General features: G+C 45.1%; 1 protein-coding gene across 1 annotated transcript; it reads right to left on the bottom strand.

The window, feature by feature from the left end:
- Nucleotides 1-8,679: 8,679 nt before the first annotated feature.
- On the bottom strand, nucleotides 8,680-83,582 carry LOC121538977 (leucine zipper protein 1). The gene is made up of 5 exons (XM_041847139.1): nucleotides 83,378-83,582; nucleotides 55,460-55,563; nucleotides 26,151-29,406; nucleotides 11,969-12,248; nucleotides 8,680-8,746 (listed from the first exon to the last, which is right to left on the bottom strand). Exons 3-4 carry the CDS (start codon nucleotides 29,172-29,174, stop codon nucleotides 12,009-12,011), a joined length of 3,264 nt encoding a protein of 1,087 aa, XP_041703073.1. The 5' UTR covers nucleotides 29,175-29,406; nucleotides 55,460-55,563; nucleotides 83,378-83,582; the 3' UTR covers nucleotides 8,680-8,746; nucleotides 11,969-12,008.
- Nucleotides 83,583-117,860: the final 34,278 nt, after the last annotated feature.

Here is a 117,860-nt window from a genome sequence, read left to right as displayed (position 1 = left end):
GTTTGCCACAACAAATTGGAATTTGTAACGCATTGTACTTTTTGCAAATTCATAACATTCTGTACGTACATCCACAAATTAATGCATACCGTACGAAACGTAACATATCATACTAAATGGAGTGTCTCGGATTTACATACAGAATAATAAGACATGCTCTGAGATCAGGTTGGGTTTCCACGTCATCTCCCAACATCCTCAGACATGGATGGGCGTCGAATACTGATTTGTATCATGGGTGACCTGCCTGATTTTATAGCAGTAATTTGCTTTCAAATCAGTAAAGGGCAGTGAACAAATGCACACTTTGGGAGAAAGGAGAGATAATTGGGATATAGCCACACATCTGTGACCTGGGTGGCCTCAGTGTTTATGTAGGACTGATTCTCCCGGTCCTCTCCCTGACCCTTCTGACCATTTGGCCTGCTCCCTGGAGCGTGTGTGTGTGGTGGCCCGGACAGGCTTTGGCAGCCAACGCCATTGTGGGGGTCTGATGGACCAATGGAGAAATTGCACTGGGCGGTTTGGGAACATAGTTCAGTACCCCTATATTATTAGTGAGATTTTCCCTGGGCATGAGGGCCATAAGACCACAGTAGAGAGGTTTGACTTAACTATAGTAAATTCGGTTGGGAAATGTATTGAAATAGCTCTCATCAAGGTTGGCACTAGGTTATTTCCATGTGCGGTTCACCATGGGGCAGTAGTGGGTGGCTAGTGGGCTTTATGTTATTATATATATACACACACACACAACAGTTTCCATTGGAGTTCTCTAACACGACTTTCCTCTCCTACTGTCAGGTGTGCGTCTCCATGCTGGTAGAGGTTAGTTACACAAGGCTGAGGCCTGTCTGAACGCATCTCCTCCAACAGCCTTGAGACTCACACAGCAGCCTGTACAGACATCACAGGTGGGGTGAAAAATGTACCCAGACACACACCTCACTTTCTCTCCCACACACTCGGTACACGTATGCCAGTCACAAGATGCGACAGCAGTTCCAAGAATGAACTTGTAGACGAGGTACCGCTATTGATACTCAGACCCAAGTCAGGATGACAGTAGAATTATTGGAAAATAATCTATGGACACATACAGTATCACATTGCTGTGAATGTCAAAATGCATGTAAGCTCATGTTCCTTATTGTTCTAGAACCACTTTGAAACATAAATCATATCTGTCTGTATACAGGAAAGTACTGCACAGACGCATCCTGTTTTTGTGTCGTTTTACATTTCATAAAAAAAAAAACATTTTAGTCATTTAGCAAACACTCTTATCCAGAGCGATTTACGGTAGTGAGTGCATACTTTTTCAGATTGTTAATACTGGTCCCCTGTGGGAATCAAAACCACAACCCTGGCGTTGCAAGTGCCATGCTCTACCAACTGAGACACACTTGGCAGTTTAATTGAGTAAATATCCCTAGGCGTTTATATTCAAAAGTTTTGCTCTTGGTGGTTGAAACAGTTCTCTCTCACCGTACGAATTTGCATAGATTACAATTTTGCATAGAGTATGATTAATTTGTATGCTTGATTTCACACACACACACAACATTTAGGTCACCCATGCCAGATCGGACCTGGGTACCATGCTCAGTGGTTCACAGTGAAATCCCTATCCAGCAGACAACCTTGTGACAGATTATGATCTGATTGAACCTCCTGACAGTGGTTCCCCAAACCTTTTCTGCATTGTACCCCCAAACTAAAGCCATGTAGCACATTTCCAGAGTTCAATCAATGGGATAATTTACACTCAGGTTGTACAACTGATGTGCCGGGTGTCTCCGCAACCGTTTTAAAATCATTTTTATATAGACAAACTCGTAAAAGAATATGCATGCTAAGTCTCCAGAACCACTCTATAACCCTGTTACTAGACCTGCTGGCTGTAAGACTGTCCGGGAACAACCCCTAGACTTCTCACAGCCTGGCAGTGCTGTTTAATAGAAAGGTTTGTGTGACTAGGCATTCCACAAGAGTTTCCTCCTCTCACCTGATGCATTTGCCTAATTTGTCTGCTAGTTTGCCTATCTTGCACACGGTCAAAAGCCTCTCACTAACCAAGCCTCAATTGCAGGTGATATAAAAGCAATGGAAGTGTTGCTCTCACCCAAACACACTTCCGTGCACGCACACGCACACACACACACACTAGGGTAAGGTGCTGTCAAATCATTAAACTAAAATGAAAGACATTTACATTTACATTACATTTACGTCATTTAGCAGACGCTCTTATCCAGAGCGACTTACAAATTGGTGCATTCACCCTATAGCCAGTGGGATAACCACTTTACAATTTATTTATTTTATTTTTTTATTTTTAGGGGGGGTAGAAGGATTACTTTATCCTATCCCAGGTATTCCTTAAAGAGGTGGGGTTTCAAATGTCTCCGGAAGGTGAAGACCTGAACACTGTTGAGTGTTTTTTTTTTCCACTTTCCCATAACACAAAGTATAGTCAAGATAGACACAAAAACATGGTCACAAACAGGTTGGTTTTTTATTTTATTGGAATACATAGTCCACTGTACAGTCGGCAGCTTCGAGAGACCTACATGCAGAATGCGGTAAGGTTAAACATGCACAAACGTATTACCCTAGGACAGAAAAAGCATCCCGCACAGTTTACAGTGTATCACTGACACAGAGAGAAGCTCAGAGCAGCGACATCCATAATAACCCTTTTGATCTGATTTCAAAACATACATTTTTCTCTCTTTGATACGACTGTAGGTTCCCTCCAGCTGTCCAATAGTCATTTCTATCCATTTATAAACGCACTGCAATATAAAATACATGAGTTGCAACTACCCTAGTTGATTGTACAGGACGAAGTTCCTCTGTGTGTCTATGTGGGAGTGTGTGTGGAGAATATCCAGTTTGTGTTTTTGTTCATGTTGGAGTGTGTGTAGGTGTGTGTCTCGAGGCCTGAACATCTCTTTCTTTGGCAGCACACAAGATGAACAAACCATGAATGAGAGAGAAAACAGAGAACTTGGTAGAATGACTGATTCCTGAACCGCTAATAACAGGATACCACATGGTGAATGACTTTAGACTGCGTGGACTCTGAGTAGACATGCTCCTGATAAAAAAACGTACATTACTCTCATTCTTCAACGACTATGACAAGTCTCTGTCGGTTTGCCATCTCGTGTCATAGCTCAAGATCATGAGACATCTCTCACATTAAAACAACAAAACAAAATAGGAAAAGTACTCTCCAGGAGTGCATTAATGAGAAAGATGCATATCTAGAAAACAAAAAAATCCGACATATATTTCAATAAGGCCCACTTTACAAAATTACAAGATTTTCTTAAATAAAATCTATCCGATACGGCTTCCAAAATAAGACATATTTTGTTTTACAAAACTGAAACAAAAAAATACATGGGCGAAAAACAAAAGAAACCCTCAAATTGAATATTTCCCCTTATTTCAGCACAAATAGTTGAAGAGACAGGGTATCCATCTTGGAAAACACTAGCGCTGTCTCACAGAGTGTAAACTGGAAACACTGTGGAATGATTTTGGCACCATGTTAGAAGGAAAAGACACTGACGTGATCGAGTGCCATGCCTCACGAAATCAATTGTTTAAAAAATGAAGCACTTTATAATAATCTGTACAATAAACGTGACAGTCCACAGCTCCTCACGCTATCGGACGAGTTGTTTCATAATTGCTCCAAGCAATTTATCAATTTCAATTTGGCCGGTGCAAAAACACACATTTACAATATATATATACACACATCTTTGATGACCATACATCCAGTGAAGAAGAAGAAAAATCACAGAGTGGAATACAATTCTCAGGGATAAACGCAAAATCAACTTTTGACAAAAGAGGGCTTACTTATGTAGGGTCTTAATTTAAGTGCTGGTTAAGTGCAGATTACTGTTTCTGATGTCCAATGACACCATGAACCCTCGCCTTACAAAGGAGGCCTTTCAGAACCAATGCCAAGTCACTCCAAAAGAGCCATTTCCGCTCTCTGGCCCCTCTGGTCTCGCTCCACTAACTACATTCTACTCTACTTTGGAGGAAGAGGAAAAAACAATGGCTCGTAAATAACGGATGTTTATACACCAGAAGTTACATAATGAGGAGTGTTAAGAGTTTAGTTCTCATCTCAAATTGGCGAGGGTTTTTCCTGTCTAAACCTAGTCTTCCTCTGACCTTCTCCGATCATACCTAATCTGACAATCTCTCTACAGCAGCGATCACTCTTGATTATCTGAGCAGACAAAAGATCTGTGATGCTCACTCTTTAGAACCATTGCCCTTTGAACCACTGCAATGCCTTATTTTGAATTCCAGTTCAGTCTGGACTCTCTCAAAAGTGTGGTAAGGAGTGCTGATGGAACAACCTCATCCCCTCCCTCTACCCCAAATCAGGTGAAGCCCCTCTTGCTGACCCCTAGATGGGCAGAGTGAGGCCATGTCAAATGTAATGTTACAGCAGTGTTTGTGTACATAGGGGCCATGTAGGGAAGAAGTGGACGTGCGTTGCTGCTGGGGGGGATGGTGTTTCAGCCTTTAAAAAGCCTCTTTCTTTAAAGCCCATCTCCAGGACAAACCTTGGAGAGCACATCAAACCTATGTTTTCTAACAGCTGCTGTCATCCTGGAACCCCCCCCGACTCCCCTTGGAGTGTAGGAGGGTAGGGTAGAATGTAAGTGGCCAGGGGAGACTGTACGGTGGGGGAGGGGGAAGGGGGTGGGTCATGGGTGCTGGCCTTGCATCATAGGATCAATGAAATATGATGATATCCGACCCATGGTAATGTATTGTCTATGGGAATGACAGTCTGTGACGTGCCTGGGCTCAACTTTGACACGGACCTCTGAAATCAGCACCTCATTAAGATGGGCTGGAGTTCACTAGCTAACTGCCGACTATCAAAATGTCCCTAGGGAGTGAATTGCAACGAGAGTCTGCACAGACACTTCTATATGAGCATCACACATAAACCCTTTGGCTATGATGGACAACGAGCACTAGCACGTGGATTTTGGCTTATTTTGGCTTACACATCGGAGCGAGCCAGTTGACTGGCACTCATCAACTGCCTCCATTTCGTGTTAGTGCTGGCCACTGCCAAATCGTTTTGCTTTCCTCCCAGTATTTATAACCCCCAAAGTCCAAGGGAAAGACGCGATTAGCTCCAGCCTTGACCTTCAACCTTTCGGCTACTCGGGGGCTGTATATCAGTGTCTGCCGGCAAGCTTTGGCAGCCTGCAAAACGGCACTCAGAACTACCACTGCTTATCACGGTCGTTAAGAATCAAGGCATTCTTGGAGGGGAAGGAGGAGGGGAAGGAGGGGAAACTGAAACCACTGTACTTTTCCCTTCTCAGAACCACTGTGCAGGAAAGAAGTGATGAGGTCGGAAATACGAATTAGGAACGAGTGGCCTGCTGGCGGTCGTCATCCTGGTAACCGAGGACTGGTCAACAACAGAAGCCTTCTGAAGTGGCTAAGTCATCACGTAGCCCATGGCACATCTGCGCCGGGCTTCTGAACAGCATCGAGCGATGTGTGTTTGCACTAAACACATGTTCGCAGATGGGCCAGTAGCCGTGCAAGGGGCCACATGGCAACACTAATGCTTTATGATGCCGAGCCAGAGCACTTCTGACAAGCGAATCCAAAGGGCAGAACATTTTGTGCAGCAAACATTCTTTTTTATGAGTCCTTTTAAGATTTTTTTGGAAAAACAAAAAAACGATTAAATTCAAAAGATTGAAGGTCTTTTACATATCTGGATTTTTTTTGTTGCTTCAATTGAAACCACAACGGTCTTCTAGAAAATATTATCTCCAAATGCAAAAATCTTTGTAAATGTGTAATGACTGCATTCATTATACTTGTCCACACAATAACCAGTAGACCAACCTTTTTTCAATATATCCCAGTCCCCTCTCTCTAACTCAAGGCACCAATATGTTTAGATATATTTTTAGAGCAGCACCAGAGGAACACTCACAGCAATGACAGTAAGTGGAGAAATAATTATTTAAGGGGAACAAGTGAGTAATTCACATATCCTAGGCTCAACAGCTTAGTAATGTGTAGCCAGCAGGAGGAAATTGCACCTCCCATTCCCACAATGTTAGAGGAATACAAGGTGGTGATTTCGGGGTTAGGGGTGATTATACTTGTATTCTTTGTGTGTAATGACTTCTTCCATTTCCCATAACCAATACACTAGGAAATCTAAAGGACTGTAAATGGTAGGTCCCCATCACCAAACTGCAACGTTCACAATGAAAAATAGGCATATGCATTTTGTAGTAAATAACTAATAAATATGAAAGCTAAACAGTGAAAATGCTGGTTGGCTGGTACTATACAGGCAAGGCTAAATGACAATGACTGACCAGTATCAAGTGGAAACTTCTCCTACCTCTCCGGTCAATCCCACATAGTATGACACTTGGGATCATCTGACTGACGACACCTCCAAGAGAGCTAGTGAACAAGCAGTTGGTGGAAGGATACGAACCGCATTACCACCTGGATTAACCCATTCTGTCCCGAACTTTCTAGTCATTGCATGGTGTAATAATACAGTGACTCTCCAATAGGATCTGAGGGGGAGATGATTTCGCTCTTTTGCTTTAAAATGACAGCCAAGCCACCAAGCAAAGGCTATTCTCAGGTTTAGCTGTCATTCCTGATGTGACATGGCGCCCTTCCGACCAGAGTTTGTAGCTCAGAGTTCAGAGTATTGCTTGTATGAGTACATCAGACTTCAAAACTAGGTAATCTAGATCCACCTGCCAGACTGGTTGTGTTTCTATGTCACCCCCATGATATGTTTCCTGGCCAGAGTGACAGAGAACCCTCCCTAATCCAACAACGAAAAGTCCAGTTTCAATATTACAACAAAATACACTTCTATAGAAATGGGGAGAAGTTGAGACGACTCGCACCGCAGACCCAGTCGCGTGTATGTGGACTGATTGTTCCTTGTGGTGATTGTACAATCCGAGCCCAACGCCTTGCTTCCTATGTCTGATTGGCTGTTCATAGCAGCGCTGCACATTTTACTGCTAGATCCAGGGCAGCAGTTCCAGGTGGAGGAAGGTGCGCTGAAGCAGAGCACCCTGGGAATAGTAGTCCTGTTCCAGATGACAAATACATGTCCCCCAAGCTTAAATAAGTGCATTCCATCATTCATTGAGTGCAGACAAAGGGGGATGGACCTTCCTTTCTGCTGTTTGTCCCAACAGACAAATTCTAGAGTCCAGTTGAGGAGGGGGAAGAGACCGTGGCGAGCAACAGGGAGCGAATTACTGAGAAACAAAATAAAGCACAATTTGAAGGTTGTTGATCAAAGTACTTGGCTATTATCTTCCTTATTGCATAGGGACGGATGTTGAAGAGGATATTGTGTATGCAGCCTATAAGAAAATAAGAATGTGTATCTATGACAGGGTCCTTGTCTTTGTTGTTCTTGAAGCAGAGAGCATGCTGGGAAACTGGAAGCACATAACTCCAAAATATTCCTCTTATACAGTATGTTGAATCATGCAAACTTCCTCAAAGCCCTACATTCAACCTTCTTTTAGGCCCACATTATGCATTCTCTGGGACGATAGTCATGTTTGTGGGTTGAAAATAGATAGGTGTATGTGTACGATGTGCAAAATAAAACCCTGCAAAAACTGCTTTGGTTGTCAGTATGAAGCAAACACATGGACAAAAGTTCACCAAATTAATTTTTTTTTTTTACAAGTTCAGAGCACATTTACAAAAATCCAAGTAATTCGCTCCCCGTTTCTGTTCACATCCATTGTGTAGCTCGGGGAGCTCCGCTTAGAAGTTCCAAAGTGAGGTCTTGTAACGGTCCATTCTGAAAGACAACAAATCCTTCCTTCCTGTGTCTCTCCCCCCCCCACACACAACTCTAGACCCAGTCACTCGAGTGAGCATCTCTCCCTTGTCAAGTCTGAGCAATACATTATAATACATCAGGTAGGAGAAGAAGCGGAAGAGGGTACACGTTGCCTGGTGGTGAGGTCCACTCCATCGCGATACAGTATATGAGCATATTATAATACAACTGAAGTGGTCTGTGCAGATCAATGACGTATATAAACCCTGGATTGCTGACATATCAGTCGGCCATATTGGCACTCCCCAGTAGGAGCAGTCCTCCATAGGAATGAATGGAATTCTACAGTATTTCATTTCAATGTTTTAAGGTCATAATTACCTGTATTTAAGTATTTTGTTGTTGTAGTGGGGACAGTAACATTAGTACTCTCTCCCAAAAATACTGTAAGGATTTAATTTATATATATATATATTTTTTTTTTTTATGTTTAGCTCACATAATATAATTTAAAAGTATGCATTAAAGTCTCTGTAATAGAATGTCAAAAACGTATGTAGACATTAATAAATGCATTTCTGTAGCTTCCCAAATCTTTTTTTACAATGGAGGAGTACCAAGATGGCTGCGCGGTGGCTTCAATACAGCGCCCCCTGTCAGTCATCCAGGGTTTATACACATTATTGGTGCAGATGGAGAGTGTGGTGGAAGGTTTTACAGGTGGCCATCTTGTTTTTAGACTCAGAGAAGCATGGGTTGGTGCTGGACAGGGACTTGGCAGGAACTTGCCTGCCACTGCTGTTGCTGTTGCTGGGGGGGTTAGAGATGTGAGATGCAGTACATTCCTCCTTGTTGTGCAGTTTGGGGGGATGGAGAGCTCTGGAAAAAAAGAGAGCACAAGTCGTACACTCAGAGAGGGCTGGCTGGCATCATTAGAGTAGGAGTAATTAAACTAGCACATCCTTTGATTAAAGTAAGAAGTGCAGTCAAGCAGTCTCCAGTGGCTCAGTCTGGAATCATATTTTTATCCTCTGGCCGAGTTCTAAAAAGATTCCCACCAATAGAAATACAGTAGTTGTAATAGTCATGGCTAACACAGGTCTTCAGTGAGATGAGAAGATAATCCTTCCTGTTATCGTCAGTTGATAACACTATACAGCATCAACCACACCCACGGTTCGGTACGTATTGTGGTTTTGGGGTCACGGTTCGGTACGTATTGTGGTTTTGGGGGTCACAGTTTGGTACTTATTGCGGTTTTGGGATTACGGTTCGGTTTCGGTAGAGCGGGAAAATTAATTGCCAACAGTTACTGTAGTTAATTTTGGTTTATTTAAGAAATCCAAAGTGTTGGTATTCCTGACTCCATATATGATCATGAGTCATATAATGTCTGATGAGAGCACCAACAGGAGTACCAACACTTGGTATTTTCTTAAATGAAAACACACGATTACTCAACAACACTAAAATAAAGTGCAATATGCATGTGAAATCAATATGTAAACATGGCTCAGACATTGTATAGGTCTATGCTATAATGTTTTCTTATAGGGAGAAAAAGATGCGCACTGACTCTCATAAAGGGGGCGTGTCTGTAGCGCGGTACTTCTCATTTCCCGCTCCGGGGTCATGTGATGGGCTGTCACTGTTAAGTAGAGCTCTGTAGCCCTGGAGGGCCATCCGTCTGTAGTAAGCGTTACACTGGGTGCATTGGTCAATTCACTGACAACTTCGGCTTTAGCCTGCTTATATAGAGGGGGTACTACCCGTTTGCTGAAATGGGTGCGCGAGGGCGAAGTTCGTAACGTGGCTCGAGCACTTTGACGAGGTGCTGAAACACCCCATTCTCAACCACCGAGAATGGGCGCATATCCGCGACTATAAACATACCTAACGCTCTTGTAATTTATTTGGCCCGGTCAGAATCAGCTGCAAAGGGCTGCTTGGATGCATAGGTTGTGTTGTTGTTTTCGTGCGTTTCTGTCTTGCTACGGTGGAAGGAATACTGGGGTGATATCGACGTAAATGTGTCAACATGTTTGAGGTGTTGGCAGCTGCATAGGCTATTCTCATTGTCCATCACGGTTGCAATATACTGGGAAGCCAAAATGTTCCCAAACTGGATATTTAAACAATGGAGAATCTTCCTGGTTTAATCGACCCAACCACTCGCCATCATACAGAACTAGTTCCCAGCTGCGCCTCACAAAAGGACAGATGCGCAAATTAAGGCTCTAGCTGTTTTAACGGAATAGCCTGAAATGTTTGTTTCAGCTCAGATTTACTCAAGAGGCATACAACGCAGTGTCGGCATAGCCAATAGGCCTAGTGTTTTTTTCTCTCATATATATAGTACCAGTCAAAAGTTTGGACACACCTACTCATTCAAGGGTTTTTCTTTATTTTTACTAGTTTCTACATTGTAGAGTAATAGTGAAGACATCAAAACTATGAAATAACACATATGGAATCATGTAGTAACCAAAAAAGTGTTAAACAGATTATTCAAATAGCCACCCTTTGCCCTGATGACAGCTTTACACACTCTTGGCATTCTCTCAACCAGCTTCACCTGGAATGCTTTTCCAACAGTCTTGAAGGAGTTCCCACATATGCTGAGCACTTGTTGGCTGCCTTTTCTTCACTCTGCGGTCCGACTCATCCCAAACCATCTGGTTTATATGTAACTCTGGTTGAGGTCGGGGGATTGTGGAGGCCAGGTCATCTGATGCAGCACTCCATCACTCTCCTTCTTGGTAAAATAGCCCTTACACAGCCTGGAGGTGTGTTGGGTCATTGTCCTGTTGAAAAACAAATGACATTCCCACTAAGCCCAAACCAGATGGGATGGCGTATCGCTGCAGAATGCTGTGGTAGCCATGCTGGTTAAGTGTACCTTGATTTCTAAATAAATCACAGAGTGTCACCAGCAAAGCACCCCCACACCATAACACCTCCTCCTCCATGCTTTACGGTGGGAACTACACATGCGGAGATAATCCGTTCACCCACACCGCGTCTCATAAAGACACAGCGTTTGGAACCAAAAATCTCTGATTTGGACTCCAGACAAAAGGACAACTTTCCACCGGTCTAATGTCCATTGCTCGTGTTTCTTGGCCCAAGCAGGTCTCTTCTTCTTATTGGTGTTTCTTTTCAGCAATTTGACCATGAAGGCCTGATTCACACAGTCCCCTCTGAACAGTTGATGTTGAGATGTGTCTGTGTTGGGCTGCAATTTCTGAGGCTGGTAACTCTAATGAACTTATCCTCTGCAGCAGAGGTAACTCTGGGACTTCCATTCCTGTGGAGGTCCTCATGAGAGCCAGTTTCATCATAGCGCTTGATGGTTTTTGCGACTGCACTTGAAGAAACTTTCAAAGTTCTTGAAATGTTCTGTATTGACTGACCTTCATGTCTTAAAGTAAGGATGGACTGTCGTTTCTCTTTGCTTATTTGAGCTGTTCTTCTTGGACTTGGTCTTTTATCAAATAGGGCCATCTTCTGTATACCACCACAACCCCCCCCACCCACCCCCCACCACCTTGTCACATCACAACTGATTGGCTCAAACGCATTAAGAAGGAAAGAAATTCCACAAATTAACTTTTAAGAAGGAACACCTGTTAATTGAAATGCATTCCAGGTGACTACTTCATGAATCTGGTTGAGAGAATGCCAAGTGTGCAAAGCTGTCATCAAGGCAAAGGGTGGCTATTTGAAGAATCTCAAATCTCAAATATATTTTGATTTGTTTAACACGTTTTTGGTTACTACATGATTCCATATGTGTTATTTCATGGTTTTGATGTCTTCACTATTATTCTACAATGTAAAAAATAGTAAAAATAAAGAAAAACCCTTGAATGAGTAGGTGTGTCCAAACTTTTGACATTAATTTGGGTTCACAGTGCAGACCGAACCAAGGTCCCCATACCGAACGGTTCAGGACGAATATGTGTACCGGTACACCCCTACCATATAAACTTTATCAGACACATTATATATCAACCTTATCAGACATTAAATATTCTCTTATCAATAAGCAATGCTTGGCCAGACAGCAGGTTCCTGGGACTTTGCTTTGACATATCCTACCTGGACATTATGAAGCGAGTGACTAAGACGGTTGGCCGGTTTAGTCGTCTGTCTGACGATTGCTCAACGGTCGATTGCCGCGCCCGGTCTTCCCCTCCACCCGGCCAGCCTGACCCCTATTGGACAAGAGCGCTGGTCTGGAAGCTGTGGTCCCAGTCCCTCTGCTGGACCCTACGTCTGGCCTGGTACTCCTCTCTCGCTCCCTCTCATAGGGATCCAGGTCACCGGGCGCCGGCCTTGTCCTCCATGACCCAGGGTTGGGGTCCATGTCGTCAGCGGCCTAGTCACAGCGAAACAGAAACAACACGTAGAGAGAGATCATTAACTTAACAGCCTGTGAGAAGGGAAATCTTGGCAAGCCGAGGCAACTGTGGATATGACCTCAAAACATGGGGAGAAAAAACCTCAGACCAAAAACAAGATACCCCATTAATATCATTTATATGGGCCTCGACTAGCAAATGAGCCCGCTATAAAACCTGCTTGCGTACCTTCACGCAACATCAATGACCTTGATCTAGGAAAGTGATAGATGACAGTGCAGTTCCTAAACGGCTGAAAGCAAAGGCCTGTGATTTCAGTTTTAAAAAGGCTGTAGTACTGTAATTAGTGACAGGCGGCTGGAATCCCATCCTGCCTGCTGCTGCAGAACGTTGCCAATTACCCTTAATGGCCGCTCTGCATTTTCCAGGGATGACGGGCAGGCAGACAGGAAGCCTGTTACAACGCTCGGGGCTGCCAAACGGGCAGGGCAGGCCAAACAGGGCAACTTCCTGTTTTATTCACCCCAAAAGGAGGAAATGACCAGAGTACATTCTGCATTGATTACAGCATTACCACTGAACAGTTGGGTCCCGCTGTACTTCGAGTGTAATCATATGTAAATTAGGCTTCATGAACACCAAATGTACAATTGAACACCAAATGTACACCAAACCACAGCATTATTTTCTGAGCAATCTTGACATTTTCCTGTTGATGCAGATAGTTGACATGACTCCTTATTCTAACAAAAGTGTATGAAAAAGTTTCCGGGTTGGGTGGACCTACACTAAAGTCTTGAAGTTGAGTGACCTAAATAAGCTATGTGTGCAAAAATCCCAGAAGGAACATTCTCCAAGTTAATTTCCTCTGTGTGAGGTACTAGGGACATTACTAAATCTTAATTTCAGAAAATATTTCTACTGGAGGTTTTAAACGTTGTTAGGCAATTTGATCTGCCACATGAGCAGAGGAAATGTCCTAGGAACGCCAAGTGCTGAAGCCCTCATCACAAACCTGCTTTGTTCATGCTTCACTCAAATATCTTATGATTGGAGGCTGGTATTTTTTAGAAAGTAACGATCAAAAACGATACATCAAATCCAGACCCAATTTTTGTTTTGAGATAAAGTTAAAAAGTTTATCCTTGTGCAAATCTTTGCTAATCCCTTTTCTGTTACGAAAAATAGTACATTGATTTTCTTGAGTTAAAACAATAGACTTGACATAGCCTAAAATTGACTCAGTTCTAAAAACACCCCTTTAGGCAGTAGTCATGACAACATCTTTGTCTTAAAATACAGCACAGAATCAAGGCCAACCATCATAGAAATAGTTTACCTCAAGGACACCACAACTGGAGTGTTACATGCATTACATGCCTTGCAGAACAAGCCATTGCTTCAACATTAAATATGTCTCGTCTTGGTCATGTTTTAAACTTATGTTCCCTGTTCCCTCCAAGCAGACAATGCTCATTACACCCAAGGTAATATGTTTCAGAGAAGCCTTAATTCAAGCTGGTTATTAAAATATGTTTTCAAGCGCTTTGTCCAGGAAATAATTTAATAGCTTTAACATACATTGTGGAACCCATTTCTCAATCACTTTTCTTACAGGCCATTGGCATCTCCTCTGTCTGATGTTTTAACCACCTACCAGCTCTTGTACGTGGAATCGTCCAAGTTCAACTCCAGCACAGATTGTTTTTCCAGACCTTTTGGTTAAAGTTGGGCGAAAACCAACCAGAATGACCACAAGGGCCCCGCGTTTCACTTTGTTGCCACTGGGTTTGACTGACTCGCACAAAGGATGTTTTCGTATCTCGATCAGCCAGATCGACCAACGGTCCACAGCCAACCATAAATTCACAGTCCATTCACATACCCATCTGAGGTTTCATAGTTTTACAATGGGCTGGAAAAACAACACTGACATTCTGTGCTGTACCTAGAGGTAAGAATGGCTATTGATTGTGTGGGGCTAGCCTGGCTAACTTTAATTTGGGTAATAACAGACAGAGGTTAAGAAGTCAGGATCAACTTCAATTTCTATAATCGAAAACTGATAGAAAAATGTGGGTGCAAAAACTTTAGCTGATCAATGATGGGAGATAGAGGCTTCATGATCCACATGATCCAAGATGGCATAGCAGTGCGGTCATGTTTTCTGTAGTGTCCTCATGTAAATAGCCAGTTTTTTGTTTTGTCTTTTTCGTATATATTTCTCAATCTCACTTTCCATCCTTTAACTAAATATACTTTCCTGCAACCCGCCTCACCCAATGTGGAACGGATTCTATTATTTCCTCATACAGGTAGCTTAGTGGTTAAGAGCGTTGTGCCAGTAACTGAAAGGTCGCTGGTTCTAATCCCCGAGCCGACTAGGTGAAAAATCTGTCGACGTGCCCTTGAGCAAGGCACTTAACCCTAATTGCTCCTGTAAGTCGCTCTGGATAAGAGCGTCTGCTAAAATGACAAAAAAAAACTCTGGCTGAAACTAGCCAGCTAACTAGCTACTTGCTATAGCCACCGTTAGCGGTCTTCACCATTGTCCGTGGCCGTGGCCTGCGCTACCTACCAGCCAGCTCTAGCCTGGACAATTATCGGCCAGTCTGCACATCGCGCTATCGAGCTATCACTGGACCTTAACACCGGATCATCGCAACTAGCTAGCTGCAACCGAATGGCTGTTGTAGTTGTTGGCTAATCACCACTAATCACCACTGTCCTGAAGCTAACCCCAGTTAGCCTTGAGCTAGCCTCGAGCCAGGCCCATCTCCCGTCTATCTACCTCTCTGTCAACCGGACAGGACCTCCTAGTGTTGACACGGAGCCCCGCCGATCCATCACGACTGGTCTGCCGAATTAATCGTCTGATGTGGTTTCAACAGGCTTCCCGTTGCGATGACCACAAAGATCCATCTGCTAGCCCCGGCCCGCTAGCACACGCAATAAACAGCCGTGCCTCCATCTAGCCTGTAGCGTAGCAGCCACTGAACTGCTCCCGGACTTACTTATTGCTGTTCACTGGACCTTATGATCACTCAGCTACACAGCTGATGCCTGCTGGACTGTTACTTTATACGGTACCCCATCTTGTTGATCTGTTTAGCCTCAGCTCAAACTTTCGTCGCCATTACCAGCTGTTGTCTTAGCTCTCTCGAATAACACCTGTGACTGCTTTATGCCCATCTCCCATGTCAATATGCCTTGCCTATTGCTGTTTCGGTTAGTTCTATATTAACTGTATTTTTTTAATGTAGAGCCCCCAGTCCTGCTCAACCTGTCTCAGATAGATCCTTTGTCCCACCCCCCACACACGCGGAGACCGGCTCAATCGGTGCCTCCAGTGATGCCCTCTCTTTCATCTTTACCCATAGCTTAGGTTTACCTCCACTGTACTCATATCCTTCCATATCCTTGTCTGTACATAATGCCCTGAATCAATTCTACAACGCCCGGAAATCGGCCCCTTTTCTTCTCTGTACCCAACACACTAGAAGACTAGTTCTTAAAGCCTTTAGCCGTATCCTTATTCTACTCCTCCTCTGTTCCTCTGGTGATGTAGAGGTTAACCCAGGCCCTGTAGCCCCCAGTATCACTCCTGCTCCCCAGGCACTATCATTTGTTGACTTCTGTAATCGCAAAAGCCTTGGTTTCTTGCATATTAACATCAGAAGCCTCCTCCCTAAGTTTGAGTTATTCACTGCGTTAGCACACTCAGCCAACCCTGATGTTCTAGCAGTGTCTGAATCCTGGTTTAGGAAGGCCACCAAAGATTCAGAAATGTCCATTCCCAACTACAACATTTTCCGTCTAGATTGAACTGCCAAAGGGGGCGGAGTTGCAATCTACTGTAGAGATAGCCTGCAGAGCTCTATCATACTATCCAGGTCTGTGCCCAAACAGTTTGAGCTTCTACTTCTAAAAATCCACCTTTCCAGAAATAAGTCTCTCACTGTTGCCGCTTGCTATAGACCCCCTTCAGCCCCCAGTTGTGCCCTGAACACCATATGTGAATTGATTGTCCCCCATCTATCCTCAGAGTTCTTATTGCTTGGTGACCTAAACTGGGATATGCTTAACACCCCGGCCATCCTACAATCTAAACTAGATGCCCTCAATCTCACACAAATTATCAAGGAACCTACCAGGTACAACCCTAAATCCGTTAACATGGGCACCCTCATAGATATCGTCCTGACTAATTTACCCTCTAAATACACCTCCGCTGTCTTCAACTTCGATCTCAGCGATCACTGCCTGCGTCCGTAATGGGTCCGCGGTCAAACGACCACCCCTCATCACTGTCAAACGCTCCCTAAAACACTTCAGCGAGCAGGCCTTTCTAATTGACCTGGCCCAGGTATCCTGGATGGATACTGACCTCATTCCGTCAGTAGAGGATGCCTGGTTGTTCTTTAAAAGTGCTTTCCTCTCCATCTTAAATAAGCATGGCCCATTCAAGAAATTCAGAACTAAGAATAGATATAGCCCCTGGTTCACCCCAGACTTGACTGCCCTTGACCAGCACAAAAACATCCTGTGGCGTACGGCATTAGCATCGAACAGCCCCCGCGACATGCAACTTTTCAGGGAAGTCAGGAACCAATATACACAATCAGTTAGGAAAGCAAAGGCTAACTTTTTCAAAGAGAAATTTGCATCCTGTAGCACTAACTCCAAAAAGTTTTGGGACACTGTAAAGTCCATGGAGAATAAGAGCACCTCCTCCCAGCTGCCCACTGCACTGAGGCTAGGAAACACTGTCACTACCGATAAATCTACAATAATCGAAAATGTCAACAAGCATTTTGCTACGGCTGGTCATGCTTTCCACCTGGCTACCCCTACCCCGGCCACCAGCTGCAACTTGCCCATGCCCCCCCCCACTTCTCCTACACCCAAATTCAGATAGCTGATGTTCTGAAAGAGTTGCAAAATCTGGACCCCTACAAATCAGCTGGGCTAGACAATCTGGACCCTTTCTTTCTAAAAATTAGCCACCGAAATTGTCGCAACCCACCAGCCTGTTCAACCTCTCTTTCGTATCGTCTGGGATCCCCAGAGATTGGAAAGCTGCTGCGGTCATCCCCCTCTTCAAAGGGGGTAACACTCTAGATCCAAACTGTTCCAGACCTATATCCATCCTGCCCTGCCTTTCGAAAGTATTTGAAAGCCAAGTTAACAAACAGGTCACCGACCATTTAGAATCCCACCGTACCTTCTCCGCTATGCAATCTGGTTTCCGAGCTGGTCATGGGTGTACCTCAGCCACGCTCAAGGTCCTAAACGATATAATAACAGCGATCGATAAGACAGTACTGTGCAGCCGTCTTCATTGACAGGGCCAATGCTTTTGACTCTGTCAATCACCGCATTCTTATTGGCAGACTAAATAGCCTTGGTTTCTCAAACGACTGCCTCGCCTGGTTCACCAACTACTTCTCAACTAGAGTTCAATGTGTCAAATCGGAGGGCCTGTTGTCTGGACCTTTGGCAGTCTCTATGGGCGTGGTTCAATTCTCGGGCCGACTCTATTCTCTGTGTATATCAATGATGTCGCTCTTGCAGCTGGTGACTCTCAGATCCACCTCTACGCAGACGACACCATTTTGTATACATCTGGCCCTTCATTGGACACTGTGTTAACAAACCTCCAAACGAGCTTCAATGCCATACAACACTCCTTCCGTGGCCTCCAACTGCTCTTAAACGCTAGTAAAACTAAATGCATGCTCTTCAATCGAACGCTGCTTGCACCCGCCTGCCCGACTAGAATCACTACTCTCAGCGGCTCTGTCTTAGAATATGTGGACAACTACAAATACCTAGGTGTCTGGTTAGAATTTTTTAAATATTTTTTTAAATATAATTTTGTAAAGTATAAAAATGCGCTGCAATTTTTCAATAAAATAAACTGCTGTTCCAATTGCTTCCACTGGATGGCGCAATTGTGTTAAGCAAGCAAACTGTTTATACCGGGGCAGAGCAAGTAGGTCAAGCACGTGCAGCCAATGAGCTACTTTGTTTTGCCCGCGATATTTATTACGGCTTCTACTTTTAACATTATGTGCTTTGGCACCCTCATTGCCCCAATATGTCTCTGTCAAAAAAGAGAAAAGTGGACGCAGAGTGCAGAGTGTTCCAAGAAAGTCATCCTATTTATTCCCGGAATTGAATGGGAAAGCTGTATGTTTGGTGTGTTCAGAGCATGTTGCAGTGCTGAAAGAATATAACCTTCGTCGCCACTATGTGAGTCTTCATGCCGACAAATATGACAACTTTCAAGGACAGCGGAGATGAGAGAAGGTGAATGAACTGTTGGCGGGTCTGAAGAAACAGCAGTCTGTGTTTACTCACAGCCGAGACATCAGTGACGCTGCAGTGAAAGCTAGCTACCTCATTGCTAATGAAATCGCAGTGGCTTCAAAACCATTTAGTGAGGGTGAATTTGTAAAAACATGCATGATGAAGGCAGCGGAGATTGTGTGCCCTGAAAAGCGGCAGGCTTTTGCAAATATCAGCCTGACAAGAAACACAGTTGCAGACAGGATTTCCGATCTTTCAGTGGATTTGGACAGCCAGTTGAAGCAAAAAGTAAAGTCATTTATTGCGTTTTCGGTTGCAATTGATGAAAGCACGGACATTACAGATGTTGCACAACTGGCCATTTTCATCCGCGGAGTTGATGACACATTAACCGTCACGAGGAGTTCGTGGAGTTGGTGCCGATGACAGATACAACGACAGCAGCTGATATTTTTACAGCACTCGTCGGCGCGCTGGACAGGGTCGGAGTGGACTGGTCCCGCGCTGTCAGCCTGGCTACAGATGGTGCGCCCTCAATGATCGGGAAAAAAGCAGGCGTTGTGACAAAGTTCAGAGAGAAAGTGCAATCTGCAAATGGAGGACGTGATTTTTTGACTTTTCACTGTATTTTGCACCAGGAGGCTTTGTGTTGCAAGTCATTAAAGATGGATAACGTCATGAAGGTGGTCATCCAAACTGTTAATTTCATCCGATCCAGAAGCCTGAATCACCGTCAGTTTGACAGCCTTCTCAGATAGAAAGACCACATCTATGGCCTGCCATACCACACTGAGGTAAGATGGTTAAGCCGAGGTGCTGTGCTGAGGCGTTTCTTTGATTTACGAGAAGAAATTGAACAGTTCATGGAAGAAAAGGGCAAACCAGTGTTAGAATTTCATTCCGCAGAATGGATGCAGGACCTTGCATTTATGGTGGATGTTACAGAGCACCTGGATAACTTGAACAAACAGCTGCAAGGGCGCAACAAAGTTGTCACGCAGTATTATGACAGCATACGTTCTTTCAAGTTGAAGCTGTCATTGTGGGAGACGCAACTTGCCGGTGGTAATGCAGCTCACTTCCCCTGTCTGAAAAATGTGTGCGCGACCCAACATGTGGCAGACATGAAGCGGTTCAAAGATAAAATAACGGGACTGTTACGGGAGTTTGAGCAACGCTTTCAGATTTATGTTTATATGTTTTTATGTTGATGTGCTATTGTTTTTAATTGATTTTATTTTATTTGTATATTTAACCTATTCTTGACTCTGTGGTTCTTGCACTTGTTTGGGGAACAGGATTTCATTATTTTTATCTACATTTCTGCCTGAGAAATGACACCCTGATATAGTTCTGTGATCTGTGATATACTTCTGTGAATCACTGAGGCATTGTGTGTTTGTGTGTTCTTTGTCCTCAGAACTTTCAAATAACTTGAGGTGTTTTATGATTAATAGTGATGTTGTGCTTTTGGACACTGTCCTCAGGCTCCAGCTTTATGTTTATATGTTTTTATGTTGATGTGCTATTGTTTTTAATTGTTTTTATTTTATTTGTATATTTAACCTATTCTTGACTCTGTGGTTCTTGCACTTGTTTGGGGAACATGATTTCATTATTTTTATCTACATTTCTGCCTGAGAAATGACACCCTGATATAGTTCTGTGATCTGTGAAACAGTTCTGTTAATCACTGAGGCATTGTGTGTTTGTGTGTTCTTTTTCTTTATAATTTTCAAATAAACTTTAGGTGTTTTATGATTAATAGTGATGTTGTGCTTGTACTATTTTGGACACACTGTCCTCAGGCTCCAGCTTTATGTTGTATGTTGATCATATTAAAACAAAGAAAACAATCTGAAGTTGTTGTTTTTAAGTTATATATACCATGATTTTTCCGGTCCGGCCCACTTGGGAATAGATTTTCCTCCATGTGGCCCCTGAGCTAAAATGAGTTTGACACCCCTGCTGTAAACTCTCCTTCCAGACTCACATTAAGCATCTCCAATCCAAAGTTAAATCTAGAATCGGCTTCCTATTTCGCAACAAAGCCTCCTTCAATCATGCTGCTAAACATGCCCTCGTAAAACTGACTATCCTACCGATCCTTGACTTCAGCGATGTCATTTACAAAATAGCTTCCAACACTCTACTCAGCAAATTGGATGTAGTCTATCACAGTGCCATCCGTTTTGTCACCAAAGCCCCATATACTACCCACCATTGTGACCTGTACGCTCTCGTTGGCTGGCCCTCACTACATATTCGTCGCCAAACCCACTGGCTCCAGGTCATCTATAAATCCCTTCTAGGCAAATCCCCGCCTTAGCTTAGCTCATTAGTCACCATAGCAACACCCACCCGTAGTATCGTTCCAGCAGGTATATCTCACTGGTCATCCCCAAAGCCAACACCTCCTTTGGTCGCCATTCCTTCCAGTTCTCTGCTGCAAATGACTGGAACGAACTACAAAAATCTCTGAAGCTGGAGACACTTATCTCCCTCACTATCTTTAAGCATCAGTTGTCAGAGCAGCTTACCGATCACTGCACCTGTACACAGCCCATCTGTAATTAGCCCACCCAACTACCTCATCCCCATATTGTTATTTATTTTGCTCATTTGCACCCCAGTATCTCTATTTGCACATCATCTTCTGCACATCTATCACTCCAGTGTTAATACTAAATTATAATTATAATTATTTTGCACTATGGCCAATTAATTGCCTTACCTCCATAACTTACTACATTTGCACACACTGTATATAGATTTTCTATTGTGTTATTGACTGTACGTTTTGTTTATCCCATATGTAACTGTGTTGTTGTTGTTTTTTCCGCACTGCTTTGCTTTATTCTTGGCCAGGTCACAGTTGTAAATGAGAACTTGTTCTCAACTGGCTTACCTGGTTAAATAAAGGTTAAATAAAAATACATGAATAAATAAAATGATAGGCAGACCTGCCATACACAGTTGTTGTCAAACCCTGATTGATATAGCAAACCGGCACTTTCACTGAAACATTGATTAATGTGCACTGTCCCTGTAAACATAAAAATAAACTCAAACTCAACCTAATAAATTAAACGTCACCCTGAGACAGCAGAGCTGTGTACAGACAAACAATGGGAGAGATGTCCATGGTGGTTATTGATGCACATCTCACTAACAGTTGACCTTTGACACTGCGATCACTGTCCATGGCTAATCATCACTGTAAAAGCACTACCATTTGACAATAATGCGGTATTGATGCCTCAAGCCCTTTACTAACGAATACGAAATACACAACTGGAATAAGAGAGGACGACTGCCTTTAGTGAAGTTCACAGAGAGGCATTTTGGAAATAAGCTCTGTTCACTTATAATCATATTCCCTGCGGGAGGGTGCCAAGGGCAAGGCGACAACGAGTGATTGAAACACAAAGAAAGCACAACAAATTAGGCTGTTCATCAGAAGGGTTAGGTGTCAGGCTGATATATTGAAGGTTATTTAAGCAATAAGGCCCGAGGTGGTGTGGTATATGGTCAATATACCACGGCTAAGGGCTGTTCTTATGTACGACGCATCGCGGAGTGCCTGGACACAGCCCTTATCCGTGGTATATTGGCCATATATCACAAACCCCTGAGGAGTCTTATTGCTATTATAAACTGGATTCCAATGTAATTAGAGCAGCTACTCAGCATTCAGGGTTCGAACCACCCGGTTTATAATGATGGTTAGGAGGGGGAGGGGCTTTATAAGGCAAGAGTGACGGTAATTATAGATCTAAGGGCCGTGTTGCCGTCATGTAATTTTTTTAATGGCTCACTTGGCTGGAGATGAAAGGGTTGGCGGAGGGCTTGGGGCCGGAGCCCTATTTGTTTGTTTTGACTGCGAGAGGAGCTGGGTGAGTTGCACAGTATCAAACCGAGCCCCATCGGCCAACCGGATAACCAAGAGTGACAATGACCCATCTGCAGATTTGTTAAATAGGGAGCCCTGACCCCCTTGACCCCTGACCAGACAGGTCACAGTGGGTTCGCGACCCCTAATCCCCTCCTAATCAGCTGGAACCCAGAAAAGTACAGTTCAGTGGCTACGACAACAACAACAACAAGCATCACTGTTGTGCGACGACCCATAAGACCAACACATGCCTGCTTATTGCTTGTATTAAATAAACATAACTTGAGTTAGTATGAGTTATGAAGCAGTTACGAATGACACAAAACAGCCCAGAAAGACCATTTCAATTACATCTCTATCAATAAGCTTGTTTTTTTCGCCTTCATAGGATATGCACCATGGAAGATTAATATGAAAATGGCTTATGGATGACAGGGGTGAGGGGGCATAGGGGGTTTGTGACTAGCAACATCAATCTTCATCCCTGGTTATGTCCAGTTTATCTGCAGGAAAACACTAGATTCCCATCCACTAGTCTAGTTTGTCAGTGTGACAAATTGAGGTGTTATTGTAGCCAGTTCCCTGGGTTTGCTAGTGTTAGCGTAGCCATTTGACAAACAGCACACTATTGGACAAGTCATTTTACTGTGAGACAGTTGTCATTTTTACCTAATCTATTTGATGCCCTGTATAATCTTTAGCTCGTCTGGAGTTGTGAGTCTCCCCACTGTAAGTGGCTGTGGGGTGAGAAGAATGACAGTTCTAGACATGCATTACAACTGTGTGTGAAACTAAAAGCTTGTTATTCTATGTTGTGGGGGAGTGTGAAGAGTGGACAGAGCTAACCATTGATGGGTAGATTCAAGTATGCATGGTACTCGGCATGGTACATTCACATTGATTCTAACAGTCAGCAATGCGATTAAATCGTCCACTTTCTATCCGTGTGTGTGTGTGTGTGTGTGTTTGTGTGTGTGTGTGCAGTGACTTATTTTCTGCATTCTCTAAATTCATTCTTTATATCAAATACATGCTCATCTCGCTGTGTGCACGCGTGCAGGGCTGTCAGTACATGTCAGATTGACTCACTTTCTGCCAGTTAGTGTGAACAAGCTCGTATCTCATATGTGCTTTAATAAAAGGGAATGTGTCAGACAGTCAGAGGAATGACCAAGCGTCCCTGTCAAGCGTCCTATGCTGACAAAAGGCCTTCCTCTCACACATAATCGACCAGACTACAAGTCATGCTTAATATGCATCTGAAAATCTGACACCAGAGACTTGAAAACTGTTGTATCCAGTGCATTGTGGGAAATTGAGTAAAACAGAGTCAAATGGAGGCCAGCTACATGGAGGTGAGCCTTTGAACAAAGCCCATCTTCAATTATGTCAGGAATAGGACACCGGCTTGGCAGGGCACAGTTGGTAAGCTCAGGCACAAAAAATACAAGCAGTCTTTCCCTTGAGGTTTTTCTAACCTTTTTCCCCCCATGTTGAGGTCTTTCCACTTTCATCCTCCCTCGCTTTTTTCTTTTTGCTTACTTCGGCATCAGGCTCAGAGAACTGCTGTGCTAAGCTTAAAGTTTTAGGCCTGGGGTCAGTGAAAAATAGCGTCTGAACACTCAAAGTGGACACACCAGAAAGCTACAGTTGGTGTTTTCTGGAGTATATTTTCCAAAGATTAGCAATGTAAGTACACATGATACAGTGAGGGAAAAAAGTATTTGATCCCCTACTGATTTTGTACGTTTGCCCACTGAAAAGAAATGAGCAGTCTATAATTTTAATGGTAGGTTTATTTGAACAGTGAGAGACAGAATAACAACAAACGAATCCAGAAAAACGCATGCCAAAAATGTTATAAATTGAATTGCATTTTATTGAGGGAAAGAAGTATTTGACCCCCTCTCAATCAGAAAGATTTCTGGCTCCCAGGTGTCTTTTATACAGGTAACAAGCTGAGATTAGGAGCACACTCTTAGAAGCAATCAATCAATCAGATTCCAAACTCTCCACCATGGCCAAGACCAAAGAGCTCTCCAAGGATGTCAGGGACAAGATTGTAGACCTACACAAGGCTGGAATGGGCTACAAGACCATCGCCAAGCAGCTTGGTGAGAAAGTGTCAACAGTTGGTGCGATTATTCGCAAATGGAAGAAACACAAAAGAACTGTCAATCTCCCTCGGCCTGGGGCTCCATGCAAGATCTCACCTCGTGGAGTTGCAATGAACATGAGAACGGTGAGGAATCAGCCCAGAACTACACGGGAGGATCTTGTCAATGATCTCAAGGCAGCTGGGACCATAGTCACCAAGAAAACAATTAGTAACACACTACGCCGTGAAGGACTGAAATCCTGCAGCGCACGCAAGGTCCCCCTGCTCAAGAAAGCACATATACAGGCCCGTCTGAAGTTTGCCAATGAACATCTGAATGATTCAGAGGAGAACTGGGTGAAAGTGTTGTGGTCAGATGAGACCAAAATCGAGCTCTTTGGCATCAACTCAACTCGCCGTGTTTGGAGGAGGAGGAATGCTGCCTATGACCCCAAGAACACCAGCCCCACCGTCAAACATGGAGGTGGAAACATTATGCTTTGGGGGTGTTTTTCTGCTAAGGGGACAGGACAACTTCACCGCATCAAAGGGACGATGGACGGGGCCATGTACCGTCAAATCTTGGGTGAGAACCTCCTTCCCTCAGACAGGGCATTGAAAATGGGTCGTGGATGGGTATTCCAGCATGACAATGACCCAAAACACACGGCCAAGGCAACAAAGGAGTGGCTCAAGAATAAGCACATTAAGGTCCTGGAGTGGCCTAGCCAGTCTCCAGACCTTAATCCCATAGAAAATCTGTGGAGGGAGCTGAAGGTTTGAGTTGCCAAACGTCAGCCTCAAAACCTTAATGACTTGGAGAAGATCTGCAAAGAGGAGTGGGACAAAATCCCTCCTGAGATGTGTGCAAACCTGGTGGCCAACTACAAGAAACGTCTGATCTCTGTGATTGCCAACAAGGGTTTTACCACCAAGTACTAAGTCATGTTTTGCAGAGGGGTCAAATACTTATTTCCCTCATTAAAATGCAAATCAATTTATAACATTTTTGACATGTGTTTTTCTGGATTTTGTTGTTGTTATTCTGTCTCTCACTGTTCAAATAAACCTACCATTAAAATTATAGACTGATGATGTCTTTGTCAGTGGGCAAACGTACAAAATCAGCAGGGGATCAAATACTTTTTTCCCCTCACTGTATATACTGTATTGCCATTGGCAAAGTACAAGTAAAGAGAGTACTTTTACATGTAGGTATGCACTCAGAGCCAAGACTCAAGGCCGTTTGGTGCCCAACATGTTCAAAGATTTAGTTACAGTAAAAACAGAGAAATCCTCCCCCTCTTACTCCTTAGAAATAACTAAAAAATACTTGTTTGACAAGTTATCTGTCATCATGTCAAAGTTCCAGATGTAATGTGTCAAGACAAAGCTTAGACATCCAACGTAAACCTTATGAAAACATATGTTGAGCACCACTGCAAGGACATGTTAATCATATTAATACAGACAAATATCTCTGAACATTTCCTTGCCTAGACTCAATGACCAGATATGCAACAGGCTCAAGAGCTATTGTAAGCAGATGGTGGAAGTATAAGAACACTAGTTTTCTGAAAGACAGTTTGTAAACAGTACAGAGGTTGTCCTCACCATTGGTTGTGTCCGCCAGGGAACAAGCTTCTGAGAGCTGACGGGCTGGTGGGGGATACTCCTCTGCAGACCTCCCTCAGTGGGCGACAGGGAGCTCTTGCTCCGGCACACTGGCTCTGCGATGTCCCTGGTGGTCACCACACTGTTGTTGATCCTGCGCATGTACAGCTCTGCTGGGGAAGGCTTGGCTGTCCGGGATGTAGCAGCCCTTGTGGCGTTTACCGTCTCCTCCGTGTCCAGGACCGTTGTGGCGCGGTAAGCCCTCCATGTGGTAGCCGACTCTGCCTCGTCCTCAGAGACCATCCCGTCCATCCTGGCCCCCCGGCCAGGCTCGTCCACGGATGCCGCCCCCCTGTTCCTCCAGGTGCTTCGCACCGTCACGTTTCTCATCTCTGGGAGGCTGTCGTCCTGGGAGGTGTGGTGGCCGTGGTGGTGGCTCCTCCAGCTGGTGACGGTGGTAGTGCTGCTACTGCTGCTCTCGAAACCCGACTCTATGTCGTTGTTGAAGTCGGAGGTGGTCTCCAGTGACTGGAGGCTGAAGCTGCTTTGGGAGAGTAGGTGCGTCTCCGCACGGGCTATCCCTAGCACCCCTGGTTGATCTGCTTCGTCAGGGCCATCCATGGATGGTCGGGGTGTGATCTCTCTCTTGGGGATGGAGATCTCATAGGGGATGGAGATGCTCCCCCTGTGCTCACTGGGGCCGATGACAATGTTGCTGGTGGACATATGGCGTTCCTTGACTGGTGGCTCGCTGGATACACTGCTGCTGCGGCTGCTGGTCCTGGATGAGTTGGGATCGTTGGGGTAGATAGTGATGCTGCTGGTCATCTTGCTGGTGGTCAGGACGGGTTTCGTGGAGATTTTGGGCTTGCCATTGGAGGTCAAGGGCTCTGCCCCACCTCCAGATATCATGACTTCCTTCCTATCAATTTCCACGATGGCTGGCTTGATGACTGCCTTTGACCTCAGGGCTTCCCGTGGGCTGCAGACCCTGCGGAGCTCTATACCTGATGGGGTGTGAGTGTGCTCCAGGGATCCTCCTTCTGCCACCAACAGACTGTGCTGCTCCTCGTCAATCGAGCTCCTGGTGGAGGAGCCCTCTGACTGAACGCGAGAGTATCTGGAGCACGTGGGAGTGGTGGAGGTTCTGCTGCTCAATTCTGCCACCTCGGGCACAGGTTCTGGTGCCGAGGGCCTGGACCCAGGTGATTCAGTCTCAGAGGCCGAGGAGTGGCCCTCAGAGCCATGATCACTGACAATCGGGGACACGTGGGACTTGTAGGCAGTGTATGACCCATTGGCTTTGGAGAGGTTTGACACAGGAAAAGCATCTTGAACCTGGTCCACAGACTCCAGGTCAGACGCAAATGCATCCTTTTCAGGTGGGGAGACACTGTTGCTCTTGCTTGAACTTTCAGGCACCACATCAGAATTGTTCGACTCACTGTCACTACCGACACACAATCTAGAAAATGTATCCACTTGGCTTTTTTTGCTTTCACTCTCACTTGGTTTCTGAGATGGCTTCCATGGCTTCTGGTCATTAGCTGCTGGAGGGTAGCGACTAAGAACAGAGAGCTTCTTGCTGTCACTCAAAGATGTGCTAACAGGAGTATGGGCTGCTCCCCTTGTTGTTTTCTCCTCTACCCCTCTGCCTATTTCTTTCACTCCATTGTCAGAGGCAGTTGCTCCAGTCTTGGGTGTTCTCCTGCTCTTGTGTGCAGGACTGAGTGCCCTCCTGACAGACTTTGGAGAACATTCCTCAGAGTTGCTCAGTTCTTTGCTCCTCAGCTTGGTCTCCCTCTTGTGCTGCGGGGACAGCTCTCTGCTCTTGTACTTGGGGGTGGCTGGCTCTGCAGCTGCAGCAGGCCTGTACTTGGGCTTGTCCTGCCTGAACCCACCCCGGACATTGATCTCCTCATTCTCTGCCTTGCCATTCTCAAGGACCTTTGCTGGACTGCTAGGTCCTCCATTGCCGTGACTGCTGCCTCCGCACAGCTGCATTCTAAGCTGCTCCACCTGATCGTTGAGGGCTCGGCTACGAGATCTCTCCTGTTGGAACTTCTCCTGCAGCTCTCCATTCTTGGACTCTGTGTTCTTAAGATCCTCCTCCACCAGCTCCAGTTGCTTCAGCCGGTTCTTCAGCCTCTCCACTTCCTGGGTGAGTTCCTTGACTTTGTTGTCTTCCTGGCCATCAAGGCTATTCTTCTCGTTCTCTGACTTGTTTCTTAGCCCAAAGTCGTCGCCCAGTTTCAGGTAGTCCAGGCTCTTCTTGCGCCCCAGCTTGCTGGTCAGGCCGGATGAGAGGTCATCTTCAATGCGGAGGTCCCTCAAGTCTGTGCGTCTGGGATCTACTGGGCCAATCCTGTTCTTCTGATGCTCCAGCTTTTCTGTCAGTTTTAGTATAAGCTTCTCATCCTCCTTTTGCTTCTCCAGGAGCCTCTTCCTCTCGCTCACAAAAGTCTGAGTGAGGCCCTTGAGCTTCTCCAGCTCCCCTGCCAGGAACAGCTCTGCCCGGTCCAGCCTTACCTCTGACGTGTCCACTTCCTTCACACGGGCCTTGAGGGCCTCCAGCTCAGAGGACAGTTTCCGGGTCAGGTTCTTCTCCTCGTTGAGACTGAGGCACAGCTGGCTGCAGTCCGACTTGCTCTTGCCGAAGGCCTCTTCCAACTTCTCCAGCTCAGCCATCCTCCTCTGCAGGCGCTCAATCTCAGACTTAAGGTCCTGGGTCAAGCTCTCCTCCTCCTCCAGTTTCTCCCGCACCGTACGGCAGAGGTACTCTGCCTTGCACACCTCCTCGTCCTTGCCTTCAATCTTTAGCAGGCGCTTGCGCAGCGCCTCAACATCACCCAGCATGGAGGAGTTGCTGCCCTCTGCCTGGATGATCTTGTCCTGCAGATCCAGCAGCTCATCTTCAGACTTCTGGAGCTTGTTGGTGGCCTCCTCAAGCTCGTCCAGCCGTCGCCCCAGGCTCTGCAGCTTGTGCTGCAGGTGGCGACTCGTTATGTCTTTGTTTTCAGACATTGCAGAGATTATTGATGTTGTCCTCTTGATGCAAAGATATTATTTGAACACTTTTTGGGTGGTCCACATTTGTGTGGCAGTCCTTCTCTGGTTGAAATGATAAGTCACAAGTCTAATGTTGGGTTGTGCCCAGTCCCTTTATCCTTTCCCCACGTCTTCTCCCTTTTTCCTTTGGTTGGGTCTTATTCCTTCAACTTCCCTCAGCTTGATGGTCAACATGGGTGTCGATCATCTGAAAGAGAAAAAAAGGAACCAAGTTACAACAGAATTCTCCACAGTATCGAATTATTCCTCACTGACCTCAATGTCGTCAAAGTGATTCAAAGTATCAGCAAAACTGAAAGTAACTGTTGAGAAATAACACGTAACAAGAAATTCCCTCAATTTCCCACATTCATTAGCAGGCATCACACACTGTAGCATAATTAAGTCCAGTTTGCTGAGATGTAAAAGAGGCCTGAGGACGGTGAAAGAGAAGATGGTGAAAGCATGTAGCCCAGAGAGAGAGAGAGAGACAGAGACAGAGACAGAGACAGAGACAGAGAGAGAGAGAGAGAGAGAGAGAGAGAGAGAGAGAGAGAGAGAGAGAGAGAGAGAGAGAGAGAGAGAGAGAGAGAGAGAGAGAGAGAGAGACAGAGAGAGAGAGAGAGACAGTGAGAGGGCTGGTTTGCCTGTAATTGATTTCACAGTTCCACCTGATTACTGCAACACAAACCATGAGAAGAGCTGCGTCAAATCCACACAGTACTGCAAAGGGCCGGCAGAACGGGTGAGAACAAAGAGCAGCATACATACATGCAGGTGCTCTGTCAGTCAAATGTACACAGTAACCTAGACTGAAGATCAACAAGATCACGACAACCAAACTGACAGACCATGGAAGTTAAAAAAACGCTCCGACTGCAATTCTACGAGGATACATTTCACCTTGCCTTCTCTTATGGCCACTGGAGACTGGGGGGTAGCATTCAAAAGAACGCTACTCCCACCTTCTTGCATCCTGCTGCCTCCTCCAATGCCCAAGCATCGATTTCTCACTGGCGTTTCTGCTGACAGCAACGGCCATAGGGCATTGCTACACACCACTCATGATTAGGACAATGTAGATAAAAACTGTCCGTATTTCACAGTCAGACCAGGAATATCAGCAGGCTTTCTTTTCTATTGGATGTTCAAACTATAAATGGGGACAATAGTCCTCAACCTAGTCCCATTTACAACAACACTGTTTGAATGAAATAATCTCCACCTACACAAAGCTACTGAACAGACATCTGGTAACCCCCTGGTGATGGTAACCCTCTCTGATGATGGTAATGCAGGACATGAACAAAAAAGAGCCAGCCTGTCAGGCTGCACATCTTCCATAAATCTAATCGTTGATGCTTTCCTCCCCTGCGTGACTCAGGTGCTTGTCTAAAACCATCTCTCCCATCCCCCACTGGGACTTTCGAACCAGGAGTGGACGTCATCTGCACACATAATCACTTACAACCCACCAACCCCCATCAATACCTCTCCTTCTTGCCCCCCCCTCCTCCCGATTCAATTAGCCTCCGTTCTAAAAGCACAGCAGTTCCTAGCAGTAAGGGAGCCAGGAGAAGAAAAGTGATAGGTCAAAATAAGAGGGCTGAACTTGGTAGTACAGAAAGATGAATACTAGAGGGATTGAGTTTGTGAATCACACAAGGTCAACGACAAAGACCGTGAATGCCTTTTAGCCAACAAACTAGCCGTAACAGTATAATAACCCTTAGGTGTGCGTATGAGTAACACACTTAGTCCAAACTTGAATCCTTCCATCTGTCTTTTGAATGTTGGTCTATTGTAAAACTGTTGTTAAGGCCCATTTCAACAGAGCCCAATGTTTGTTTTTCTCGTTTCATTTTGTGTAATGCTCCACAACCACTCCGCCCACAATTCATTAAACGGCTTGTTCAAGATTCCCAGAGTGTAAATATGGCAATGATTATTTCATAAAACATCACATTTTAAAATCAAAGCATTTCGCGACAGAGGTTTAATTATTCTCCTCTTTCATGACGTCTGGCGGTTTTGTAATCTTTTAGGGATTGCTGGGAGTCCATAAAATAATTGTAGCTTTCAAATTGAAAATAAGGCACAACGTATTAGCAAGGGTTCTGAGAACTGCCTGTCCTGTCCTGGGCCAAATAAAACAATTTACTCTCGTGTAACATCATTCAGATGTTGCCTGTTAAGTCTGGTATTCACGTATTTTGGGTCAGAACAGCTGAAAGTGCTCTGATCTCGGTCCAGGCCTGGTCCAAATGGCCCCAGGGGCCGGACTCCCATCTTGGCAGTCACCCCCCTATCGTGGTGCCAGGTCAGTCCCTGCCTCCCCTCTTAGACATGCATGCCAACCACACCAGCGAAACACTTTTAAGAACCAGCAGTGCGTGCAAAGCGACTCTGGCAAGGCAACCTCTGCCAAGACGATCAACATACCTGCGCTTATCGGAGCCATGGCCTCATTAGCTGCATCAGGCCAGTCCAACGGAGGGGCAAAGGAATGAGTCTCTCAGGCACAACGTGAAACCAGAAGACTGCACCCCTGGCTACCCACGAGGAACGAGAGGAGCTACACCCTTTCATATTTTGGCTTCTCTAGACGCCTGTGCCAAATGCCAAGCATTCTGAATGATTGCTCGAATGTGATCACAAGATTTGTCTTCATTATCATGGCACATTGGCAAAGGTGTGGAGTTGTTTGGGCAAGAACAGGTTTGGAAGGAGGCGGCGGTGAGACAAAGGAACACGCCATTTCATTTCTGAGAGAACTTTGCTTTGTTTGTCAATTATGAAAAACCTGGAGGGGGAAGCGACAAACGCCCCTGTTTTCCTGAGCACATTCCTCACAAATATGTCTGTTCAGAACCAACCAGAGCACTGCAGCTAGAGGGATGGGAGCCGGTGAGGGACAGACAGAACGAGAATCCTTACCGTGCCTCTGAGCTAGTGAACGACACAGGTGTTTGATTGACAGAGGTCTCATCACGTGAAGTCATCCCGGTCAATGTATCCACAAGTGCATCCATTCTCACAACCCAGACTTTGCGTTGCCTCTGTGCTGTACTCTGCACCGTGAACAACAGAGGAAAAAGTTGAAAATAGGGCGCCTGAACTCTGTCCCGCTTAGGCTCCCTCCATTTCCTGCAATCTGGAGGGGAAGTTCATTACTTAACCTCACGCCCCCTTTTTTACTCTAATTGTCATTGAGATTAATAAAGCTGCGGCATGGGAGCAAGGTGGAAGGGGGCACTGAGCAACTGCCAAAAGGAAGAGAAAAAAAAGGGGCCTTCCACAACCGAAAGGCCCTCCAGTGGGTGGTGAAGACGGCCCAGTACATCACTGGGGCCGTGATCCCACCAATACAGGACATCTACTGGAAACGGTGCCTGAGGAAGTCCTGCAGCATCGTCAAGAAACCCCCACAACCCAGCCACGAGCATTTAGCTACACTCGCAATAACATCTGCAAAATATGTGTATGTGACTAATACAATTTGATTTGTTAACTCCCTTACCGTCGGGCAGACGGTATCGGAGCACGAGGTCTGATAGAAAATGTCTCCGAGCCTGTTGGTATCTACAAGCCATCAGACTGCTGAACACTTGAACTGAACTGACTCTCCACTTCAAGCTCTCACAGTCTCACATCAGAATTAGATGTTCATCCATGTTTCTCAAACGTAAAATTTCGAAGTTATTCCAAACCTCAAATTTCGAAGTGTTTAAGGTTAAGTTTAGGCATTAACTCTGAATGTTTAAGGTTAGGGTTATGTTTAGGCATTAATGCCTAACCTTAAGAATTCTGAGTCAACTCCAAAATGGTTAAGGTAAGGGTTAAGGTTTGGGATAGGCTTAAAACAAAAAATATCAAAAACAACTTTTTATTGCTGGATTCGAACTTGCTACCCTTGGAATCAGAAGCAGATGCTTATGCCCGTCCCCCACCCCCGTCCACAGCAAAGCCAAAGCCTACTTGAAGGTAACAGCGTTCACTGTTGCCCCTAGTAGCCGGTTTCCACGTCATCTCCCGGCATCCTCAGACATGGATGGATGTTGAATACGGACTTGTATCACAGCTGACCTGCCTACTCTCCACACCTTAGCACACCCGCTACACACATCACAACTGCTGCTGCTTATTTACTATTGCTAACACTGCACAATTTAAAACACTTGTTCGTCGGGAGCTTCATGAAATGGGTTTCCATGGTTGAGCAGCCACACACAAGCCTAAGATCACCATGTGCAATGCCAAGCGTCGGCTGGAGTGGTGTAAAGCTCGCCGCCATTGGACTCTGGAGCAGTGGAAACGCGTTCTCTGGAATGATGAATCACGCTTCACCATCTGGTAGTCCAACGGACAGATCTGGGTGTGGTGGCTGCAAGGAGAACGCTACCTGCCCGAATGCATAGTGTCAACTGTAAAGTTTGGTGGAGGAGGAATAATGGTCTGGGGCTGTTTTTCATGGTTCGGGCTAAGCCCCTTAGTTCCAGTGAAGGGAAATCTTAAAGCTACAGCATAGAATGACATTCTAGACAATTATGTGCTTCCAACTTTGTGGCAACAGTTTGGAGAAGGCCCTTTCCTGTTTCAGCATGACAATGCCCCTGTGCACAAAGCGAGGTCCAATCAGAAATGGTTTGTCGAGATCGGTGTGGAAGAATTTGATTGGCCTGCACAGAGCCCTGACCTCAACCCCATCAAACACCTTTCGAATGAATTGGAACGCCGACTGCGGGCCTAATCGCCCAACATCAGTGCTCGACCTCACTAATGCTCTTTTGGATGAATGGAAGCAAGTCCCCGCAGCAATGTTCCAACATCTAGTGGAAAGCCTTCCCAGAAGAGTGGAGGCTGTTATAGCAGCAAAGCGGGGATCAACTCCATATTAATGCCCATGACTTTGGAATGAGATGGTCGACGTGCAGGTGTCCACATACTTTTGGTCATGTAGTGTACGACTAATAAAACCTGAAACTTCTAGGTAAAATAAAGTAAAAGCCTTGAAATGCCCTGGTTGAAAGGGTCCAGGTCAGAGGGATACAGGGTTGTATAAGGTGTGGTGGGTAGGAGAGGGGGCTCTGCAAGGATCGGTCCCTCCAGAGTGAAAGAGGACAAGATTCACTGAAGACTTCACAAGGAGGAGGCCGCAGAAGGGTGAAGATAAGCCAGTGAGCACAAGAGCGAAGGAACAGGACTAAGAGATTTAAAAAAAGAGAGAAGAAGTGGGGAATTGAAAACACACAAGAAACAGAGAAAATGGAGGAGCAACATAGTGTTATAAAGACCAGGAAAGGGACAGAGAGAAAGTGAAAGGAGTAGTAAGAGACAAGAGTGAGAGAGATGGGCCAGATCGGGAACTGGCGCCAACGACGCCAAAGCGTTTTGGAAGTGAAAGCACTCCCAGCCACCGGTGAACTAAAGTGGGCCGCTGTGCCGTACCAAGGTTACAATCATGCACCATATCATTAGGGCCTTAGCCACTCTTCCTGCCTGCAGCTCCCAGTACATTCTGTTCCCTCCATGAAAGAGGGAAGGACAGAAAGAGAAAAAAAAGGACACCTTTTTATTTCATTTCTTTGCACTTGAAGTTATTTTGGAAGTCTATCCTCGGGTTCTTATTCGTCGTAAACATTTGTTAATAACCGTCGGCTCGGTGCTCCTAGCCAATGACAATGGCTTCGACCTCGTCTTTACATGGTTGGTCGGTCTGTGTGTGTGTGTGTGTGTGTGTGTAATAGTAGCTTAGACACTGAGGGTTCGAACTGTGGGACTCTTGGCTGTCCTCCGTGAGCTGCTGGATACTGGCAGGCCAGTGGAAGCCACAAGATGGAGGCAACCTGATGCTTGTGCTGCATTTTTTTGTTTTTCCAAGAAAGAGAAAACCATCGTATAATGTTCGGTTTTGTCGTTTCCTGTCATGTCACTTTTCCTCGCTTTCTTTTTTTGCTGCAAAAAAAAATATAGAAATAAAAGCAGGAAAGGAAATGATATTTCAGTAGAGCCATGGCTCAGGACTCTTAAACTGCAAGCCTGTAGTAGCAGTTCATAAAAGAGAACTGAAATGGGTCCAAAAATTTGAGAAATTACTGCTTAGTATGAGTAATGAAATGTGGTGCAATACTGGTTAAACAAAATGTCGCTCTTAAGAGTTTTTTTATGCTTAAGTAAATTTAGTCTGACCACATAGTAACATGACGACTAAGCAGATGCTCCTTTCTGGGATGACATCAAAACCAAATTAGGCGTTTAATTGCAAGCTTTCTGTCAGGTCTTTGTGGCTTTCTCGTACCCTATTGGAAATCCCACATTTTCTGTGAATGAGCCAAACACTTAATCACGTTTTGTGTTTTTCTGTCCCTGGTTATATGCCAGGTTAACTAAGGACGGGCCAAGAGACATAATAAAAAAACTGTCAACAAACTTGATGAACCTGAAAATCAATGACAAATCAACCGTGTTGACTTTCTTCGTTCCTGGTAACATCAATATCTGATAACAGCCTGTATGGGGGACGAGAGTGGACACGTCCCTTAACAATATTGATTGTGCAATGTCAGCAATAATTAAACTGCAATGTTGCAGTTAGGGCTGTAATGATTATGGAATTTTAGGTAACTATTAATTGTCATGCAAATAGCCACGTTATTGTCATAATTGTAAAAAAAATTATTGAGCTTGTATGATAATACATCTTTGAAAATTAGCTATGACATACCAAATGAATCCAACACAACTTTGGTGACACACCGGTCTCAAAAACAAATGGTTTTAACCGCTTAGAACTTTTGGAAATGAAGCTTCTCCTCCTGACCATGCACATTCTGCCCATAAAATGATTACCAAATTTACCCACTTCATATAGAAGTGAAAAACTGCTATTGTGTAAACTTTATCTACTTGAATATAAAGTTGAATCCCCCTTCTCCTAAAACGAATGCATTAAGACGATTATGACACAAAAAATTTTATGTTCACGGTTATAGTCCATAATTGTCGTATACACGATAATTGTGCCAGCCCTAGTTGCCGTGTTTGCTGTGCCTTTTCACGAAGTTCTCCTTTCACATCGTCACAGGTCCGTCCATGCTACAGACCAATGCAGAATCAAAATATCGACAATGGCAAACACACACAGACTAAACTAATGCCTTCACGGCTTATTTAATAGTACATCATGCTTTCCCCCTAGTCTCTTTCCAAGTCGCCCTTTCAGCGTTCTTGAAACATAGTCTGGTTTTTGATTTGGAAATTGTCTGAAAACATTAGAACAAGCTGGCATCTTTACTTCAGGCTTCGCTATTTAAGGAGCTTTTTGTTTTGAGTCCCAAAACAAAGAAAATAGGGAAAGAGGGAGACAGACGGAAAGGAAGAGAGAAAGAGACGGAAAGGAAGAGAGACGGAAAGGAAGAGACGGAAAGGAAGAGGAAGAGAGACGGAAAGGAAGAGGGAGAGAGACGGAAAGGGAGAGGGAGAGGAAGAGAGAGACGGAGAGGAAGAGGAGGGAGAGGAAGAGAGACGGAGAGGAAGAGAGAGACGGAGAGGAAGAGGGAGAGAGACGGAAAGGGAGAGGGAGAGGAAGAGAGAGACGGAGAGGAAGAGGAGGGAGAGGAAGAGAGAGACGGAGAGGAAGAGAGAGACGGAGAGGAAGAGAGAGACGGAAAGGAAGAGGGAGATGGAGAGGAAGAGGGAGAGGGAGAGAGAGACGGAAAGGAAGAGGGAGAGGGAAAGGAAGAGGGAGAGGAAGAGAGACGGAAAGGAAGAGGGAGAGAGACGGAAAGGGAGAGGGAGAGGAAGAGAGAGACGGAGAGGAAGAGGAGGGAGAGGAAGAGAGAGACGGAGAGGAAGAGAGAGACGGAGAGGAAGAGAGAGACGGAGAGGGAGAGGGACGGAAAGGAAGAGGGAGATGGAGAGGAAGAGGGAGAGGGAGAGAGAGACGGAAAGGAAGAGGGAGAGAGACGGAAAGGAAGAGAGACGGAAAGGAAGAGAGACGGAAAGGAAGAGAGACGTAAAGGAAGAGGGAGAGAGACGGAAAGGAAGAGGGAAAGGAGGAAGAGAGAGACGGAGAGGAAGAGGGAGAGGGAGATGGAAAGGAAGAGAGACGGAAAGGAAGAGAGACGGAAAGGAAGAGGAAGAGAGACGGAAAGGAAGAGGGAGAGAGACGGAAAGGAAGAGGAAGAGAGACGGAAAGGAAGAGGGAGAGAGACGGAAAGGGAGAGGGAGAGGAAGAGAGAGACGGAGAGGAAGAGGAGGGAGAGGAAGAGAGAGACGGAAAGGAAGAGCGAGAGAGACGGAAAGGAAGAGGGAGAGGGAGAGGAAGATGGAGAGAGGGAGACGGAAAGGAAGAGGGAGAGAGAGACGGAAGAGGAAGCGGGAGAGAGAGGAAGAGGGAGAGGAAGAGGGAGACGGAAAGGAAGAGGGAGAGGAAGACGGAAAGGAAGAGGAAGAGGAAGATGGAGACGGAAAGGAAGAGGGAGACGGAAAGGAAGAGAGAGAGGGAGAGGAAGAGGGAGATGAAGAGGGAGAGGGAGAGCGAGAGAGAGACGGAAGAGGGAGAGAGACGGAAAGGAAGAGGAAGAGGGAGAGGAAGAGGGAGACGGAGAGGAAGAGGAAGAGAGTGACGTAGAGGAAGAGGAAGAGAGAGACGGAGAGGAAGAGGGAGAGAGAGACGGAGAGGAAGAGGAAGAGAGACGGAAAGGAAGAGGGAGACGGAAAGGACCCAGGCTGCATCATGCACTGGTTTTCAACCAGCTAGCCATGATGTGTGTGTGTGTGTGTGTGTGTGTCACTGTGTGTGTGCGCCACTGTGTGTGTGCGCGTCACTGTGTGTGTGTGTGTGCGCGTCACTGTGTGTGTGTGTGCGTCACTGTGTGTGTGTGCGCGTCACTGTGCGCGTCACTGTGTGTGTGTGCTACATTATGCGTGTCAGTGTCTGAAGAATAATTTGTAAAAGCAAGAGAGGGGTGAGGGGGTGATAGAGAGACAGACACCGAACAGGAGAGATGAACACGACAAGAAGAATGTTCTGCGGTGGTCTTGTGTTGTTTGACTTGGGTCTTTCACAGTTCCACACAGCAGACAAAAACAGCCTGGTGAACTCCTTACATGGTTATAATGATCAGGGATGAAATGTATTTGCCCCAGGCTCATCACTCCCCTCCTGCCCTCCAATACCTCCCCAGCCACACAGAGCCTTTTCTGGGTCCCACATAAATCTGGGTATGCAGCCTCCCTGCTGTGTTCCATGTCTATGACCAAAGCCCTGGCACAGACACACCCTGGCCATGCTTCCATCTGCCAGCAGAATATCACCTCACAGAGAGGGGGACATATCACCTCACAGAGAGGGGGACATATCACCTCACAGAGAGGGGGACATATCACCTCACAGAGAGGGGGACATATCACCTCACAGAGAGGGGGACATATCACTCACAGACAGGGATACCTATCACTCACAGACAGGGAGACCTATCACTCACAGACAGGGAGACATATCACTCACAGAGAGGGAGACATATCACTCACAGAGAGGGAGACATATCACTCACAGACAGGGAGACATATCACTCACAGACAGGGAGACCTATCACTCACAGACAGGGAGACATATCACTCACAGAGAGGGAGACTTATCACTCACAGACAGGGAGACAGAGAGTAAAAGCAGAGATGGAGTAAGAGAGAAAGCAAGAGAGATAAAAACGGAGAGAGTGCATGTACACATGAGGAAAGGGGAGCTCTGGAGAGGGGGTTTACAGGGGGGATTTACAACAAGAGCACCATCAGCTTTCATGCGAGAGATTATTCTGGCCCTCCGAAATGTACGACCTGATCGAAGACATGACTTTAAACCGCGCCAATATAACTCAGAGCCCCTAGCAGCTCGGCTAGCAGCCGAACAGCAACAATATTAGCCATCAAAAGACAGAACCAAAACATTAGCCTGTTGCCAGAGGGATAGCTAGCAACAGAAGACCATAGAGGAAGAAAGTGTTTTCTTTTTTCTCTAAGCGCCTTTTTCCACTTCATAAATTAACTAGGCTTCTTTTCATTTAAAAGTTTAAAGTTGCTAATGAGAAAAGTCAGTATAGCTTTCTCCCGCTAAAATGAATTATATGCATCTTCTCGTGATCTACTGATAGGAAAGACGCCTGTCAGTCTCAAAACGAGCAATGACAGGGAAACTTCTGGTTTGTCAGTCTACTGTCTGTTCCATCTCTCGGTACCTGTGTTATGTGTGTGCTGCTGTTGGCTACAGTCAAATGTATTTTCACGGCGGAGGGAGAGCATGATGCTTCTTCGGAATCTCAGGTAGCGATGAGTTGAAATCCATATAATTTTTGTTTTGTGGCACATTCATTTATTTTCATTCACATAACCAGCCACGGAGTTGAGGCGCATAGGCTATTTACTGTGCTTTGATTGACGACCGAACAGCAAAGTGTTGACTAGTTTATAAAAGGTGTCGAAATGACTGAATAGAGTCAATCTCCTATCCCTTTGCCATTCATAAATCATACAATGTAGTTATATGTCCATGGTATCACATCGGGACAAGTAAACCAAAGATCATGTTTGTATTTTCCTAAGATTCTAAGCTCATGTCAAGACTTGCCAGTGACCACTAAAGTGACTCGTCAGTGTAGCCTAGTGATGGGTTGAACGGATCTTTTAGGTGAACATCAGCAACCGAACCGGTGAGAGAGCAGTTCATTTGGCTCCCTAATTTGCATACTGGTAGCTACCAATGCTTTTTGTCTCCTCAACAATAGGTAGTGGAGCGCCTCATTCCGGTCCAAAATATGATTAAAAAAACATACGTTTATAAAAGCGAATGAAATGTTTGCATTTTTAAAACCATTTTCCTGCAATTCTATATAGTTTCTCAACAGGGAATCCATGTTTACTTGACAGAACACAACCTTTTTTCTTAGGTTTTTGCCACAAACTAAATTGAAAGAGTACACTAGATTTTGTTTTTGCCACAATAAATTAAATTAAAAGAGTAGACTATTTGGCTGGCTACTCCATGTCCTTAGGGAAAACACTGGGAAGAGATATGGAAATCTGATCTTGATCAAGTGGGGAGTGGGCGGACATGAAAACCACACGAATACCACTGGCACGACCACCACTCCTCCTGTTGGCACGCCAGTCACAGCTCCTTGTGAGCATCTGAGGGCGACTGCGGTCTGTAGGAGCTGTCATGGCTGTAGTTTCTAATGGGATGTGTTCACAGCTACCTCCAGGGACAGCTACCTCCAGGGACAGATACCTCCAGGGACAGCTACCTCCAGGGACAGCTACCTCCAGGGACAGTGACAAAACAATGGCCACCGTTTCCTCTCAGGGCCTCTCAGCTCCAAATCAAAATATCTGTCCCCCCATACTTTAACCCCGTCTGGAATGTCGGCCAAGGCGCTTGAAAAAGTTGAACTGGAGTGACTTGAGCGTGGGCCCTTTAGTATCATATAAACAACGTAAACAGTTAAATAGTTAGTGAGTGGGGTGTAGCAAGGGTCCGTGCTTGGATCGGAATAAAATCCTACACTTATTTACAGTGCTGCAGGGTGACATGACGTTAGGGTCTCTTGAGATATTGCCCAACTCCACAACTCTGACACTGTCTGGGGTTGAAGGGCCAGTGAAAGACACTGACACACCACACGACTACTAGGCCCTTGTCCTCAGCTCAAGTTGGAGTCACAGACACTTTGACCACGTTTACATGCAAAGTGTTCCAGATAGTAGCTCATATCCCGTTTAAGGTCTTATTCGGGATATGCTGTTTACATGCACCTTTGGTATCCCGCTCACGAGTATCCCTGTTACTATGAATAAACATAATTTTAATTTATATGGGTTAAATGGAATAGTAACTGAAATATGGACACTGACTGTAGGCCTATAACCTCTCAAATGTAGCATAATATAATATTAACTCCTGCAGAATTATACATTTCTTGCAGCAAAATTATACAACAAATGTTAATTTTGTCATGGGAACAGGAGTGGAGAAATATGATTTCTTTCTTTCAGCATCTCTTGAGAAAATGTGAATATGTGTGTAATGTACGCTTGGGCGCTATACCGTATACCGGGGTATTTGGAAATAGCCAAGGGATGGTTTTTCAATACCGTCAATACAGTTGAAACTATTTATTTGAAGTTTTTTATTTGTAGCTACTTTTTAAGTTAATACCTGCAGTCAACTCGTGCAATACGTTAGGAGACAAAGCCGATCACGTTCTTCATTTCACCTGTCACATTATTTTATATTATGAAGCTTACTGTAGTTCCCCATAACAGCTGAGCCAGTCACATGTTTGTTTGTAAATGGCACAATGTGAGAAAGCGGGAGCTGATGAGTCCAGCTGTGTATTGACAGCTTTTTACATTAGATTCAATAGAGTGATCAGGGATGTGCAACTATAGTTTTCCTTCACAGAAAATACATCAGTGCAACACATTTGACAGAAAAAAGCCTCATTTTCAACAGAAGTGCAACACTACAGAGGGTAGTGCGTACGGCCCAGTACATCACTGGGGCAAAGCTTCCTGCCATCCAGGACCTCTATACCAGGCGGTGTCAGAGGAAGGCCCTCAAAATTGTCAAAGACTCCAGCCACCCTAGTCATAGACTGTTCTCTCTGCTACCGCACGGCAAGCGGTACCGGAGTGCCAAGTCTAGGTCCAAAAGACTTCTCAACAGCTTCTACCCCCAAGCCATAAGACTCCTGAACAGCTAATCATGGCTACCCGGACTATTTGCACTGCCCCCCACCCCATCCTTTTTACGCTGCTGCTACTCTGTTAAGTATTTATGCATAGTCACTTTAACTCTACCCACATGTACATATTACCTCAACTACCTCAACTAGCCGGTGCCCCCGCACATTGACTCTGCAACGGTACCCCCTGTATATATAGCCTCCCTACTGTCACTTTATTTTACTTCTGCTCTTTTTTTCTCAACACTTTTTTTGTTGTTGTTTTATTCTTACTTTTTTTGTTTAAAATAAATGCACTGTTGGTTAAGGGCTGTAAGTAAGCATTTCACTGTAATGTCTGCACCTGTTGTATTCGGTTGTATTCATATATATTGTATTCATATATATTGTATTCATATTTCTAATGTTTATCATAGAAAGAATGTAGCCAGCTACATTTTCTAGATGTTTTGCTTAAAGTTAAATCTTGCATTTTACCAGAGAAAAGTATTCTGGCTACACGAGAAAAGTCCCAGAGAAAAGTAGCTACACATCAGTCAAATCAAATCAAATTTTATTTGTCACATACACGTGTTTAGCAGATGTTATTGCTGGTGTAGCGAAATGCTTGTGCTTCTAGCTCTGACAGTGTATTAATATCTAACAAGTAATATCTAACAATTTCACAACATATACCCAATACACACAAATCTAAGTAAGGAATGGAATTTAAGAATATATACATATAATAATAATAAATAATAATATGCCATTTAGCAGACGCTTTTATCCAAAGCGACTTACAGTCATGCGTGCATACATTTTTTTGTGTATGGGTGGTCCCGGGGATCGAACCCACTACCTTGGCGTTACAAGCGCCGTGCTCTACCAGCTGAGCTACAGAGGACCACATATATGGACAAGCAATGACAGAGCGGCATGGACTAAGATACAGTAGAATATTATAGAATGCAGTATATACATATGAGATGAGTAGTGCAAGATATGTAAACATTATTAAAGTGACTAGTGTTCCATTTCTTAAAGTGGCCAGTGATTTCAATAGGCAGCAGCAGCCTCTAATGTGCTAGTGATGGCTATTTAACAGTCTGATGGCCTTGAGATAGAAGCTGTTTTTCATTCTCTCTGTCCCAGCTTTGATGCACCTGTACTGACCTCGCCTTCTGGATGATAGCGGGGTGAACAGGCAGTGGCTCGGGTGGTTGATGTCGTTGATGATCTTTTTTTTTGGCCTTCCTGTGACATCGGGTGCTGTAGGTGTCCTGGAGGGCGGGTAGTTTGCCCCTGGTAATGCGTTCAGCAGACCGCACCACCCTCTGGAGAGCCCTGCGGTTGCGGGCAGTGCAGTTGCCGTACCAGGCGGTGATACAGCCCGACAGGATGCACTCAGCTTGTCTGGTGATAGAATGCCCGTTCGTGAATTCTCCTCAGAGTGGAGAAGTGCAACTGAAGCACAAAATTAGTCTGATGCTGAGCAGAAATAACAATAAAGCAAGATATTTCTTATGCGTTTTAGATTTTTTCCTGTGTGAAAAACTGAGAATTCTGCATTAACGCGACCCCTAAATTTAACTTGCTAGTTATCCAAGTAAGTGGCTGAATTAATAAGGTGATGGGGCATTAAATTAGCTTTCTGCCATGTTTGAGAAGTCAAAGCTCTTTGGATGAGTTATGTAGGCTACAGCTTTTCCTACCCCCCTCTTCTCTGAGCAGAACAGGCAGGCCCGTTGCCCTAGAGACTCCAGAATCCACACAGACACAGCGTGTACACTTGCTGCTCCAGAGTCGGTACTGTTCTTCCTCAAGACAAGCATGCGTCAAAAATGTGTTCATTTGCACAATGTCTTTCGTTTACATTCGCTTGTTAATGTCCAAACTCACGAAAAAATAACATTCGGTAGCTCCACTTTTTCCACATTTTATTACATTACAGCCTTATTCTAAAATGAATTAAATTACTTTTTTTCCTCATCAATGTACACACAATACCCCATAATGACAAAAGGAAAACAGGTTTTTAGAAATGTTAGCATATGTATTAAAAATAAAACAGAAATACCTTATTTACATAAGTATTCAGACCCGAAATTGAGCTCAGGTGCATCCTGTTTCCATTGATCATCTTTGAGATGTTTCTACAACTTGATTGAAGTCCACGTGATTTGGAAAGGCACAAACCTGTCTATATAAAAGGTCCCACAGTTGACAGTGCATGTCAGAGCAAATACCAAGAAATCAGGTCGAACGAATTGTCCATAGAGCTCCGAAAAAGGATTGTGTCGAGGCACAGATCTGGGGAAGGGTACCAAAACATTTCTGCAGCATTGAAGGTCCCCAAGAACACGGTGGCCTCCATCATTCTTAAAAATGGAAGAAGTTTGGAACCACCAAGACTTCCTAGAGCTGGCCGCACGGCCAAACTGAGCAATCGGGGGAGAAGGGCCTTGGTCAGGGAGGTGATCTAGAACCTGATGGTCACTGGCAGAGCTCCAGAGTTCTTCTGGGGAGATGGGATAACCTTCCAGAAGGACAACCATCTCTGCAGCACTCCACCAATCAGGCCTTTATGGTAGAGTGGCCTGACGGAAACCACACCTCAGTAAAAGGCACATGACAGCCCGCTTGGAGTTTGCCAAAAGTCACCTAAAGACTCTCTGACCATGAGAAAGAAGATTCTCTGGTCTGATGAAACCAACATTGAACTCTTTGGCCTGAATGCTAAGCAGCACGTCTAGAGGAAACCAGGCACCGCTCATCACCCAGCCAATACCATCCCAATGGTGAAGCATGGTGGTGGCAGCATCATGCTGTGGGGATGTTTTTCAGCGGCAGGGATTGGGAGACTAGTCAGACTTGAGGGAAAGATGAACGGTTCAAAGTACAGAGATCCTTGATGAAAACCTGCTCCAGAGCGCTCAGGACATCAGACTGGAGTGAAGGTTAACCTTCCAACAGGACAACGACCCTAAGCACACAGCTAAGACAATGCATGAGTGGCCCAGCCAGAGCCCAGACTTGAACCCGATCGAACATCTCTGGAGAGACCTGAAAATAGCTGTGCAGCAACGCTCCGCATCCAACCTGACAGTGCTTGAGAGGATCTGCAGAGAAGAATGGGAGAAACTCTCCAAATACAGGTGTGCCAAGCTTGTAGCGTCATACCCAAGAAGACTCATAGCTGTAATCGCTGCCTCAGGTGCTTCAACAAAGTACTGAGTAAAGGGTCTGAATACATATGTAAATGTGGTATTTCCTTCTTTTTTTTAATACATTTACAAAAATTTCTAAAAACATGTTTTTACTTTGTCATTATGGGGTATTGTGTGTAGATTGCTGTAATGTAACAAAATGTGGAAAAAGTGAAGGGGTCTGAATAATTTCAGAATGCAATGTATAATGTATAACTTTATGAGCTGGATTGCCTGTCTTTGCAATTTGTTTATTTTCATTTGCGCTCTTTAGCATATTTAGCTAGCAGCCTCCACGGAAATTCGCTATTACTTGTGCTAATTTTGTTAGTATTCTGGTAATAGACGCCCAATGGGCTTTTTCCCAGGTTTTTGGCGCACCTTGTGTACTAAACCGGTAATACCATAAATCCCAGGATGAGAGAAAAACGGTATGATATGAAAATCTGGATACCACCCAACCCTAGTGTAATGTGTTATCTTTGACACTTATGCAAGCAGTTGCTGAGCAGAGAGTATTTCAACCACATAAAATATGCACCCAAGACGAACTGAAGTCTTATCAGAAATGTGTTTCATCATTTGCTCAGCTTTTAATTTCCTTAAAACCGGTCAAACTGATGACATTTGGACATTTTGCACAGGACCAATCTTTCCACAGTTTTGGAGTTATTGCGTTTTCTCCCCGGTCTCTAAATGAAACAGACAACTTTACCAGTGTTAACTATATTACTTATGCATTCTTCATTCTATCAATGTAAGACATTCTGGTGAGCACTACTGTATTTAGTCTTCTGGGGAAACAAGTTATGACAGAAGAGAAGCTGCATGTATCGAACTATAGTTGACAAACAAATAGCCTACCAAATGTCGGAAATTATAAGCAGAAAGTTTACGGGTGAAAGTAGCCAGTAGGCTATAAGGTCCAGTACGGAGTATCAGCAAAATAAATTATGGAATTATGGTGGATCCAACTGCGCAGGTAGCCTACTTTTTCAAGTGATTTGTTTGACAATCAGATGAAAACATCACACAACACCCATGATATGTGAAACGGAGCCTGCGTAGACCGCAAAAAGAAGATGTTTACATGCCATAGTGTCCCGTCTAAGATCAGCATATCCCCAGGCATCTTATCCGGATTTCTCATAACCGGGATACAAGCTTTTTCAGGTTATTGGAAACGGGATATGATGTTTACAGAATACTTGAGTATCCTGAAAAATTACGGAATATTGGTGTGCATGTAAACGTGGTCATTGATTACGAGAAGGAAGAAGTGTGATGACGATTAATATTATAGCTGATGATTCATTAGAGAAGGGCTCATTTGTGTGTGTGTGTGTGTGTGTGTGTGTGTGTGTGTGTGTGTGTGTGTGTGTGTGTGTGTGTGTGTGCGCGCGCGCGCACGCACACGCACACGCACGTGTGTTGATCAGAGGGAAGTCCTGTTGTGAAACTAGCATTTAGAGGAAGTGGGCCAGCCAGTGTGAGTCCCTCCCCTCCCCTTCCCTTCAGTAAGTAATGACGTCATCAGAAACTGGCAGCTTGGTCAGTTGAAGGAAAAAGAAGAGCTTAGGCAACAGGCAGGTTCACTGAGTGGGAACAGATGGGGGGAGAGAGAGCGTGTTCCTGTCCTGCATCACTCACATGTGGCTACTTATCTGAGCACATTGTACAGGTGCTAGGAACAGACACTGTATAGAATGTACATTCTCACATGATCGTTCGTGAACACACACACACAGAGAGAGAGAGAGAGAGAGACACTGTGTCCCACTCCAACTGGCAACCTACTGTTTACTTTAGCCAGCAGCAAACAAAAAAATGTTTACAGAGGAAGGGACATCGGGAGCACTTCCTCACTCTCTCTCCCTTCTCTAGAACTACTGTATAACTCAGTCTCTACTCCCCACAGACTGCCCGACAACCATTAACACACATACTTGAAATGCCAAACTCCAAGCTGGAGCATGCACTGAAAGTAATTCATACCATTAGTATCTAGTCTGATTCTATGAGACCTAAAACTAGATACTAACACACAGCTCCATACCATTAGGTTTCATAGAATCAGACTAGATACTAATGCATAGCTCCATACCATTAGGTCTCATAGAACCAGACTAGATACTAACACACAGCTTCATACCATTAGTTCTCATAGAATCAGACTAGATACTAACACATAGCTCCATACCATTAGGTCTCATAGAATCAGACTAGATACTAACACACAGCTCCATACCATTAGGTCTCATAGAATCAGACTAGATACTAAACACACAGCTCCATACCATTAGGTCTCATAGAATCAGACTAGATACTAACACACAGCTCCATACCATTAGGTCTCATAGAATCAGACTAGATACTAACACACAGCTCCATACCATTAGGTCTCATAGAATCAGACTAGATACTAACACACAGCTCCATACCATTAGGTCTCATAGAATCAGACTAGATACTAAACACACAGCTCCATACCATTAGGTCTCATAGAATCAGACTAGATACTAACACACAGCTCCATACCATTAGGTCTCATAGAATCAGACTAGATACTAACACACAGCTCCATACCATTAGGTCTCATAGAATCAGACTAGATACTAACACACAGCTCCATACCATTAGGTCTCATAGAATCAGACTAGATACTAACACACAGCTCCATACCATTAGGTCTCATAGAATCAGACTAGATACTAACACACAGATCCATACCATTAGGTCTCATAGAATCAGACTAGATACTAACACACAGATCCATACCATTAGGTCTCATAGAATCAGACTAGAACCTAACACACAGCTCCATACCATTAGGTCTCATAGAATCAGACTAGATACTAACACACAGCTCCATACCATTAGGTCTCATAGAATCAGACTAGATACTAACACACAGCTCCATACCATTAGGTCTCATAGAATCAGACTAGATACTAACACACAGCTCCATACCATTAGGTCTCATAGAATCAGACTAGATACTAACACACAGCTCCATACCATTAGGTCTCATAGAATCAGACTAGATACTAACACACAGCTCCATACCATTAGGTCTCATAGAATCAGACTAGATACTAACACACAGCTCCATACCATTAGGTCTCATAGAATCAGACTAGATACTAACACACAGCTCCATACCATTAGGTCTCATAGAATCAGACTAGATACTAACACACAGCTCCATACCATTAGGTCTCATAGAATCAGACTAGATACTAAACACACAGATCCATACCATTAGGTCTCATAGAATCAGACTAGATACTAACACACAGCTTCATACCATTAGGTCTCATAGAATCAGACTAGATACTAACACACAGCTCCATACCATTAGGTCTCATAGAATCAGACTAGATACTAACACACAGCTCCATACCATTAGGTCTCATAGAATCAGACTAGATACTAACACACAGCTCCATACCATTAGGTCTCATAGAATCAGACTAGATACTAACACACAGCTCCATACCATTAGGTCTCATAGAATCAGACTAGATACTAACACACAGCTCCATACCATTAGGTCTCATAGAATCAGACTAGATACTAAACACACAGCTCCATACCATTAGGTCTCATAGAATCAGACTAGATACTAACACACAGCTCCATACCATTAGGTCTCATAGAATCAGACTAGATACTAACACACAGCTCCATACCATTAGGTCTCATAGAATCAGACAAGATACTAAACACACAGCTCCATACCATTAGGTCTCATAGAATCAGACTAGATACTAACACACAGCTCCATACCATTAGGTCTCATAGAATCAGACTAGATACTAACACACAGATCCATACCATTAGGTCTCATAGAATCAGACTAGATACTAACACACAGATCCATACCATTAGGTCTCATAGAATCAGACTAGATACTAACACACAGATCCATACCATTAGGTCTCATAGAATCAGACTAGATACTAACACACAGATCCATACCATTAGGTCTCATAGAATCAGACTAGATACTAAACACATAGCTCCATACCATTAGGTCTCATAGAATCAGACTAGATACTAACACACAGCTCCATACCATTAGGTCTCATAGAATCAGACTAGATACTAATGCATAGCTCCATACCATTAGGTCTCATAGAATCAGACTAGATACTAACACACAGCTCCATACCATTAGGTCTCATAGAATCAGACTAGATACTAACACACAGCTCCATACCATTAGGTCTCATAGAATCAGACAAGATACTAATGCATAGCTCCATACCATTAGGTCTCATAGAATCAGACAAGATACTAACACACAGCTCCATACCATTAGGTCTCATAGAATCAGACAAGATACTAATGCATAGCTCCATACCATTAGGTCTCATAGAATCAGACTAGATACTAAACACACAGCTCCATACCATTAGGTCTCATAGAATCCGACTAGATACTAACACACATATCCATACCATTAGGTCTCATAGAATCAGACTAGATACTAAACACACAGCTCCATACCATTAGGTCTCATAGAATCAGACTAGATACTAAACACACAGCTCCATACCATTAGGTCTCATAGAATCAGACTAGATACTAACACACAGATCCATACCATTAGGTCTCATAGAATCAGACTAGATACTAAACACACAGCTCCATACCATTAGGTCTCATAGAATCAGACTAGATACTAAACACACAGCTCCATACCATTAGGTCTCATAGAATCAGACTAGATACTAAACACACAGCTCCATACCATTAGGTCTCATAGAATCAGACTAGATACTAACACACAGCTCCAAAGTTATGCTTCTCTTACAAGATGGAGCATAAATCCATTGTAATGAAATACACAAGCATTTTCACATATAACATTAATTCCACACCAATTGTAAATACAAAAATAATACTTAATTATGTGGGCTATAACAATACTAACTGGTACTTAGTATCCGGCACTTAACGTGAAGACTGAAATGTTGTTGCATAATGTCCACTGTCCCTGTCAAATAAATACATTCCTTAAACCGTGAGACGTTCCATTGGTTTTCTACATCCAATCATTATCTCTGCTCTCTCCTCTATTGACTACCATCCACTTTCAAGGTCAGAGAAAACGACCTCATTATGATTCTACCTCCAGCTCCACCTACTACCCCTCACTCCATCCCCCTCTCCCACTAGCCCAGAGGAGATGAGGACTGATCAGTTCGGTCCATAATGATAAAGCATTTACTAGCCACCAGGTCTCCGGACACTTAGACGATGTACGGAAGCAGTCGGTTGCTATGACGACACGCGCACACACACGCATAAACCAGGACACGTTCAAAGCAGAGTGTGGTGATTCTCCTGAGTGGCGCAGTGGTCTAAGGCACTGCATCGCAGTGCTAACTGTGCCACTAGATCCTGGTTCGAATCCAGGCTCTGTCGCAGCCGGCCGCGACCGGGAGACTCATGGGCGGCGCACAATTGGCCCAGCGTCGTCCAGGGTAGGGGAGGGAATGGCCGGCAGGGATGTAGCTCAGTTGATAGAGCATGGCGTTTGCAATGCCAGTGTTGTGGGTTCGTTTCCCACGGGGGGCCAGTATAAAAAAATAAAATATGTATTCACTAACTGTAAGTCGCTCTGGATAAGAGCGTCTGCTAAATGACGTAAATGTAAATGTAAATGTAAAACACTGACCACCACAGACTAACCCCCCAATCCGAACATCAACCCCCCACCTACAGCCCACTATTTCTGCCATCAGCCTCCCCTGCGTCCACCACCACCAGCCTAAACAGATGTGCCTGTCAGCACCAGGTCAAGGTTACAGCACAATACATGAGGCAGGGACAATACAATAGAATAGTTCAATACAACCGTCAAGGACAGGGAGAAAACCCTCTAGTAGGAGCCCAGTGAAATGGCTATTGGGGCCAAGGCCCAGATCGTCTTTGAGCCTTGGAACGTTTGCGGAGCATGTGATATGAGTGTAGTACAGTGCTGAGAAAGTATGTCAGCAACAGCCAGAACAGATGCCCTCGGGCACTAGTCAAAGACACTTCAAAGATTGATTAACATATCCCTCTCCCTCCCGTCAGTCCGTCTGGGTGCCAGCCCTCTGCACAGCCTGGCAGCCACAGTGCTGGCATTAGATACCCACGGCGGCTGCAAGGCAGCACTGTGGGAGCTTCAGATTCACTGTGTCTCTTGTGTGAGAGGTTGACAGAGAGATGGATGAGTAACTAAGTATCAGAGACAGAGTATCAGAGACAGAGTATTAGAGACAGAGTATCAGAGACAGTGTATCAGAGACAGAGTATCAGAGACAGAGTATCAGAGACAGAGTATCAGAGACAGAGTATCAGAGACAGAGTATCAGAGACAGAGTATCAGAGACAGAGTATCAGAGACAGAGTATCAGAGACAGAGTATCAGAGACAGAGTATCAGAGACAGAGTATCAGAGACAGTATCAGAGACAGAGTATCAGAGACAGAGTATCAGAGACAGAGTATCAGAGACAGAGTATCAGAGACAGTGTATCAGAGACAGTATCAGAGACAGAGAAGGGCGGGAGCGCTGAAGAGATAAGAGATGAAAGGGAGAAGGAGAGAGAGAGAGAGAGCTACAAAGCGGTGGGGAGTGAGCCCACAGAATGCAGAGCAGGGCTTTGCCAGACCGGAACACTGCAGCAGGAATGCAGCACTCTCCAGCACTTATCATCATCACAGGCTACAGAGACAGAGAAAGATATGGAGGGGGAGGGAGCGAAATAAAGAGAGAAATGGGGAAAGGGAGGCAGAGAGAGGGGAAAAGGAGAGTAAAAAAAGAATCAAGCGAGGCAGTAGAAAGATGGGGAAGAAAGTGATAAGAGGAGAGAGAGAAACAGAGGGGGAGTAATGGAATGTTGTTTAGGATAAACAGAAGAGGTTGGGTGGTGAATGGAGGTGCATCCAGCCCGCAGTCAGGGGAATAGACCTCACACTGGCTGGCGTAGCTCTGCGACAGAGCAGAGACTGTTGCCTCACTCCCCCTCCCCCTACTCTTGCCCTATAATGCAGCGGTATTTAAAAAAAGACATACAGGAATAAACCCATGGAGATAAACGGAGGAAAGGGTTGGAACTATACAGTGTGTGTGTGTGGGGGGGATGGATATGCTGTATGTTTGGAATGGATATAGTAGCTCTAGCCACTACCACTGGGAGATATCATACAGCATAGCATATTCATACAGTCTCTTCTCAAACTACTGGATTTACGGCATTTACTACAATATAGTCTATGCCCTTTACCATGACAATGACCCACATTGACCATGTTCTAATTTACACCTGAAAAAATAATACAACCGAATGGGAAGACCAATTAATCAAAGCCTCTATGGAATTAAACAGACTCCTTTGGATACTTGATCTTATAAACTGGATGGTTCGAGCCCTGAATGCTGATTGGCTGACAGCCGTGGTATATCAGACCGTATATCACAGGTATGACAAAACATTTATTTTTACTGCTCTGATTACGTTGGTAACCAGTTTATAATAGCAGTAAGGCACCTCGGGGGTTTGTGGTATATGGCCGATATACCACGGCTAAGGGATGTATCCAGGCACTCCGCGTTGCGTGGTGTATAAGAAGAGCCCTTAGCCGTGGTATATTGGCCATATACCACACCCCTTTGGGCCTTATTGCTTAAATGTACCACTCTCCATAGATAAAGTATTCATAGATACTATCCACAGTTACTAGCATGCTGAAGCAGACCGTGCCTGCAGCCTGAGTAGACTTGACTTGGACAGTTAGTGACACATTTTCCCAGTGCTGAGTTAGTTTTACGGAGAGAGAGCGTTACTGGGAGGGTGTTATTGAGGGCATCCGTGTGAGCCGGCGCTCTGTGTGTGTCTCGACACCGTGTGAGCCGGCGCTGTGTGTGTGTGTGTCTCGACACCGTGTAAGCTGTGCTCTGTATTTGTGTGTGTGTGTGTGTCACTGCACCAGGGTTGCCATGTCCGTGGTTTTCCCGCAAATTGGGCTACTTTGAAAACCATGTCGCATTGTGAAAATCTATTGCTCGCGGGTTGCGGGTTTTTGGGCTACTTCTAAATTGCACTGCGGCAGCCATGGCATTTCTCTTTAAAAAATAATAATATATATTTCAATGTGACCTGCTGCTGCTGACTATCAGGCAGTGAGGCAGCCTGTTGCTGAGTGAGTGGTGGGGAGGGGGAGAGCCGGAGGGTGTGTGTGTTCAGAGAGCAGTGCAGCAGGCAGCTGAGTCACGTGAGTTGAGGAGACAGAGCAGCAAGCACACATGGTGACAGTAAGTAGGCTATTTAGATTGTCATTATGGAGACACCCATTTCGAACGCTCAGCGCTATCCGGGATCTTTGGGACGTCCCTACCCTAAACCCTAACCATTACCGTAACCATTTTAAAATGTCAACTTTAAAAATGGGATATGGACGTCCCAAGAATCCCGGATAGCATTTTCCATGAAACATATTAACATGCTAAAACTGATGCGCATCAAGAAAGAACGGCGCCAAAGCACTGGAAAACAACTGGGCAAACTAGAGCGCATTAGATACATTCGTACGAAGGAGGTTTAAACTGCATTCTAATGTCAACTTTGCTTAAGGAAAACTGTGTCAAGCTAAGGGTTTTTACGCATGCTCAGTTATTGGGTCTCGAGCGCTGCGTGAGTGGACATTTTAAATGGAAGTTATGGAACGCCCTCGCGTGCTTCTGCTATGAGGAAAAGTCCACAATGAAACTGACATTAAATGTGGAAAATGATATATTTGCATCTGTTGGCCATCAAGTAGGCTATTAATTTCTATGCCATTGTAGGCTACTGTAGCCTAGCATTGAATACAATAAATATTTTGAAATGACGATATCACTGGAGCCATTGCAAATCAATTTGTGCCACTTGTGTAGCCTACCTGGAGCTGGCAAACAGATGTAATAAATAGCCTATAACTTCAGTTTATTGTAGACTAGTGTTATTATGCAATTATTAATGGCCATGTTTAGTTAATTAAATTGGAAGTTATCAATTGTGATCATGGTAACAGCTCTATAACAATTACCGATCAGCTGTTAGAAGGCATTAGATTGACGTAACAGTCAGTCAGATTAGGCTACAGGTTAAAAATATATATAACAAAATAAACTGGCTGTTGTTGACAAGCATATTCAGTTCATACACATATTATTAATATTTAATTCAGTGACTGAAATTACGACCCCATCCTCAGTAGCCTGTTCCAGCAGGCTATTGGGAAAAACAAGCACTTCTTACCTAGATATTGCCTTGCTATTCATGTTAAATAAATTAGTCTGTCAATTTGAACTAAGCAAGCTTCTAAATCGTTCAGCTTACCTACATCTTGCCTAGGCTACTGTAAGCTATCTGAAATTAGATATAGGCCACTGTTTCAGAAAAAAAAAGACATGGCATAACATTAGCAATTGTGTTTTTGAAATAGAAAAATAGAAAAACATTATAAAATACAAATAAAGTAATAGGCTACTTGCATCTAGCTAAGCAAAGTTTAATTACAATCATAAACCCAGATGTAGTATCTCATTGAAAGTCAATCTCGCAAATAGGCCATTTATAACAGTTTGTACATTGTAGTCCTAACATCTGGCACATAACGGCGGCAGAAATGGCCTAACAATCGTTTTTTAAAGTAGCATTTTGATGAAAAACCAAATTTTGCTTCTTACATCGTTACAAGTTACATCGAAATTCATTCTTAATTTGCGCGATAACGTTATGGAAAAAGGGTTGGATAAATGTGGCAACAGATTTCAGGCCTTGTGGGCGGGTTGAGTGGTATTTGGGTTATGCGTTTTTTGCTAGACCTGGCAACCCTGCACTGCATGTGTATGTGTGACACTCCTCGCTGACCTAAGGGTATAGGGAAGGAAGCACAGCACCAGCTTTAGTGCAACACTGCCCAGCCAGGAAACAGGCTTACAAAGGGTTCAGAGGTAAGGACCGGCCTTGGAATCCGGAACCTTCCTACCAAATTCACACTGCGTTTCCTCTTCCAACTGAGCAGCTGGACGAAAAAAACTATTTGCCACACAGGTATGGGCACGGGAGTGCCAACACACACAAACATTTGGGCACAAGAGCACACACACACACACAAAAATATAATCTCTACAGATGTAGATCCGGTAAGGATACGAAACACAGTCTTGACAAACACACACACACACTGAACAAATACAGGAACTAGGATATAGATACTGTAATCTTAAATGTACTCAGTCTTGACACAGACAATCAAACACACACACACACACACACACACACTAAACTTACTTTCTATGGGTACATCCTCTTGTTGGGTGCTATGCAGCTGGTAAATGAGGCCTCTCTGTCTCCAGGTGGTTTCACTATGGAGCTCCATCCACAAGCCCTATAACCTGAGGAAAAACACACAGAGGGCAAACGATAGTATGAGTTCCTCAGATTCTACCATAGTAATGATTCATAGCATCCTTTCACCATTGTTGTGCTTGGTAGTCAACTGACAAATGGGATCAGTGTAAAATGACCCATTCATACGGAGGCATCTTGCCTGTGTTTACACAGGTAGCCCTTTTGATCTGATTGCTCAAAAGACCAACAACTGGGCAAAAGATCAGCATTGGGCTGCCTGTGAAAATGCAGCCATTGGCTAGAGGTGGTCTGAGGACAGAGAAGTCGGTCAGATATGTGCCACATTTTGTTGCTCAGCAATGGCCTCATGCATGACCAGACAATAGTTTTTGGCTGACCTGGCCCAACACAACGGTGCTCCATTCATTCCATTCTGGCCCTACATCGAGCACTACTTCTCCTCTCAACCATGGATTGCCACAGAAGATCAGGATATTTTTCATTTCTGACACATGAACCAGTTTTGTGCAGTAGCATTCCATGTTTCATTAAGCACAAAGAATCCACCGCTAAGACTATATGTCTGGTATGGATTTTCAAGTGGGGAAGAGGAGTTGAAAAAATCCCTCTCATGACGGAGAAAAGGAAATATGGCAGTGAGGAGAGAGGAAAGTTTGAGGGAACACAAGTTCTCACAGACAAACAAAAGAAAGACAGAAATAACAGGAGGACCGTTTCAAGGTCACCCCCCCCCTACAGTACACTGGTAACTACAGACATACACACAGACTTATTTAATGTGGACCACCACCATGCCTGCAGTAGCACTACCCCAGCACAGCATTCGTTACAGGGCTGTTGCAAATTCAAGGATAAACCCTTAGTATTGGGCAGCTCATGGTAAATTCACGAGCTCTCACATAGTACAGTCATTGAATAAACAAAACAGATCTGCTGAATCATGTTACGCATACTGGACATGCGGTTTAACTTTTAAGGTGATGCATCAGTCAGTTTTGTCACAAGGATCCCAGAAAACACACAAATGACCACACAACGTTGTCTCAACGTTGACTCCAAGTTGCGGGCCTCAACAGGCATTGCTACCTTTCCGGCCCTCATCCTTTACTCTCGTGGACATGGATCCACCCTCTAGGTCAGCTGAATAGGCAGTATTATTACACTGTTTACAAGTTAAACTATGACCACTAACAGAAAGACAGCTTCAGAAAGTACACCACGTTTTCTTAAGACATTTTCCCTTTCTATGATTACGCCAGGGGGCAAGGTACAGCATGAAGGACAGAGCTAGAACCACCACATTTTGGGACCTTTATTAAAACAACATTGAGCCGCCTTAAAGAACTAATCAATATCTGGCCTCTGACACACAAGTCAAATCCAGGCTGATAAAGCACTCTACTGGTGTGCATATTTCTAAGCCCCTCGTCTGTCCCACACACACACACTTTTCCCCGTGCACATCAAACCAGCCAGACCCTCTGGCCCACCTGGCGTGAGTCCTAAGGGGAGAGATTTCACACAAATATTGTCACGGCTGGTACCACCAACTACCAAACGCGCAAACCTAGCCACCCCTACCTCCCTCAGAGCGAGCTGGTTTCTAATCTCGTCGTACTCTGTTCCGAGTACAGAGCAGCAAATCACATATCGAAGAATTTACACTTAACGAGTACATCTTCTCAGGTAGTTTGTGGGTGGCCATTATAAAATGACCTCTCCTAGTTCATCAGTCTTCTGACACTGTACAGTTTTAGCTCAAACCAGGAGACATATTTGTTGATATCACAGGATCAAATCTTTCTGGATCAGTACCCTCTTTTTCTTACTGGCAGATCTCTGAAATCCAAAGTAAATCGGCCCATCACAGATGTAACAGAATTAAGTTGCGTTCTACATGCCAGTCGGGGTATGTTATGTAAGGCCTCCAGCATGGAGTGATAGTATACAGGCTATACACCAGGGCTGCCCAACCCTCTTCCTGGAGATCTACCATCCTGTGGGTTTTCAGTCCAACCCTAATTTAACACACCTGATTCTACTTATTAGCTGCTCAACAAGACCTTAACTAGCTGAATCAGATATGCTAAATTAGGGTTGGACTGAAAACCTACAGGACAGTGGATCTCCAGGAAGAGGGTTGGGCAGCCCTGCTATACAGGATATCAGAAAGGCAGAGGATTGACCCTGTGAGGTTTGAGCTACAATTATGTACACTTGACGTGGGCACTTGATCCGTAATTGCGTCACTGAGTATGCAAAATATCCTTTCAGGTTGCCCAAATGACTGATACGACTAAGTACCGAAGCACTCAATTTCATTTAGAGACAATAAATAAATGGAGAGAAAAGGGCTAGATCAGTTCAAAACAACAGGGGGAAAAAAATGTATATAAAGAAAAAGGATTGCAAGCCAGACCGCTATGTAACGAGACAGAAAGCAAGGGAGAGAGCAAGGGAGAAAGAAAGTGAGCGGGGGGAGAGATCATGTTCAATTTCCTTAACTTAACATTTCAGGACATTAAAATACACACACAGGGTTCTTTTGCGCTGGGGCTAGTTTGCATGGGAGCCCATTTCCTGTGAGTGATTAGCGGGGGGGATAAGAGGGGGCTGTGGCTCGCTCTGAGAGTTCTTGGATTGTTTTGTCTGCGAGTAAAGGAATGCCCAAATTAAACATGCTGAACAGGATGCCCAGAGAGGTACGAAACCGAGAAGGGTGGAAGGGGGGGGGGTGAAGGAAGGGAAGAGGAAAACAAGACAGAAAAGAATAGACACCAAATTGATTTTTCAATTTCAGGCGACTAACAAACCGCAAGTGCATGCCACCAGCACATATTCACATTCCATCAGATAAGCACAGGAATGTTGAATCAATTTTGATAGAGCGGTCATATGCCACGCCGGAAGGAGCACGCAAGATCCTTTATTTCACTCAAAACCTGAACAACTTGTTGGGACTCCAGATAATCACGCATTATAAAGGGAAAGCCACCCACATCGTGGAAACCGACGCCTCACTTCCGGACAAGCTAAACACCTACGCCCGCTTCAAACAAAATACAAAGCCGCCGACGCGGGCCCCCACACTGCTCATGAGGACTATGTGCTCTCGATCTCCGTGGCCAACGTGAGTAAGACATTTAAGCGTGTTAACCCTCGCAAGGCTGCTGGCCCAGATGGCATCCCTAGCTGCGTTTTCAGAGCATGTGCAGACCAGCTGGCTGGAGTGTTTACGGACATACAGTGGGGAAAATAAGTATTTAGTCAGCCACCAATTGTGCAAGTTCTCCCACTTAAAAAGATGAGAGGCCTGTAATTTTCATCATAGGTACACGTCAACTATGACAGACAAATTGAGGGAAAAAAATCCAGAAAATCACATTGTAGGATTTTTAATGAATTTATTTGCAAATTATGGTGGAAAATCAGTATTTGGTCACCTACAAACAAGCAAGATTTCTGGCTCTCACAGACCTGTAACTTCTTCTTTAAGAAGCTCCTCTGTCCTCCACTCGTTACCTGTATTAATGGCACCTGTTTGAACTTGTTATCAGTATAAAAGACACCTGTCCACAACCTCAAACAGTCACACTCCAAACTCCACTATGGCCAAGACCAAAGAGCTGTCAAAGGACACCAGAAACAAAATTGTAGACCTGCACCAGGCTGGGAAGACTGCATCTGCAATAGGTAAGCAGCTTGATTTGAAGAAATCAACTGTGGGAGCAATTATTAGGAAATGGAAGACATACAAGACCACTGATAATCTCCCTCGCTCTGGGGCTCCACGCAAGATCTCACACCGTGGGGTCAAAATGATCACAAGAACGGTGAGCAAAAATCCCAGAACCACACGGGGGGACCTAGTGAATGACCTGCAGAGAGCTGGGACCAAAGTAACAAAGCCTACCATCAGTAACACACTACGCCGCCAGGGACTCAAATCCTGCAGTGCCAGACGTGTCCCCCTGCTTAAGCCAGTACATGTCCAGGCCCGTCTGAAGTTTGCTAGAGTGCATTTGGATGATCCAGAAGAGGATTGGGAGAATGTCATATGGTCAGATGAAACCAAAATAGAACTTTTTGGTAAAAACTCAACTCAGTCGTGTTTGGAGGACAAAGAATGCTGTGTTGCATCCAAAGAACACCATACCTACTGTGAAGCATGGGGGTGGAAACATCATGCTTTGGGGCTGTTTTTCTGCAAAGGGACCAGGACGACTGATCCGTGTAAAGGAAAGAATGAATGGGGCCATGTATCGTGAGATTTTGAGTGAAAACCTCCTTCCATCAGCAAGGGCATTGAAGATGAAACGTGGCTGGGTCTTTCAGCATGACAATGATCCCAAACACACCGCCCGGGCAACGAAGGAGTGGCTTCGTGAGAAGCATTTCAAGGTCCTGGAGTGGCCTAGCCAGTCTCCAGATCTCAACCCCATATAAAATCTTTGGAGGGAGTTGAAAGTCCGTGTTGCCCAGCGACAGCCCCAAAACATCACTGCTCTAGAGGAGATCTGCATGGAGGAATGGGCAAAAATACCAGCAACAGTGTGTGAAAACCTTGTGAAGACTTACAGAAAACGTTTGACCTGTGTCATTGCCAACAAAGGGTATATAACAAAGTATTGAGAAACTTTTTTTATTGACCAAATACTTATTTTCCACCACAATTTGCAAATAAATTCATTAAAAGTCGTACAATGTGATTTTCTGGAGAAAAAAAATCTCATTTTGTCTGTCATAGTTGACTATGATGAAAATTACAGGCCTCTCTCAACTTTTTAAGTGGGAGAACTTGCACAATTGGTGGCTGACTAAATACATTTTTCCCCCACTGTATTAAATCTCTCACTATCCCAGTAGGTTATCCCCACTTGCTTCAAGGTGTCTACCATTTGTCCTGTACCCAAGAAAGCGAAGCTAACTGAACTAAATGACTTTCACCCCGTAGCACTCACTTCTGTAATCATGAAGTGCTTTGAGAGGCTAGTGAAGGACCATATCACCATCTTACCTGATACCCTAGACCCACTACAAATTGCATACTTTGCATACAGCCCCAACAGATCCACGGACGTCGCAATCGCCATTGCACTGCACAAGAGGAATACCTATGTAAGAATGCTGTTCATCGACTACAGCTCAGCCTTCAACACCATAGTGCCCTCCAAGCTCAGGACCCTGGGTCTGAACCTCTCTCTGTGCAACTGGGTCCTTGTCACGAGAATTTCTCTCTAATTCAACCTAAGCTTGAAATCATTACCAAGGGTTGTAAGGCCCTGGTTTTAATCATAAATGATTCAAGGTCCACAACCAGCAAGAATTATCTGTATTTTTATTCATGGAGAGCTCTGGCGCCCAAAATCCATACATACTGTTTTATACCCCTTGACACACAAAGGCACTTTGCTCCGCCCACCTTTAGGAGGCTTTCTTAAACAGTTTCCGCCTTCTCCTTCACCCTGGAATGTTTAGTCCCGCCCCCCTCTGTTAGTGGGTTGACACTACATTATAATTCTAACACCGTTTACACATTTATACTGTATTTGGGGTGAAATCCTTTAGTCATTATTCTTAAAATACAAATTAATCTATCAGTCCTGGACTTCCTGATGGGACGACCCCAAGAGGTGAAGGTAGGCAACAACACCTCTGCAACGCTGATCCTCAACACGGGGTCATAGGGGTGCAGGCTCAGTCCCCTCCTCTATCATAGGGGTGCAGGCTCAGTCCCCTCCTATATCATAGGGGTGCATGCTCAGTCCCCTCCTATACTCCCTGTTCACCCATGACTGCGGTGTCATGCACGTCTCCAACTTAATCATCAAGTTTGCTGACGACAACAGCCACCCAAACCTCTGCCTATTCACCCCGCTACCATCTACAGTGCATTCGGAAAGTATTCAAACCCCTTCCCTTTTTCCACATTTTGTTACGTTACAGCCTTATTCTAAAATGAATGAAATATGTTTTTTCCCTCAATCTACACACAATACCCCATAATGACGAAGCGAAAACAGGGTTTTAGAAATGTTAGCAAATGTATTAAAAATAGAACACAGAAATACCTTATTTACATAAGTATTCAGACCTTTGATATGAGACTCGACATTGAGCTCAGGTGCATCCTGGATCCATTGATCATCTTTGAGATGTTTCTACAACTTGATTGGAGTCCACCTGTGGTAAATTCAACTGATTGGTCATGATTTGGAAAGGCACACACCGGTCTATATAATGGTCCCACAGTTGAAAGTGCATGTAAGTCGCTCTGGATAAGAGCGTCTGCTAAATGACCAATTATTATTATTATTATTATTATTATTATTATTATTATTATTATTATTATGTCAGAGCAAATACCAAGACATGAGGTCGAACGAATTGTCCGTAGAGCTCCGAGACAGGATTATGTTCAGGCACAGATCTGGGGAAGGGTACAAACATGTTTTATTCAATATTGAATGTCCAAGAACACGGTGGCCTCCATTATTCTTAAAAATGGAAGAAGTTTGGAACCACCAGGACTCTTCCTAGAGCTGGCCGCACGGCCAAACTGAGCAATCGGGGGGAAAGGGCCTTGGTCAGGGAGGTGACCAAGAACCCGATGGGCACTCTGACAGAGCGCCAGAGTTTCTCTGTGGTGATGGTAGAACCTTCCCGAAGGACAACCATCTCTGCAGCACCACCAATCAGGCCTTTATGGTAGAGTGGCCAGACGGACGTCACCTCAGTAAAAGGTACATGACAGCCTGCTTGGCGTTTGCCAAAAGGCACCTAAAGGACTCTCAGACCATGAGAAACAAGAGTCTCTGGTCTCATGAAAACAAGATTGAACTCTTTGGCAGAGCTTGAGAGGATCTGCAGAGAAGAATGGGAGAAACTCCCCAAATACAGGTATGCCAAGCTTGTAGCGTCATACCCAAAAAGACTGTAATCGCTGCCAAAGGTGCGTCAACAAAGTACTGAGTAAAGGGTCAGAATACTTATGTAAATGTGATATTTCCGTATTTCTTTGCAAACATTTCTTTTAAAAAAAACTGTTTTTGCTTGGTCATTTTGGGGTATTGTGTGTAGATTGATGAGGGGGGAAAAAACTATTTAATCCATTTCAAAATAAGGCTGTAACGTAACAAAATGTGAAAAAGTCAAGGGGTCTGAATACTTTCCGAAGAGGGCACGACAAAGCCTATTCCCCCTCAGGAGACTGAAAAGATTTGGCATGGGTCCTCAGATCCTCAAAAAATTCTACAGCTGCACCATCGAGAGCATCCTGACTGGTTGCATCACTGCCTGGTATGGCAACTGCTTGGCTTCCGACCGCAAGGCACTACAGAGGGTAGTGCGTACGGCCCAGTACTTTACTCTTTTGTTCTCTATTGTTCCTGAAGCAAGAGGGGAGGCCGATGACATCACGGATTCCCATCAGACCAACTCCTTGAAGTTTGCAGTTCCTCAAAACAAATGTTTTCTACCCTTTAGTGTGTGTACATTTTTTAAACTGTATTTATACTTGGGATATCCCTTTTCAACAGTAAAAGTTCAAAAATCACAGGAGGATGTCTTTAAAAGGGATACTTCAGGATTATATCTACTTCCCCAGAGTCAGATGAACTTGTGGATACCATTTTTATGTTAATGTCCAGTATGGACCTCATTGCCAAAATCCCAAAGTATCCCTTTAAGTATTTGTTTTCTTTTTCAAACAGCTAGGCTTTTGTTCCGCACTGAACACCAAAGAATGGAAGGAAGAGAGCAAAACGCAACAAACCGATGTACAGTACTAAACAATTGTCATCGTTATCACAAACAGCAGTAATACTGCTGCTCCTCTTCATTTCAAAATACTTCCAGAACATTCCCCAGGCCAACCCACTCAATAAGGTGACGCACTTGGGTAAAAAGGTATTTCTTGGACTTGACCAACAACGCAGAATTGATTCGTATTGCTTCCTTATAAGTTCTGCTGCCCATTCAGGGCTTTTGTGTTTGGCATGTCGGAGGGACCAGATGCTTCTTAGACCTCCAGCTCGGAGGGAGAGCAGATAAAACAGGACTTTAACTGCATTCTTTCATGGCCGACGCTGGGGCCCACCTATCCACCCCCATCCTCAGACCAGCATGAGGGAAGGAGAGGGAGAAGGAGAGAGGGAAATGAAGGGAGAATAGAGGGGGGGAGGAGGGGGAGAGAGAGAGGGGGAGAGAGTGAAGAAGCAAGAAAAAGGGAGGTTGTGAAAAAGGGAGAATTACAATAAGTTGGTCGGTCCAAGTGGGTGGGCGAAGGATTTTCTTGGACCTTTGCACCACCACAGTCACTGTTGTGCCCTTGTTTGACCAGGGAGGGGAAAACTCACATCTGGCACTCAGAGGCATGTTTATCAAAGTCATCAAGAGCACCAACACAGTAAAATGGCTGACGTCTGTCAGTTGGGAGGGAAGGACCGAGGACGCTGAGTTAAGCCAGTCAGAAAATGAGAAAGAGCAAACTGTGTCTCAAACAAGTAACTGAACCCAACGTGTAGAACCATGACAGTTCAGCTCACAGCGAAGGGGATTAGGGCCAGCTCGACAAATAAATCCAGACACACGAGAAGATTTAAAAAAAAAATGAAAAACAATGAAAAAAGGCCAGAATGTTGGATCCTTGAAAAAAATGCAGAGTATTCCAGAACACAAATGAGCTAGTCAGGTCTAGGAGTGTTAAGGATTCCTGTGGGGCTGGAGCGAGCTACCGCGGTAGCCAGGCCTTCCTGTAACCTTATTACTGAGGACAAAGGAAGGCCCATGTCACCGAGGCAGGCAGGGAGGGAGAGGCAGGAATGCCAGACAAGGAAGTGCATTACTTATCCTATTATGGCTGTATGCAGGTCCAATAAGAGTTTCAAGTTTTATTAGTCGTAAGTGATATGCATGGTATACATCTAACGAAATGCTTACATAACGACAGAGTCAATCACCTTGTGACAGGTTGAAAGTTGCCTACTGTACAGGGAAAATGGTGATTGGTGAGCATTTCAAACCTACTAGCAAGAGGACTGAAGAAAACACACAAACGCTCTCGCAACTCGAAGGGATTCTCCAGTTAATGTCCTTTTTAGTCCAGGATAATGCTTAGTCTGTATCCGGGCAACCAGCCCTATAACAGAGATTTCACACTTAACTCTGGTTTAAGTAGGATATTTGAAGCTTAATATGGAACCAAAAGAGCATATGTGCCGTGAGGTGAGTGAGCTACCAATGGGCATGGGAAAATAAGGGAATGAAGAACTGGTATAAATGAGGCTGCATGAGGGCCCTCCAGATGGCGGGACGGTGATGACTCGCACATGGGCCGTGTGTGCATGTGCCGCATCAGCAGACAGACTTCGCTACACCAGGCCAAAGACAACACGGCACTCCAACCAGAGAGTTTAGACAGAACGGATTAAACAGTGATGAAGGCCCTATTTCTGTCCCCCTAACGCCTGGATACAGCAGTCAGACAGGACCCAGCGACTTGAAACGAGCCAGAGGCTTCGAAAATTCTTCATTAAAAGAGTGAAAAAGTGTGGTTCGAACATTTCTATTTTTACAGCTTTTTTGCTTGCGACGCGAGACTGCTCGCATGAAGAGTTCCAAAAGCAACGGGCTGGCTGGGGGGATTGAGACCCTACCCACCCGTTACACGCTGGCCCTTTTCAAAGCACTGATGGAGAATTAACACTTGAATTTTTTTAAATAATAACAATTGTTTGGCTGTCAAATGGCCACATCGGCACGCCATTGACGAAACCTTCCATCCAGACGTGTTAGCACGTATGCTTATGGAATGCAAAATGGGAAAGAAGTCATTTCTTTTAAGAAAATAGAGTACAGTTGGGGGTGGGGGGGGAGCCTAGCGTCTAAACATTCGTCCCCCTGAGAACATGTATATTTTCTGATCACAAGAAAAATCATCCGGAAAATGAATTGTATATATTGAAAGCCGCCTGTTAGATCCTAGGCTTAGGACACAGGAGAGGAGAGGGAGAGGTGGCAGGTGGGCAGTGATTCCACATGTAGGCTCTACAGTACAGTGCTGAAGGGAGATCGACAGAAATACAAACCCATAGCCATTATCCACATAGGATTACAGTGGCACGGCCAGAGTCAACAGTAAACATAATTGACACAATCACTCATAAAAGCTAGTTTTAGACCATTCACATCCAGACTATAAGAAAAATGTGTGGTTTGGAGTGGGAGAATTACAAATGACAGGGGAGAAAGAGGAGAAAGACCAATTTTTTTCTTTGAAGGGGCTGTGGGCATTTCCATGGTAACGGAGTGATGCTGAGACTCAGATTTTTCACTTTAAAAAATGTATATATGTGTCAAACAAAAACCGATGATTGCAAATAAATACTTGTAACACATTTACTTGAAGAACAGTGCAGATGCAAAGTTTGGTGCTGTTGGTGCCGTCATTCTGTTACCAAACATTGCATATGCACTGTTCAAGTAAATGTGTTTCTGTAAAATATTCTATGGAAATTGTTAAAAGTAGTCCTTGTGGATGAAGTTGTATGGTTTCTTTAACTTTGCAATCATTGGTTTTTGTCTCAGCATCACTCTTAACATGGAATTGCCCCTGTTCTGTTACTTACTGCCCCACACTCACTTCCAGGCAACCAGTACACAGACCACAATACCTGCCTGCAGGGCCATAACTACATATGAGGACACTGAGGACCGGACCTTGGTAATTTTTTTCAAATTTGAATGTCTTTTTAGGAACTCAGCCGGGGACTGTTGAGCATTAGAATAGCAGAATACACAAGGTGCAATTTCGAAACTGTTGTGCATCAGCAGTTTTCCTCTTGTTATATGTCCCTGACAGTCACTCAATTCGCCCATGTCAGTTAAATCTAGCCATCTATCTAAACTTGTACACTCCTATCATTTATTTTCTTCCAAAAGGGTTCTTCGGCTGTCCCCATAGAACACCTTTTGGTTCCATGTAGAACCCTCTGTGTAAAGGGTTCTACCTGGAACCAAAAAGGGTTCTTCAAAGGCTTCTCCTGTGAACCCTTTTTGGTTCTAGATAGCACCTTTTTTCTAAGAGAGTGTAGTAATCATGGCCGAATTACCGACCAGACACGCAGGGAACGTGCCCAGGTGCCCTGACCTCCAGGGGACCCCTTTGATGTTGTTAGTCAGTCTCACTCAGATGTCATATTAACATGGCATAAGTCATCACTAAATGTGTAGAAATGCACGAAATTAGCTTTAAAACTGAAGAAAGGTTGTTACTTTTTGTTAATAAAACAGATTCCTCTGTATGTATTAAATTATAGTTTGTAGTCTCGGTGCTGAGTTAATGTTACTTCATGTGTAGCGGCTAATTGTATAGCGGCTAATTGTATAGCTAATAGCCTATGTGTTTGTAGATCGACTGAGGTGAATGAAGCTACAGCAACCAATGTGATATTGTCTGGGGCCATTTTTTCTTTTTGCTCTTCTCCAAATAGCATTTTAGAGTTTTTAAATTGTATAGAAATGCAGTAAATGAGCTTCAACTTTCTCTGTCCTGACCTCACTAAAACTCAGACCCTGGTTACAGCCCTGCCTGCCTGAGAACCGACCAAGGAAGTAGATTTATGAAAGCCAGTTACGGGGGGTGTTGATACAGGTGTCTGTCATACCTTTACCTCATTCTCACCCTCCTCCTCGTTCCCTCCCTTTAATTTCCTTTCCTCTCGTTCTCTCCCTCTATCTGCGGAGGCGGGCTGTCTGTCATTCAGAAAGGCTAAGCAGCCATCCACGAGCACTAGCTCTCTTTCACACGCATGTGTTACAGTGGACCGATACACACCGACAGAGAGAGGGCCTGAGCGGGATGTGTAAAACATGCAGGGTGGTTGCCACGGCAATGTGAGCCAACGGGTCATAAACCTCCCCCCTCACGGCTGTTATCTCAGGGGCCGAGTGACATCACTCAGTGAGGACTCATTCACATGCAGACCAGCAGCTCCCTCCCTCTCCCTCCCCCTCCTCCTCTCCTTTCGGGCTGATAACAGAGTCCAGCAGCTCTCTCCCCCTCCCTCCCGCTCTCCCTCATTTCAGGCTGATAAGAGTCCAGCAGCTCTCTCTCTCTTTCGGGCTGATAACAGAGAGAGGGCCAGAAGGAGAGTGGCTGTAAGATAGGGATGTGAAAAAGTGAAACATTTTCTTGCCGTTTAAAACAGCAAAAAAATAAATAAAAAATCCGTTAAAAACCATAAAATTCCACGTGAATTCACAATGCAGAATATGGTCCTATTGCATATGACCACTAGGGGGCAATGAAGTTCTATCTACCGCAGTCATTAGCTGAATCTCATTACTGAACACTTGACCCCTAAGCAATTTATCGAGTGGCCATTTGCTGTTGCGTTCGATAGTGATCACGCTAGTCTGCAAGTGTTTAGGCCAAAATGAGCATTGAGACGATGCGCACTTGACATCCCAACTGCTGTTTATCAATATTCCAAAATTATTCGCAAGCACATTACTCTTGTACATTACTCTTTCTATGAAACACAGGCACAGGGGTAGAAATAGACACTGATAGACAGTGAGAAAGTAAAAGACATCTCTACTTCTGTCAAGCCTCGAATTGCCATGTCCATCGATGACCCCATGTGTGGCCGTATTGCCCCCTAAAGAAATCCATGCCTTGGGGCCAAAGTGGCCGTTATGCCCTTGGGCTGAATACAATAATTATAATTCCCTTCTTCCGGCTGCCAATCGCCCTGCTCCGAAGCACCTCTCACTCACATGGCTCTCTCAGATTTCTCAATTCTTATTAGCCAATGCCCGTCACGTGATCGGGCCCTTTTCACAGGCATCGCAACTTCGAAGTAGGCAACTAGTGAAGACTGACATCGGGGATGCAACGGTGACCGTTGAATTCCGAGGTGCATATTGAAGATGTTAGAAGAACTGTCCACATTTACTTTGTCAGCCAAGAAGTAATGAGGCTGATGCAACAGATCAGAAAGTTTATCTTAAAATGTTGATAAACTATTAGGCTATGTCTTCACATTATAAGCACGGCAACGTGCACACGGCAGTAAGGCTATAAGCACGAACGTTCCAAAATGCAATTAGTGGGAAAACATCGTTCATCAAAGCACACCACATGGGTTGTTAATATGACTAGGATTGTCTCTTTGGCTGCTGGAAAACGAAATAAAGTTAAGAACATGAACAGTGGTTTCAATGGCATATCCCCTTAACATTCCTATGGTCAGAACACGGTAAGACATGCCTCATAAAATAAAGAACGTCCAGATTTTAAACAATTGCGTTGATGGTTAAATAGTTTGAGAATATTGACTGCCTCTGCTCAGATTGCAAGGTGGGTGGTGATGTGGTGCGGAACAGGCACTGGACTTTCTCTCCTATCTGAATGAACAGTGCCGCGAGTATGACAAAATCAAGCATTTAGACGTTAATATGAATTATTCTACGTTATATTGATCAAACATGACTGGCGTGTACTAATATATATATATATATATAAATAATTAAAAGTCTCATAACAGTTTGGCTACATATTCTGGCACCTCCCTCCTGTCAGCATCTGTCTGAACATGACTGACTGTAGTCAATACACATACGCTATCACCTACACTGACATCAAATCAAGCTTCATTTATACAGCACATTTCTGACATGGAATGCAACGCAATGTGCTTCACAGGAAGAACTAATAGAAAACGATGAAAATAAAAACAAATATTTACTAACACAACAAACAAATGATTCTTTATGGATATTTACATAAACTAGTTTTTCTTAACAGAATAGCTAGTGTTTATTTTCAATTGGCTGTATTGGTTAATGGCCTTGGTGATCTAGTAGATGGCCTTGGTGCCCTGGCAGATTGGGCACCTCTTGAAGACCAAATGGCCTTGCCCCTAACATCACAAAATTCCAGGCCTGATTCCGGCACAAATTATGTGCAAGTATATTGGTCGCTAGTCATTTAAAAATCAGCTGATTTAGCTTGTTGTAGCCTGCCTGCTACTAGCTAGCTTCACTGACAAACACAGGGACGTTGGGCACTGCACTGAAACCGTGTATCTTGTCACTTATTTACGGTAGTTTAACAGCTTGCTGATGAAGTTCTAGACATGTTCCCAGCAGTCAGTCCATTCTTCAGCATGTTTCTAAAGCACCAATCGCTGCGATGTAACATTGGGTCAGTTAATGGCGCAGTAGAAGACTAAATACCTGCAGTGTTTTTTCTGGCTTAGGTGGTTTTCCATGGAGCTGAGATTCATTTTTGCAGTCTTAAACTTAATTTCCTGCAATTCTATGCATTTTGCCATGGCTATTGCTTTGGTCTTTAGCTCTAACCTAATAACAAAAAAACTACACTGCTCAAAAAAATAAAGGGAACACTTATACAACACAATGCAACTCCAAGTCAATCACACTTCTGTGAAATCAAACTGTCCACTTAGGAAGCAACACTGATTGACAATAAATGTCACATGCTGTTGTGCAAATGGAATAGACAACAGGTGGAAATTATAGGCAATTAGCAAGACACCCCCAATAAAGGACTGGTTTTGCAGGTGGTGACCACAGACCACTTCTCAGTTCCTATGCTTCCTGGCTGATGTTTTGGTCACTTTTGAATGCTGGCGGTGCTTTCACTCTAGTGGTAGTATGAGACGGAGTCTACAACCCACACAAGTGGCTCAGGTAGTGCAACTCATCCAGGATGGCACATCAATGCGAGCTGTGGCAAGAAGGTTTGCTGTGTCTGTCAGCGTAGTGTCCAGAGCATGGAGGCGCTACCAGGAGACAGGCCAGTACATCAGGAGACGTGGAGGAGGCCGTAGGAGGGCAACAAACCAGCAGCAGGACTGCTACCTCCGCCTTTGTGCAAGGAGGAGCAGGAGGAGCACTGCCAGAGCCCCGCAAAATGACCTCCAACAGGCCACAAATGTGCATGTGTCTGCTCAAACGGTCAGAAACAGACTCCATGAGGGTGGTATGAGGGCCCAACATCCACAGGTGGGGGTTGTGCTTACAGCCCAACACTGTGCAGGACGTTTGGCATTTGCCAGAGAACACCAAGATTGGCAAATTCGCCACTGGCGCCCTGTGCTCTTCACAGATGAAAGCAGGTTCACACTGAGCACGTGACAGACGTGACAGAGTCTGGAGACGCCGTGGAGAACGTTCTGCTGCCTGCAACATCCTCCAGCATGACCGGTTTGGCGGTGGGTCAGTCATGGTGTGGGGTGGCATTTCTTTGGGGGGCCGCACAGCCCTCCATGTGCTCGCCAGAGGTAGCCTGACTGCCATTAGGTACCGAGATGAGATCCTCAGACCCCTTGTGAGACCATATGCTGGTGCGGTTGGCCCTGGGTTCCTCCTAATGCAAGACAATGCTAGACCTCATGTGGCTGGAGTGTGTCAACAGTTCCTGCAAGAGGAAGGCATTGATGCTATGGACTGGCCCACCCATTCCCCAGACCTGAATCCAATTGAGCACATCTGGGACATCATGTCTCGCTCCATCCATCAACGCCACGTTGCACCACAGACTGTCCAGGAGTTGGCGGATGCTTTAGTCCAGGTCTGGGAGGAGATCCCTCAGGAGACCATCCGCCACCTCATCAGGAGCATGCCCAGGCGTTGTAGGGAGGTCATACAGGCACGTGGAGGCCACACACACTACTGAGCCTCATTTTGACTTGTTTTAAGGACATTACATCAAAGTTGGATCAGCCTGTAGTGTGGTTTTCCACTTTAATTTTGAGGGTGACTCCAAATCCAGACCTCCATGGGTTGATAAATTTGATTTCCATTGATAATGTTTGTGTGATTTTGTTGTCAGCACATTCAAATATGTAAAGAAAAAAGGATTTAATAATATTATTTCATTCATTCAGATCTAGGATGTGTTATTTTAGTGTTCCCTTTAGTTTTTTGAGCAGTGTATATTGCTAAATTGTTTTTGGAATTTTCAATTCTCCCTGACTGTCTAGCATTTATTTTGGTAATTGTTAGTTCTCAAAGATTTTATTATAAAAAAATTAATTAATTAATAATGAGACGTATATGCGGTCTCTTGTCTTTCTCTGCAATCTTTCCAACTTAACTACGATGACATGCGGAGCACTTTACATCCGTGGCAAATCATTTGAAAGATGCATCTCTCCTACTAATGTTACAGCATTGTTGCGTTAGGTATTTGTTGAATTGAATTGTTTCCCTCTATGATGATCAGGACCTGTTAGTGGTAGTATTGTGATTAAAAATGTTGTGTAAGAAAAGGAAAAGAAAGTCGTTTTTTTTTTAGGTCAGGGAGTTTTTCTTAACGTTAACGTCACAATTTCGTTTAAATGTTCACACCCCTAGTGTAAGATCAGGGCCTTTATTCACACAGAGTCTCAGAGTAGGAGTACTGATCTAGGATCAGTTTGACCTTTTAGATCATAATGAATAACATTATATGGACAGATCCTAGATAAGCACTCCTGAGATGCTTTGTGGATACTGGCCCAGGACAGTTAGTTTACAATAGACTTATGCCTGGTGCTTATGTTGGCTTACCTCAGAAATAAAATGACTAGATTATATTTCTATTAGCATAATTGGCTACAGCAGGCAGGGCTGTGTCTCTCTGTGGACAAATGAGGTGGGTTTGGTTGCTAGGTGCTCCAGGTTGTTGCCTAGATGTCCTCTCACTCTGACAGCACATATGCTAATCACAGCTCCCGATCCTTCTAGAGGTCATGTTTAACAAGCAGCCTGCGGTTCCTCCCCCACACTCTCTCTTTCTCTCTCCAACCCTCCCTCTTTCTCTCTGGTTAAGACTAGAATCCCGCTGCCTGAGAAGTAAAACACAAAAAAATAGCAGCAAGGCCTTGAACGAGTTAAGATGGAACTGCCAAGAATAGAAAAGTACACATTTTACCCACGTCTCTCCCTGTCCATCACCATCCATCCTCCCCTCACACACTTTGAAGTGTGAGTATGAGAGACACCTATGGCAAAGTCCGTCAACCACACATTCGCTGTCAATGTCTTCTCAGAGTTCCTAGAACAGCAGAGCAGCAGCAAGCAAGCGCTGTCGGAGACCAAACACCAACAAGAGCCCTTGGGATGAACTCCTGTCGCTCGCGGGGTGCTGGCAAGGCGAGGCTGGACCGACCGGCCATCTGCCAACCACAGGCCTAGAGAACTAAAAACAGAGGACCGGCTCGACCGAAAAAGCAACAGAAAATAAGAGACCCATCTTAAATCATGCGAGTGTCGAAAAAGAGATGCTTGGGAACATTTGTCTAGCTCAAATACCATGGTACAGGAGTTGAAAGACCCATTTCAATGTAGTACTATGGTCAGAGTATAAACAACTGTAAAATGAACAGCTGGGTTGGGGACAACTCCATTTCAATTCAGGAAGTACAATGAAATTCCAACGCTTTTCAATGAGGAAAATGTGGAATTGGAATTTGGTTTACTTTTTGAATTGACTGGAATTTAAATGGAATACAATGCTCAGGGGTAAAAGTTCAAAGATTGAGATACTTTTGACTTCAGAGATAGGTCTACTGTGCAAAGTACCAATGAGTGTGTTACATGAATTCATCTGAGACGATCATTCAAAAACAGGTTATGTACTGTAGACTGGTACAGTCCTGTAACAAGACTTTGCTGTGGATAGATTAGATATCCTGGGAATTAGAGTCTGATGTTCATCTTCCTCACTAGTCATTTTCCCACATGAAGAATGCACCTTGAACCAGACTGGAATGGCTTCTGAAAAATGCCAAATATTCCCCCTTTTCAACTCTAAGATAGTGCCCCCCCCCCACCACCACCACACACCCTCTTTCCAGCCCACTAACCCACGACATTCCAGTGTTCTCAACACTGGTACCACACACACACACGTTAAACACAACACAAGTTTCCACCCTGACCCAGACATCCCTTTTAAGGGTAAGCGCTTCAGATTTCTCTTTTCATTAACTTCCAAAAATACCCTATGAACCCCTGGAATGGGCTGCAGAGGAGGGAGGACTCCTCGTGTAAGAAGAGCGGGCTGCAGAGGAGGGAGACTCCTCGTGTAAGAACAGCGGGCTGCAGAGGAGGGAGACTCCTCGTGTAAGAACAGCGGGCTGCAGAGGAGGGAGACTCCTCGTGTAAGAACAGCGGGCTGCAGAGGAGGGAGACTCCTCGTGTAAGAACAGCGGGCTGCAGAGGAGGGAGACTCCTCGTGTAAGAACAGCGGGCTGCAGAGGAGGGAGACTCCTCGTGTAAGAACAGCGGGCTGCAGAGGAGGGAGACTCCTCGTGTGAGAACAGCCGAGAGGGACTCGTCGAGGAGCCGTAGATAAGAATCGGTGGGAGCCCACGCTGAGAAATATTGGCCTGTCCAGAAGATTCAAGGAACACATAAAAGAACTGTGGCCGAGGAATTAACGAGACATATATCTTTTAACTTCTCTCCCCGTTAACTTCTCTCCAAGTTCAATCGCTGTGACTCAGAGCTCTACATGCTTTCTGAGCACTTGCCTCCTTTTCTTTTATTGAAAGGATTGCATGTCGTGGGCCATTCTTGAGGATACTTTTGTATAGGCGTAGGTGTCACAAACAGGCAGTGTAGCCTACTGTATCTGTACAGGACCTGCATGATAACCATCCAGGTCAGTCCATTACCGTGGGAGAAAGTACTCAAAACATGGAGTGGATCCTTCTTTGTGCCAAGTGGTACAAAACCAAATGTTGATCCAAAGTGGAGGGGCTACTGATTAAACATGAGAGAACTTATTGCCTACAACACTTTGCCACTGTCATGTGAATTTCTATCTCTAATTCAACCTAAGCTTGAATCATTACCAGAGGTTGTAAGGCTCTGGTTTTAATCATCAATGATTCAAGGTCCACAACCCACAAGTCTTATCTGTATTTTTATTCATGGAGAGAGCTCTGGGGCCAAAGACCCAAACATACGATTTTATACCTCCTGGACTTGACTCCTCCCACCTTTGTACCGCCCCCTCTGTTAGTGGGTTGACACTACATGATAATTCTAACATTTATACTGTATTTGGGGTAAAATCCTTTAGTCATTATTCTTAAAATCCAAATTAATCTAACAGCCACCAACATAATTCTTGGCGTGAGTACAACAATGATTATGTTGGCTTTCTCTAGTGGGTGACAAAGAGAGAAAGAGAAGTTAACTAAATAATTTTTCAGTGGTCCAATCACGGTCCAAAGAATCATGCGTACCAGGATGTTATGAGGGCTCTGCACTAAACTCTGTACAAAAACAGAAAAATATCAAACTAATTTACATTTACATTAAACTAATGTGGGTCATCATGCAACGAAGCAGGAAATGTTTATGTTCTGGTGTTGCAGCAACAACATTGACAAAATCAGTCTCTGTTTCAGTGATAAGGAAATGGAGGAGGCTAAGCATTAGGGACGATTCGACACGCATCGCCGATACATGGTTTGAAACAATACGATGCAATTTGGTTAGATTTGAGTCACTAACAGTTGTTACATAAACACATTCATTTTCCATTCTAAATTCAAATCTGCTGCTGATGGAGCTGAAGAGCTGGGCCTCTCTGAGCTGACTTCTCTCTCTGTGTGTGTAAAATATGTATATGTCAGGGACGGGCAACTGGCGGCCAGCTATCTAAACCCCATTTATTTTGTTAGTCACTAACTCAGATATTATATTCAAAACTGCAAACGTTTCTCTCCACCCTATGGCAAAATGTGTAGAATTGCAGCAAACTTGCTTTAAAACTGCAACATTTGCTCTTCGCCCGATGGCGTAGAGGGGGGCCGCTAAAATGTTTGCTGTCAAGAAGTGGAGCCTCCCAACAAAATGTCGCTTATGGCCCCAAAAGGCTAGGGCCGGCTCTGACTGCATGTGTGGGTATGGATGGGGGTACATAGACCCAAGAGCCACTGTGGCCCCTCATGATGAGTTCAGACTTTTTGTGGCCCCCATCCCTGGTCAATGGTGTATGTATTCACCTGAGCGGAGCCATAAGGGAGACTAGTGCCGGTGGGCATCTCCCACCCCACTATCAGATTAGCAGGGGCAATGTAGCCTGCTTTTTTCTCCCTAAACTTTTGAGCTGAAAATCACCATCACCCAGTGTTTCCAGAGGTTTGAGCTAGTAACATATCAATATTTATCTTTACAAAATGTGCTATGACATATATAGCACAACTTCGGATTTCACCCGAGTCTCAAAATCAAATGATTTTGACCTTTTGGAAGTTTACGGACTGCTTCTCCTCCCGCTTTGACAATGCCGTGCCTCTTGCAAAAGTGATTGCTGTCCTTGTTATGAAATTATACATTTTACCCTGTATATAAAAAATATAAAAAAATCCCAATCATAGACCAATCATTTAAAGCAAAACTACCCAAACTATTGCTGATGGTGAACCTGAACAATCAAAATAAAATCTAATGTAAGCCCCAATCAGCAGGTAGGCTATATCCAGATGAGAGTTATGTCTCCCTTAAGCTACTTTTATTCCGGTAAAACAACATTTTCAACAACACATTTGATAACAATAACCTATCAAATTATATTGGTTATCACTCAACTAAAAAAGCCTTATATTGCACAAGCCATTTCACAACCATTTGAATGCAGAAGGTGCAGCGCAGATGTGCAAGATCAGGAATAGGCTGAGTACCTCTCGTTGGTCACACAGTGCGCTGTTTGACTAGGGGTTGTTCGGCATGCAAAATGACTTGTAGATCAATGACTGTCAATGCAGTTACATGCTTAGTTTGACGCTGAAGAAGAGGACAGTTGTCACAAAAGAGTAGGTAGAAAGAAAATAATGAGAAAAACATTTTAGTGAACTGACAATTACCGATGCATGCTACATTTGGCTCGGGTTGGGGTCCCGCGGACCAATGCACTCATATCTTATAATTTTAACTGGGTACCAATACGTATCGGTGAATCGTTACATCCCTAATAAGTACGCCAAATGAAGACCAGATGCTGAAAGTCCCCCCTCTAAACATTCTTTACCTTCACATGGTTTACAGGTCGGCTATGATGGAGGATAGCAAGATTTGGAGGTACATAAATATGAATTCCTGGGGCAACGAGGCGTTTTCTAAGTCTGATGCGTGAGCCTCAAAACCATAGGATAATCCCTAACGATTTCAGATATAGTTGCCAAAAAAGATGGCTGATATTTTGTGAGAAACGGCAGTAAAAAATCTGAAGCAATATGTTTTAATCACCTCTGTAGCCTACTTGTGCTTCCCAAAATGGAGGACTTAATAAAGCTTGCATTACTGAACGTTCTAAAAAATATATATTTTAAAAATGCAGTACGAGACAAGTGAGGTAGAGACAAGAAAGGGCAAGCAAAAATAGATTTAGAGATAGTGGACCATATGGGTAAATCATCCAGAACAGTATTTTTTACATTCTCTGTTCTGACCAATTCCTCATATTCCAACACATCCCTTCACCAGCACACCTGCTATACTAGCCTCCAGCACTCTTTTTAAAGGGTCTGTCAAAGCTTCCAAGCTCATATCAATTCACAATACAAACTTGGCAGCCATGGAGAGATTTTCCCAAGTGCACTGTTTTGGGGTCTGGAAACAAAGTCTACAGAGTTCACACAAATGAAGTATTTCATGGCTCAGGAATTTTATCTCAAGTGGTTTTCTACCTCCCCCCTCGGAAAGGGGTAGGTTTAGGTAAATGTATCAACAGCCAGCTAATGCTAACAGTTTAGTCAGCTGATCCAGCCAGCCAACTGCTTGTCATCTACAAGGACAAGAAAATATTTGCTAATTACAATTGGGTACACTAAAATATAGCCTTTGAGACATGAGGTTTCTCATAATTATAAGGAAGGACAACAGTTGTCCGCCAAAGCTTGGTAACATACTGGGTTGCTTACCTGTCACAACTGTAAGAAATAACCGTATACAAGGAATTTGACATGTAGTAGTTCTCATCCAGTAGAATTCCAGGAACAGGGACTATACATTGAGAAACGGGTTCATTGATCAACTTGTCAGATCATCATGATCCTTGTGATCCCAGAGAGCTGACTATACTGACAGTATCCTAAGGGAAGATCTGAGGCACATCCCATTGATAACACGAAGGCTACCATCACAAAGCCATGTGCTCCAACAAAGCAGACCACCAAGGAAACGGCACTCTTGTCGCTTCAGTGTCCTTTCCCTCTATTGCATCAATCACCCATCAGCGGGTTGAAAGAGGGGTTTGCCAGATCCAATCGGAGCGTCCAATAATGAGCTGCCCATTTTGCACGCTTTGACACTAACGAGGCCAAAAGGAGTCTGCTAAAAGGACCAACGTGAAGCCACTCAAGACCCAATCATGTTGGACACTTAGCCTGTACCTTTCATTTCAGGCAAATTGAACATGCACAGACACACACCAAGTGGAACTTAAGTCACCCCCAGGCTTTACCATACAGTGCCCTGCTCTACTTGAGACGCCCACCCATGCTTACACCACGGCAACAGTGACAGGAGAGCTATATTAAGCCATAGCGCTAAGCTACACCACGAGGGGCAATCTATTGTGTGTCCCTCAAATTACAGTGAATAAAGGGGTCTGGGCGGATACGCTACTTTTTTATCCACTCCCTCTACGCACCTGGAGAAAGGGAACAAATTCCTTGATGAGTCTTTTGCAAAGACTCTATGGACGCTCAAGACTTTGCGGATGTGGGCTTGGGTTTCAGTGCCCAAAGGCTAGTTAATTGTGTTGTAGTGGAAATGGAATGTAACATAAAAATAACATGAAACCTGGTTTGTTTGGTAACAGGGACACATAGTAACCAAAAAATATTGATTCTAAATAAGTCTTGCCATTGCCGAAGTCACCCTGGCCTACACAGGAATATACTGTAGCTCTGTACAGGGTAAATATAGCCTGGTTTTGCCCGGGCTGACATCTTTGGAGTGACAACAGATCTTCCCCAGTAGGTCAAAGGCTGTTCTTTAATGAGTGAGTGAACAGCGGTGTGAACTGGGAACGCTTTACTGATAACAGATCAGTGGTGCTGCAAGAAAGTACAGACAGCGCACAATTGGTTTGAACTCCAGCTGAAATCACAGAGACAAGACCCGTCACTCACCCACCACTGATAAAAGCGCGGCTGGAGAAAAAGGGTTGAGGACCACTAACACTTTGGTCTTCAACATAAAGGCAGCATTGGGGGAAAACACCAATAAAACACACCCAAAAGGCAAAGCTAGTGTTAGCAGACTCCATAGAGGAATTTATAACCCTCCTCACACACACACCCACCCACCCAAAGGAATGTCTATAGCATAAATCCATACCCTTTGCCGGCGCTCAGGCAGCAGTGTCCAGCTGGTCTGCGTAGCATCAACACGAGCCCGTCCCGGATATTCAGGGCATTATTTCATTCTCACAATAAATGTGGGCTGTGTGCTTCACTAAACGCAACATGACTCATCTGTGCTATTTCAGGGAGGTCCTTTTTAAAGAAACCTGGAACATCATTCTCTGTATCGTTGACTTTGCTATCCCTGGGTGGCATAGCAGTCGAAGAGTGAAAGTATTTTCACTAAAATAACATTTTTAGACATATACGATCTAGGGCTATAGGCCATTACAGTTCTATGAAATACACCAACACCGGAGCACTTGATGTGCCTGGTAGTTTGAAAACCAACATTTTCCATTTAATCTCCAGACTAGTCATTTAGCCACTCAGTAATCCTCAGGTCCACCTAGTAACTCTGATTTGTACTCTTATTGGACACCCATAATGATTAGGCTTTGGTTTCAGCCAAAGGCAGCAGATGCCATTTCATTGCATGCTTCTTTCTTGTGGAAATGTAATCATGTGTAAGCCCAGGTAGTAAAAAGAGAGAAGAGTGGAAATTATTACTTTGCCCACTGAACAAACTCTGCCGCTTTGCTTGCGTTCACTCTTGATCATAAAAAGTCAATTTGGAATGACAAAGTTCACAGGCACTCCTACATTGTCTACAGGAATCCAATTTGAGGTCTTCACGGATCCACCTGTAGCCGGATACCCAAGATCCGATCCGGGACCCGAGCAGGTCAGGGGTCGGATCTGATTGTCACGGGTATGTGTAATGTTAACTGACCTGTCTGGAAGGATCTATAAACTGTAGATCCCAACGCAACTGCTGCCATAGAGAGAGAAATGGTATCATATATTATGCTGCTCTTTGCTTTTCACGAGAGGGGCAAATGTAGCTTGTTGTTGGCCAATCATAAGTCATCAAAGCGACAATAGGCTACAGTCAATCAGCCTCAGTGTGGGGCAAAAGTTAAGAGATATCTAATCAAACGGAAGATGGAATTAAAATGGAATAAAAAGTTAAACGAGAATGATAGTCTACAACGACCAAGAGCCAAAAAGTAGGCTGCTACATTATATTCTGAATGGAGTTGTTGTTTGTAACTGTGTAGGACGAGAAAGCGCATGCAGCCTCAATTAGCCCAGCTAGCTAGCTTCTCCCGGTTTGATGCAGTCAAGACAGGTACTAGTAATCATATTGGATGATAAATAACCTAGCTATGGCAGCTATGTTTGGTTGCGGTTTCTCCCTCCCTCCTCCCTGTTCCCGTGTCACTCGCTCACACTCACAGTAGCCTACACACACAGCACGGCCCCTGCTAGAGCGTCACCTTTCTCTACCTCGCGCTTTATCAGCTCCGGGTAATAAATATCTTAAAAATTGACGTTTCTGCCGTTTCCCTCACTCGGATCGAACCGGGTCTGGATCTGACCATGTCTATAAAGAACGGGTCTAGTTGTCCTCAGGTCCGTTCGGAACGGGTCTCTATATAACTTATTTTTTATGCATATCGGTTCCGGATGGGAAAGCCCCAGGTAACGGGTCCAACTTTTTGCACCCCTGAAGGCTTCCAATTCCAATCCTCTGCAAATCGTTTTTAGACAACGTAATGTACACTAACAAGCAGTAAAGTGAAAGAGTGACATAACCCCAGAGGAAAAAAGTTGTTGTACTCTCCACTGAGCCAACACGTCCACTTGGCCAATGTTCGCACAGACAGGATATGAAGGGATTGCAATTCAAGTGTGGAGCGTGCTTTGTTTGGCATTGTAACCTCTCAATGGTTTGGCACGAAGGTGTAAAATTGCCTTTTCCTTGGCTGGATGGTCTACCAGGTAGGAAGCAGCTTGTATCGACAACATTAATGCCCATGTACTTCTGAATCCTCCTAAGGCAGAAATGGGTAGGTAATTCCCCTGTATGCACAAACAGTGAATCTCCAATGCATGCAGCTGTGCCCATCTCCCAGTAGGACTAGCTTGTACTTGTGTTTCCACCATCAGAAGGGGTGGAAGAAGTAGCAGAGTTAGTAGCTGGCTCTGGGACTTACTAGAAAGTCAGCAGTGATTTGCCTTCATGTCTGAAACAGGTCAAGGCAGGTCCCCTCTATTTTTCTCCCTAGCTCCATTTTTCTCCCACGGGCCCCACCTGCCAGATTACTATTCCACACTACTGCTACTAGTACTGCAGCTGGAGGAGGATTGCTCCAGTTCACCCACACACCAACCAACACAGTCGTGAAGAAGGCACGACAATGCCTCTTCCCCCGCAGGAGGCTGAAAAGATTTGGCATGGGCCATCAGACCCTCCAAAGGTTCTACAGCTGCACCATTGAGAGCATCTTGACTGGCTGGATCACCGCTTGGTACGGCAACTGCTTGGCATTCGACAGCAAGGTGCTACAGAGGGTAGTAGCAAATGGCCCAGTACGTCACTGGGGACGAGCTACCTGCCATCCAGGACCTCTATACCTGGCGGTTATTATCTTTCCATCATCTTTCTATTCCTCTCTCTGCATTGTTGGGAAGGGCCCGTAAGTAAGCATTTCACTGTTAGTCTACACCTGTTGTTTACGAAGCATGTGACCAATACATTTTTATTTGATGTTCAGACTCAGTGTTGCATCTCATCCCTTTGACACTCGTTATACGTATGTGGCCTATGTACACATACAGCAACAAACTTTCACAGGTAACGGAGTCACACACACCTGCCATTAGACACACACATGCACGCCATGCACACGTGCACACAGCTCTTATGGCCGAGATCCTTTTAATGCATGAATTTGGATAGCCACGCTCGCATCGCCCTCATATTTGTACTAGCAAACAGGCTAGCTAGTGCTAGGTATCAACAGCAATCCAGTAGGGGCTGGAAACCATAGTGAGCTTCGATTGGTCAATAGCAATGCAATGTCACAGTATTTGCATAAAGTTCAGCTTTCCCCAATTTTTGGTGTCACCCTGTTCACTTCTCTCTCCCATGCTCACGCCCAAAGGTTGTTTCGTCGCCCCCAACTTGCTTTGTGGATCTCAGCTGTTCCACTGGAAATCCACCTAGCACATAGGGGCAATGAAACAACAGCGCCAACAACTGAAGCAGTGGGCAGGTGACCATCGGGCGACGCGAAGATGGGTGAGGGAGCGTGGACAGGGCGGGACCAAAATTGGGAATGGTGAACTTTATGCAAATACTCTGCAACATCACGTTGCTATTGACCAAACGAAGCTCACCGTAGTCTCCAGCCCCTACTGGATTGGCTATTGATACCTAGCGCCAACATGAGGGCAAAGCAAGCTTGACTATCCAAATGTATGTGTTAAAAGGATCTCAGCCATTAGGTGTACACTTTGAGACCTGCAGATTCCTGTAGCACTGCCCAATTCCCATATTGGTGCAGTGAAATTAAAACGAGCTATCTTTGTAAAACTCCCTTCCCATGTGAAGTGGATCTATGCAAATAATAATGGACGACGCCTGCCAACGATCAAGGCAATTTCAAATTGTATCAGGCTGATCGTTCCCTGCTGTATTCACAATTTCAGCATTGACCTACACGCATTTGATGATTTATCCATAGAGATCAAGTTGAAGAACATTACTCGTGGCTGTGTCAACATAGTCTACTTGGGAGCCAGCTAAAATATTATCTGTCAAGTATCAATATAGAAAGGGTTTTTACTGCCATCTTGCTCAGACCATTGTAATATTTATTTACCTTGACAGTTGACCTGTAAAAAAAAACCTGCCTACTTTAGGCTACTAAATCTTTAAAGCTGACTAAGAAAAAGTGGACAGTGGACTTTTTCGAATTATGTCAAGGTAGGTGGTTACTAGTGTTGCGAATTCATTTAAAGAAATCGCTCGAACCGGATGATACATTGTTCTCGAGGTAAACATAAAAATGTCCTGTTCAGAAACACCAACATTCCATCCAGATAGCGGTACGTCGCCACTGAACGCTAAAGTAGCCTAGCCACTCGTAATCTTTTGATACGGTCAACTAACTAGCTACGAACGAGGAAAACTTCAAACTGTTACACAATTTAACCACCTGGCCGCTCAGGAGGACACAACGTTGTAGAAAGTTCAGATAGTAATATGCAAATGCTGGCTCTGGAAATATGTACCACTGGACAAACATGTTGTCTGACTTGATGAATATGGAATCACGTCAGTTCTATTCGTCGTTACATTTATTTCTGCAACATTCCACTTCGTTTTCCTACTGAACGTGGCCCAGGTTTTTAGCCGCAGTCTGGTGTTTCGTGGAGGCTTCCTTTTGGCTGCGCCAGCAGAACAGCAGAGGAGGGAGCGAAACTTGCCGCAGTTTGGAGTCTGCCCGTGTCGAACTCAGGAAGTTATAGCAGCCTAGCACAGTTAAATGTTTCCATTTAGTAATATATGCAGTTTTCCATTTATCAAAACAATAGCTAGTTCACCTACCTTGCCATGAAAAAAAATCAGCGATAGTCCCCAAATTCATTCGGTTAGTGCCGATAAGATGACTTTAGGTTTGAACCAAAGACTGAACACAAGTTATTTCACAGATTTCTGGTACACCAGCGGGAGAGGGCTTTTTTCCTCCTTAACTGCCTTCGTTGTTTCTTCCCTCTATTCCCCGCCTGCGCTGTAGGATCAAACCATCACATTCCACGTTGTCCCTGACAATGAAAAAGGTGGGTTTTCCTTTGCGCCGGAGGACCCACCCCTTGTGTGACGAGGCTGGGTCTGACCGTAGCATGAACGCACTCAAGACTAGTCCATGAATAAAGAACGAAACATGCCGAATTCAGAGGGAAAAGAACATGAGACATGAGCCTCTAAATATTAGAGCGTAGGTTTCCGCACATTGCAATGACCTAAAAAGGATGGCAGAGCAGTAAAGGGAATGTAGCCTAAGGAAGGCAGCCATTTCAGAAAACTTTGGAGAAAAAACTTGACTGAATTTGGCCTGTCAATGGACAATATGGTATACCATTTTTAAAATGTAGTCTTTTATGAAAGAATACACATATTTGTATCAGGCTTTTGGAAGAGGAATAGGCTGTTTCCATAAAAAGTTCCATTGGGTCCCTATGTATAGTCCCATATTGCCCCATGCCATGCAACCTTTTTTGGCAACCATCTTGTCAGTTTGGGCAACCAAAATCGGATACCTGGTTGCCCAGCTTGGCAACCACATTGCAAAAACAGAGGCAGGCCCTGTACTGGCTCATATCTCACAGCAAGTTGTTGCAGTACAGGGCAGCAGGTAGCCTAGCGGTAAGTCTGTTAGGCCTGTAACCGAAAGGTCACTGGTTTGAATACCTGTCAATGTGCCCTTGAGCAAGGCACTTAACCCTAATTTGCTCCAGGGGCACCATACTACTATGGCTGACCCTGTAAAACAACACATTTCACTGCAACTATTTGGTGTATGTGACAATATAACATATATATATACACTACCGGTCAAAAGTTTTAGAACACCTACTCATTCAAGGTTTTTTTTTTTTTTTTACTATTTTCTACATTCTAGAATAATAGTGAGGACAACAAAACTATGAAATAAGACATATGGAATCATGTAGCAACCAAGAAAGTGTTAAACAAATCAAAATATATTTTATATTTGAGATTCTTCAAATAGCCACCCTTTGCCTTGATGACAGCTTTGCACACTCTTGGCATTCTCTCAACCAGCTTTATGAGGTGGTCACCTAGAATACATTTCAATTAACATGTACGCTTTCTTAAAAGTTAATTTGTGGAATTTCTTTCCTTCTCAATGCGTTTTAGCCAATCAGATGTGTTGTGACAAGGTAGGGGTGGTATACAGAAGATAGCCCTATTTGGTAAAAAAAAAACAAGTCCATATTATGGCAAGAACAGCTCAAATAAGCAAAGAGAAACGACAGTCCATCATTACTTTAAGACATGAAGGTCAGTCAATACGGAACATTTCAAGAACTTTGAAAGTTTCTTCAAGTGCAGTCGCAAAAACCATCAAGCGCTATGATGGAACTGGCTCTCATGAGGACCGCCACAGGAATGGAAGAACCAGAGTTACCTCTGCTGCAGAGGATAAGTTCATTAGACTTACCAGCCTCAGAAATTGCAGCCCAAATAAATGCTTCACAGAGTTCAAGTAACAGACACATCTCAACATCATCTGTTCAGAGGAGACTGTGTGAATCAGGCCTTCATGGTGGAATTGCTGCAAAGAAACCACTACTAAAGGACACCAATAAGGAGAAGAGACTTCCTTGGGCCAAGAAACACGAGCAATGGACATTAGACCAGTGGACATTTGTCCTTGGGTCTGGAGTCCAAATTGGAGATTTTTGGTTCCAACCGCCGTGTCATTATGAGACGCGGTGTGGGTGAACGGATGATCTCCCCATGTGTATTTCCCACTGTAACGTTTACTTTACGTTTACGTCATTTAGCAGACGCTCTTATCCAGAGCGACTTACAAATTGGTGCATTCACCCTATAGCCAGTGGGATAACCACTTTACATTATTTTTTTTATTTTTTATTTTTTTTGGGGGGGTAGAAGGATTACTTTATCCTATCCCAGGTATTCCTTAAAGAGGTGGGGTTTCAAATGTCTCCGGAAGGTGGTGAGTGACTCCGCTGTCCTGGCGTCGTGAGGGAGCTTGTTCCACCATTGGGGTGCCAGAGCAGCGAACAGTTTTGACTGGGCTGAGCGGGAACTATGCTTCCGCAGAGGAAGGGGAGCCAGCAGGCCAGAGGTGGATGAACGCAATGCCCTCGTTTGGGTGTAGGGACTGATCAGAGCCTGAAGGTACGGAGGTGCCGTTCCCCTCACTGCTCCATAGGCAAGCACCATGGTCTTGTAACGGATGCGAGCTTCAACTGGAAGCCAGTGGAGTGTGCGGAGGAGGGGGTGACGTGAGAGAACTTGGGAAGGTTGAACACCAGACGGGCTGCGGCATTCTGGATGAGTTGTAGGGGTTTAATGGCACAGGCAGGGAGCCCAGCCAACAGCGAGTTGCAGTAATCCAGACGGGAGATGACAAGTGCCTGGATTAGGACCTGTGCCGCTTCCTGTGTAAGGCAGGGTCGTACTCTCCGAATGTTGTAGAGCATGAACCTGCAGGATCGGGTCACCGCCTTGATGTTAGCGGAGAACGACAGGGTGTTGTCCAGGGTCACGCCAAGGCTCTTCGCACTCTGGGAGGAGGACACAACAGAGTTGTCAACCGTGATGGCGAGATCATGGAACGGGCAGTCCTTCCCCGGGAGGAAGAGCAGCTCCGTCTTGCCAGGGTTCAGCTTGAGGTGGTGATCCGTCATCCATACTGATATGTCTGCCAGACATGCAGAGATGCGATTCGCCACCTGGTTATCAGAAGGGGGAAAGGAGAAGATTAGTTGTGTATCGTCAGCGTAGCAATGATAGGAGAGGCCATGTGAGGATATGACAGAGCCAAGTGACTTGGTGTATAGGGAGAAAAGGAGAGGGCCTAGAACTGAGCCCTGGGGGACACCAGTGGTGAGAGCACGTGGTGCGGAGACAGCTTCTCGCCACGCCACTTGGTAGGAGCGACCGGTCAGGTAGGACGCAATCCAGGAGTGAGCCGCGCCGGAGATGCCCAGCTCGGAGAGGGTGGAGAGGAGGATCTGATGGTTCACAGTATCAAAGGCAGCAGACAGGTCTAGAAGGACAAGAGCAGAGGAGAGAGAGTTAGCTTTAGCAGTGCGGAGAGCCTCCGTGACACAGAGAAGAGCAGTCTCAGTTGAATGACCAGTCCTGAAACCTGACTGGTTTGGATCAAGAAGGTCATTCTGAGAGAGATAGCAAGAGAGTTGGCTAAAGACGGCACGCTCAATAGTTTTGGAAAGAAAAGAAAGAAGGGATACTGGTCTGTAGTTGTTGACATCAGTGGGATCGAGTGTTGGTTTTTTTGAGAAGGGGTGCAACTCTCGCTCTCTTGAAGACGGAAGGGACATAGCCAGCGGTCAAGGATGAGTTGATCAGCGAGGTGAGGTAGGGGAGAAGGTCACCGGAGATGGTCTGGAGAAGAGAGGAGGGGATGGGGTCAAGCGGGCAGGTTGTTGGGCGGCCTGCAGTCACTAGTCGCAAGATTTTATCTGGAGAGAGAGGGGAGAAAGAAGTCAAAGCATAGGGTAGGGCAGTGTGAGCAGGACCAGCAGTGTCATTAGACTTAACAAACGAGGATCGGATGTCGTCAACCTTCTTTTCAAAGTGGTTGACGAAGTCATCCACAGAGAGGGAGGAGGGGGTGGGGGGTGGGGGGAGGATTCAGCAGTGAGGAGAATGTGGCAAAGAGCTTCCTAGGGTTAGAGGCAGATGCTTGGAATTTAGAGTGGTAGAAAGTGGCCTTAGCAGCAGAAACAGATGAAGAAAATGTAGAGAGGAGGGAGTGAAAAGATGCCAGGTCGGCAGGGAGTTTAGTTTTCTTCCATTTCCGCTCAGCTGCCCGGAGCTCTGTTCTGTGAGCTCGCAATGAGTCATCAAGCCACGGAGCTGGAGGGGAGGACCGAGAGGAGAGGAGGGTTGAGGAGGCAGAATCAGGAGATTGGAGGGAGAAGGATTGAGCAGAGGGAAGAGATGATAGGATGGAAGAGGAGAGAGTAGTGGGAGAGAGAGAGCGAAGGTTGCGGCGGCGCGTTACCATCTGTGTAGGGGCAGAGTGAGTAGTGTTGGAGGAGAGCGAGAGAGAAAAGGATACAAAGTAGTGGTCGGAGACATGGAGGGGAGTTGCAGTGAGATTAGTAGAAGAGCAACATCTAGTAAAGATGAAGTCAAGCGTATTGCCTGCCTTGTGAGTAGGGGGGGACGGTGAGAGGGTGAGGTCAAAAGAGGAGAGGAGTGGAAAGAAGGAGGCAGAGAGAAATGAGTCAAATGTAGACGTAGGGAGGTTGAAATCCCCCAAAACTGTGAAGGGTGAGCCATCCTCAGGAAAGGAACTTATCAAGGCGTCAAGCTCATTGATGAACTCTCCAAGGGAACCTGGAGGGCGATAGATAACAAGGATATTAAGCTTAAATGGGCTAGTGACTGACAGCGTGGAATTCAAATGAGGAGATAGACAGATGGGTTAGGGGAAAAATTGAGAATGACCACTTGGGAGAGATGAGGATTCCTGTGCCACCACCCCTCTGACCAGATGCTCTCGGGGTATGCGAGAACACATGGTCAGACGAGGAGAGAGCAGTAGGAGTAGCAGTGTTTTCAGTGGTAATCCATGTTTCCGTCAGCGCCAGGAAGTCGAGGGACTGGAGGGTAGCATAGGCTGGGATGAAGTCAGCCTTGTTGGCAGCAGAACGGCAGTTCCAGAGGCTGCCTGAGACCTGGAACTCCAGGTGTGTGGTGCGTGCAGGGACCACCAGGTTAGAGAGGCAGCAGCCACGCGGTGTGAGGCGTTTGTGTAGCCTGTGCGGAGAGGAGAGAACAGGGATAGGCAGAGGCATAGTTGACAGGCTGTAGCAGATGGCTACAATAATGCAGAGGAGATCGGAATGAAATGAACTAAACATCTGGGAAAGGAGAGAGCAAGGCCTCCCTCACCAAAAAAATATAACTCTCCCAACTTCCACCTCAGAAACTATAATTGTTTCACTGAACCACCCGAATAAAACTCTCCCAACTTCCACTTTAGAAATTAGAATTGTTGTAAACTACAGCGGTTCAATGTTTCAAGGACTAGACTCAACTTACTTTATTCAGCTAGCTAACTATGACGCCATAGCTAACTAGCATGCTAGCATCCAATAACACACAGTTTAGCACCAATACTTGGTTACAACAAACTACCAATAGTGTGTTAACACACTAAACAGATAATTTGTGTCCGTGTCTAGTTCTTTCATAACGCAGCAATGATTAAACGTTGGCTAGCTAGCACAAAGATATTGTATTTAGCTACTACAGTACAGCTAGCTGGTAGTGTTGGCTAGCTAGCAATGGCTGCTGTGTTGACTTTGTTTGAAAAACGGCGTCGCTGCGAACGAATGTAGCTGGCTAAAAGGATATTGTATTTAGTTGCTACCGTTGCTACCGTTGTAAAGCATGGAGGAGGAGGTGTTATGGTGTGGGGGTGCTTTGCTGGTGATGCTGTCTGTGATTTATTTAGAATTCAAGGCACACTTAACCAGCATGGCTACCACAGCATTCTGCAGCGATACGCCATCCCATCTGGTTTGGGCTTAGTGGGACTATCATTTGTTTTTCAACAGGACAATGACCCAACACACCTCCAGGCTGTGTAAGGGCTTGACCAAGAAGGATAGTGATGGAGTTCTGCATCAGATGACCTGGCCTCCACAATCCCCCGACCTCAACCCAACTGAGATGGTTTGGGATGAGTCGGACCGCAGAGTGAAGGAAAAGCAGCCAACAAGTGCTCAGCATATGTGGGAACTCCTTCAAGACTGTTGGAAAAGCATTCCAGGTAAACACTTTTTTGGTTACTACATGATTCCATATGTGTTATTTCATAGTTTTGATGTCTTCACTATTATTCTATAATGTAGAAAATAGTAAAAAATTGTAGAAAAACCCTTGAATGAGTAGGTGTTCTAAAACTTTTGACTGGTAGTGTATATATATACAGGGAGGGAAAAAAGTATTTGATCCCCTACGTTTGCCCACTGACAAAGACATCATCAGTCTATCATTTTAATGGTAGGTTTATTTGAACAGTGAGAGACAGAATGACAACAACAAAAATCCAGAAAAACGCATGTCAGAAATGTTATAAGTTGATTTGCATTTTAATGAGGGAAATAAGTATTTGACCCCTCTGCAAAACATGACTTAGTACTTGGTGACAAAACCCTTGTTGACAATAACAGAGGTCAGACGTTTCTTGCAGTTGGCCACCAGGTTTGCACACATCTCAGGAGGGATTTTGTCCCACTCCTCTTTGCAGATCTTCTCCAAGTCATTAAGGTTTCGAGGCTGACGTTTGGCAACTCGAACCTTCAGCTCCCTCCACATATTTTCTATGGGATTAAGGTCTGGAGACTGGCTAGGCCACTCCAGGACCTTAATGTGCTTCTTCTTGAGCCACTCCTTTGTTGCCTTGGCCGTGTGTTTTGGGTCATTGTCATGCTGGAATACCCATCCACGACCCATTTTCAATGCCCTGGCTGAGGGAAGGAGGTTCTCACCCAAGATTTGATGGTACATGGCCCCGTCCATCGTCCCTTTGATGCGGTAAAGTTGTCCTGTCCCCTTAGCAGAAAAACACCCCAAAAGCATAATGTTTCCACCTCCATGTTTGACGGTGGGGATGGTGTTCTCAGGGTCATAGGCAGCATTCCTCCTCCTCCAAACCCAGCGAGTTGAGTTGATGCCAAAGAGCTCGATTTTGGTCTCATCTGACCACAACACTTTCACCCAGTTCTCCTCTGAATCATTCAGATGTTCATTGGCAAACTTCAGACGGCCCTGTATATGTGCTTTCTTGAGCAGGGGGACCTTGCGGGCGGTGCAGGATTTCAGTCCTTTACGGCGTAGTGTGTTACCAATTGTTTTCTTGGTGCCTTTGGTCCCAGCTGCCTTGAGATCATTGACAAGATCCTTCCGTGTAGTTCTGGGCTGATTCCTCACCGTTCTCATGATCATTGCAACTCCACGAGGTGAGATCTTGCATGGAGCCCCAGGCTGAGGGAGATTGACAGTTATTTTGTGTTTCTTCCATTTGCGAATAACCGCACCAACTGTTGTCACCTTCTCACCAAGCTGCTTGGCGATGGTCTTGTAGCCCATTCCAGCCTTGTGTAGGTGTACAATCTTGTCCCTGACATCCTTGGAGAGCTCTTTGGTCTTGGCCATGGTGGAGAGTTTGGAATCTGATTGATTGATTGCTTCTGTGGACAGGTGTCTTTTATACAGGTAACAAGCTGAGATTAGGAGCACTCCCTTTAAGAGTGTGCTCCTAATCTCAGCTTGTTACCTGTATAAAAGAAACCTGGGAGCCAGAAATCTTTCTGATTGAGAGGGGGTCAAATACTTATTTCCCTCATTAAAATGCAAATCAATTTATATCATTTTTTACATTTGTTTTCCTGGATTTTGTTGTTGTTATTCTGTCTCTCACTGTTCAAATTAACCTACCATTAAAATTATAGACTGATCATTTCATTGTCATTGGGCAAACGTATAAAATCAGCAGGGGATCAAATACTTTTTCCCTCACTGTATATATATATATTGTGACGTCACGAGAGGCTACACAGCTTTCAGCGGGATTGCTCAAGTAGTGCAAGGAGACCAGGTTCAACCAAAACAAGGATTTTATTAAAGGTCTTGGGAAACTAACGAAATTATAACACAATTCTGTTCTCTGGTGGCTCTTAAGGGTTAACAGTTCAGGGATGTCTCTTCCACATCCAAAATCATAACTCTCCCTCGCTCAAATAACTTTTCCCCAGCCTTACTGTATTCCACGTTGCAGCTAGTGGCCAACCCAGCAAAAAGTCCTTCCAAATGTCTCTCACGTATTTCCACAGGTGCATATATCCAAAGGTGAGTATTTCCCAAAGGTAAGTATCTCCAAATCCTTATATTCCTCATGGAAGTGGACGTGCAGCACTCTTGTCCTCCAGAGAGCCCAGGTTGGAGACTGTGTCTCTTCCCCCCCCCACCCTCCCTCAGTGTGTCTCTTCCCTTCCCAAACCTTCAGCTCATCAGCTCCTCATTTGTTTCAGCTGCGTGGGAAGATTGGCCAGAGAGGGGTGGAGTTCCCGACCATACCAGCAGATGGAGCCATAGCTGTCTGGGTTTGCAGCCACCTCAGGGGATGTAACGTCCCTCCAGGACACAGCCTCTCGTGACATCACACCCCCTCCTCGGGACCGACGTCCTCGTCCGGAGGGTAAGAAGGCATCACGCCGGGAGAGGGCGTCCGCATTGCCGTGGTGCTTGCCAGCCTGCTCTCTCTTCAACTCCTCCACCTCTAGGACCAGGGACTCAGCCTCCTGTTGTCTCTCCTTGTGTTTCTTACTGAGCATCAGCCTTGGTTTTAGCAGAGTTTAGCTTCTGTTGAGCAGCTTTCAGTTCCTTCTCTCTCTCTGCCTCCGCATTCTTCATCTTGTTCTCCAACACCTTGTACTTCTCCTCTGCCTTCTTCTGGACCTCCTTACTACTGCGCAGGGTCTCCTCACACTCCTCGATGGTCCTGCGCAGCCTCTCCAGCTCCTCCTGTTGCTTAGGGAAGGAGCTCTGTTGGAGTTTAGCCTGGAGGATATCTAACTCTTCTGTCTTCATGTCTAACTGTTGCTTTAACAAACGATACCTCTCAGCGGTCCCCCTTCAGACCAGACAGTTCTTTGTCCAGATTCTGTAGCTCCGTCTCTGTGTCGGTCTGGGCACCTGCCATCCCTATCAGAGCCCGGGCGGGAGTGAGTAACCTCGGAGGATTGCACCGGAGCCTTCCCAGGATGAGTCTTGCCTCTCCGTTTCCGGGGTACTCGGGTTAACCTCTCCTGAGACTCTCTCCAGAGTGGGTAAAAGGCTGGGCAGTCTCGTCCAATTAGGACAGGGACGGGGAGGGAATCAACCACCCCCCGCCGTGTGTGTATGGTTCCCCGCGTGCTGGTCATTGTAAGTTCAGTAATGGGGTATTCTCTGGTGTCCCCATGGACACAGGAAACTGGGAGGACTTTCCCCCGGGGTCGAACACGTTGGGCCCACCAAATCCTTACGCACCGGGTGGCCCGGCTACCAGAATCCAGTAAGGCCTCCACATCATGGTGATTCACAGTTACCGGGCAGGTGGGGGGTCGATCTGGGCCGCCATCTACGACTCCCAAGAGCGAGGCAAAACGGTGTGTGGGTGCTGAGCTGGAGGACTCCGCCAGTGGGCATAGGTTCATCGGCTGGTTTCCCACACTGCCAGGAGATATGTCCCATCTCCCCACACGGTAACACTGTCGAGTTCCCCCCTCCTGGTGTACTCTTCTTGGACCCCCGCCTGGTTTCTGGCTCCCCCTGAGCCGGGATAAGTCCTGGCGTGGCTGGGTTACGGTCCTTTACGGGGTTCTTCCCATTTGTGGTGGGGCCGCCCTCCTGGGGTCTTTTCGGGAAGCATTCAGCATCTCCGCTGTGGCCTGGTACTTTTCCACAGCTTCCACGGTCAGATCAGCCGTGGTCAAGGCCTGTTGACTGATGAACCGTTTTGCCTCATAAGGCAGGGCGCGTAGGTAACGCGATCCACCACAACGGCCTCCACCACCGCCGCTGCTGTATTCCTCTGCGGATCCAGCCATTTCCTTGCGATTCGGACAAGTTCATGCATCTGCGCCCGAGGAGGTTGGTCTGGTTGGAAGGTCCAGCTGTGAAAGCGCTGGGCCATACCAAACTTTGTGAGCCCATATCTGCTGAGGATCTCAGACTTCAGGGCATCATAGTCAGTAACCTGGTCAGGGCCCAGGTCCCGGACAGCATTCAGCGATTCCCGGTTAGAAAGGGGGCTAACAGACCAACCCACTGTTGCTTGGGCCAGGCTTCCCTAGTGGCCGTGGCCTCAAATGCATGCAGGTATGCCTCAATGTCATCGGTAGCTCCCATCTTAGATATAAAGTCACTTGCCTTTGTTGGGCGGGGTATTTTGGACCACCCTCTGTCTCTGCAACTGCAATTCCTCTGCCTTCAGAAGGTTGGCTTTCTTTTGCTCCTCCAAGAGAGCCACGTTTCTTGCATCTGGGCTTGCTGGCCAGCAACAAGGGCTTCCAATATGTCCTCCATTTCAGTCGCGGCGGGAGCCTCGGCCACGTTGAGAAAACTGGGTGATCAAACCTTCGGTATCCTCCTCTCGACATGCACTAATGGCTTGCGCGTGCCCGTATTCTCCACCATCTGTGACGTCACGAGAGGCTACACAGCTTTCAGCGGGATTGCTCAAGTAGTGCAAGGAGACCAGGTTCAACCAAAACAAGGATTTTATTAAAGGTCTTGGGGAAACTAACGAAATTATAACACAATTCTGTTCTCTGGTGGCTCTTAAGGGTTAACAGTTCAGGGATGTCTCTTCCACATCCAAAATCATAACTCTCCCTCGCTCAAATAACTTTTCCCCAGCCTTACTGTATTCCACGTTGCAGCTAGTGGCCAACCCAGCAAAAAGTCCTTCCAAATGTCTCTCACGTATTTCCACAGGTGCATATATCCAAAGGTGAGTATTTCCCCAAGAAGGTAAGTATCTCCAAATCCTTATATTCCTCATGGAAGTGGGCGTCAGCACTCTTGTCCTCCAGAGAGCCCCGTTGAGACTTGTCTCTTCACCCCCACACACTCCCCTCAGTGTGTCTCTTCCCTTCCCAAACCTTCAGCTCATCAGCTCCTCATTTGTTTCAGCTGCGTGGGAAGATTGGCCATAGAGGGTGGAGTTCCCGACCATACCAGCAGATGGAGCCATAGCTGTCTGGGTTTGCAGCCACCTCAGGGGGATGTAACGTCCCTCCAGGACACAGCCTCTCGTGACATCACAATATATATATATATATATATATATTACAGTGCTAAGCAATGTGGACCCCAAAGAGAACCATGGGGAGTAGTGACCTACATGTAGTTCAACTAGTAATTTAACTACATTTTCCAGTAGCTTGGTTGTAGCTGAACAAAACATTTTCTTGGTAGTGTTTTCAGTAGTTTATTACTTTTTTTTGCCATGTAGCGGTGTAGCTAACTACTGGAACTAGCAAAAAGAAAGGAACTGGGTTCCCAGGATGACAGATGAGTTGGATAACAAAGCACTCTGTTCCTTTATGTGCAATCAAAATCTGGAGTGAATCTGACGTATGGTTCATGAGGAGAAGATGATTTTCAGCATTAGCGTTACAAATGCAAAGAATGCGTATAGTTTCCTTGTTTTTTGAGATGGCAATACCAAATTCAGTGTGGTTCATCTTAGGGACGTCCATGATAGCGATGACAAGTTTCAAGATTATAGGCCACTGTGGAGTGCATTGACAGAGATTTAAATGGACATGTAAAATCAGATTTTTTGATTTGTCAATAACTCTGCCATCTTTTGACCAATCCCAAACTAAGTTAAGACATGTACCATGGTCCTACATTCCAAAGTTGGTGTCATTTGCACCTATGGTTCATGATAAGAAGATTTTTCAAGTATTTTGAGCATATTTGAGCATATTAGCGTATACCATCTACTGGTATAGTGTGGCCATCTTTGAATGCATCAACATTATTTTTAAAAACTCTTTAGGGACTATTTTGATGAGTCCAAAGACCAAATTTGGAGGGAATCTGACTTTTAGTCCATGAGAAGAAGATTTTTAAAAGGAGTGTAGCACCATTTCTCAATGCCAGAAACACATACAGTGGGGGGAAAAAGTATTTAGTCAGCCACCAATTGTGCAAGTTCTCCCACTTAAAAAGATGCGAGAGGCCTGTAATTTTCATCATAGGTACACGTCAACTATGACAGACAAAATGAGCAAAAGAAATCCAGAAAATCACATTGTAGGATTTTTAATGAATTTATTTGCAAATTATGGTGGAAAATAAGTATTTGGTCAATAACAAAAGTTTCTCAATACTTTGTTATATACCCTTTGTTGGCAATGACACAGGTCAAACGTTTTCTGTAACTCTTCACAAGGTTTTCACACACTGTTGCTGGTATTTTGGCCCATTCCTCCATGCAGATCTCCTCTAGAGTAGTGATGTTTTGGGGCTGTCGCTGGGCAACACAGACCTTCAACTCCCTCCAAAGATTTTCTATGGGGTTGAGATCTGGAGACTGCCTAGGCCACTCCAGGACCTTGAAATGCTTCTTATGAAGCCACTCCTTCGTTGCCCGGGCGGTGTGTTTGGGATCATTGTCATGCTGAAAGACCCAGCCACGTTTCATCTTCAATGCCCTTGCTGATGGAAGGAGGTGTTCACTCAAAATCTCACGAAACATGGCCCCATTCATTCTTTCCTTTACACGGATCAGTCGTCCTGGTCCCTTTGCAGAAAAACAGCCCCAAAGCATGATGTTTCCACCCCCATGCTTCACAGTAGGAATGGTGTTCTTTGGATGCAACACAGCATTCTTTGTCCTCCAAACACGACGAGTTGAGTTTTTACCAAAAAGTTATATTTTGGTTTCATCTGACCATATGACATTCTCCCAATCCTCTTCTGGATCATCCAAATGCACTCTAGCAAACTTCAGACGGGCCTGGACATGTACTGGCTTAAGCAGGGGGACACGTCTTGCACTGCAGGATTTGAGTCCCTGGCGGCGTAGTGTGTTACTGATGGTAGGCTTTATTACTTTGGTCCCAGCTCTCTGCAGGTCATTCATTAGGTCCCCCCGTGTGGTTCTGGGATTTTTGCTCACCGTTCTTGTCATAATTTTGACCCCACGGGGTGAGATTTTGCATGGAGCCCCAGATCGAGGGAGATTATCAGTGGTCTTGTATGTCTTCCATTTCCTAATAATTGCTCCCACAGTTGATTTCTTCAAACCAAGCTGCTTACCTATTGCAGATTCAGTCTTCCCAGCCTGGTGCAGGTCTACAATTTTGTTTCTGGTGTCCTTTGACAGCTCTTTGGTCTTGGCCATAGTGGAGTTTGGAGTGTGACTGTTTGAGGTTGTGGACAGGTGTCTTTTATACTGATAACAAGTTCAAACAGGTGCCATTAATACAGGTAACGAGTGGAGGACAGAGGAGCCTCTTAAAGAAGAAGTTACAGGTCTGTGAGAGCCAGAAATCTTGCTTGTTTGTAGGTGACCAAATACTTATTTTCCACCATAATTTGCAAATAAATTCATTAAAAATCCTACAATGTAATTTTCTGGATTATTTTCTCTCAATTTGTCTGTCATAGTTGACATGTACCTATGATGAAAATTACAGGCCTCTCTCATCTTTTTAAGTGGGAGAACTTGCACAATTGGTGGCTGACTAAATACTTTTTTCCCCCACTGTATACTAGTAACTTAGAGCACCCCAAGAAAACATTCCCAAATACTCTTCAATTAATTGTTATAACATTATGATGTTGTTGTAAAAGTTGGGTTCTCCAAATCAGCTCTAACTTCAGAAACAATAACACAATGCCCCTCAGTTAGCGTCACACAATACAATTTAAATTGTTGTAAAAAAAATAAGTGGGATACATTTGTGAGAATGAGGCGGGCATCTACTCGTCAATCTGCAGGGCACATTTCATGCCTGAGAACTTCCACAGCCATCAACAATGGAAGGAGGGCTTCAGCAAGAAGTTGCTTCTCAAAATGGATGCTGTCATACTATAGATAGTATAAGCCTATGGGAAAGATAGGAGGAGTTTTGATCAAGACGGAGGTCACTGTTACTGTATAGAGCAACTGAACTGTGCAGTGCTAGCTGTGCCACTAGAGATCCTGGTTCGTGTCCAGGCTCTGTCGCAGCCAGCCTTGACCGGGAGACCAATTGGTGGCGCACAATTGGTCCAGCGTCGTCCAAGGTAGGGAAGGGTTTGGCCGGCAGGGATGTCGGTTTGTTTCCCACGGGGGGCCAGTATGAAAAAAATAAAAATAATAATAAAATAAAAACATGTATGCATTCACTAACTGTAAGTCGCTCTGGATAAGAGCGTCTGCTAAATGACTAAAATGTAAAAATGTAAATGTATAGAGCAACTAAACTGAAATGCGACGCTTCGGCCATGGATCTGATTGGGGGTCTGGTGGCATTTCGGAGAAGCCCCAGAGCCATGCTTTCTTTGGAGGGGTGGATTGTGGATTTTGCTCAATATGAAAGTCATTTTTTTAAATATAAGGATCAATATTGTCATAGTTGCTTCTTGTTCGAAGCCCACATATGGAATTGTTTTAAGATGGTCATACTATGGATCATTTAGCTATTTTATTTAGAATTTTAGGACCCTTTTAGGTATCATAAAAAAATATTTTACAAAGATATTAGATAAAATATTGAATTTGGCCTTTACTACTATAGCCCATAGAAACGCATTGATTAACACATTCATAAATGGCAAAAAAGACAGTCAAAAAATTAATCATAAGGAATAAAGTTTTGAAGTGTCTGTCCTATATCTAGGAGAGATAATGTCACGAGTTACAAAGCCAGAACCCAGAGGCAGACCAGGACAAGGTAAGTTGAAACGAAGGTGAGTGTTTATTTACAAATTCAAGAGTGATGCTGAATAATCCAGGGAACAGAGCGGGCGGCGTTGATTAGTTGTTGGGGGTGCAGTGGTTGATCCAATCATGGCTCGGCAGCCGCCGACCACCAGGCAGAGGTTGGATGAAGGTTCCGGACGAGTGACTGCAGATGGAACAAAACGGAGGTAAGTAAACAACAAACCAACAAGGTGCAAAACAACAAAACTAACGCTAGAAGCTCTAAGACTGATACTCTGGTAAACCTACTGTTCATGGCTAACGATCCGGCAGGGAATGGATGTTAGGCCAGAGCCTAAGAAGGGTGATGATCAGGACCAGGTGTGCAGATTGCTGATGGGATGCAGGTGCGGAAATCAAGAGAGCTCCCCGGAGCGTTCCAGAACCCTCGGGAAACTGGAGATCCCGAGCAGAAAAAAACTAGTCCACAGACAGGACCCGACTCAGACTGCCGGGATCGTTACAGTACCCCCCCCTCCGACGTAACGCCACCGGGCGGACTCCCGGGAGCGCCAGGGATGGAGGCGGTAGAAGTCACGGATGAGGTCAGCATCTAGGATCTGTCGCCGCGGAATCCAACTCCTCTCTTCAGGACCATACCCCTCCCAGTCCACAAGATACTGGGAAACCCCGGCCCGCCGTCTGGAATCCATGATGCGTCGCACCGTGTAGGCAGGACCACCTCCGATCATCCGAGGAGGAGGAGGAGGAGGCGGAGGAGGCAACAGAGGACTGAGGAAAACAGGCTTGAGGCAGGAGACATGAAAGGTGGGATGGACTCTGAGCGTCCTCGGGAGTTTGAGTCGAACTGCCACCGGGTTGATCACCTTCTCCACCACAAACGGACCAATGAACCCGTAACAACTTCCTAGACTCAGTCCGTAAAGGAAGATCCCGTGTGGCCAACCAGACCCTATCTCCGATGGTGTAGGTGGGAGCGGGGATCCGGCCGACGAGTCGCCTGGAGCTGATACCGGTCCGAAACTCTAAGGAGTGCCTTTCTGGCCCGATGCCAGGTCCGGTGGCAACAGAATATGGGCCTGAACAGAAGGCACTGAGAGCTCCTTCTCCTGAGAAGGGAACAAGGGAGGTTGGTAGCCATACAGGCACTGGAAGGGAGACATCCCAGTGGCAGATGTAGGGAGAGTATTGTGGGCATACTCAACCCAAGGCAACTGAGAGACCCAGGAGGTGGGGTTGGAAGAGGCCAGGCAGCGTAGCGTGGATTCCATCTTCTGGTTGGCTCTCTCCGCCTGACCATTAGATTGGGGGTGAAAACCAGATGTGAGACTGACTGTAGCTCCAATGGCCAAACAGAAGGACTTCCAGACAGCAGAGGTAAACTGAGGGCCACGGTCGGAAACGAGATCACTGGGCAACCCGTGGACCCTGAAAACCTCCTAACCAGGATCTCGGACGTCTCCGAGGCAGAGGAAAGCGGCAATTGGCACAAAGTGGGCGAACTTGCTGAATCTGTCCACGATAGTCAGAACGACCGTGTTCCCCTCAGAAGCGGGCAACCCAGTGACAAAGTCCAGGGCCAGATGCGACCATGGTCGCCGGGGAATAGGAAGGGGGTGAAGTAGTCCAGAGCTGGGCCGATTGGTACCCCTTATTCTGCGCACACACTGGACAGGCAGCAACATAACCCCGAGTATCCTCCGGCCATGGCAGGCCACCAAAAGCGTCTGCGAAGAAACGCCATCGTCCGAGCCACGCCAGGGTGACAAGCCATCTTGCTGGCGTGGGGACCATTTGAGGACAGCAGGACGAACCGACTCAGGCACAAACAACCGACCCGGGTGGACCGTTACGGGGACCGGGCTGAGTCCGAAGGGCGCCATCACCTCCTCCTCAATCTTCCACATAACTGCTCCACACGACGCAGTTCCGGGGGAGAATTGTCTCGGTCTTGGACCCACTCTCCTCCGTCTTGGAGAACATCCGGGACAAGGCGTCCGCCTTGCCGTTCTTAGATCCAGGTCGAACGTCAGGGAAAAAATTTAATCGTCCGAAAAACAACGACCACCTGGCCTGACGGGAGTTGAGACGTCTAGCCCGATTGCACGTAAGCAAGATTCTTGTGGTCAGTCCAGACAATAAACGGTTGCTCCGCCCCCTCCAACCAGTGGCGCCACTCCTCCAAGGCAAGTTTCACCGCGAGAAGCTCCCGGTTACCCACATCGTAATTCCTCTCCGCAGGCGAAAGGCGACGAGAGTAGTAGGCGCAGGGATGGAGTTTACTGTCCGTGGAGCATCGCTGCGACAGGATGGCGCCAACTCCCACATCAGACGCGTCCACTTCAACGGACGAACTGACGGGCCGTGTCCGGTTGAGAGAGAATCGGTGCGTTGGTGAATCGCCTCTTCAAATCCAGAAACGCTTCGATCCGCCTCCGATTCCACTTGAAGGTCCTGATACTGGAAGTCAAGGCAGTTAACGGAGCGCCACACGGCTGTAATCCCGGATGAATCTACGGTAGAAATTCGCAAACCCCAAAAATCTCTGGAGCTGCAATCTCGATCGGACTGGGCCCATTCCAGAACCGCTCTAACCTTCTCCTGGTCCATCCTAATCTCTCCCCCTGGAGATGATGTACCCGAGAAAGGATGTCGTGTGGGCGTGAAACTCGCACTTCTCGGCCTTCACGAACAGGCGATTCTCCAACAATCGCTGCAGAACCTGCCGGACATGCTGGACGTGGTCGGAAGGTTCCTTCGAGAAGATCAGAATGTCATCCAGGTAAACAAACACAAAGAGACCGATCATATCTCTCAGGACGTCGTTCACCATACTCTGGAATACCGCTGGAGCATTGGTCAGTCCAAACGGCATCACCTGATACTCGAAGCGACCCATCGGGTGTATTGAAACCCCGTCAACCACTCGTCTCCCTCTCTGATCCGGACCATGTGATACGCATTGCGTAGGTCTAGCTTAGTGAACACCGTAGCACCCTGTAAGGAGTCGAAGGCAGAACTCATCAAGGGCAGGGGATACTTGTTCTTGACCGTGATGTCATTCAACCCCGATAATCAATACACGGTCGAAGAGAGCCATCCTTCTTACCCACAAAGAAGAATCCTGCCCCCAGGGGTGATGACGAGGGACGAACGAGACCAGCAGCTAGGGACTCCTTGATGTAGGTCTCCAAAGCCTCACGTTCAGGGCGGGAGATACTGTATAACCTTCCCTTGGGGGTAGACAGCTCCAGGGAACAGGTTGATGGCACAATCGTATGGTCGGTGGGGAGGGAGTGACAGAGCCTTCTGCTTACTGAACACTTCCCCCAAATCGTGGATATGTCTCGGGAACCAGGGACAAATCTGGGGGTTTAGCCTCAATCACCTGACTGGGAACCGAATGGGGACAGGCAGTCTTGAGACAGTTAGCATGACAATCAAGGCTCCAACTCGTTACCTTGCCCGTCACCCAATCGAACGTGGGATTGTGTTCCTTCAGCCAGGGGTATCCAAGGACCAGAGGAACATGGGAAGACGGCAGAATGAAGAATGAAATCATCTCCGAATGATTCCCCGACAACAGCATCTTAACCGGGTTCAGTCCTCATCGTGATACGTGCCAGACTACTGCCGTTCAGAGTGGTTCGCTTCAATGGCTTCCGGCAATTGCTCCTTGGAAAGCCCCAGCTGTTCCACCAACTCGGCATCAAGAAAGCTTCCATCGGCACCTGAATCGACAAAGCGTTAATCGCTAAGCTCTGATTCCTGTTCACAAGGGTAGCCGGGAAACGGGGTCTGACAGAGGTACTGAGAGGTTGAAACTGGCTCGCTAAAAGTCCTCCCAACTTTAGCGAGCCGGGCAGTTTGACGACCGCCGGGAACAAGTGGAGATGTAATGTCCCGAGCTACCACAGTAGAGGCAGCAGTTGGTCTTACGTCTATGTTGACGCTCCTCCTTGGTTAACCCGTGCCGCCCCACTTGCATGGGTTCAGAATCGGGAGAGAGGACCTCTCCACTAATCCTTTGTGGTGGAGAATGATCGACGTGTTCTGGTCCACCACCCGACCCGACTGGGAACTGAGAAGCTGATCGACTGGACGGACCCCATTGCTTCTCCCTCCTTCGCTCTCGGACTCGATTATCCACCCGAATAGACAAGGCTACCAAGCTGTCCAGGTCACTAGGCTCGGGATAGGAGATCAGCTCATCCTTGAGCTGCTCCGACAGACCCTGGTAAAAGGCCGCTTGCAGAGACTCCTCATTCCACCCACTCTCCACAGCCAACGTCTTGAACTCGATCACGAAGTCGGCCACGCTGCGAGTTCCTTGGTGGAGCGAAAACAGGCGCCTAGCTGCGTCCCTCCCTCGGACGGAATGGTCGAAGAGCTTCCTCATCTCGGCCGTGAACCCCTGGGTATGAAGCCATGCAGGGGTCTTGTCGTTCCCAAACGGCTGAAGCCCACTCCAGCGCTCGACCACGCAGCAACTCAATCACAAAGGCTATCCTAGCCTTGTCTGTGGCATAAGAGTAGGGCTGTAGATCGAACACTAACCCACACTGCATAAGGAAAGAACGGCATCTTCCCAGCTCCCCCTCATATTTATCCGGCGTCGGAACCTTGGGCTCACGGAAGGACACCGCTTCAGACGCGGCAGGCGAGATGGGTGAAACCGGTAGTGGATCCTCCACCGGAAACTTGCGCTGGTTCTGGACCTCCGTCAGACCGGTAGAAAGGTTCCGAACTGCCAACGCGATCTCCTGTAGCTCCGTGCTATGATGGCCCAACATCTTCTCCTGATGGGTAATGGCATGGCGAACAGAGTCCAGGTCCGCTGGGTTCATTACTGGCCGGATCGTTCTGTCACGAGTTACAAAGCCAGAACCCAGAAGCAGACCAGGACAAGGTAAGTTGAAACGAAGGTGAGTGTTTATTTACAAATTCAAGAGTGATGCTGAATAATCCAGGAACAGAGCGGGCGGCGTTGATTAGTTGTTGGGGGTGCAGTGGTTGATCCAATCATGGCTCGGCAGCCGCCCGACCACCAGGCAGAGGTTGGATGAAGGTTCCGGACGAGTGACTGCAGATGGAACAAAAACGGAGGTAAGTAAACAACAAACCAACAAGGTGCAAAACAACAAAACTAACGCTAGAAGCTCTAAGACTGATACTCTGGTAAACCTACTGTTCATGGCTAACGATCCGGCAGGGAATGGATGTTAGGCCAGAGCCTAAGAAGGGTGATGATCAGGACCAGGTGTGCAGATTGCTGATGGGATGCAGGTGCGGAAATCAAGAGAGCTCCCCGGAGCGTTCCAGAACCCTCGGGAAACTGGAGATCCCGAGCAGAAAAAACTAGTCCACAGACAGGACCCGACTCAGACTGCCGGGATCGTTACAGATAAGAAAGCTCAAGAAATATATCTTTATTTATTTATTTTACACATATTTTACTTCTTTTTTGGGTAGGCACAAAACTACCTCCATACTTTCATTATATTTTTTAAACCAAAATCTTTTACCTTCAGACGAGTCCTGTGACACTTGTGGGGGTCGTAGAGCAAAACGGAGAACAACATAGTGTTCATGGACGACATAGACGTTTTCATGAGAAGACCGATTTTCGGGATGTCTCATGCTCTGACAAACACCGCTGTAGCTCGGCCACCTTCCACCACAGATGCGGAAGGCCGCCATTGGCGGATGCAGTGGATTGAGACACAGCCCATGCAAAAAAACGGATATCTTTAGCTTAAACTGGCAGATTTTGATGGGGATTTTAAAAACGATGTTACTTAGACTGATGTTACTTAGGTGCATCAATAAACTCTAGGGGGTTTTAAAAGGCTAAATTACACATTCTGTTAACATCTGACACTAGAGGGATCTATTCTTGCAATTTGTAGTCTATGATATTTTGGATTTAGATATCACGCAGTAGTTTGGATGTAGTGAACTACTTTTTCAAAGTAACTTTAGTTAAGTAAACTTTATGCTTCTTAATGGTAGCTTTAGTGTCATTCTTTTGTTTTGTATCTTATATTTGTTGTTTTTTATTCATTTTTTTTCTGTAAAGCAAATTGCGTTGCATTCCATGTCTGAAATGTGATGTATAAATAAAGCTTGATTTGATTTGATTTGTGTAGCTTAACTTCTCCCAGTGTGAAGTAGTTGGTAGCTTGGTGAACTATATTTTCAGAGTAGCTTCCCCAACACTGTCATCTCCATTAGACGTATATAATCAACTGTCATCACACAGCAGAGGCCAAAGTACATCTGTGTCTCACTGTAATGTGACAATAGGGGCCAATCACAATGTACCTGACCAGAAAGTGTTATTTGACTCCTCCCACTGCACATAGTCTTGGCTCAAGTATTGACCACCACAAGCATTTGACTGGCTATTTATTAATCAAAAGTACCAGATGTTAGGGGAGATTATTCCTCCATTGCCATAGGCTACACCTTGTTCTTATTAAGGTCCAGTTGTTGTGACTGTAACTTAACCAGGAAATAGTATTTTATTTGTGGAAAATGTCTCATCTTCCGTCTGCATTTAATATTGACTTATTTCAGCAGTACATCCTACTTTTCAGCCAACAGGAATTATCACTTGGATATGTAGACTAGACATGATGTATATATAAAAAAATGGTGTATCAGGAGTTTTTATTTCTTGAGTCATTTTCATGTAAGGGCTTCAAACATGGGTTTCAAACAGGGCTTCAAACAGAGGTTAGAAGCAAAGTAAGGAAGACCTGAACAGGAAAAAATAACTAAGTCCTTCATTCTATTTCTAGTGTAATTAAAAATCAGTGGTTGAGCATCATTATGATCTGTGAAACAGAGTGGGCTGGAAATATTTCATATCCAAAGTCCCCACGTATCCATGACCTTGTATGAGGCTGCGGTGACCATACTGTTGTGTAATAGTAACACATCTTGATGGAATCTCACAGAGAATCCATTGTGTATCCAAGCTGCATTCAACCTCGTATAAATTAAATGATTGTATAAATTGCTGTGAGTGATCATATTGTTTTACACAAGGGGAGGTGAATGCAACATTCATACTGTAGCTGAGCTGTGTATGCTGAAGACACCAAATAGGTTAAAAGGCCTTGAATGAAAAATTATCAAAGAGAAATTAAATCCCATCGTAAGTCTTATAAGCTGTTGGATGAGAAACACCAGGCATACACAGACACCTATTGCAGGAAATAATCCTCATACATGTGTGTGTGTGTATGTGTGTGTATGTGTGTGTATGCTCGCGCATGAGTGTGTGCATGGGATTATGAGTATGAGTCTGTGTGTATGCATATGTGTGTTTATGTGCATGTGAGTGTAAGATAGAGAGGGAAAGAGAGGATGCCCTTAGAAAATCATCAGATAGGGCATATCCATCAAAATCCGTAGGGACAGGTGTCCTCTGTAGTCAGAGAGGGCTATACAGGGCCTCCCGAGTGGCGCAGCTGTCTAAGGCACTGCATCGCAGTGCAAGAGGCGTCACTACAGACCTGGGTTCGTTCCTGGGAATCCCATAGGGCAGCGCACAATTGGTCCAGCGTCGTCCGGGTTAGGGGAGGTTTTGGCCGGGGGGGCTGCACTTGGTTCATCGCGCTCTAGCGACTCCTTGTGGCGGGCCGGGCACCTGCAGGCTGACTTTGGTTGTCAGTTGAACGTTGTTTCCTCCGACACATTGGTGCGGCTGGCTTCCGGGTTAAGCTGGCAGGTGTTAAAGAGCACGGTTTGGCAGGTCATGTTTCGGAGGACGCATGACTGGACCTTCGCCTCCCCTGAGCCCCGTTGGGGAGTTGTAGCGATGAGACAAGATCGCAATTGGATATCACGAAATTGTGGAGAAAAAGGGGGTAAAATACAAAAACAAATAGAAGAGAACAAAAAGAGAGGGCTATACATATCCTGGTATACCCTTGAAGGAGAGGCAAAGGGAAGGAGGACGACAGCCCAGTAGAAACGAGGGAAGAGATGGAGAGAAAGAAAATTACTGAGAGAAAAGAGAGAGAAAGGGAGACAGAGGGTGAGTGAAAGTAAAACTGGAGAGAGGTAGAAGACACAAGAAAGGTATTGGAAGAGCAGTGTAAATATCCGTCTTCATCACAAACAACTATTGGTAACAATACTGAAAGTCTGCAGGTGTAATACTTTATAACTTGTTATAAGCCTGAATTAGCCTTTATAATATATTATAATTAGGCTGTAAGATGTGATATATCTCTATGTATCAAAATGTAAACTGATTAAAAATTACTCATACATGCTGATGACAAGTTAAATATACGTGGGTCGCACAAGTCTTACCATGCAATATACTGTAACTGCATTATGATGCATTATACCTGCAGGCTAGGTTAAGTGATATCGTAGAAAGAGGACATGATTCTGTTACTCTGCTCTCTGTATGCCTGTCATCATAGAGGATTAAAAGGATTAAAAGTACTTTGCACTCAAACACAGTTTAATATTCAGGATTTAAATGCGCTCATGTATTTAAATTACAGTGAGGGAAAAAAGTATTTGATCCCCTGCTGATTTTGTACGTTTGCCCACTGACAAAGAAATGATCAGTCTAATTTTAATGGTAGGTTTATTTGAACAGTGAGAGACAGAATAACAACAAAAAAATCCAGAAAAACGCATGTCAAAAATGTTATAAATTGATTTGCATTTTAATGAGGGAAATAAGTATTTGACCCCTCTGCAAAACATGACTTAGTACTTGGTGGCAAAACCCTTGTTGGCAATCACAGAGGTCAGACGTTTCTTGTAGTTGGCCACCAGGTTTGCACACATCTCTCGTCTTTACAGATCTTCTCCAAGTCATTAAGGTTTCGAGGCTGACATTTGGCAACTCGAACCTTAAGCTCCCTCCACAGATTTTCTATGGGATTAAGGTCTGGAGACTGGCTAGATCACTCCAGGACCTTAATGTGCTTCTTCTTGAGCCACTTCTTTGTTGCCTTGGCCGTGTGTTTTGGGTCATTGTCATGCTGGAATACCCATCCACGACCCATTTTCAATGCCCTGGCTGAGGGAAGGAGGTTCTCACCCAAGATTTGACGGTACATGGCCCCGTCCATCGTCCCTTTGATGCGGTGAAGTTGTCCTGTCCCCTTATCAGAAAAACACCCCCAAAGCATAATGTTTCCACCTCCATGTTTGACGGTGGGGATGGTGTTCTTGGGGTCATAGGCAGCATTCCTCCTCCTCCAAACACGGCGAGTTGAGTTGATGCCAAAGAGCTCCATTTTGGTCTCATCTGACCACAACACTTTCACCCAGTTCTCCTCTGAATCATTCAGATGTTCATTGGCAAACTTCAGACGGGCCTGTATATGTGCTTTCTTGAGCAGGGGGACCTTGCGGGCGCTGCAGGATTTCAGTCCTTCACGGCGTAGTGTGTTACCAATTGTTTTCTTAGTGACTATGGTCCCAGCTGCCTTGAGATCATTGACAAGATCCTCCCGTGTAGTTCTGGGCTGATTCCTCACCGTTCTCATGATCATTGCAACTCCACGAGGTGAGATCTTGCATGGAGCCCCAGACCGAGGGAGATTGACAGTTATTTTGTGTTTCTTCCATTTGCGAATAATCGCACCAACTGTTGTCACCTTCTCACCAAGCTGCTTGGCGATGGTCTTGTAGCCCATTCCAGCCTTGTGTAGGTCTACAATCTTGTCCCTGACATCCTTGGAGAGCTCTTTGGTCTTGGCCATGGTGGAGAGTTTGGAATCTGATTGATTGATTGCTTCTGTGAACAGGTGTCTTTTATACAGGTAACAAACTGAGATTAGGAGCACTCCCTTTAAGAGTGTGCTCCTAATCTCAGCTCGTTACCTGTATAAAAGACACCTGGGAGCCAGAAATCTTTCCGATTGAGAGGGGGTCAAATACTTATTTCCCTCATGAAAATGCAAATCAATTTATAACATTTTTGACATGCGTTTTTCTGAAATGTTTTGTTGTTATGTTTTGATGTCTCTCACTGTTCAAATAAACCTACCATTAAAATTATAGACTGATCATTTATTTGTCAGTGGGCAAACGTACAAAATCAGCAGGGGATCAAATACTTTTTTCCCTCACTGTACATATGGCAAAACACCATCGAGAGCATCCTGACTGGTTGCATCACCACCTGGTATGGCAACTGCTCGACCTCCGACCGCAAGGCACTACAGAGGGTAGTGCGTACGGCCCAGTACATCACTGGGGCCAAACTTCCTGCCATACAGGACCTCTATACCAGGCGGTGTCAGAGGAAGGCCCTAAAAATTGTCAAAGACTCCAGCCACCCTAGTCGTAGACTGTTCTCTCTGCTACCGCACGGCAAGCAGTACCGGAGCGCCAAGTCTAGGTCCAAGAGGCTTCTAAACAGCTTCTACCCCCAAGCCATAAGACTCCTGAACAGTTAATCATGTCTATCCAGACTATTTGCATTGCCCCCCAACCCACCCCCTATCTATGCATAGTCACTTTAACTCTACCCACATGTACATATTACCTCAATTACCTCGACTAACCGGTGCCCCCGCACATTGACTCTGTACCGGTACCCCCCTGTATATAGCCTCCCTACTGTTATTTTATTTTACTGCTGCTCTTTAATTTAAATTTTATTAACATTTTTCTTAAAACTGCATTGTTGGTTAAGGGCTTGTAAGGAAGCATTTCACTGTAAGGTCTACACCTGTTGTATTCGGCGCATGTGGCAAATAACATTTGATTTGATTTGATTTTACATGCATTTCTGTTATGAAATGTCAACATATTTCTAACAGGCACTGTAATAGAGCAATGGAGTCAAATCCTATCCTTACTTCAAAGCTTTGACCATTTCACATAGGCCATGAGTTGAATTGAATGTTGAAGGCACGTTGATTTATCTTATTTAGTTTAAAGGAGATTGGAATTCTGCTCTCCTTCTCATATTTGGATGCTTTATGAACTCAAAGGTAGAGATAAGCAAGTGGGAGAAACCATAGAAATTGAATTAATAGAATGGGTTTGGAACCTTTAACCTTGGCAATTTGACTGATAAACTCATGGGTACACTGCGGTATTGTGATGCAATAATTTCCATGGTAATGTAGAATGTTCATTCAAATTATGTTAACTGATGTGGCTCATGCAATGGAATGTATTGTTTGTCATGTCAGTTGAGTTGAATCAAGAAATCACAGCACATATGGATGGGTACACAATTATTGCTTTGCTCTATGGGTACACTCGCAATGGCTGCCAGTCCACCCATTATGCCATCATTGACTTGAATGGGGTCGCCCGTTCTTTTCATTCTATTTCTGCGGGAGAAACAGTGGGAAGGTTGGAGGCGGGGATCGAACTCTGACTCCGGGGTTGTACATATGTAGGTATGTAGCCTGGCTACTCTTGAGGTATGTACAGTAAACCTCAGTGTCAGCTCCTATCTGGAGATGAAGGCACATCAGTCTTTAACAGTTCGCCCTCGCATGCCCCATCACTATAGGAGCACATTCCAATGTGGTAACTCTGTCTTGGCAACTACAGTATATAGCCTGCCAAAAACGTTTCATCCCAGGCCCAGCAGTCCTACTGCCAGACAGAGCAAAGTACTACCCATTTATCTTTTTTTTCTTCCTTCGTTTTAAGTGTGCCTGTGATTATGTTGAGGGCCGTGGAGATAAAATATATTGCTAGACATTCATGTCTTTCAGAAGGGAGAGGCTGGGGATGAAACGGCAGCGACCGTAAAAGGTGTTCACCAGGAGCCTCCAATAGCCTCCCTCTGGAATGCAACCCCAAACGTCTCCCGACCGTCTCCACGCTAGCCCATATAACCTCTGGGCTCCTGCCAACATTCTCCCGGTGCGCTGCACACCTGGGTCCAGTCAGGGCGCCCTCGACTCGTCCAAAGGATTTGGGAGGTTGGGAGATTATGGTGAATTCCATAGGTTGACCTATGCAACAACGCATACCATCATCAGACAGAGCATTTGTGTTGATAGATAATTCTATGCCCACCTAACCACCAAAAACATTAACCCCTCCAGATTCCATCTTAACTCCCTTCAAAAATGTCGCTCCACACCCAATATTCATGCTCAAGACGTAGAAAACTGCTCTTTCACTTGTATACACTGTAGTTTCTGAGTATGTCTGCCTGGATAACTACAAAGTCTCTTTATCGTGTTCTCTGCCAACCTTAATAACAGCAATATGGTTAGAGCCAATCATTAAAGGCCCAGTGCAGTAAAAACTTTATTTTGCTGTGTTTTAAATATATTTCCACACTATGAGGTTGGAATAATACTGTAAAATAGTGAAAATGATGATATGCCCTTTTAGTGTAAGAGCTGTTTGAAAAGACCACCTGAAATATCTGCCTGTTTAGGTGGGATGGAGTTTAGGGCTGCCTGGCAACATCACCAGATAGTATAAGTTAATAGACCAATAACAAAGAGAGTTTCAAATATCTCTGCCAAAAACAGATAATTGTCTGGTTACATATCCCTCCCATTAGGCTTTTCCAACTAGGCCCCTCACTCAGACCACTCCCAGACAGTCCTACCTAAATTCTTGCTTGAGAAATTGCTCTTTGCTAAGAAGCTATTTTTGTTTCTTTCTGACCATTTTAATTAAAAACTATCACAGTAAGGTTCTTAATTGTTACCCATAAATTATATTGCGATAAAAACGGCTGCATTGCACCTTTAACCTTAATCCAGGAATTAGGTTGTTGGCAGTGTGGCACCACGATGGTGGGTATATTGGTACATATGGTGCCTGTGTGGGCCCATGTAGTTTAACATAGACTTAGAAATTAAACCAGGGGAAAGCAGTGCAAAGAGACTGACATTAACCACAGAGAGAAATCCAGGCAGCTTTCAGGGTCATAAAACAGGACTTCACACAGCACGTCATCATTTCTGTTGTGACTCTGCATTACATTGTAAGCAGCAGGCACCAGGGCAGGCAGTGATCCTAAATGGCTATCACTTAGTCTTAGGGTATCTGGCCTACTTTTATTGTGATCTGGATAGGGAAACAATACCCCAGTCACAAGCCTGATTCACACTTTAGGGCCAAACCGAGCCATTCCAAGCCGAGCTGTACTGGGCTGGCCTGGTTAAGCATCCATCACAGTTGCTGGAACCATGCTAAAAGAGGACAAGGTGAAAATACAGTATCTGAGCCAGCACAGTATAGTTCAGGTTGGTCCTACAGTGTGAATCAGGCAATAGTGTAGCAGGACAAAGTGCGAGCTGTAACAGGGACTCGAACTTTAACTCCTATAATGCAGAGACAAGCACCATATGGACTTATACCACAAATGCCCAAGCCTCTGGGTAGAAGTAGTATAACGCTCACATACACTGGTTTCATTACTACTCACAAACTCACTCTACCATACACTCACTTATTTGAAAAGAGAAAGTTTAAAATAATCCTCTGTAGCTCAGCTGGTAGAGCACGGCGCTTGTAACGCCAAGGTAGTGGGTTCGATCCCCGGGACCACCCATACACAAAAATGTATGCACACATGACTGTAAGTCGCTTTGGATAAAAGCGTCTGCTAAATGGCATATTATTATTATTATTATTATTATTATATAAAATAGATGAAGTCACAGTTTGTTTCTCAATCTCTTGCGCCACCCTGTGGTTATAATGTGGGATGGCAGTCGTTCCAACAATGGACTAATTAATTATAACGTTTGTTCAGAGAAAGGCAGCTGCAAAGTGCATCTGTGGAGTCCTGAGGGAGTCTTGGAACGTTAGAAATATTACTAAGGTCATAAAACTAATATTAAAAGGGCAATCTGCTGAGAAGACTAAGCTCATTATGCATTTATAAATTCTATTGAGGAGTACACCACATCAGTCACTGGCTTCATCAATAAGTGCATCGATGACGTCGTCCCCACAGTTACCGTACGTACATACCCCAACCAGAAGCCATGGATTACAGGCAACATCCTCACTGAGCTAAAGGGTAGAGCTGCCGTTTTCAAGGAGCGGGACTCTAACCCGGACGCTTATAAGAAATCCCGCTATGCCCTCCGACGAACCATCAAACAGGCAAAGAGTCAATACAGGACTAAGATTGAATCGTACTACACCGGCTATGACGCTCGTCGGATGTGGCAGGGCTTGAAAACTATTACAGACTACAAAGGGAAGCACAGCCGCGAGCTGCCCAGTGACACAAGACTTCCAGACGAGCTAAACCACTTCTATGCTCGCTTCGAGGCAAGCAACACTGAAGCCTGCATGAGAGCACCAGCTGTTCCGGATGACTATGTGATCACGCTCTCCGTAGCCAATGTGAGTAAGACTTTTAAGCAGGTCAACATTCACAAGGCCGCAGGGCCAGACAGATTACCAGGACGTGTACTCCGAGCATGTGCTGACCAACTGGCAAGTGTCTTCATTGATATTTTCAACATGTCCCTGACTGAGTCTGTACTACCAACATGTTTCAAGCAGACCACCATAGTCCCCGTGCCCAAGGACACTAAGATAACCTACCTAAATGACTACCGACCCATAGCACTGACGTCTGTAGCCATGAAGTGCTTTGAAAGGCTGGTCATGGCTCACATCAACACCATTATCCCAGAAACCCTAGACCCACTCCAATTTGCATACCGCCCCAACAGATCCACAAATGATGCAATCGCTATTGCACTCCACACTGCCCTTTCCCACCTGGACAAGAGGAACACCTACGTGAGAATGCTATTCATTGACTACAGCTCAGCATTCAACACCATAGTGCCCTCAAAGCTCATCACTAAGCTAAGGATCCTGGGACTAAACACCTCCCTCTGCAACTGGATCCTGGACTTCCTGATGGGCCGCTCCCAGGTGGTAAGGGTAGGTAACAGCACATCTGCCACACTGATCCTCAACATGGGGGCCCCTCAGGGGTGCGTGCTCAGTCCCCTCCTGTACTCCCTGTTCACCCATGACTGCATGGCCAGGCATGACTCCAACACCATCATTAAGTTTGCCGACGACACAACAGTGGTAGGCCTGATCACCGACAACGATGAGACAGCCTATAGGGAGGAGGTCAGAGACCTGGCCGTGTGGTGCCAGGATAACAACCTCTCCCTCAACGTGACCAAGACAAAGGAGATGATTGTGGACTACAGGAAAAGAAAGAGGACTGAGCACGCCCCCATTCTCATCGACGGGGCTGTAGTGGAACAGGTTGAGAATTCCAAGTTCCTTGGTGTCCACATCACCAACAAACTATCATGGTCCAAACACACCAAGACAGTCGTGAAGAGGGCACAACAAAGCCTATTCCCCCTCAGGAGACTGAAAATATTTGGCATGGGTCCTCAGATCCTCAAAAAAGTATACAGCTGCACCATCGAGTGCCTCCTGACTGGTTGCATCACCGCCTGGTATGGGAATTGCTTGGCCTCCGACCGCAAGGCACTACAGAGGGTAGTGCGTACGGCCCAGTACATCACTGGGGCCAAGCTTCCTGCCATCCAGGACCTCTATACCAGGCGGTGTCAGAGGAAGGCCCTCAAAATTGTAAAAGACTCCAGCCACCCTAGTCATAGACTGTTCTCTCTGCTACCGCATGGCAAGGGGTACCGGAGTGCCAAGTCTAGGTCCAAAATACTTCTCAACAGCTTCTACCACCAAGCCATAAGACTCCTGAACAGCTAATCATGGCTACCCTGACTATTTGCACTTCCCCTCCACCACCACCCCCACCCCATCTTTTTACGCTGCTGCTACTCTGTTAATTATTTATGCATAGTCACTTTAACTCTACCCACATGTACACATTATCTAAACTTCCTCAACTAGCCGGTGCCCCCGCACATTGACTCTGCACCGGTACCCCCCTGTATACAGTGGGGAGAACAAGTATTTGATGCACTGCCGATTTTGCAGGTTTTCCTACTTACAAAGCATGTAGAGGTCTGTAATTTTTTATCATAGGTACACTTCAACTGTGAGAGACGGAATCTACAATAAAAATCCAGAAAATCACATTGTATGACTTTTAAGTAATTAATTTGCATTTTATTGCATGACATAAGTATTTGATACATCAGAAAAGCAGAACTTAATATTTGGTACAGAAACCTTTGTTTGCAATTACAGAGATCATACGTTTCCTGTAGGTCTTGACCAGGTTTGCACACACTGCAGCAGGGATTTTGGCACACTCCTCCATACAGACCTTCTCCAGATCCTTCAGGTTTCGGGGCTGTCGCTGGGCAATACGGACTTTCAGCTCCCTCCAAAGATTTTCTATTGGGTTCAGGTCTGGAGACTGGCTAGGCCACTCCAGGACCTTGAGATGCTTCTTACGGAGCCACTCCTTAGTTGCCCTGGCTTTGTGTTTCGGGTCGTTGTCATGCTGGAAGACCCAGCCACGATCCATCTTCAATGCTCTTACTGAGGGAAGGAGGTTGTTGGCCAAGATCTCGCGATACATGGCCCCATCCATCCTCCCCTCAATACGGTGCAGTCGTCCTGTCCCCTTTGCAGAAAAGCATCCCCAAAGAATGATGTTTCCCACCTCCATGCTTCACGGTTGGGATGGTGTTCTTGGGGTTGTACTCATCCTTCTTCTTCCTCCAAACACGGCGAGTGGAGTTTAGAACAAAAAGCTATATTTTTGTCTCATCAGACCACATGACCTTCTCCCATTCCTCCTCTGGATCATCCAGATGGTCATTGGCAAACTTCAGACGGGCCTGGACATGCGCTGGCTTGAGCAGGGGGACCTTGCGTGCGCTGCAGGATTTTAATCCATGACGGCGTAGTGTGTTACTAATGGGTTTCTTTGAGACTGTGGTCCCAGCTCTCTTCAGGTAATTGACCAGATCCTGCCGTGTAGTTCTGGGCTGATCCCTCACCTTCCTCATGATCATTGATGCCCCACGAGGTGAGATCTTGCATGGAGCCCCAGACCGAGGGTGATTGACCGTCATCTAGAACTTCTTCCATTTTCTAATAATTGCGGCAACAGTTGTTGCCTTCTCACCAAGCTTCTTGCCTATTGTCCTGTAGCCCATCCCAGCCTTGTGCAGGTCTACAATTTTATCCCTGATGTCCTTACACAGCTCTCTGGTCTTGGCCATTGTGGAGAGGTTGGAGTCTGTTTGATTGAGTGTGTGGACAGGTGTCTTTTATACAGGTAACGAGTTCAAACAGGTGCAGTTAATACAGGTAATGAGTGGAGAACAGGAGGGCTTCTTAAAAGAAAAACTAACAGGTCTGTGAGAGCCGGAATTCTTACTGGTTGGTAGGTGATCAAATACTTATGTCATGCAATAAAATGCAAATTAATTTCTTAAAAATCATACAATGTGATTTTCTGGATTTTTGTTTTAGATTCCGTCTCTCACAGTTTAGGTGTACCTATGATAAAAATTACAGACCTCTACATGCTTTGTAAGTAGGAAAACCTGCAAAATCGACAGTGTATCAAATACTTGTTCTCCCCACTGTATATAGCCTCCCTACTGTTATTTTATTTTACTTCTGCTCTTTTTTTCTCAACACTTTTTTGTTGTTGTTTTATTTTACTTTTTTATAAAAAAATTAATGCATTGTTGGTTAAGGGCTGTAAGTAAGCATTTCACTGTAATGTCTACACCTGTTGTATTCGGCGCATGTGGCCAATAAGATTTGATTTGATTTGATATTCCCTAAGAATCAATGGCTATTTATCATTAATTAAAATTCCAAAAATGGATGTACCAATCCTGGATTGCCCCTTTAATGTACTTGATGCTGCATTCATAACCAAGTGGTAATGACAAGTTGTGAAGTCGTAAATACTAATGTAAAAGTACAGTCATCATGCTTGTAAACAAATTATAGTGTTCAAAAAATATATGAATAGATTTATTTTTAAAAATGTTTTGTTGTTGCATTTAACTGCTGAGTAAAATGTTTTGCCCACGCTATATATGGCTATATCAGGATTAGTAAAGGCCCAGTGCACTACTTTCAGTGATAATTTTTTTGTTTCTTTACATTGTGATTTTTCAGGGGATGCTGCAGCACCCTCAGCACCCCTACTTCCCACGGCTATGCAGTCATCCACAGCTACTGTTCACAAAAGATGACACAAGGGTCTTATCCCATCAGAACCCAAAATACACACTTGTTTTGTATATGTCTTGGACTGTCAGTCCTTGAGTCTAGAGCTCTGTATATGAATTTGAGAGGGTTTACTTTTACCTAGCCCCATTATTCAGTTCAGCTGTTTACCAAAAGAAGTAGAGGGGGCGTCCGGTTTGTTGTTTATCGAATCACAGACTGCAGCTTTAAGCCATTGATATTTGACTTAATTATTCCCCAGAGAAGCAGAAGAATAATAGCCATTAATGACCAATGGAACAAGAAAGCTATTTGTTCTGAAATTTGGTTTAGGGATAGGACTACACAACAGTAAGTGTGAGAGGCAGCAGTGGCACCACAGGTCCCAGAGTGGTGTGACGAAACAAAGATGACAGGGTGGCAGGTAGCTTAGTGGGTAAGAGCGTTGTGCCAGTAACCGAAAGGTCGCTGGTTCTAATCCCCGGGCCGACTAGGTGAAAAATCTGTCGATGAAATATGTAAAGTTATTTGATAAAATATTGCATTTGGCCTTTACTACTATAGGCCATAGAAATGCATTGAATAACACATTCATAAATGGCAAAAAATATTCAAAAAATAAATCATAAGGAATAAGGCTTTGAAGTGTCTGTCCTATATCTAGGCGATATAAGAAGGTTAAGGAAATATTTTTGTTTTTTTGGACAAATATTTAAAACCCCTTATTTTTGTTGGGACAAAACTACCTCCATACTTCCATTCATTTGTATGGTTTACCTTCAGATGAGTTCATGATGAGGTCATAGAGCAAAACGGATCTTGTTCGTGAGCGTCTCCCCTTTCCATAGTGGGGTCATATTAGTGTGTAGCCCAAACGGTTTGGATGCTACATCAGCGTTACCGACTTCAAACGAGTCCCGTGACAGTTGTGGGGGGTCATAGAGCAAAATGAAGAACATCATTGTGTTCGTGAGAGTCTCCCCTTTCCATAGAGTGGAGAAGACCAATTTTCGGGATGTTTCATGGTCTGACAAACACAGCTGTAGCTCGGCCACCTTCCACCGCAGACGCGGAAGGCCGACATAGGCGGATGTGGTGGATTGAGACGCAGGCCATCCATGCCCGGCCAAACTGAGCAATCGGGGTAGAAGGGCCTTGGTCAGGGAGGTGACCAAGAACCCGATGGTCACTCTGACAGAGCTCCAGAGTTCCTCTGTGGCGATGGGAGAACCTTCCAGAAGGACAACCATCTCTGCAGCACTCCACCATTCAGGCCTTTATGGCCAGATGGAAGCCACTGTTCAGTAAAAGGCACATGACAGCCTGCTTGGAGTTTGCCAAAAGGCACCTAAAGACTCTCTGACCATGAGAAACAAGATTCTCTGGTCTGATGAAACCAAGATTGAATTATTTGGCCTAAATGCCAAGTGTCACGTCTGGAGGAAACCTGGCACCATCCCTACGGTGAAGCATGGTGGTGGCAGCATCATGCTGTGTGGATGTTTTTCAGCGGCAGGGACTAGGAGACTAGTCAGGATCGAGGGAAAGATGAACGGAGCAAAGTACAGAGAGATCCTTTATGAAAACCTGCTCCAGAGCGCGCAGGACCTCAGACTGGGGCAAAGGATCACCTTCCAACAGGATAGCGACCCTAAGCACACAGCCAAGACAACGCAGGAGTGGCTTCGGGACAAGTCTCTGAATGTCCTTGAGTTGCTCAGCCAGAGCCCGGACTTGAACCCGATT

This window comes from Coregonus clupeaformis, unplaced genomic scaffold (genome assembly GCF_020615455.1).
Source record: "Coregonus clupeaformis isolate EN_2021a unplaced genomic scaffold, ASM2061545v1 scaf0007, whole genome shotgun sequence".
Classification (NCBI taxonomy): Eukaryota; Metazoa; Chordata; class Actinopteri; order Salmoniformes; family Salmonidae; genus Coregonus; species Coregonus clupeaformis.
This window is presented reverse-complemented; position numbering and strand designations above follow the sequence as displayed.

What these genes read in the sequence shown, in the direction of transcription:
- LOC121538977 (XM_041847139.1), bottom strand. Translation starts at nt 29,174, where the DNA reads ATGTCTGAAAACAAAGACATAACGAGTCGCCACCTGCAGCACAAGCTG. An exon ending in CCTGGCGGACACAACCAATG is followed by an intron (nt 12,249 to 26,150) that starts GTGAGGACAACC and finishes CGCTGTGACTAG; the next exon opens with GCCGCTGACGACATGGACCC.